The 144,179-nt window shown below is 39.1% G+C and overlaps 1 protein-coding gene across 3 annotated transcripts; it reads right to left on the bottom strand.

Annotated features, from left to right (window-relative positions):
• Nucleotides 1–45,273: 45,273 nt before the first annotated feature.
• Nucleotides 45,274–141,214, bottom strand: LOC149235563 (uncharacterized). Of its 3 annotated transcripts, none has more exons than XM_089372145.1 (7): nt 140,960–141,214; nt 134,142–134,391; nt 133,534–133,968; nt 132,394–132,489; nt 127,930–128,037; nt 127,543–127,797; nt 45,274–45,884 (listed from the first exon to the last, which is right to left on the bottom strand). In XM_089372145.1, exons 1-7 carry the CDS (start codon nt 141,142–141,144, stop codon nt 45,804–45,806), a joined length of 1,410 nt encoding a protein of 469 aa, XP_089228271.1. In that variant the 5' UTR covers nt 141,145–141,214; the 3' UTR covers nt 45,274–45,803. The 3 variants fall into 3 exon arrangements, with proteins under 3 accessions (XP_089228271.1, XP_089228273.1, XP_089228272.1); XM_089372146.1 differs by lacking the exon at nt 45,274–45,884 and adding an exon at nt 95,546–95,698; XM_089372147.1 differs by lacking the exon at nt 132,394–132,489.
• Nucleotides 141,215–144,179: the final 2,965 nt, after the last annotated feature.

The following is a 144,179-nucleotide window of genomic DNA, read 5'->3' as shown; positions in this document are numbered from 1 at the left end:
CAAGAAGAAATACTGGAGGAAATTTTCTATGACCCTCAGGCGGAGGAAAAGGTTGTTCATTTTTGTGATTCCTTGCAGCAGCTTACATCAAAGAATGATCACAATAGTGAGGAAAATTACATTGTTTGTGGGCATCATTTAGAAAGGCAGTTGGATAGCATATCAAAGAAATTTTGTGTGGCTAAGGATCAGTTGTCTAAAGATATAGAAAGTTTTGAGAATCATCAAACTAACCATGTGTTTTTTGACCCTATAGCTGAATACATGGAAAAGATTTACTGTTCAGGCTTCCAGTTATATTTTCATCTTGAAGAACAGTTACACCTCATGCTTCCTTGGTTATTTCAGTATCTGGTTTATTTTTGTTTCAAGCACAGTCAAAGGATCCAAGTTTCAGATCAGATTGATGATTGGCTTCATTGGAAGTTTCATGTTCCTTGAGCTACAATTGGAGAATGCAGCTGATAGGGTAGGTAGGAATGTGCAAATAAGCTCAGGGTAGGTTGATTGAGCATCTGTTTCAGTAGGTGCAGTTTGAATTCTTCATTCAGAAATCATTAAAGGCTTGGGGAGAAAATTGGGCAGAGGTTCAGAGTTTTATTCTAGAGGATGGATAGTGGCACTGGAGCTACAAGTTCTTAGTATACCACAAGGGCACACTATCCCTAGTGGAGCCACTGTTATCACCCTAAATCTTTGTCTCTAAGCTTTGGAAAGTTGCCTTGTTTCTAGTCATAGTCTTATAATTTTTGAGTCATCTCATCACAATTAGTGTCATTCTCATTTACAAACCCTTCTTCTAGTCATGGTGTTAAAGGGTCTCTAGGTCATTTCATGCTTTAAGGGTTAGGTCATAAGGTTAGAAGTCTTTTAAGATCATATCTCTTTTCCAAATAATGTTTGACAGCCTCATTCCATGTTTTAGAAGTCTTACCAGGTGTTTATAAGTCATATCTCACATCATTTTGGAGAAATTTTGAAAGTAGCTACGAAATCACTGAACTAGGAGTTTTCGTAGCGCGCTACGAAACCCCTGTAGCAGCCTGTTTTAGCAGAAAAACTGTTTTTACTAGTTAACTTCCAAAAGATTTCCTGAGCAGCCGAGAACTTAATTTTGAAAAATGAAAGAGGCTTTTCTTCCTAACATGCTGCACTACATAAACCTCTTTCAGTTTCTTCAATTCCATTCTGAGGTGGGAGAAATTTATGGTTAAACTTGCGCTACGAAACTGCTGAAAGTGAAGCTTTGTCTTCTGGTTTTAGCAGTCATTTTCAAGATCCGTTTCTGGTTACAAGAAGATGTATTTTGGAATTATGAGGGAGGTTTCTCTTCATAAAATCTCCAGATACAATAACCTATCTCACTTTATTCATAAGTGTTTTCAGTTGGGAGATACTAAGCTTTCATTGAGACCCTACTTTCAGAAAACGGATTTTTCCTGTTTGCCACGTGTTTTTCAAGGACAGTTTCTAGACAGCTGGAGAAATGTTTTAAAAAACCAGGAGATGTTTTTGTTCTGGACAACATGGGCTACAAAAACCTCCTTCAGTTTCGTAAAATGTGTCATGGATGAAGAGATAAAGGCTCTATCCCACGTGCCATTTTCAGGGATCCTAAACCTAAAAACAAGGAAACATGTTCCCTAATTTCTAGGGTTTGTCTTCAGCAGTCAGATGACCACGTGGGAGGCTTCATCAAATTCGACTTCTTGAGGTTGCAAGTTGTCAAATAATGCTTTAAATGCTTAGATAAGGTTGATGAATCATGATAAGGAGTTACACTCCTAGTTGCATTAGGTCTCTAGGACTGCTAGTTAGGTGTCATTTGCATTTAATAATTAGTTTTATGTATCAATAGGTGTCATAGTAGGATGAATTCGAATTCCCCTCATGCTGGAGGAGGAATCTCAGTTATGTAAAGAGCTCTATATATAGAAGAAGATATGATGTACAAAGGGTTGGAAATTTTATGAAAAGCTTGTATTTGGCTTATGTAAAGACTCATTTTCAGTAATACATGCTTGATTTTACTTCTCAGGATTCATGAAGGATTTGTTATGTTCAGAATATGTGATGTTGTCCTTTTCTTAATTCTTACAGTGGTATGGATGTATAATCACTCAGAATTCACTGAATGTGCTCTGACTTCCTGTATACATTTATAAACTGTGTGGTTCCATATGAGTTTATGTTCTGAATGTTTAAATGCTGAATGCCCTGACTTCCATGCAAGGTTGAGTTCATTGTTATACTGAGGTGTTGTTGACTCCATAAGCACAATGGATAGTTTTGTTTAATGTGTTTCCACCATTCATATTGTTCACAGTTGTTCTATAAGAGTTAGCCATCTTATCTTTAATCAAAATCATTAACCCATCAAGAGAGAGCCCTCTCAGGTTGAGGAGGCTAAGCCTCAGCCTAAAGTCGGTTTGAAATAGTTACTTGAAGTCTTCCTGGTTTGCAGCCTTCCAGGGCCTGATTTTGAGATAACAATAACCACTGTGCATCCTAGACTAGAGGTAGACCATGCTCCAAAATTGAATAATAAAGCACGTCAAGGTGCAATGGGAGCACTTTGGAGCTGATGAAACACCCTGGAAGATGGCATAAAAAATAAGGGTATTATACCCATTTTTACTTAATGATTAAATGGATGAAAGAGTTACGATTATAAAGCTCAATTTTTTTCTTTTGTTTTCTAGTTATAGAAACATCAAGGATGGTGTTCCTTTAGGGGGGTTAGGTTCGTAATAATCCTGTATTTCTACCTTCTGTTTTTATATATGTAGTCATAATTGTAAAAGGCAGTGGCAGCCACAACAACCTGAGACAAATCGTGTAAAAAATTCAAATATTAAATTGTTTTCTTAAAATAATGAAAATATGAAATGCTAGCTTGTAGAGAGGAACACATAGATCGAAGTTTGAGGGAAAGCGGAGAAGTTGGAGAGTGGTATCTAGTGGCATAACAAATCAAACCACCACCTAACAAAACATAAATGATGTGATTGGATAGGGGAAAAATATACATGTTTCTTGAATTCACAATGTGAGGGAAGGAGAGGTTCTATATTCTTTCATTATACAAAAGGACAGAAGGAAAAACAAGATACAAGAAGGAAAAATATAGAGTGGAAGAAGCGGTGATGGAATAAAAATAATGGCGGATGTGGGACATGGAGTTGAGGATCTATGTTGGAGTTTCAATTGAGTTATGTGCTTTGAAATTCAACTATTTTCCCCTTGTATTGAAGTGTGTAGGCTGCTATATTGTGTTTGCACGAGCCTGAATGGCTAATGGGAGGCTTGGAGGAGGACTGAACCACGAGTGTTTGCAGAGTATGTTGATAAACCACTAAGTTCTTGTTGAGTAAGTTGATAAATCACTTAGTGATTGTTGAACGAGATAATAAACCACTCGGGTGCCTATTGTAAGGCTGATAAACCACTTGGAAAGGTGATTTGAGCCACTAGGGTGCTTTCCGTGAGGGTGATAAACCACCTAGATAATGGACTATAGACATGTACAATGCTTGCATTCAAAATACAACTGATAAACCACCAAGATAGTGGATTCAGATTCCTGGAACTAAGAAATACCTGAGTTGAGCCTTGGGTGAATTCCCTAAGCAAGCATCCCCTTAGATTTGGATTCGGCTTGGAGGTGGAGAGCTAGAAGGGAGATTGCAGTGTAGCTGGCCTATAATTGGGTGGAGAGTTGAAGTCCCTCCTTCAATTTCCATTTATTTCAAGATATTCAAATAAGTATAAAGACTTATGCATAAATGAACTATGGATGATGAAAATTGTCTAATGTGTTATTAGCAAATTTATCGTTCATCACTATTCATAGAAGGTTGCTGAATTCATTACATTTTCATGGTGAATAATTTTCCATATATGTCTCTATGGTTATGTGAACTTGGCATTATGTGCTGGTTGTTATCTTCATGAATTGTAAGGTTACTTATATGATTATGTTTAGTTGTAAGAGGTCTTTTTGCTAACTATTGTTTCAAATGTTTTCAATTATCTAACATGTTTATTAATTTGATTGCCATTGTCATACTTAAAATTGTAGACTATCTCACATGTTAATAAGGTAACTTATGTGTTGTGTGTTAAATGAGGATTCAACTAGTGTTGATGGTAATTTAAGTTTAAGGGTGATGTAATGATTCTATGGTTCATGCACACTTGTATATTGTTGTGATGTCCAGAGGATTTTATGATCAATGTTTGGTTTGTAGTTTTCTTGTGTAATCTGGCCTTTGAAGGCAGGTCTCTCTATTGCTTAGGATTTGATGTAAGTTAGGCCTTGTTGGTACTGTTTGAACTCTTTTGGACATGGTATAACACTTTGAAGGTATGTTCTCAGAATTTGTTCCTTGCCTTTGAAATTTGGTGTACTGAGCAAATTCCATGCCTTGAGGAATTTTGATAAATTACCTTGAATTTCCCTTCTCTACAAGCCCTAGCAGTAATCCTGAATTTATTTGGGATTGAATGACCCTTGTAATGAACTCGTATCCAGGCCGGATATAAGTTCATCTCTCAAGGGTAGTTGTATTTAGATATTCGAGGGGACAAATTCTCAATTTCATTTTGTAGGTTTTAACCCCATACATAAATTACCTGCATACAAATTTTAAAACACAGAAAATAAACAATGCTAGAGCATAACACATAAAACACATATACACAAATATTTTCCCCTGGATCCCAAAACCGGGACTACCAGCTTGACTTTTCATTATGTTCCTTTTAATGCTACAATACATATTTATACATGTCGAAGCATCCAATACCATGTACCGAAAACCATCGCGTCCAAAACCATGTGCAAAAAACATGCACAAAACCATAGTTAGGTCTGCCCAACCTAATATAGGGTCCAAAACCAAAATTTTCCAGCGCACTGCCCCAGACCCCATAGAGTGGGGTTACTTGCACCCCTCAAACCCCCTATGACTCCCCCCGCTACACAATCGGCACAAGGAAGGGGGGGCTCCGCCCCCCTTGTAACCCCCTGGTTAACTACGTGGGCTAGTCATGGAAAGAATATAACACAACCCAAAATTCTCCCACTTGTTGTTTTCTTTCCACAGGGGGCCACAAGAGAGCTTAGTCATTTATCCAGCCCTACAATGCCCATTGTTTCTCTACACCAAGAGAACTTCTCAGAGCTCATAGATTTTGTCAATGTATCTGCAATATTCTTCAAAGTGTCCACCTTTACCAGCAACACCTTTTTGTCTTCTATCATATCCATCACAAAGTGATATTGAACATCAATGTGCTTTGTCTTTGAATGATATACAGGGTTCTTTGCCAAGAAAATTGCACTTTGGCTGTCACAGTGTATCCTTATAGCTCACTGTACTAACCCCATACTTGAACACAACCTCTGCAACCAACCTGCTTCCTTGCTTGCATGAGTGGCTGCCATGTATTTTTCCTCTGTAGTTGATAGTGCCACTACAAATTGTTTCTTACTCATCCAACTGACTGCACCTCCAAATAGTTTAAACACATACCCACTTGTAGATCTTCTCTGATCCAGATCTCCAGCCCAATCTGCATCAACAAAGCCACGAATATCCAACACTCTGTCCAATCCTGGTCTTCCTTGGTAGCACAAACCATAATCACCAGTGCCACGCAAATACCTGAAAACCTGCTTCACTGTTGTCCATTGCTCCTTCCCTGGTTTTGACATAAACCTGCTCAATACTCCCATTGCATGTATAATGTCTAGTCTAGTACAGACCATCGCATACATCAGGCTACCGAATGCACTTGCATATGGAACACGGGACATGTCCTCTTCCTCTTCTTGTGTCTTGGGACACTGTTCAGCAGATAACTTTACACCTACAGGAATAGGAACCTTCACTGGTTTACTATCCTGCATATTAAATCTCTACAATATTGTCTCAACATACTTCCTCTGGTTTAACTAGAGCTTCCTCTTTGTCCGATCTCTTTTAATTTCCAAGCCCAAAATATAGTTTACAACACCAAGATATTTCATGTCGAATTTGGAGGACAAATGGGTCTTCAAAACTTGGATATTTTCTTTGTCATTTCCAACCAACAACATATCATCCACATACAAGACCAGATAAATAACACAGTCACCAATTAATTTGAAATACACACAGTGATCTACTTTGCTTCTGGTGAAGCCAAATCCCCGTATAAATGTATCAAATTTCTGATACCACGTCCTTGGTGACTGTTTTAACCCATACAGAGACTTCTTTAACTTGCATACCAGTTCTTTCTTACCCTTCACCACAAAGCCTTCAAGTTGCTTCATGTAGATCTCCTCTTCTAGATCCCCGCGAAGAAATGTTGTCTTCACATCCATTTGTTCTACCTCAAAATCAAAAGCAGCAACAACAGATAAAAGTAATCTAATAGAAGTTACCTTGGCAATAGGAAAAAAATATCACCAAAATCAATTCCTGACACCTGGCAATAACCTTTTGCTACCAACCGAGCTTTGTATTTCTCCACCTTTCCTTCTGCATTTGTCTTCTTCTTGAACACTGTTTTTTACACCTGCATCATCCAGCTTTTTTACAGAAATCAGATTTCTGGCTAATGCAGGAATATGCAGAACACCAAGAAGTGTTCTAACCTTTCCACCTTGCAACTTCAACTTTACTTTCCCGCGACCAACAATTCTAGCCTTCCTTTCATCCCCCAAGAAGATATCACCACCATCATAATTCTCATACTCGCAGAACCACTCTCTATGGGGAGTGAAGTGAAAGGATGCACCTGAGTCAATCAACCATGCCTCGTGATCTACATGTGTACTTGGAGAAGCCAAGTACACATCCCCACCTTCATCTGAGGTGGTTTTTGTCTCTACAGAAGGAGCACCATTAGATCCCTTACCTTTATTAGGAGCTTTAGATTTACAGTCCCTTTTGTAGTGTCCTTCCTTTCCGCATTTCCAGCACACCACCTTTACACATTTTCCTGGAGATTTAGATCTCCCTCTAGATTTAGATCTCCCACTCGATGACTTATTTTTGTTTCTGTTCTGGGACCGTCCTCGTACAGACAAGGCATCACCATTCTGGCTCTCCATATTTTTCCGTCTCATCTCCTCCGTCAGCAAGGATGAGACTATTTCATCAAATTGCAAGGAAGTTGCATTGATACCTATTGCAATAACCAGACTATCTCATGAATCTGGTAGAGAACACAACAAATTAATGCACTTATCTTCATCTGAAATTTTGATATCAACAGACGATAACTGACTTACCATAATATTAAACGCATTTAGATGCTCTGTCACCGAGTCTCCATCTTTCATCCTCAGGTTATACAAATTTTTCCGTAGGAACAGTTTATTCACCATAGACTTATATTGGTACAAAGTCCCTAACTTGTCCCACAAAGCCTTCACCGTAGCTTCCCCTGATACATTCAGCAATACTGAATCTAAGACACACAATTGTATTATGCTCTTTGCCTTCCGATCCAACTTCTTCCATTCTTCATCAGACACTCCCATTGGTTTAGTACCCGGATCTACCGTGATCCACTGATCTTTATCCACCAACAGATCCTCCATATTGAGTTTCCAAAACTCAAAACTCTGACCATTAAATTTCTCGATCTCTATCTTTCCCCTACTCGCCATCTTCTTTCACCACCAAAATCGATCCCACAGATCTCCCATTGAACAGGGTCTACCACAGGCCCGAGCGAAACCCCTCAGTAACAAAGGCATCCCCTTGAAGCCAAAACAACTCTGATACCAAATGTAGGTTTCAACCCCGTACAGAAATTACCTACATACAAATTCTAAAACACAAAAAATAAAAAATGCGAGAGGATAACATAAAACACTTATACACAGAGATTTTCCCTTGGATCCCAAAACTAGGACTACAAACTTGATTTTTCATTATGTTCCTTTCAATGTTACAATACATATTTATACATGCCGAAGCATCCAATACCATGGACTGAAAACCATCGCGTCCAAAACCATGTGCAAAGAACATGCACAAAACCATAGGTAGATCTACCCAACCTAATATAGGGTCCAAAACCAAAATTTTCCAGGGCGTTGCCCTGGACCCTATAGAGTGGGGTTACCTGCACCACTCAAACCCCCTATGACTCCCCCCACTACGCAATTGGCGGAACGAAGGGGGGGCTCGCCCCCCTTCTAACACCCCCGTTAACTACGTGGGCTAGTCGTGGAAAGAATATAACACAACCCAACACATTTGGGGATGCATATGGTAATATGGGCATCCAGATGCATAACACATGTGCTCATCGAAAATGGCCTAGATTCAATTACGACTGAATTTGTTGTTAAGTGCAATTTATAATTGAAGATTTGGGGTGGCACCCAACATTGGTGGTTCATATGCGCAAGGCCATATTTACTCATGAAATTGAAGGTGTATTTGGATTTGTGGTTGGCACATAGTGTACACCCTTGTGGATCCCCATATGTATGCTAACACATATCTCTCTCGACATAACCAAGTAATGTAGAGGTCTGGGGGTTTATGATGTGTTAAAAATGGACAAATGTGTGATGTCTCAGATTGTTTTGGAATTAGATTTAACATGAAATTATCACACAATGCCAAAGGGGAGGACCTAGTGGGCCCCACGTTGATTCCATGTGGTAGTGATCACATGGATCCCTAACACTTCCCACCACTCATCACATATTTTCATTTGTTCAACCTATAAGTCATGGTAGTGATAAGCTTGAGCGACATGACTTGGATGTGGAGATGTGCCCATTTTTTATGAATTGGTGTGGTGACGCGAAGGTCACATGGGTGCCACGTGACCTTACCACTGCCTACAACCCGCCATTGGGAAGTTTGGGTATGTAGTATGAAGGCATCACTGAAGAAAAGGTCGACTTGATTGTGGTTCTATTGTATAACCTTTCCATTGTCCACTGCTCGCCACCGTAACTAATGCACAATGTAACAAGGAATGGGTTGTGGTGATGGAGTGGTTACGACAATTGTTGTGAAACTCTCTCATCTATCGAGGTTATAAACTGACGAGAACACCCACCACTCATTGATTCCCTCTCTAGGCCCTCTATAATGAGAGACCTCCTTCTCATGATGTGATAGAAACTGGCCAAATCAATGACCCTCATTCACTCTAGGCCCACTTAGTATGCTGGGAGTCAATTGGGGGGGGGTGGTGGTATGATGTGGGGATTCTTGATAAGGGTCCCATGTTAAAAAGGACACCACCTCGTGGTGACACAATCATAGTAAAGGCTGAATCAATGACCTACATTCACCTGGGACCCCCTTAGTTTGTCGTGAGTTAATGAGCAGGGGGTTCGAAATGGAAAACCACTTGTGTTAAACCCACCCTGGTTTTTGGGAACCTAGAACCAGATATAATGGGAGAGCATCACAAAACATGATAAGTAAGGGTTAGGTGGGGCCTGGACTTGGACTGACGTCGTAGTGCAACGTGGATGCCACATGATAGCTCAATGCTGACATGGACTAATATGATTGGCTAAATTTTCAAATGGGCATAAATTTCAATCCTAGAGTTAGATTGAGATAGAATTTATATCACTAGAAATCTCTTGCAAGCAATGGTGGCACTTGTTTTGAGTTTCAACAATGTTGGAAAAATAGGATTTTTATAACCTCCTCTTCATATCAAACCTTGGGATCAGGTCAAATCAATAGGTAACACCTCTCACAGTTTGAGTTAGTTCAAGGGGGTGGGAGGGAGTGTCACAATACTAAATAACTTTAGGGAGGAACATCCTTTTGATATGACAGTACCGAAATGTTCTTTTTTATTTTATTTTTATGATGGTACTGGAGTATATCTTTTGAAAGGCTACTCAATGGAAATCTCATTTTTTTATAGTCTCTATGGAATGTAATCTTCTATATATATAATTTACAAGGTGAGTGATTGTCGTCCACACCATTCCTTCTGGAACTTGTATAAGGGACCAATGTTGGTATATTTTCTTACTATTTGATTTCTTTCTATTTGATAGTTTTGTTACTTTCTATGTGATAATTTCTATGTTTAAGGTTCACCTAATGAAAAACACGCTAAAATAAATAATTACAAAATTAAATCAATCAATACATATATGTTGGAGCTTTCCAGTCCTCTGTTCCATGCAATGAATGCCAAAACTTTAATTCGAACCCTGACAAGATCACAAAGTTAAAAATGAATTCCACAATGAAATTTGCAATACTGATAGGAGGGTAGTGATCCCATGCCCAACAATTGATTCAAAAAGCTTCATTGGTCAACATAAATCAATTTCCCTTAATTGGAAAGTTGATCAATTCCCATACCATAACAAAATTAAGGAGGAGGATATCACCTTGTCTAACTGGGATTGAATCCTTGCAATTAGAAATTGATTCAAAAATATATGTAATGTCTACCCTCCACCTCTCAGTACCACACCAGACAAAAAACATACATAGGCAAGCCATACCAGAACAAAGTACTCATATAGACCACCGATAAGACAAAATTCTTACAAACTCATACAACGCGGGCATCCCTGAGAGGAGGAGGAGGGTACTCATATAGACCACCGATAAGAAAAAATTCTTACAAACTCATACAACGCAGGCATCCTTGAGAGGAGGAGGAGGATGGCTTAGGCCAGGAAGGGAATGAGAAAGGTGGCAATTCTAGCAAAGAATGGAGTAAAAATGATCTATTGGTTCAATGGTCATACTTTTCTAGATTGTTGGTTGATGTAACAAAAAGTATCAATGAGGGACTACATAATTTTAAAATATTCTCATTCATGATGGGAGCGAGAAGAGCATCGTGGATAGAGTGTTTAAACCCCAATTCATCATCCAAACGTGCAAAGCAAAAATGAAATCCATTTTATCATCTTGTTCATCTTGGTTCATTTAATAGCTAATTGAGGCACTACACAATTTGAAAAGATTTCCATCCACGATGCATCCAACCATGGAAAGAAAAAATGCATATGGGTTCATTCCCTACTGTTGAATCTGATAAAAAGGAGCAATGCCTCATTTACATCCTAAGAATGCTTCTCAGGATGCAGCTCCAATTTGTAGGCTTCAATAGGTGCAACGGTTCAACAAGTTCAAGGTAAAAAATAAGAAGTCATGTTGGTTATGTCTCAATAATGCTCCTTTGCCACTGGTGGGTTGGTTCTTCAACAAATGCTTCTACTAAATCTATTTCATTTACCCTTGATAATAGATGCACTCGATTAGATTGTAGAAAAATTGTACCTGTAGATCCCTCCCTTGTTTCAAGTTTGATTTACACATCAAGTTTAATGCTCTTCTCATCACAATTTGATGCTGATTTGAACTTGAATTTAAAATCTCAAAATGAAACACATTATATATATATTCTACTTCCACATTTGTTGAGAAATCAAACATGCATGCATAAAAATTAGACACAATATTTTTAGGTCAAACTAACCTAGAAAAACCCTGAAGGAAAACCAGTAAGGAAGAGATAATTTAATTTCTTGTCAGAGAATTTCATAACAATAATTAACAACAATTAAATTCACTTATCTCCCTTGAATTTGTACATGAGTGTTCCTTGAAATACATGTTGTCAATCACTCAAATTTCTGCCTAGATAGTCTTAAAATTCATATTAAATAAGCCTTAAAGTCCACACAGATAGTCCCTTGAAAAATCGGCTTAGACTACCTTGAAGAACATGCTCAACAACCACAAATTTCAGCCTAACCAGTCTTGAAAATCGCATTGGAACTTAGTCAGTATATCAAGAAGATGCCTTGATATGCATGCCTCCTCTCATCCTTAAGATCTATGCTGATTTCCTTGTTTTTGTACACTTCTTTCTCTATTGGGATTTGACTTCTCAACCTCCTTTTCTCCTTTCGTCTCATTCTCCTTCACTTCTCCAATATCACACATGAAGAATGAGTAATGAATTACATGCAAAGTGATTTTTCCCCATTTTTATTCTCTTAATAAATATAAATATCTATCCATAAGATCAAGGGTTGAGATTAGATCTTAGTCCCCCTTAAGGCACCCTTTTCATTAATTAACATTCCTAGTCACTTTAAAAACTTAGAAAGTGTACCATGTACTTTATAACACATAAAGTGACTTATTTATTTATTTATAAATTCACGTTAATAATAAAAAATACAATGCACTTTTATAATCTCATAAAGCAACTAATAAATCACATGACTTTAATAAACTCATAAAGTCACTTTTTCACAAGGGGTTCACTTTACCACTTCTCTTAGGCTAGGGACAAAGTACTAGGAAACACTTTCTTGGTATAATTTTTCAACACTTTCTCTCACCCAGGAAGGTGTTTCTCACCACTCTCATCTTGTCCCTAAAGTAGACATGTTTTCCCCTTGGCAAGGACTTCGTGAGAATTTTTGCAACTTGCTCATCAATGGTTATGTACTTTAGCTTCACCATTCCTCTCTGAACATAATCCTAAATGAAGTGGTATTTGAAGTCAATATGCTTTGACCTTTAATTAGATAATCTATTCTTTATGAGTTTGACACAACTTTGATTATCACAATAGATCTTGGTTGGTCTCAGATACTAACCAAATAAACCATACAACATTTTTTGAAGCCAAATGGCTTTACAACTGGCTTGACTAGCTGCCATATACTTCGCCTCTACAGAACTTAGTGCCATTGATCTATGTTTCATGTTGAACCATGACACTACCACCGAACCCAACATGAAACAACATCCTGATGTACTCTTCTTATCACTAGCGCTGCTTGCCCAATCCAAGTATGTGTCGCAAGTCAACCTGACTCCATCCCCATGGATATAGTCCAATCCCTGATCCATTGTGCACTATAGGTACCGCAACACATGTTTCACAAACACCTAATGCACCCTCCTGGGCTCCACCATGAATTGACTCAATGCATTGACTATGAAACAAATATGTGTTCTGGTATTAACTAAACACATCAATGAACTAATCAAATTATGATATAAAGTGGGATCTACCAACTCAGAATATGAAGCATGAAACTTCTTCCAATTGGTAATCATAGGCACAACCATGACCTACAATCCTCCACAGGAAATCTCCTCAGTATGTCCATTGCATACTTGCCTTGTCCTGGGAAGATATTCGCATCCTCCTGCCAAACATCCAATCCCAAAAAAAGTGCATCATTCCTATATTGGTCATCTCAAACTCTGATGTAAGGTCTCTCTTGTAGTGCTCAACGAGTTTCTCCTCTCCTATAATAAACATATTTTATACATACAATACAAGAATGAGTAGACCTTTTCCAACCACAGGGTAATATAGGTTCGGATCTACATCACTCTTCTCGAAACCCATCTGCTACAAGTAGGAATAATTCTGCAAATACACGCTCCTAGTGCCTACTTTAGCCCATACAAGGCCTTCTTCAACCCTCAGACATGAGAATATTTCCCATTCACCTCAAATACTTGTGGGATCGATATCTAAGTCCCCCTATATGATCCCAATGAGAAAAGCGATCTTCACATCCATCTAATGGATCTTCCAATCCATCTCTATTGTAATGGAGATCACTACTCTAATCGAAGTGTTTCGTGCCACTGGTTCAAAGGTCTCATCATAGTCAACTCCCTTTACCTGTGAGAATCCCCATGCCACAAAATGAGCTTTGTACTTCTCGATTCTTCCATTTATAGCATATTTGATCTTGTAGAGCCATCTTGAAGTTGCCACCATTTTTTACTCAGGTTTAGGCACAATCTCCTATACATTATTCTTCATGATGGGAGCATACTCTTCCAACATGGCATCCCTCCGTACCTATTGGCCTAAAACCATCTCATAACTCGAAGGCTCAGACTCCACAATGCTACTCACCATAGCCAAATAGCCACCAAACCTCTCTGGTAGTTTTCTCTCCCTAACCAACCACTTGGGCTTTCCCACTCTCTCTTGGACTTTCTGCAAGGTATCACAAAGCCATTTAGGATTCCTATTCCTTGAAGCAACCTCCTAAATTGGGGTGGGTACATCCTCCTCTACAATCAGTACCGATAATGATTATGCCCTAGCGGTTTGCACTAAATCTATACTCTAGGAACCCATGCCTAGTGTACATGTAACCTGCAGATCTGCCACCCCTGGAGCTTGTGAATCACTAGGTCCCTATGATCCTCGACACTGTGGTGAACCTATCCACTGCGCACTACTTTGTTTTTTACCCTGCTACTCTACATGACCCAAATCTCTTGACCTCCTCAAGGCTCGCTCCTCCTTGAACCTCACATCCTGCCTTACCACCATATTCCTTAAGGCTAGAATATAAATCCAATAAGCCTTTGAGGTCTCGTTATACCCAAAGAACATTCCCTTATCCGTTGTGGGATCTAAGTTTGTCCTCTTCTCTAAAGGGAGATGTGAATATGTAAGGCACCCAAAAATCCTAAAGTACCCCACCTATGGCTTCCTCCCATTGAAAGCCTCATCAGGAGTCTTACTCCCCAAAACACTATGTGGACTCTTGTTATGTAGATATACTGCAATGTTGCATGCCTCTACCCATAAGAAGGATGTTAACCCCTGATCATGTAGCATGGTTCTTGTAGCCCCAACTATGACCTGTTCTTCCTCTCAACAATCACATTCTACTGCGAGGTGTAAGGAATCATCCACTCTCTCTTGATGCCCACACTAGCACAAAAATATATGATCCCGTGGGAGGTGTACTCGCTGCCATTATTATATCTCAAGAGATTAAACTTCCTCCCTATCTAGTTCTCCACGAGAGATTTTAACTCTCAGAACCTCTTGAAGACCTCAGCCTTGGTCTTCAAGAAAAATATCCAAGTCGTCCTAGAGTAGTCATCAATGAAAGTGACATAATATAAATATCTTCTCAAAGGAGTTGAAGACATAAGACTACATATATCTGAATGAATCAAGTCTAGAATAACTCTCACCTTATTGTCACTACTCGGAAAGTTTGTCTTGGTGTACTATCCCAAATCACAGGCGCTACACACACCATGATGATGCTATGTGCCAAATACTGGTACACTTCTAACTATCTCCCTTAGAATTCACAAAGCGCCATGATGCAAGTGTGCCATCCTCCTATGCCATAGCTCACATAAATCACTACTGCTGGTAGTGAGTACCAATGCCCCCATCAATTGAGACATAAGTCTATACAACTTCCCATAACGGACTCGAATCTCTTTCGTTGAAGTGATGCTGGATCCCTTGGGATACATGAGGATCTGTTCATCATGGAACACCACTACATATCCCCTGTCCTCGATAAAAAATATAGAAATGAGGTTCTTCTTCAACCCCAAAACATACAAGACCTTCATCACTTTCAAGGGAGGATGTGACTCCTTTTGGAAGGATACGCCTCCCATACCAACTGTTTTGACATTAGAGTCATCGCCCAACACTACCTCCTGATCTATGTCTCTCACAACCAAATCTATGAAGTGGTCTATAACACCTGTCATGTGGCATGAAGCTCCACTAAATAAGTACCACACACTGGATGATAAATCTATGACAAGGCTTACCACCATACAAAACTCTCTATCAAATTGTGTGGCGAAGTCATCTATCTCCACAAAATCTACAATTTTCTTCTTTTTTCCCTTCTTATTGGGACATTGAAAGGCATAATGCACCATTTTCTGGCAAAAAAAGCATCTCACTTTGCTCATGTCTTTCTCTTGTGTATTATGTTTCCCTTTATATCTTGGTCCAACTCATGGACCTATTCTTGAACTTCTTTTTTCCCTTAGCCGGAAGGGAAACATTCTCCTCCTCATCCTCCCCACCATGCTGACTACCACTCTTTCATTCCTCCCGATCTCCTCCTTAATAAAATCATCAAACATCCCCAATTTGGAAGATGCTTCCTGGACAAAATTCCATCCACAAATCCATCCAACTTCTTTGGGAAGCCACTCAATGCCATCCCAACCAACTAGTCATCAATAATAATCTCTCCCACTACATCCAACTCATCTCTCACCAATGTGATATTGTTAAGGTATGAGGTCACTATGTCATCTTCAGTCATCTTGGTGTTTCTTAGTTTCTCATGTAACACCATCTTCCTATTTTCATTAGTGCTTTGCTAAAGTTTTATCAAGGAATCCCACATATTGTAAGCAAATTTATTCCCCGACATATGAGGTACAAGGTGGTATTTAATCAGATCAAGAAGGATTATCTTAGCCTTCACATTGTGCTTGTTGAAGTCTTACAATTGAATAAGATCAATAGGTAGTTGTACTGCCTTCTCGACATTATCCCACAACTCAAACTCCTAAAGAAGTAAAACTATCCTCTCCTTCCATGGGCCAAAATTTTCTGCCCCACTCAAACTATCCACCACCCTCGAACTAGTAGCCATTTGACCTTCTCAACCAATACAACTCTCCAACACTGAAAATGGGTAAAAAATATCCCTCTCAACCACCAAATCTATAGGTATATATACTGGTTATGTTTGTTGTTCAACACTTCTTAGCTAATAAGCTCACTGTGGCCCTGATACCATGTAGAAAAATTACACTTGTAGATCCCTCCCCAGTTTCAAGTTTGGTCTTCACATCAATTTTAATGCCCTTCCCATCACAATTTTTTTTTGTAACCCAGGGGAAGCTAATAGCCCACCTGACCCATAACTGCAATTAAATCTTTGGGGGTCTATGACCTATCCTTCTCTTTATAAATTGGATCACAAACAAGGGGATTTGAACCTTGGATCTCTCAGTTTACATAGATTTCACATTACTTCGTCCACCAATTGAGGTGACCCCTCGGGACCCTTCCCATCACAATTTGTTGTTGATTTAAAATTGAATTTAAAATCTCAAAATGAAACACAACGAATCTAATATACTTTCACATTTGCTGAGAAATCAAGCATGTATGCATAAAATTTAGACATAATATTTTTGGTCAGATTGACTTTGGAAAAACCTTGAAGGGAAAACTAGTGAGGAAGAGATAATTTAGTTTCTTGTCAGAGAATTTTACAACATTAATTGACAACAAACAAAAATCACTTATCTCCCTTGAAATTTGTGCTTGATTTTGCCTTGAAATTCACGTTGATAGTCACTTGAGTTTCTACCTAACCGGTCTTAAAATTATTACTAAATCAACCTCAAAGTCCACATAGACAATTTCCTGAAAAATCTTCTCAGATTTCCTTGAAAAACACACTCACGAAACCATGAATTTTAGCCTATCCAATTTTGAAAATTGCATTGGAGGCTAGTCAACATATTAATATGCCTCGATATGCATGCCTCCTCCCATCCTTGATATCTGTGTTGATTTCCTTGTTGCTCTGTTGCTATACGCTTCGTTCTCTGTTGAGATTTTCTTTCTCATAATTTTTTTCTCCTTTCCTTTCCTTCTCCTTCACTTCTCCAATCTCACACATGAAGAATGAGTAATGAAGTGGCATGCAAAGTGTTTTTCCCTCCTTTTTATTCTGTTAATGAATAGAAAGATTTATCCATAAGATCAAGGAATAATATTAGATCTTAGCCTCTATTAATCATGGTGGAGATTTAATTTCACATTGACCCCCTCAAGCCCCCCTTTTCATTAATTAACACTCCTAGTCACTTTGTACTATGTACTTTATAACACATAAAGCGATAATTTTATTTATTTAAATTTATTTATAAAGTCACTTTAATAATAAAAAATATAATGCACTTTTATTATCTCATAAAGTAACTAATAAATCACTTGACTTTAATAAACTCATAAAGTCACTTTTTCACAAGGGGTTCACTTTACCACTTTTCCTAGGCTAAGAACATAGCTCTGGGAAACACTTCCTTGGTACCATTTTTCAACATATTAGTGTGAAACTAAAGCAAGGTGTAGAATATTACTTACTAATTCCCACCCTTTTGATTTATTCAAAATAGGGGGCTTCACTTTACTATTGCTAGCGTTGATTCAACAACAACTATTAAAGCTAATGATATTTACTCTACCTCACTTCGGGGAACTATTAGAGATATAGGAACATCAAGCAATATCGAAACATAGGGAAAGGTATAGATTTTCAGGTAAGGATATAGGCAAGGGAAGGATATGACTTGGGATTGGAAGGATCCTGTTTTAACTAAATTAGGTGATACAATAGAAAATGGATAGGCAGGGGTTAACTATTTTTGGTAAGCCAAGACGCCCAGTTTCCTAGTTTGAACAAAACCCTTAATGGTACCACCAAAATATTTGGATTGGACTAGGGACCTTCATATTCATTTAAAATAGAACATGTTTTTCTTTATTTGCTCATATACTGAGTTGTCAACCATCAAGCAGTCTCATGTAGCAATCATTGGGCCAACTCATGTTATTTAAGCCATGAAAATTTGATTGTTCACTTCAATTTAATGACATAATCAAGTGGTGTGCCTAGGTTCAGTGTGTGAACCAAGATCTGATACCAAGTGTAAGAACCCTCCAAGAAATTATACATATCCATAGATGCAATTGAAATTATAAGGTATAAACACTAAGTAGTAACATCTACCATATAAGCAATACATAAATAAAAAGTGATAAATGCATCAAATATTGCACGTCATTAGTTACACAAATAATGAGAAGATACAATCATCAGTTGTCAATTCAATCAAACACAATTTCCATTCACCAAGAAATTTATATCTTGAACTCCGAATTATAGTTTTCCCTGCACTCTCTAGACGTAGCCCTCATGAAATAGTTGAATTCTTGTAGCCCAACCAAACTTCTATGATTCATCGATTGATGTCCCAACCTTTTCTTGGGTACTCTTCTTCCCCACAGACCCCCGAGTTGGGATGGGGTTGTATGGAAGACAAATGCATTAGCAAGTGGAGGAGATTCATCAATCTCAAGAGGTTCCCACTCACAGGACCTCCACCTTCACCAAACTCACCATAGATCTCAATAGTCACTCAAAATGAAAATTTACATTAGGATATTCATCCCACAATAGGGTTCTAAAAAATGGTCCCTTTCTCTGAAGTGGTTCCATATTTTATGGAAAGTTTCAATAGTGACACTTGGAACTTCATGCAAAATAATTATTTTCCTTTTTCCAATATTTTGATTATTCATTTATCCATGTGTCAGCCCCTCACCAAAGATCTCATGAAATTATTTTCTTAATTTCTTATTAAAATACTATTTTCCCTCACCCACACATGTTTCCCTATTTCTTTTCTTAATTGTCCCTTGATCTCAATTTAGGTTTCCCATTTTGTGTTCATTAACTTAAGTCAACAGGTAGGTTTCAAATTTTTGTCCCCTAATTACCTCCTAATTTTTCTCAAGTTAAAATCTTAGTTGGAGATTTTTGTGTTATGTTCTTGCCACATGGAGGTTCTCTTGTGAAATTCATTTTCTCAAAACTTTAAATTATTATTCTCTAATTTCATGATAACTCCCCTTTTTTTAATGAGAATAAATTGTCATTGGACTAATCCATTTTGACTTTATGTCCCCTTCTCCCTTTTCTATTAGGAAAATTTAGATACTTGGGAGTTATATATATATATTTCTAGGTGTGAGGATGGTAGGATTACTTATTCAATTCAACTTTTACACCTATACCTATTCTCCCTTTCCCAGATATTTTTAATTTTTAATTTAGTTTTCAACAATACCCTCTTAATTAAATTGTGTGTTTTAGTGCTTATAATTGCATGAACATGAACCATCATTTACCTTCCAATTTTTTCCTAATGCCAAGTGTGCTAAGTCATTTATTATTTTCAAGAAATTCCTCTCGAAGTTCCAAGGGCACCATGTTGCTTACCCTTCAAGAATCCATGATTAAGAGGGGAACCTGGGCATGACAATAGAGACCACTGTCATCTCCTATGCCACCCTTTGTTGTAAGACTAATGGTGTTGAGGATCAATGAATTCACCTTGATGCATGCTCCCTGGTAATCCTCATGAGCACCCAATCTAGGGTTCACCCTCATGACATCATGAGCTTCAAGGCAAAGGAAACCAAAGGCATTCCATCCCAAGTCACGACGGGAGTGCTAGCAAGTGGAATTAGGGATGTTGTCCCACCCCTCCCATGAGAGTCAATCTGTTTTGTACAATACCATTGCCCATGTGTGAGTCGTTTGACCAAGCAACTGACATGTGCTTATAGCCACTATCATGTCATTAGTAACCATGGTAGAATATTAGTTAAAAAATATTTGAATTCTAGGATCAATAGTATGCAATCGAAGAAACAAGATGTCATTACCTCGTCACATGCATGTGCATCTCAGTGGCCCCTTGCCACACCCAATTAGCCATTAGTAACATTTGCTCATAAGGTTAGTCATTGATGTATTTACATGTACTAGAATTTCAATATCGAAATCATCATGAATATGCATAACATAATCTTCAACATAATGCTAATTGAAATCAAGTAAATAGTCATCGACATATACTAAAATTATCATCACAATTACACATAATCATCAAATAGGTACATCACAATCATGCCCACAACCAATACTAACATCAATATGGTATATCACAATCATCATCACATCCACTAATAATAATAGTATAAATAAGAAAATCCTTGACCTGAGGTCCTTAAAAAATAATGTATGGGACATAAGGCTATATCAAGGTTAACATAATGTAAAAGCTAGTCGACTAGAGCGAGGCACTCTAAGGGGAAAGACAACAAGGCTTAATAGGCTAGAGAAGGGACCTTATTAAGGGAGCTAACCCAACGCCTTATAAAAGTCATATAAAACTTAATTTTGTCCTTGATTATCAATTAATAATGTTTTAATTAAACCTTGTGGGGAAGTAGTGCATAAAGGGATAACATGACCCCTTCATTCCATGCAATTAAAGTTACCTCTACATGCAAACAAATAATTATTATTGTGCAGTTCAAATTTTGAAGGAATAGAGGGATAAAGTTTGGGGAGAGACTATCATTTAATATTGGAGAGCCTAACCTACTAGAAATTGGGAATCCACCCCGTTAATTCTACTAGCCTTGGAAATTTGAGAAATTATCTAGAGTGAACCACTGTGTGTGGATTGATTTCAAATTGTGAAAGCTTCAACCACAAATTTATTGAGAATTGTGGCTATACAAAATTATATTAATTGTAATTAAGGAAAAAATGCTACAACTAATAATTCCCTAGAAGCCTAGTAGTGAGATTTCTTGCCTAGCTTATGATGGAACTTAAGGACAGAAGTGGGATGACATAAGGGAATGTTGAGAAAAAAAAGGGGATATCATTCCTTGGGTTGTGTAGACTGATAGGGACAAGGGTAGTGGACTAGGAGTATTTGTAAGTAATTATGATCCTAGGATTTGAGATATGGGAAGGGAAATTAGAGCCATTCATAGGAAGAGTGAGGCCCTTGTGGACTCATAGCCCCAACTTGGGCATGGCCTCTTTTTCAAATAGAATTGGTTTAGCATGGATTCTATGGTTTGATGGAACATCCTTCTTTTGTAACTAGTTGCTATGGTTGATGATACTCATGAGTATTGTGATTTGTTGTGGTAATTTTGCATTCCGTAGTTGACCTTTATTTAACTATCAATTCCATGTAAAAACATTGATGTCAATGTAATTATATAGATAGGTACAATATGTTTTATTTTTGTTAAAATTTTAAACATTCAAAATGATAGTCACATAGTCAAGCATCAACTCATTGTAGTCATTTTAAGACAAGATTTATTTCGTTAAACTAACCTTTGCATTATCCAACACATTTTACAGATCATATTACTTTAGAGCAAGTTTATTTGGGAATTTTGGGGTTTTCGCATAATATATGCTTACTTGACTTAAAAAATCTCAGTCCATGTGAGAATTGTACACTGTCAATCACAACATCAACACAAGAAAGGTTAAGAAGCCACTCTAATTCTTGGAAATGGAAGAAGAGCACTGGGAAAGACTCGTGGATGAAGATGAAATAATCTTTATGATTTTGGGTACTTAATAAGCCAAGATTTCGAGGAGCATGGTTGTCCTCATGGTCATGCTTGAGGGAAAAACCAACTCCATTTTGGAGAAATGTGAATCTCACGAGAAACCAAAATATCATGAGCTGAGGAAAGAGAAGAAAGAAAAAATTCTTTATAAAGGGGAATTTTGTGACAAATCTTCTTAGCACCCATTTAAAATGGAAATGAAGATCAAAATCAAGCCCTACCAAGATGAGATAGACATACTTAAATTGAATCATTTATTGCAACAATTAGAAGTATATTTCATTGTGCATAATGTGCAAGAGGAGTAGAAAATAATTTTGTTATACAAACGTTGGAAGGCCATGCACAAAATTGGTGGAATAGCTACACTAAAATATTTGTGTTGGGGGGATACCCACTAGCAACTAAGTGGGATGTATACAAAGTCATCCACAAGTCCCAACTTTACTCTATCAATTTTGAAGAGGACCAGAACATTTAGTGGCGCTCTTACTAGCAAAAGGAAAGGAAAAGGTTTATGAGAACACTACAAGGTTGCAAAAGCATGCTATCTAGATAGGAAAACAATCCTAGAACAAAAATGTGGTCATTAAGTACATGATTGCTTGTCACAATCACACAACAAGGCAAGTTATGCTATTCCAAACCAAGACCATATATGAGGCATGTGTATAGGCACAATACATTGAATTTGACAAGCAAAAGGGGTAGCCAAATGGTTTGAAGTAGTTAAACTAGCTTGAACGGGAGGGACAGATAGAAAAATAAGAATACCACCTCCATGTTTTGTGTGCAAGGACCCTAATAACCATTGTTTCCATTACACATCAATGGTCACATGAAAGAAAAATGTTGGAAATTGCTTCTAGAGTTAAATCCTTGGAGCCACACATACAATAATTCTAAGAAAAATAATATTCTAATGAAGCATGAATGGATATAGAAAGAAATTAATTTTTGGATGAAGAAATTATTTGCACAACAATGCAGATGGAGGTGAACCTAAGTACCGTTCATCACAAAGAGAAGGGGATGGAAAAGTCATCGATTTCGAAAGTCAAATTAAGAAGAACAAAGTAAATGCATTTTTCAATTTTACTTCATAGGAAAAACCTCATCGTAGAGGAGCTAGTAAGTTTTGTTTGAGAATGCATGATCACCCCCATCCATACCCTTGGGTTGTTGAGAAATCTAGGGCATGAAGGTTACGTGGTTTATCTTCTACTAGTAATTGCCTGTGAATGATTTTTACTTCTTTGATTAGGATCTTCTTTTATTTATGTTGGTATAGTATTATTCTTCATCAAACAAACCAATGCATGAACCATAAAGAGACAAGAGACATAATATAGGTTATAAGCCAGGGCTAAAACCTCTCCCACTTGAGAGGAAAACCCGAACATATTTTTATTCTTATAGAGATTCCAATGGACGAAAACCAAGACCATGACAATTGACCTATTTGCCACTTCAATACCAAGACACAAGTTCCCTTTCATTACTTCTCTTTCATGCCCAAGTCAACTGCTTGTCTTCTTTATACTTCGGCTATACTTCAGATTTTTGGTCCTTGGTTCAACATTGCACTCCTTGTCTCTATTTCAGAAACCCTAGCACATGTGTTTGACCAACTTTGACCCTTTATCTTCCTCACTCTAGAAGGAGACTTTCTTCCTTCAACTCGGCTAACCTTTGGTTTGACTTCCTCCTGAATTTGGTTTTCTTAGAGATTTGCAATAACTTCGACCTTTTCTGCACTAGAAACAATCCCTTTACTTCGTACGTGTGGAGGTTATTTGACCCAAAAATAGTCCCAAAACAAAGCTAAAAAACTTCACTACTCCTTCCTTCCTTCTCATTGGTTATAAGACTCCTTGATGATGACCTTCGTACTTCTTATTAGCTTCAAAACTTGAACGAAATCCATGCTCTGAAATGAGGCTGAGCTGCCCTATTTATAGTTGTTTCCCATGCATATAAGCCGACATGACTTGGAGACAAGGTCGACATGCCTTTTGGAGATCATCTTATTTTCATCTTTGTGATGACTTGGAGGAGAGGTGTTGTGCTTGTCTTGGAGGGATATCATACTTATTTAATGACTCATAAAAAATGTAACATGCCCAATAAGGGTCCTTCATACATGACATTGACTCCATTTGACTTTTATAACTAGATGAGAAATCCTAAAGGCTCACAATGGGAGCCATTACTAAAAATAAAATTCCTTGCTCAAGAAACCCATGAGACAAGCATTACAATAATAATTTTTAGTTTCTTCTTTTCATCAATTACATAAAATAACAATTACACAGGTCATTATGAAGACCGAACCTAGTTACACTTTTCAACACTCCCTCTTAACTAGGGAGGTATTCATAATGGTACTTGGTCATTCTCAATTTGAAGAATTTCTCATAAGAAGAGTCAGATTGGTAACCCATCTGTATAACATCATATCAACCAGCATTTTCACATAGCAAGGCCTTGACTAAAAACTCTATCTCTCCATGAGATCTGAGCACAATGTTGGTGAGACCAATTATGTATTATAGACACCCACATCATTGTCTCTCTCGAAACATACCCCACCCGGGTTCTCAGGGTGTGTTCCACCAAGACTATCCTTATCTTGGATTCCAAGTCCTCAAAGAATATCTGTCCTCTACAACTACTGTCTTCTTGGATGCCCTAACACATCCTCAAAGAGCATCAGATTCCAGATGTTTACCCAATCCTCCATTATGTCTTCCCAAGTGAAGACAAGAATGATGTGTCTATCTCTTCCTCTTAATTAGGGAGGACATATCTATTCCAATAAAGGAATGTACTCATTCCTATGGAAGGAGTGTACCGAAGCTCCCTCTTGGCTTAGGAATTTTGCTTCCAAGTTTCGACCAAGTAAGAAACTTATTTCCAAGCTCCCTCTTAATTAGGGACCTACAACAACTCCTCAGGTGGAGATGATGGGAAACCCAGCTGCTTGAAGAACTCCTCCTCATGATGTCATGAACTTATTTTCATTATCTAGGAGTCTTCATGTTTGAGACTTCTTTGTAGGGCACAAACTATCCATCACTTTCATCTATGAGTCAGTCATGTCATCATCAAAAAGTGTTCCATATGTTCATATCTAGCCTTTCTTCATTCCATGCTGCCTTATTCATGCCATGTATCCATAAGGATTTTTCATCCTACTACATGGGCATCAGTGGTGGAATATATCCGTAGATCTTTCCTCGACATCCCTACATAAGCCCATCCAAATATTTGTTCAAAAGATAAAGGAATGAACATTAAAAATCAAAATTACCTTTGTTATGATCTTTCATCATGACATCTTCTAGTTTGCATTAGCATCCTGCATACATATCGACACATCTCCCAAAGATATACATATTGTTAAGGGTCACTTTATTTTTCTAGATTCCATTAGAATCTTCATATCTTTCATGGAGATATACTAGTCAAACATTGTTGGCCTATGGATGTTGATTTCCTTTTTCCATGGTTGCATATCCCATGATCTCTTCCTTCCTTTATTCACACATTTCATTCACTGGAACTTCCAATCAAAATATCTCCAGTTAATGTCAACCACCTCATGTTACATATGGGGACATATTATTTTGATTTCATCTAGTGAATGTGTGACCCATGCATTTGTGCATCCCTTCGAAGGAGGAGATTCTTTCTTTTGATTATGCTCTCAATATAGAGCATTAATCCATGTTACCTGCAACCATATGACATGACTATTCAATATTGAATATAAGCATACATACCTCATCTTCCTATGGGTCATCCATTCTTGCAACAACTTCCTTGATTGAAAGAGCTTTAATCCCTTGATTTGCTTTAGCTTTTATGTCATCATACCATCATCCCATGAATTTCACAAGTTTGAAATTATCGATGAAACACTTGCTTCCTCTCTTGCTTAGTGAACTTTTCAATGAAGATTCCATCAGAGAATCTTGAGGATCTAGAGTATCCCTATCCATCAGATGCTTCCTTTTGACATATGTATGATGAGCCTTGTACTATATGACCTTTTTTCCTTCTCTTCCATAAGTTCCACCTATGTTACAAATGAGGTTTCCAAGAGATATATCCTTCCATAGTTGATTTCCATGCTTTGACCATCTTTCATGCTTTTATGATGCCTTGATACATCCCATCATATTTCTGAGTGAATTGTGATAGCTATATCTTACAACATAAGACTTAGGAACTTGAAAATAACTTATGTGAGGAAGACTATCTCAATCATAATAGAGATCTCTTACCTCCTCATTCTTGGACTTCTTCTTTTCAGCTTCCTCCACTTCTTTGCTGATATGGGCTTCTTCTCTTCTTCTTTTGTTATTGTCCTTCTTGATCTCCGGACAATCTCTTTTGTATTTCTTGATCTTCGGACAGTCATGTCCCTTTTATTTTCCCAAGAACTAGAATTCCCAAATTTTTCCTTTCTTCTTGTCATGGTAGCATAATCTTGATTTTGCTCACTTTCTCCTACATCAAATTTTGCCTTTAGCCTGGATTCTTCAATATTGCACGACGACCATAGATCCCAGAATGGAGTAGCTTCTTTCTTCCCATAAATACTTGAAGTAAAGTTACCCCACTCCTCTGGTAGTGCATTTAGTACAACTGTATTCATTTCTCTACCATACATGACTTCTCCCAAATCTTGTAGTTGATCCTGGATTTAAAATATCCTCATAAAGTATGAGGCTATTCCATCTTCAACTTGTAGATTTCTTGCATTAATGAGATGACTTCTCCAGTAGTTCTTACAGAATACAACTCTACCAATTTGTCATAGCTTTATTTTGAAATTTTGAGTTTGGATACATATGGGATGAGGGGATCCTTGATAGATTCTATGAGAATTCTTTGAGCCCTAACTTCCCATTTCATATACTTTTCAAGAGCTTGAGAATATTCCTTTCTTGGTTTAGTGATAAATCCTTTGACATGTTCCATAACTTCTTTTTCAATGAGATTCAGATCTGTCCTTTTCTTCCTTGCAAGATAGTTTGAAGCCCCAACTAATTTGTTGCTTTCCTTGCAAAAAGAAATTTTGACAGATTCAAATATGGACATAAATATACTTACTTGATAGGATGCTCCTTCTCCTTGTTTCTTCCTTGATGTTGTTGATGATATAGAGAATATTAAACTTCTCCTTGACGAAGATAATTTTCTTCAATAATGATCCTTGATCCCACAAAGAGGGAGATCCCTTTGGATCCTTTGATGGTGGAGTCTTTGTTGATGAAGATCAATGATGACTTCTTCAATGATAAGGACCTTGATTTGTAGATCTCTTCAACTTGGCTTATTTTCTTGATGATGATCCCAAGGCTTTTTTGTAGAATCCTTCTTTGATCTAGGGCTATAATGCTTCCTTTGTAGATCATGACTTTTAAGATGATCTTTGCTTTGTTGTGTTTCGCGAGATTTGATCCTTCTATGTCTCTTGATAAGATTCCCTTCCTTGAATTTGTCACCTTAGCTATGATACCATGTTGATAAATATAGGGCATCAAGGTTAAGTTATTTATCTTCTATTAGTAACTACTTGTGAATGCTTTTTCCTTCTTAGATTAGGATCTTCTTTTACTTATGTTAGTATAGTATTATTCTTCATCAAACAACTACCAATCGATGAACCATAAAGATACAAGAGACACAGAATATAGGCTATAAGCCAAGGCCAAAACCTCTCCCACTTGAAAGGAAAACCCGAACAAATTTTTCTTCTTATAGATATTCCAATTGACGAATACCAAGACCAAGACCCTTAACCTATTTTCCACTCCAAGACCAAGACACAAGTTCCCTTTCATTGCTTCTCTTTCGTGCCCAAGTCAACACTTGATCCAACTACTTGTCTTCTTTGTATTTCAGATATACTTCAGATTTTTGGTCCTTGGTTCATCATTGCACTCGTCTCTATTTCAGAAACCCTAACACACGTGCTTAACTAAATTTGACCCTTTATCTTCCTCGCTCTAGAAGGAGACTTTCTTCCTTCAACTTGGCTACCCTTTGGCTTGAATTCTTCTTGAATTCAATTGTCTTAGAGGTCTGCAATAACTTCAGCCCTTTTTGCACTAGAAGCAATCCCTTTACTTTGCACGTGTGGGGGTTATTTGACCCAAAAACAGTCCCAAAATAAAGCTAAAAGACTTTGTTGCTCCTTCCTTCCTTCTCGTTGGTTATAGGACTCCTTGATGATGACCTTTGCATTTCTTATTAGCTTCAGACGTTGACCGAAATCCATGCTCTAAAATGAGTCCGAGCTGCCCTATTGATAGTTTTTTCCTATGCATATAAGCCGACGTGACCTGGAGACAAGGGCGACATGCCTTTTGGAGATCATTTTATTTTCATCTTTGAACCGACTTGAAGGAGAGGTGTTGTGCTTGTCTTGGAGGGATTTCATACTTATTTAATGACTCATACAAAATGTAACATGCCCAAGAAGGGTCCTTCATACATGACATTGACTCAATTTGAATTTTATGACTAGATGACAAATCCTAAAGACTCACAATGGGAGCTATTACTAAAAATAAAATTCCTTGCTCATGAAACCCATGAGACAAGCATTACAATAATAATTTTATTTTTCTTCTTTTCATCAATTACATAAAATCACAATTACACATGTCATTATGAAGACCAAACCTAGTTACATTTTTCAACATGGGTTGGGATGATGTGGATTTAAAATTTACTAAGCAATGTTAGCTTAGATTCATTATCATTGCAATTTTTTTATGAAATAGAAATTATTGTAATGAATCTCGATGTTTATGGTGCAGTGGTTGGTAACCCCTACATGTATGTAAGGGATGATATCTACGTGATTAGGGAAAAATAATACTACCTAATCAAGAATTGTAAATCATTTATCATTAATGCACACAAGGAGAAGTCTAAGATCTTCCTAGCGAGTGCACATAAAGTTAAGTAATTAATCAACTCAAGTGAAATGTGTGTACTCTTATTTTTGAGACAGAGCCATAAAGACATTAATTCAATAAGCATGAAGGAATCCTTTTAAGGATGTGTTAAATAACATAAGCGTTAATTGGAAAAAAAATACAAGTGTATCAAGAAGTGTTCCAAGTTCCAAAAGGAATACCACCCAAGAGGGAAGTGCAACATGAGATACAATTATTGTAAAACTCTACAATACCAAATACAGGATTGTACAAATAATCCATAATAGATTTAGATGAAGTGAAGAAATAATGGCAAGGATTGTTGAATAAAGAACTCATAAATCCAAGTAACTCCACATTCAGTGCCCTAGTGTTATTGGTGCCAAACAAGCACGGGACTTGGAGAGTGTGCATTGAATATAGAGATCTAAACAAGGTCACTCTCAAGAATCAATATCCTTTTCCTTTGATTGATGACCTGCTACATTAACTGCAACAATACTTCACCACTAGATATCATCAAGTTTGGATCAAGAAATAAGACACCGCAAGATGAAGCAAGCTCCTTATGAGTGGTTAATAAAACCTTTTTGTTTAATTAATGCACCAACTATTTTTATGCATTTAATGAATGTTGTTTGCATGTATTCCTAATTTCATTTATCATAATGTGTTTGGACAACATTTTAATTTTTAATTCTACTTTGGAGGAGAATGTTGACCATATGAAATAGGTGTTGGAAACATTAAGGAAACATCACCTTCTAGAAAACATAGAAAAGTATAGGTTTGCTAAGCAATCATTGGTGTACATAGTGCATGTGATTGGTGGGAGTTGAAGATAGATCCTACAAAGATAGAGTCCATCATTAAATGTTCCACTCTTACTAATTTCATAGAAGTTAGAAGTTTTGTGGGAGCTACCCAATATGTAGGAAAGTTTCTTGCATCGTTTTCAACTATGGAAGTAGCAATTCCTTCTATTATAGCTATTGATAAGAGTTTCTAATAGGGTAAGAACTAGTAAGCATCCTTTGAAGAAGTGAAACATAAGATTAGTTGAGCCCCAATCTTAACGCTACCTAACTTGTAGAAATATTTCCGAATCTAAATTGATGCCAATGGGTATGTTGTGGGAGCAATACTAATGCAAGGGGAAGGGGGACCAAGTCTGCTATGATTCAATGATATTCAATGCAACAATAACGAAATATCCGACATTTGAGAATGAGCTCTATGTCTTGGTTTAAGTAATGAATAAGTTCAAGCACTATATGTTGGGTAAGGAAACCAATGTCCATATGGATCACTAGCTTCTACAATACTTACAAGCTCAAAATAAGCTCCAACATGTAAGACACTATAAATGGATGGGATTTCTACAATAATTTGATTTAGTAAATAAATATAAGAAGGGAACACCCAACAAGTAGACTAATTTTCTATCTAGAATATGAACACCAAAAATTACAACCATGGGAGCACCATTATGCACATGGAGCCATTCCCCCATGAAGAAGAAAAAAAGGGAAACACATGAGCACTTCAAGGGGGTGTATCAATGGTTGCAAACAAAAAAAGGGGAAGCAAATATTGTTTTCCATCTTCAAAATGGATAACTCTACAACATGGAGAATCTTTGTGTACCAAAGGAAGAAAGAGTATCACCAACAAGGGAGGTTCATGCCTCCAAGATTGTTGGTTATTTTGGTGACAAGAAAGCTATGGCTAACTTGTCGAGTTATGTTTATCAATGCAAGATGCAAAAATAAGTAGCTAGATTTATTAGAGGTTGTATTTTATATTTGTACCAATAAACCTCAACAATAATAAGCAAGGATTATAAGGTCCACTTCCAGTGCCTACAAGGCCATGGGAAAGCATATCCATGGAAATTATTGGGAATGATTCAAGGACTATAAGAGGGTATGACTACTTGTACATGATACTAGATAGGTTAAAAAACATGTGTGTTGGGATGGTTTGCAAGTTGACCATCAAAGCAAAAGATACCACAATCTTATTTTTTTTAAAGGTCAAGGTGCACTTTGGGATTCCAAGGATCACCATTTATGACAAAGATACTAGATTCTCTTGTGTATTTTTTACTTCATTGTTGGAAAATTTCAACACTAAAATGAAGAGATCCATTGCCTCTCACCATCATATTGATGGGCACGAAGAGGTAGTGAATATGCCTCTGGTTCAACATTGAGAGGTTACACTTAAAAGCATCTAAGGATTTATGATGAAAATTTGGTTTACATATAACATTCTTATAATAGAGGTGCCCACATGTTTATTAGTAAGTCCCATTTTGAAATTTGTTTTTGACATTTTCCACTATCACCATTGGATAATTTTTATGAGCATCCTAAAATAGAGGCAACAACCTCAAATGATGTGCTGAAAGAAGCAAATTTCATAGACAACATAGAGAAAAAATACTCACAAGTTCAAGAAATTTGAATAAGTCTTAGGAGAAATATAAGGCCATACATGATAAACACAAGATTGAGAAGACCTTCCAAATAATAGACAAAGTGTGATTGTACCTTAATAAGGAAAGGTGACAAGGACTAGGGAAGAAAATTAAAGTATTGATATGGGCCCTTTGAAATATTAAAAAAGGTAGTAAAAATTCTTACATGCTCAATCTTCCACCTTAAATGCACATTTACTCATTAGTAAATGTAGAAACCTTGAAACTTTATGAGCCATCCATTCTCGATAAAAATGAAAGGGACAAGTCTTACCTCCCATTTAAGATTTGGCACTAAATGCACATGCATAATCACTAGAGGACACAAGTCTGTAGAGAAATATCAAAATGACCTGAAGGGATCAACCAAAAATTTGACAAGTAGGTTTGAAGAGTCAGCTACCGGCGAACGCCAAGTGGTGTTCCAAAGAGAAATTTGAACAATTGTTTCCTCACTTCCTTTAATACTAAAGCTTTTAAAGACAAAAAACTTTCAAAGATGTAGTGAGATGCTCCAAAATGGATTAACACATGTACCATATGAATTTATTGATGCTCTGCACAAGAGATAAGAATTTAAGACATCTCAAAGATAGTATTTATTTTTTCACGTTTGGGTCATCAACTTTTGGCCCATTTTTGGGGTGTGATATCAGATAAGTGTTGTCATAGGTTGTTTGTTTGTTTTGTTTTGTTTTTTTTTTTCAAGGTGAAAATTGTTATTCTCATTGACATATTCCCAATGAGCTACAATGAACCTAAAATAGAGTATGTATGTAAACATTTGGCCCCAACAAGATAACAATCCAAATATTCCCAACATGTCCAAGTGGCAACCGTGTCAATTCACTATAATTTGAATATGGAGAGTTAGTAACATATAGAAATCCACTAAATAGAGTCTAGAAGCATCATTGAGGTTCCAATAGTTCCTTGGAAACCCTAAATAACCTAGCTAAATGGGGGAAAAGAATTCACCTTTTCACTGGTCGTCAACTACTCCATAGTATGGACTTGAGGGTGGAGGAGATAATAGTTGAGCAAAAAGATAGAAGTGTATATTGTAGAGGATTGTAGAAAACCATATTGTTTGATAGCTTCACAATAAGCATAGAGATCTTTGTAATTTGTATTGTGATCTCCATAAGATAAGACAATGGAAGGAATAATCCTTCATTAAATGTTGTTTTTCTCATATGGGTATGTTGGGTAAATATCTATGTCCCATTGTGTGCCTTCGGTATTGTAGTCTATTTCATATGTTCGAATTGTTAAAAAATCTGACTGGTGTGATTTTAATTATGCTAAATGTTTAAAATACAAAAATATAGTTACATAATCAAGCATAAGCCCATTTTAGTTGTTTTAAGTTAAAATACATTTTGGTAAGTTGACATTGGAATATCCATGGTGGTTTACAGGTCAAAATCCATTGGAAAATGTACATAATCCTAGGTGGTTAAATACACTTTACTATCAATTTCTTGTAAGCAAAGAGTTGCATTATATTGTTTAGGTTAAAACAAAATAAGAGAATATTTGAGACTATGAATGCTTATGGCCGAAAAAGCATGTTCTACTTATTGAATTGAAGATTAAAAAGAAAGATACAATAAACCTAGGTTCATTACATCTTTGCATGCATCCAACTATTATTTTCCTTGATTTGAATCTTGTGGCTCAAACAAAATGTTGCCATAGTTGTAAAAGTCAGAAGGAGGTCTTAAATAACAATGAAGTTTGTGTTTCATCTCCGTGGACCCATGAAGATTAAACCTATGTGCAATAGGTTGTCGAGGATACTAGTTCAATGCACAAGCTCTATACGAATATTGGGAAAAAAATGCTTATGTTATTTCTATTTGATATAATTACCATGTTGGCTTTGAGGTTACTCCAAAAGTATCTACACCAAGTTTAGGGGTGCTTCATGCGATGGGGATGCATGGTGTATTGATTACCTTGGTTGTATTGTGATGGACATACTCATTGGAGTTAACTTGCTCATTTATTGCTAGACCTTGTCTTTATGCTTATGTGGCTCACTTCCTTGGAGTGTTGGATATTGAAATAACATGTTGAAATTCTTCATGATGATGTCCACATAGAGAATATTTTTTATTGCTTCGAAAGGCAACTCATCTTGGAGTAAGCCGTTGAGTCCTAAATTGCATGTGAACAATTGGTTGTTTTCATGGAGGTTTGTACTTGACTCGAAGATGCTTAGATTGAGAAGTGATCATGTGGATGTGGTGAACCTATAACTACTATAGACATGGTGGATCTATAACTACACATCATTTAAGAGGGAGCATTGGAGCATGAAGGCCTTTGGAGGAGTGTTGGACACTTCTTGTGGAGTATGAAATGAACAATCTTCATTTACTATATAAACATCCATCATTCAAATCCATAAGAGTTGTACGTATGCATTATCTAGGGATTGTGTATTCTCTATAAATCTCGAACCGTAGGCATCATAAATGATCTAAATTTTTCAAATTTGTTGAGCTCTAAAGTATCGATGGAAAGTATAGAGAGACAATTTCATACTGCCTCGGTCTATCCAAGGTCTTCACTGACTTGGTGCAGCCAAGTTGCCTGACACCTAAGGTTGTGTGGCATTGTGACAATGTTAGTGGCCTGACCAAATTGATACATAATTCGTCTAGACTACTTCTCACTCAAGGCAATCCTATACTTTTCCCCGAGTTGAATCATGCCAAATTTTCATTATATAAATAAATAGACACACGCTTAGTCATTCCCTACTCATGAATCACACATACACACATTTTATACTTAATCACTTCCATACTTAAATATTGTTTAACTATTCACAAATTAACTCTTAAGCGTTCATACAAAACATCACATGGAATGAACACATATAAGCTTTGATGGCACAAACTATGCCTAACACTTAATCATTTATAATATATTACATATGTTATAATGGTTACCAAAGTGAGCCAGACGTACAAAATTCTGTTCGATGGAGTCATCTCATCGAATCATGCAAATACCTCTATTTGCCTCTCTAGCTTCCACACAAATTGACTTCTCTGTTTTGTTCCAATTGTCGTGCAATGCTCAAACTTTAGAAACCCACAAACTATGCACATACTTGCTCACTTTATTTTTCGACTCTATCCACTGAGTTTAACCAACCAAATTCCAAGTCGCTTGCCTTCTTGTGTTGTCTCTTCCTTGCGCAAATTCTTAATCATATGAGTTTTATCCTATCGCTTGTCTCTCTTACACGCACGATTGCTCGTCTCTCAAACCATCATGTCCCTTGGGCTCAATCTGTGAGCATGCCCATCCTCTTGTCCTAACCCTTTTACGACGACAAATCCAATGTTATGTCCAACATCTTCGCTAAGGCAAAGTCTTACTCCTCCACATGTGGCATTCCATTTTCTCACCGACATAACGTGCCAACTTCAACTGCTGTCGTCATACCAAGTGAAGTCCACCTCACCAAGTCACACCTGTGCAAAAATCATTGAGGCACCCCTGCCAAGGTGCTTTATTTGGCTGCCATGGCAGTGAGTCAATAGTGTCGTTTCTCAGTGTGAAGATGAGGGCGCATGGCTACTTGAGCCATCACTGACACCTTCATTTCGTTCCACTAAAAGGTGTGGGGAGTCACCATACCTCTGTCGTAAGTACATAAGCAAGGGTATGTTTGAACAGATCTTATTGTCGCCCCCACTCTATGAGTCGTTCGAGTTTAGAATCCACTGTCCATTTGTCTTACTCAGATGTGCCCGAGACTTGGTAGAGTTCTTCCTTCCTTCGAATGCACATGGGCTGTTGTAGTCCCGCCTCATCCACTTGTCTTATGGATGAATCCAACCTCCATTCCTCAAACGACTCGGGATCTTCTTAGTCACATCCACCACCATACTTTTCCCTTGAACCCTTTGTCTGTCCAAATGAGCATCAACAATCATGTCCATTGCCAACACCATGGTTTCTTAAATGCTTTCGAACCGCGTGAAATAATATTCAATGGCTACCAACACTTCCTTGTCCAACGAACTGAGTTCTCTTAGGTCTTCCATCTATCCACCAATTCGTTTAGTCCAGCTTTGTTGGCGTAGTATGCTTTGTTGCTGATCTATAAACTATTCACTGGAATAGCTCATCATTATAGATCTTACAATATTCTGAAATATGAAAGTTTTTTCATTAAATCCTAGATTATTTATTTACTAGATATTTTCACATGTATGAAATAAAAATCAAAGGTCGCACAGTTAAACACATAAAACACCGAACTTGCTTTATTTGATTGTCAATAAGGGTTTTTATACACAGCAAGGAAGCTTCTGGAGTTCAGTGGGGTGGTGGATCTAGCAGCTGCATTAATGGCAGGGGGTTGGAATTAATATCTTCCAACACTCCCCCTTAATTCTAACCATATAACAAATATACAAGACACTGTAAACATACTCTTAATTGACATGCCTACTGGTCTAAGTCTAAGCTAGGCTTACAATATAATCTTGATTTTCTACAACACATAACTTACTTCTACAAAACTCAAATTTTGCCTTCCCAAGAGGCTTAGTGAATATGTCAGCAACATTCTCATTTGTATTACAGTACATTAGAGAAATTTTTTTGATTGGACCTTTTCTCTTACAAAATGATATTGTGTGTCTATATGTTTTGACCTTGCATGACATATAGCATTGTTCCCCAGTTTGATGGTGCTTTGATTGTCACATCTGATCACTGTAGGTTCTTGTTGACTTTCACCAACATCTTCAAGTATTCTTCTGAGCCATATAGCCTCACAAGTGCCACTACATAATGCTTTATATTCTGCTTCAGTTGATGACAAGGAAACTATTGACTGTTTCTTACTGCTCCATGATATAGCTCCCGATCCTATGTTGAAGACGTATCCAGTAGTGGATTTCCAGCCCAGTTAGAATCGGAATGACCTATCAATTCAACATTACAAGCATTAGTATATTCAATACCAAAATTGATAGTTCCCTTTAAGTATCGAAAGACCCTTTTTGCAGCTATCCAATGGCTTTCATGAGGCTTAGCCATGAATTGACTAAGTATGCTTACTGCATAAGCAATGTTTGAGCTAGTGGTAGTGAGATATTCAGACTTCCCACTAATTGTCGATACAATGTTCCATTCACATCTTTTGTTCCATCATCACTTTTTAATTTGATATTTTTTCCAATGGAGTACTCACTGCTTTACATCCATTCATATGAAATCTCTTTAGTACTTCATTTGTATATTTGCTTTGTGCGATTAAGGTTCTTCCATCATTTTTCCATACTTCAAGACCTAGACAATAATGCATCTCACCAAGATCTTTCATCTCAAATTCCTGTGATAACTTTATTTTTATATTTGTAATCAATTTATCAGCTCTCCCTATTATTATTAGATCATCAACATATATAGAAAGTAATGCTATATCCCCATTTCTGTCTGTCTTGACATACAAATTAGGATCATTTTTACTCCTTTTAAATCCTTGCTGAAGGAAGAATTTGTCGATTTTTTCATACCAATATCCGGGGGCCTGTTTTAGTCCATATAAAGCCTTTTTTAACTTGCATACAAGATGTTTTTGACCATTATTTACAAATCCCTCTGGTTGAACAAGATAAATTTATTCTTTTAAGTCACCATTTAGAAAAGCTGACTTTACATCTAATTGATGTAGCTTCCAATCATATTTAGTTGCCAATGCTATCATTATTCTGATTGTATTCATTTTTGCAACTGGAGCAAAGGTATCTTCATAATCTATTCCTTCTTTTTGTGAATAACCTTTTGCAACCAATCTTGCCTTATACTTGTCTATGCTACCATCTGCATTAAATTTTGTCTTGTACAACCATTTTGATCCTATAGGGACTTTATTTTCAGGTAATTCTGTTAATTCCCAAGTTTCATTTTTCATTATAGAATCATATTCTTCTTTCATAGCTTCCATCCATTCTTTATGATTTTTGGCTTGTTCATAATTTAAGGGCTAAAAAACAGTCATTACTTGAGACATTAAAGCATAATATTTATACCTGATGGGGGCTTGAATATGTCGTGTTGACCTTCTTAGAGGTTCATTACTTTATGGAGTACCTTCTCCTTTTCTTCTCTATGGAGTGCCTTTATTTCTTTGTAGACTTTGATTCCTTGATGTGTCTTTTGGGATGTCCATGTGGTCTTGTTCTTGAGTTGATGCCACAACTTCCTCTTCTTCCTTAAAGTTTTCATAAGAACAGTGCCATGTATTATGTTCATGTTCTTTTATTTGTTTATCTATATGCTCATGAAATATAACATCTCTACTTGCAAAGACCTTGTGAGTACTTGGATCATACATTTTATATGCTTTTTTATCAGTGCAATATCCAATAAAAATACATTTGATGGCTTTGGCATCTAACTTTCTCCTATCCTCTTTAGGAATATGAGCAAAGGCCTTACATCCAAATATCCTTAAATGACTAACTTTAGGTTTAAAACCATAAAATGCTTCAAATGGTGTTTTGTGCTCAAGATACTTAGTAGGGCTTCTATTTTTAAGATATACAACTATATTAATGGCTTCAGCCCAAAAACTATTAGAAAGTCCTTTAATTTTTAACATACTTCGAGCACATTCAACTAATGTTCTATTCTTTCTTTCAGCTACTTCATTTTGTTGAGGTGTATGTGGTACTGTAAATTGTTGCATAATTCCATTTTGTTTGCAATATTTGATAAAAGCTCCTGAAGTATACTCACCACCTTTATCAGATCGAAGAATTTTAATGCTCTTTTTTGTTTGCTTTTCAACCATACTCTTGAATTCCTTAAAGTATTCAAACACGTCACTTTTGTTTCTTATAAAGTATACCCAGGTGTATCTAGTGATATCATCAATAAATATAAGAAAGTAATATGCTCCACCAAGTGACTTAGTTTGCATTGGACCACATACATCAGTATGCACTAGTTCAAGTATTTTACGTTTTCTTCTATTTTCATGCACAGGAAATTCTTCCCTATGTTGTTTTCCTAGTGCACATCCTTCACATTCAAAGTGTTCTCCCTTAATAATTGGAAGTCCTTCTACCATCAATTTCTTTTGTAGTAACATTAGGTCATTATGATTTAAGTGTCCATACCTTTGATGCCAAAGTTCTATAGTTGACATGCCTGTTGATGCCAAAGCTTGATGCCCATTCTTCATTACATCCAACTTGTATAAGCCTCCAACTCTCATTCCTTTTGCAACAACTTTGTAGTTGTCCTGCACATCCTTTACCAAACAATGTGATTTCACAAATTCAACTTTTAAATGTTGATCTGTGATGGTAGAGACTGAAATTAAGTTCTTCTTTAATCTAGGAACATACACCACATTTTGAATTTGTTTTTCTTGTCCATTAGGCATCATAACACTTATATTACCATATCCTTTAATTTCATGTGATCTATTATCTCCTAAATAGATGTGTCCACCCTTATTAATCTCATGATAAGTATCCAACCAATATCTTTTGCATGACATATGGATTGATGCACCAGAATCTATAAACCAAGCATTATCATCATCAGCTTCTGCGGATAAAGCAGCATTGGACACAAACAATTTAAGATTGCTAACATCTTGACTAATTGCTTCATCTCTATCAACATAATTTCCTGAATGCCTTCTTTGTTTAAATTGATCAGACCTCCTTTTCATGCAATTTTTAGCAAAATGACCAGGTTTTCCACAGTAATAACACACATCATCTCTACTTGATTTGGCATTTGTCCTTGGTAAAGGGGTACCTTGAAATGATTTTACTTGTGGTTTTTTGCCTTTATTTTTCTCCCACTGTTTGCCTTTGAAGGACTGCTTCCCTTTGGCCATCAATGCCAAATCTGAATTGGGAGATTTCTGTTTAAGGCTTCTTCTCCGCTCTTCTTCCTGCATAAGTATACCTGCCAACTCATCAAAAGTAGGAGCCTTCTCTCTAGCTGAAAGACCAATTATAAACATTTGATATTCATCAAGCATTCCACTTAATGTCACAGTAACCAAGTCTATACTAGATATTGATTCACCAATGTCACCTAGTTTATCCTTTAGATCTTTAATTCTGGAAATAAAATCACTAACACTTTCATTTTCTTCCATTTTAATTGAAAGAAACTGACTCTTTAAATACAATATTTGATTTGTAGTATTCGTCTTATACAAATTTTTGAGAGTGTCCCATGTCTCCTTGGATGTTTTGCACTCTCTAATGTGTGGAATAATGTTGTCCTTAACCGTCATCCGTAAAAACACCTTTGCTTTGTTTTCTCGTCGCTCCCAATCTTGAATTGCAGCATCTGTGGCTTGAGGGGACACTGGCTTAACTTCAGCTCCAGACACAATCGCCCATGCATTGTTGCCTTCCATCAAAGTCTGCAACTTAAACTTCCAATTTGCATAATTTTCACCATCTAACTTGTTAGATTCAGATAAATAAGATTCTGCCAATATATTAGTCATTGTCAATAAGCTTCTAAATCCTTAAGTAAAAAAAAAATTATCCAATATTATTGGATAATATGGCTGCCTTGATTTCCAAAATTGTTATTATATATCTTCTCAACTGAAGGGAAGTAATCTAGAACAAAACAATACCTCGGATACAACTCTGAATTCAAATCACTTTTACAATAAAGCCTTCCAACATTCAAGTTAAATCTTTGAACATAGCTTTCATTACAATAGAACAAGAGGACTCCACTTTTCAAGTTGCCCAAAAGATTTAACTATCATCTAATCTTTAAGATTTGTAATGGCATGAATCACCTATTACAATCTCTCTAACATGCGTATCAAATATCTGAACTGTAGTTGGATTTCAGGTGTTTCACACAGTCCAGCTATTTCAAGTCCCACAATGTCTCAAACCTTCAATATTGTATGCTCTTTGCATCTATTATAGAATGATTCATACTCGATTCATGCACTTGCAGTGTGAGCCTTGAAAAATCATCGCATCTTCAAAAAATTCACTTGCCTATGCCCCTGCAGGCCTTGCTTTCCACATCCAAAACAGACACAACTTTACGACAACAAAAACTTACACATGATCTGTAGGAAGGAAATATCATATGCATCAAACCTTCAATACTGTATGCTCTTTGCATCCATTATAGAATGATGCATACTCGATTCATGCACTTGTAGTGTGAGGCTTGAAAAATCATAGCATCTTCAAAAAATTCACTTGCCTATGCCCCTGCAGGCCTTGCTTTCCACATCCAAAACAGAGAATACACAAAACATACACAACTTTACGACAATAAAAACTTACACACGATCTGCAGGAAGGAAATAGCATATGCATCAATACTTCAACAAGAGGTATGTGTTACCTCCAAACAGTGGACACACAGCAACTGCAACAGGTTGCAAACAAAAATACCCAGCACTACGCTCCGCAGCAGTTTTTACACCACACAACTCTCCAAGACCACACTCTCCACCACAGCGACTGCTGTAACGATCCTCCAACTCAGACTCAGCTTCGGTCTCACACGTCTCCTTACGCAGCTCACCTGAGCTCGTTCTTCTCACATCTCACACCTACTCTGATACCAAATCAGAGATCACATAGTTAAACACATAAAACACCGAACTTGCTTCATTTGATTGCCAAGAAGGGTTTTTATACACAACAAGGAAGCTTCTAGAGTTTGGTGGGGAGGTGGCTTCTCCAAGAAGCTATCCATTTGTCAATGCATCCACCGAATCCTCCAGATCAGTCTAGAGGCTACATTAATGGCGGGTGGTTGGAATTAATATCTTCCAACAATAAAAAATTAAAAGAATAAGTGCACATAAAAACACCATACACACAAATGAACACAAAATTTATTCTTAATATGAGAGAACATAGCTAGAAGGTGAAGTTCTTTCTTTGTTTTAGTTATAAAAATGCATATAAAAAGGAATCAACACTCCTATGGAGTTACATTTGACACTGTGGCCTAAATGGCTATTACGAAATTCTACTCCTTTCTTATGCCTTGAGAATACCACAGCTAGATGTTTTCTTCAGTTATGGGACAAGTATAATGCAAAAGCAACCTAATATTTAACATAACACGATAGCAATCTAGGGTTTGGTTTTGATTTCCTCAACCCTCAATCTAATAAGGTTTTGATCTTTCTAGAATCTTTTTGAAAGTCCTCATGTGGCTATCTCCATGCGTGTGAGTAATGGGGCTAATGTGGCATCTACTCATACCATGGTGGTCAACTAGATAGGTCAACTTGCAGGAGGTATAACTTTTGTGTAGTAGCTCTTATTGATGTGATCTTTGGCATTGGAAAGGTCTCAAAGTGTACAATAGTGTCATGGGGGTGGAGCTAAGCCCTGAGTAATGGGGCTAATGTGGCATCTACTCATACCATGGTGGTCAACTAGGCAGGTCAACTTGGAGGAGGTATAACTTTTGTGTAGTAGCTCTGATTGATGTGATCTTTGGACCATTGGAAAGGTCTCAAAGTGTACAATAGTGTTGTGGGGGTGGAGCTAAGCCCAAGAGTTCCATTGATGCCTCAAAATGACTTCGAAAGGTTCTAGACCCCAATTTTTCAAACTGGGTCTTGCCATTAAAATGGGCCCTACAAGGATATTCCTCCAATCTTTCCACCCAAAAAGTACCAAGATAGATGACAAATTATATGATGATCCAACCCATATCATAATTGTTGCAACCATTGATTCAACTTTATTGCATTGATCTCACCTTGGTATGGCTTGATATCCACTTTCGCTTTCATTTTGAATAAGAACTATGAAAGGGTATTGGTACTAGAACCAAGATACTCTTTCTTGGGCTCTTTCCTCAACTCCTTTTTTGGGTCTTCATGTTCTCCTAATTTCCCATCTGATCTGATCTTTGAGTTAGAGCCTCCAACATCCTCAAATAGTTTGATCCTTATTGCTAGAGCCACCATGTGGGGGGCCATATTGTGATAGATAACAACGACTTGCTCTTCCAGCTTCATGATTCTCTCTTTTGCTATATCTTGAGGGTTGTTGTGAATATATTCATCTGCCATGGTTAGTTTGTGACTCTTTTTCTTAAGCCAATTCCTGAATTCTGTAATATATTCCACAAATGCTCCAAAGAAAAATTGTTTTGATACTGATATGATCTGTGAACTATTGTGGATATTCCATTGGAACAATGCATCACAACATATCTTATAATATTCCGCAATCTTATATTTTATGCAAGTTATTTCCTTAGATCCTGGATTATTTATTTACTAGCCTTGCTCAAATGTAAAAAGTCACAGAAATAAAAAAATGGAAAGAATAGACACACAAAAACACCATCCACACAAATAAACACAAGATTTATCCTTGGAAATCCAATACGTAAGAAAACCCAACTAGAAGGTGAGGCCTAGCCTCATTTCTCTTTGCTTCAATTATGAAAATGCACATACAAAGGAATGGACAGTCCTATGGAGTTAACTTTGACATTGTGGCTTGAATAACTGCTACAAAATCCCCTCCTTTACTATGATCTTAAAATACCACTCCTACAAGTTTTGCTTAGTGATGGAACAATTACAGTGCAAAATAATGGAACTTGTTTTCCTCTTAGCAACACAATATTTAACATAGCCTGATATCTATCTAAAGTTAGGGGTTTGACTTTTTCAACCCTCAGTGTGATAAGGTTTTGCTCTTTCTAGAATTTTCTTGAAAAACCTCACGTGTGAGTAACAAGGGTCGATGTGGCATCCACTTGTACCTTGGTGGTCACCTAGGTAGGTCAACTTTCGGGAGACATAACTTCCGCATATGTGCTTCGATTGGGGTGAACTTTGGACAATTTGAAATATATCTATGTAGAACAAGCCAATTTTGCAATCTTTCCACCTAATGGGTTGTGCAAGCCAATTTTTCCAATCTTTCCACCCAAAAAGTACTGATATGGATGACAAATTATATGATGATCCTATCTAGATTAATTGCCCTCAACAATCAATCTCAAGGATGACATCCGACTGCCTGTTTCCTTGTTCCTCCTTATAACAGGAATTAAACTTGGACTCTTGCCCGTAAAGATGACCAAACTAACAAAGTGAAATATGGGTGATGCCTTCATCTGCCTCATGAGCTCTTCGTCCAAACCAACTTCGAGGTCATCCATTGGAACAATGGTGAAACTCACTCTTCCACTCTAATCCCCAAGCTTCAAAAGGATCTCATTGGATTGTGACAGTGACCATCTTTATGCTTGATGTGGAGAAGATAAAGGGAAACTATCTTGTAGATTTGTGTCATGCATATGTAGGTGCCAAGGAGGACTTGCCAGTGTGTTGTACTTGCTTGTTTGTGGATCCTTGGAGATGAAACTAGCATTAGTTGAGGGAGATTTCTTGTGAGGGGATGATGGCTAGGGTTTGCTATTTTGGTGGATACCCTAGCAAGGGTTTGTAGTTCTTGAATTGTATCAAGTTCTTCAAATTTTGTGTACTTGCATATTTGAATTTCAACTTATGTTATCTTTATGATTTCACAGATTTTAGTGTTGATTATTCATATTGATTTGATATCACATAGAGCAAAGTTTGTTAAGTGATTTCACAAAGATATAGAAGCTAAAATGTCAAATTTATTGCTATAATTATTTTTTATAATAAATTCATAAAACTTTGCAATGTACATTATACAACGAGTTTAATGTAAAGTTAAAATGAATCTCACAAGATCTCAAAGGCAGGTAGAAGTAATGAAATTTCATTTGCATTGAATTATTACCTTGAAAGTCCGGATGTATATTACAAATTTTTTACGGAGTGTGAAAACTGAACCGTCATTCAATTTCATCTGGAGAGGCGGCAGGTTTGTCAAATTCCAAGCCTGCTCTTAGTGTTTCAAAGAGATGAATATGATACAGATTAACAAATTGGGAGCTATTAAAGAGGGAGAGCCAATGGTTCTAAACAATGGTTAGAGTAGTGAGAGAACTTTATATCTAAATTATTGTAAGGTCAAAGGATCAGAGAGATTATATCATGAACCATATATTCAAAGTACCATCTTGCTGTCTTACTTTTAGAATGTGATACTAGAACTGGAAGATCAAGTGAAGAAATAAGAAAAAACTGAACAACCTAATTTTTTTTTCCCGCATGACACCTCAACAGACGATTATAGATACTAGAACAAGAATTTGAACCAGGGCAACAAAGCAAATGCTCATATTCACAAATAAGCAACAACTGAACAAACCAATTTTTTTCCACGGGACAACTGAACAAATCAGACACTAAAGCAAGAATTTGAACCAGCCCCGACAGAGAAAACAAGGAAGAGCGAGCATTTGTACCTGTATTCCCACACACCGAAAAAGTAACTATGATTGACAAATAAATTATGTACAAAAATGCAAGGAAGTTCCAAAATGACTCTGTAGGAACAGATAAAATAATAAAGTACAATGGCCGAGGAAAAGCAGCGTAGTGATATAAATTTGTTATAGAGAAGGATTTTGTCTTATCAATAATTATAAAATCCCAAAAACCTGTCTGAGAGGTCAGACACTACAGAAGTATACTGGAGCCTCCAACCATTTTAAGAATAAAGGAGCAGTGATCATAACCTGCTATCATGAAGCATTGTGTTTATACAGTAATCACCTGCAGATAATTATTCTGAGCACAATATGAAGTCTCATTTTTTGGAAAGAAAACAAGCATCAGATAAGTATGCCTTTCAAACATGGATAACAAGCTCAGATTGTAAGTATTCACACATGACCATTCTCCAACTATGCAACCAATCGAGAGAAAGCATGCCTCCCGAGCAAGTGATTTTATATCGCATTAGTTACATGTCACTTTGAAGAGAGCCATTGCATACCAGCATAAAAGCAGAAAACCATAAAATGAAATGACATGGTGTTCACATCATTGTTCCAGATATCAAGCTGTAGCTTGAATTATAAACCAGTAAAAATAAAACTTCTTTGGTTATGTGTATGTTAGAAAAATGTTGTGCATTGCCAGGTCCAAAGTGAAAAGGGCTGGAAAAGAAAACGAACGGTGTGACATTATTTTCCATGGGGTCTGTCAAAGATGCTATCCGAGTTAGCTGCCCTTTGTCTTGAACTTGATTAGCATTGTTTTATGTAAAAGGCCTGTTCTTCTTGAGAGCTGATCAGAACATAAAGAAAATTTCCACCAGAAAGAACCGGTAAGTTATTGGCAAACGTCCCTGCATTCTACTGGGTCAAATGGCTTTGGTAGACAGTCAGAGATGTCACTATCAGTTGGCAGAACCTTCAGCTTTTGCTAATCTGTTTGTCAGCGCCACAAATGATAACCAAGTCTTATGCATCTGAACTATCTGTTGACAGACACACAATTCTAATCATTACAAGAATCGCAAGAATGGATCTTCAACAGTTAAGCCTTTTATAACTTTTCCTTTTTCAATAAAGATAAATATAATTATAAAGAAAAAGTTGCATCCGTGTGAATGGACTTTTAACTTCTAGACTTGATCTCAGTAGATTCCAATCTCAAACTCCTCTGTCTACATGTACAAGTGATTGTCAAAAAAGTCTACCAACCTGAATAGTATGAATTATCTGATTTAAAGGAAAGTATTCCAAATCTAGGGAAACACATAAAGTATCCAAATAACAATATAAGAAGTTCAAACCATGGTCTGTTCTACTAGAGTGTAAGGAACTAAAAAGAATTCAATTTAGCTGTCCATTTTATATAATAAATTCTGAAACTTATTCCTGTACAACAACTAATAGTAACAATGAAGGAATGCCTACAGCTGAAAACAAAAAATGAACAAAGATCAAAATGCAAAACTAATATGGGATGAACCCAAATAGGTGAAGTTTAAACCACAGACCTTGTACTAGAGACAAACTCTATAGGGAGAAACATCCATGTAACAAAAAAAGTTAACTTGTGAGCAGAAAGGCTATGGCCAGCATCCAAATTAGAGGAGCTGCCAAAATCTTTGTCAACCACTGTGAAAGTGCCAATGCTAAACCTAATAATGTCCTCCAAAGAATGATTGGGGCTAAGAAGGCTGACTATGCTATCCCAGGGGAACATCAGGAACTCTTTGTATGAGTTGTGTGGGAGCGCGCCTCTCCCCCCACCCACCGCACTTCACTTCAAAAGTGTACTTCAAGAGGAAGCACTCTTGAACACCTACTTCTGGGTCACTTCGTCCCAAGAGCTATTTTTGGGAGCGTGCTCTACAGGGTTTTGAGCTGCTCCCTACCCCGGTGGGAAGCTGTCCAACATTGTTGCTCTCAGGACATTGTTGGGGCCATTAAAAGTACTCCCCAAATACTCCCTACATTCTCCCATAGACTTGAATGGATTTCTTTTTGTTTTATTAGTTGTGAGCACTGTTACCCATAAAAATGGGTAACCCCATAGGAGAAAACTTTTCTCCTACTTTTGATAGCCAGCCGATCAGCCTTTGCCAACCAACGTTAGCTGATGATATGCCAATGCCTTCGCCACTTGCATCAGCCATGTGCTTCTCATCCATTCAACATTAACACTTGGGCGAAGGTGGGATGCCATTCAAAAGGAACTTTGATCATTGCGCAATAGAGTGCTTATACGTGTTTGTTTTTGGGCATTTAGTATGGATTATGGGGTGATTTGGAAGATTGACAAATCTTGAATGTGATCCTGTTCTCTCATCTTACATGGGGGATTTTGATACTAGTCCAGTGGGACCTCCATTAAGGCCCTTTGGGTATAGGAGGGGCACTACTTGGGAAGCCCTGATTGAGATAGCATAGTTCCATCTTCCCATATGTCATAATTAACACCTTCCATCTTACATTACAAGCCCATATCTCACCTCCACTCTTCAGGTTCAACTTGCCATTGGTTTTTGGGGATTTGGCACTCATATGTTCACATACCTTGAGTAGGGCCCCAAACTTGGCCTTGGGAGGTTGATGCAGCTAAAAGAAACAAAAAGAGCATATCATGGCCAAAACAAAACAAAGAAAGAAAAGTTAAAATGCAAAAGATGGCCAAGGACATGAAGATTAGCATGTGGGGAAAAACCTAGCATGAGCTCTACCTCACTCATATGGTTGTCACCCTGTTACTGAGCACATGTTGCTCCATTACATCAAAAGAAAGAACCCTTGCATGTCCAACCCCGATGAGCAATGAGCTTACTCATCTTAAGGGGGCAATAAAACTGCTACATCATACAAAGTAAGCTCTAACCCTTGAGCTATAACTAGTAATACAAGGAAAAATCAAGAAGAAATAAAAGGAGCATAAGACGGATGGAAAAACAAAGGCCTAGATAGTAACTCATGCATCCACGAATGCTCCCTCCTCACATCTATACACTAAGGACGTGGACACCCCCATCAGTTGGTCCCTTTGACCATGTTACTTGGCCATGAAGTCTTCTCCCCTCCATTACCATCATTATTATTTACTAGCACCTATCAATTGAAGGGTGGACCAAGGAGTTGTTTCTTTCCCTTAGGTCGTGGAAGCACCTAATAGGATTGACCTTTAGCCAATCCTATCTGGGGAGAAAACATCTTTGCGAGATCAGGGTCCTGATTTTGGAAAGGAATCCTTGTTTGAAGTATTAAATTTCCCTTAACACTCAAGTTTGGTTCACTTAGATGCATTATTGATCTTGGTCCCTAAAGGCTTATTGATTTCACTAGAATCCATGTTGTTCTTGTTAGGTGGTTCAGTAGCCCCGGCCTTTGGCATCTACTCCATAAGTACCCAAGCTCTTCAAGGGAGTACAATGGCACAAACAAGTGAAGTGTTCAGAGTTAGGAGCCTACTAGTAGCATCATTGGATGACACATGTCCTGGAGCACCTCCAACACCCAAGACCTTGGTTGAATTTGACACAATTTTGAGGATTCTTCAGGATGATCAGCTAGACCCACCGTGCCTCCAAGTTGGCCTTGACACAACTCGATGGGCAACAGTTGATTCAGAGCCCAAATGAGGATGTTCTCACACTGAGAGACTAGGGAGGGATTGTTGCACCAGAGGAGCCCCTAACGTTGGAGCAAAGGAAGCCTAATTTAGCAGTTGGTGATCCAGATTTATGAAGGAACGAAATGAAATACGTATTTGAAATAGAAACACAAAGATATAGTGCAATTAAACGTCAATTAATAAATAACAAATGATTAAAATTGTTTACATGCAGAATGAAAGCAAACTAGCTCGGGCAATGGTAGCTTATCTCTGAGAAGAGATGTGACGGCTACATGCCTTCTGAATTGTGTTACAATAAGGCTCGAAGGCCTTTTTATCATGAAGAAACAATGAGAAACCCTAAACATCTAGAAATCTAACCCTAGGAGGTGAAGCGCCAAAAGGTATGGGCCCCGATGGAGTTAGTTGGAACGTCAACTTCCCGGGGTTGTAACTTTGGCATATGATCTCCACTTGGTGCACATGATAGCCCGTTAGAAAGGATTATTTGAGGACAACAACTTTCGACTGTAAACATGGTTTTTTTTCCCAAAAAACATCGCTTAGGGCCTCAAAACGGCTCCAGAAGTTTAGGACTCGAAAATTGCCAAAAATAGAAAACTGCTGAAATAGGAAACTATGTTGAAAAGTAGGAAACTGATAGAAAATAGTGTTGGAGGTCCAAGTGGAATAGGCAAGTGGCCACCAATATCCACTTGGACCAATCCTCCCCCCTTAGGAAGCAATGGTTTCGATTGTGTTGAGTGCCTCCATGAGGTGAGGAAACTTCCGTTGAACTTGGTCCTTGATGAGCCACTTGCCTTGGTGTAGGAGCTAGTAGGCTTTGGCAACCTGATACAATTGGATCCTCTATTAGTGAGTGTTCTTAATTTGTGTGTCCATGATCTGATCAGTTGTGGTATGTTCAATGCAATCTGGGTTGAGCTCTGTTGGTGTCAGCTGCTCAACAATATTTGATGTGTCTAACAATAGTGAAAAGTATGGCCGAAGGTGGTCCACAATGAATATTGGGTGTATGCCTGTTGTAGATCTAACCCAAGAATATTATGATAATAGAAATAAATCCAATAATAACAATATCAAAATAGATGGAAATGCTTCTTTATTATCAAACCCTTAAGGTAGGGCAACACCATACATTCACTCCTTAAGGAAGGAGAACACTCCACAAGCCATATGCCTGTTCATACAATAATACTTCACTTCATATCTCTCCATGTGGAGTCTCTAGCCTCTATATAGGCCTCATACATACAATACCATGGGTCATTACCATGGTTCCCTCATACCATCAACTAATACCATGGGCCCATTACATTATTATTAACTACTTGTGGTCCCTTACATGACATGGGTTAACCACCTTATTTATTACTATGGCCCATCCCATTATTACATTATTACCTTGGGTACCACCCTTGGTACCCCATATTATCCCCCCTAGGTATATAACAATGCCAAGGAATGGGGGGATATTTAGCTCGAAAGCATTGTCACCCATAGCCTTGGTGATGGTGTAAGGCCTATCTTGGAGTGGTCGAACTTCTGATAAGCTCCGACAAGGCATTCCTTCTACAAATGCAACTAAACCTTGTTGCCCACTTGAAATTTATGTGGCACTCGATGTTGATCATGACATTGTTTGTACTTAGTATTGGCTTTATCCAGGATATCATGAACCTACTGGCAGATGTGCAGTATGCATTCAATAAACTTGATGACCTTATCAACTTCGGATTGAACATGTGCAAATTCTATCTGTGTAGTTGCAAGAGGCATTGCAACATCAATGGGACACAATGGTTGAAATCTCAAGCCCACTTGAAAAGGTTTGTGGCCAGTTGAGTTATGGAGAGCTCTATTGTAGATGTGTTGCACATAGAGGAGTCTCTCATCCCATGTTTGTGGATGCTTATAGTTGTACATGCATAGTATGTGCACTATCATCCTATTGACGACCTTTGTTTGGCCATCAGTTTGGGGGTGGAATGCAGTCGACTTGGTGAGCTTGGTGTCCAACAATGACTAGAGGCTCGACCAAAATGCGCTTAGGAACCTGCTATCTCGATTTGATATAATGGTCTGTGAGATCCCAAAATGTATCCATACTCATTCGAAGAAGATCTTGGCAGTGGCTTCTGCTGTGATACTCTTCTTGTAGGCAACCAATATGGCCATCTTAGAAAATCTATCAATGACCACAAACACACAGTCATTACCATGCTTGGTAGAAGGAAGGCCAAACATATAGTCCATGGAGATGGATTCCCATGGCCAACTAGGAGTAGGAAGAGGAGTGTACAGGCCTTGCTTCTTAATGGTTGGCTTGGAAATGGCACAAACAGTGTAGGATCTAATATATTTTCCAACATCTTGTCGTAGTTTTGGCCAATAAAAATACTTTTGCAGTACTGCCACTGTCTTCTCCACACCAAAGTGTCATGCAATCTGATTGTAATGCGTTTCCCAAATCAACTTGGCACGCTCGCTTGAAGGAACACAAAGATGTCCTATATAACACAATAGTCCATTCTGAAGGTGGAAGTCTAAAACCGGATCTCCATCCATCAACTTCTTATAGGTGGTAGCGAATTTTGATTCATTTTCAGATAGTTGCAACCATCCATAGGTCTTGTGCCCACAAGAGTTGAGAACTATGCTCAGTGCCACAATCGGGAGCCAACTGAGGTAGTTTGTGACATGACTGGTGCTACCCTTTTTGTATTTAATGTTCAAATGGAACTGTTGTAGGTATGTGGACCATTTCTGATGGCGGTCATTCTACAACTTCCCTTGTGTTTGCATAAAATGAAGAGGGCGGTGATCCGTGTGGACAATTGTCTCCTTCCCCAAAATATAACGTTTCCATTGCCAACATGATAGAATACATTTCCTTATCATAGGTGGAGCACCTTCGAACAATATCAAAGAGCGTCTCATTGTGTTAGGCCACTGGGTGCACTTGCTGAGTAAGGACTGCACCAATAGAATAATCAAAGGCATCTGTCTCAATCTCAAATGGCTATTGCGGGTCTGGCATGGTGAGGACTGGTGCAGAGCAAAGGTGGCATTTTTGTTCAATTAATGCCTTTTGTTGTGACTCGGACCAAAAAAACTTTGCTTTTACTCTGCCCTTGGTAACTTGACTCAAGGGTCAAGTGTTGCTGCAAGGTTTGAAGAACTTGCCGAATATGTTGCAATTGCTCTGCCTAACTCTTGCTGAAGATGAGGATACCATCTAGATATATAACCATGAACGAGTTGGTGAAAGGCTGCAAGATGTCGTCCAACAACCTCATAAAAGTTGCGGGGACATTTGTCAACCATAAGGGCATGACCAACCACTCAAAGATACCCTCCTTGGACTTGAAGGCAGTCTTCCATACATCTGTGGTTCTATTAGAACTTGGTGATAGCCAAACTTCAAATCAATCTTGTTGAAGTACTTAGCCCCTTTGAGTTGGTCAAGAAGGTCATCAATCCATGGGATTGGGTATCTGTTCCTGACTGTGATTTTGTTCAGTGCCCAATAATCAATGCAGAGTCTCCATGTCCCATCTTTTTCTGCATGAGGACAATTGGGCTCCTATGTGATGAAGAACTTTGTCGGATGTGCCCTTTTTGTAGCAACACTTGGATCTATCGCTTGATTTCTTTGTCTTCCAAAGAAGAGCGATGATAGATTGGCCCATTAGGTAGAGGTGCACTGATGGTTAGATCGATTTAATTCTTGACTTGACAGTGCAAAGGTACCCTCATGGGAGAGGAGAAGATGTACTGTACTCCTCCATGACCTTATCCACTTACTTCTGCTACGTGGAGGAGCACTTCTTGGAGGCCATGGATGTGGCCATGATCTTCCCCTACTTTGAGAGCGAATCGGGAAGAAAACAAATTTCCCAGTTTGGGAGATGATCTTACTTCATTGCTTAGCAGAGATCAAAGAAATGGTGGTAGTAGGAGCTACCTCCGATATCATATATAGTTTTCTTCCTAAACTAATAATAACAATATGAGGTCAGGACTCATACACAACATGGTGCTTCCACAAGTATGGTTGGCCTAATAAAACATCACAAACTTCAAGGGGAGCAACATCACATAATACCTCATCTGTGAAAGGCTTGATGCTGTAGGGAAGGCAATACTGTTGGTTGACACGGAGATCTCACTCTTGGTTGAGCCACCTGATGGTGTATGGCGTGGGTGTGGTGTTATCGGCAAGCCCAACTACTTAACGACCTCTACTAAGATCAAGTTCTTTTGGTTCCCACTATGAAAAATGAACTCCAATAGAGCACCCTTCACCCACATCTATGAGTGGAAGAGACACTCACCCTCCTCTAGATCTTCGGGCTCACTTTTCTTGACCTTGGTGGTGGAAACAGTGGCATTGCGGTTTGCATCAATGATTTGTTTCCCCTTGTCGGGTTTTAGCTGAGAGTTGGAACATGCATCTGACTCTAAAGCTTCTAGCTCGACCACCAGTGATTGCTTTGCGCGACATTTACTTGTGTTGTGAGTGGGGTACTTGTGGAACTCACACCACTTTCCCGTGTCTTTGATCATCTTCTCATTTCTATTCTTTACTTACGGCTTCGACGGGTTGTCCTAGGTCGTTCCACCTTGGCTCTATCCTTTGTTCTATGATTTGGGGGTGCCTTTGCCCTGCTTCGGATTTGCAGATCCAAAGTCTCTCTTCTTTTGTTTAAATTTTTGCTTGATCTTCACAACAAATTGGTATGTTGCACCAAGTGAAATGTCCAAGAACTCCATTTCTGCGTGGATGTATTTGTGCAGACAACCACGATACTTGAGCACTAGATGTCACTTAGAATCCTTGATACCCAACTTTGTGCATAGGGTATGAAAGATATTCGTGAACTGATCCAGGTGGATATTGGTGGCCACTCGCCTATTCCACCTAGACCCCCTAGTCAGTTTCATCTATTTCCTTGTTCATTTCAGCATTTACTATTTTTAGCAGTTTTTTGGGTCCTGAACTTTCGGAGCAGTTTTGACCCCCTAAACGACGTTTTTTGGGGGCCCGCGACAGGCCCATAGCCATAAGCAAGGGCCTACGGCAAAACTTGTAGTAATCGGCGAGACCTTTCCAACAAGGTATCGTACGCGCCAAATAGAGATAATATGACCAAGTTACGACCCCGGGAAGTTGGCTGCCCAACTAACCCCAACGGGGCCCACAAACTCTTGGTGTTACATCTCTTGGGGTTAGGGTTTTGGTTGTTTAGGGTTTTCTCATGTTTTCCAATAATAAATAGGCCCTTGAGCCTCATTTTAACACAATTCAGAGGCATGTAGTGCCACATCTCTTCTTAGAGATAAGCTACCATTGCTCGAGCTATCTTATTTCCATTTTGTTTGTAAGCATAGTTTAGTATTTTTTCATTAATGAAATGAAGTGTTTTCTTGCTGCATCTCTGTTTTTATGATTATATCTGTAAGTTGTTGTGTTCCTGATTAAGTTCGGATCAGTGGAATCAGAGCAGTTTGCTCTTTCTCTATTTTTCTTTGCATGTCCCCAATGAGGTCAGGGTATAAGGAGTTAGGTCTTGATCTAGTTGAACCATTGCAAGATCAGCCTTGCAAAACCCAACGACCTCCCATGGCGGAAGAAAATAAAGACGAGGGGGCAGGAGATCCTTTCAAAATGTTGCTTGAGAAAGCCCTCGAGCGACAGAGGGACAAGATGATGGATAACTTTGCCCATATCTTTTGACGGCTACCCACATGCGATGCATCTTCATCTAGCAGCCACTCTGGAGGCACCACTCCTTTTAAGGTACAAGTTAACTTCAATATTCCCATATTCGAAGGCTCAATAGATGCAGATGCCGTAGATAAATGGTTAAATCTGTTGGAAGGATATTTTTCAGTTCATGACTTTTCCAATAAGGAAAATATTACTTTTGCACTTCTCAAAGCCACCCCACACATCAAGGACTAGTGGGAAACCTACTGTAAACAAAAGGACGAGAGTGAACCCTCGCTGTTTTCAGCTGCATCCACTTGGAATTCTTTCCGGAACACCATCAAGGAACAATATTACCTTGTCGGGAGCTATGAAGAAAAATACATAAAGTGGACTACACTACGGTAGGGAAGGGACCAAGATGTGCCATAGTTCACAAATATTTTCCATACCCTTCGCACGAAGCTGGGTATCAAGGATACTGAGCGACATTGGTGCTCAAGTATGACTGTGTATACAAGTACATCCAAGACGAGATGGAGTTTTTGGACATTTCCTCGCTTGACATGGCGTAGCGGTACGCTGTCAAGATTGAGCAAAAGTTTAAATAGAAGAAGCGGGACTTTGGATCTGCAAATCCAAAGCAAGGAAAAGGCGCCCCCAAACCACAAAACAAAGGACCAAGCCAAGGCAGGGCTACCCAGGACAGCCCGCTAAAGCCGCAAGCAAAGAACAACACCACGAAGACGAAGAAGGACACAGGAAAATGGTGTGAGTTCCATAGGAGCTCCACTCACAATAAAAGTGAGTGTCAGGCTAAGCAGTGACTGGTGGCCAAGCTGAAGGCTTCCGAATCAGATGCAGGTTTTGACTCTGAATCATAACCCGATAAGGGAACTGACAAAGGGAAGCAGATCATTAATGCGGAGCCCAGTGCCACCATGGCCACCACCAAGATCCAAAAGATTGAGCCTGAAGATCCAGAGGGAGGGGAATGCCTCTTCCACTCACAGATGTGGGTGAAGGGTTCTCCGCTACAGTTCATTGTTGACAGCAGGAGCCAAAAGAACCTCATTTCAGCAGAGTTCGTGAAGCGGCTAGGCCTAAAGACTACAGCACATCCACAGTCGTACACCATTAGGTGGCTTCACCAAGGACGATATCTTCATGTCAGCCAGCAATGTTGCCTTCCCTATAGCATCAAGCCCTTCACGGATGAGGTACTGTGTGACGTTGCTCCTATTGAAGTTTGTGATGTATTGTTGGGACCAGTGTTTTTAAAACCGTTTTTAAAAACCGGTTACCGGTCAAACCGGCCGGTTAGCAAGGCTGCCGGTCCGAACCGGCCAAAAAACCCGGTTTGATAGGGCATTTCGCCATTTTTTAGCCCTAACCGGTGAAAACTGGCCGGTTTAAGGCACGCCCACTGAAACATGCAAAACAAGGGATTTTGACTGTGGTTTAAGGGTTTTGGGGGGGAAGTAAAGGTGGGATATATTGTTATTAAAGATCCTATAAATGGAATTCAAAGTGATTTGCTACGTATGGAAGGGGCAGAGGTCATTGGAGTCTACCATGGTCTTGTAAATGAAAAGCTTGTTAATTTGGCACACAGGTATCTGAAAGTCCATCCAAAGTGTTCTTGAATGAAGCAGTAGTATTTTTTTTATGTGTAGTTTAGTTTGATAAAGATCCTTAATATTTGTTCTTGCATAACCATTTTACTTTTTTGTATTCGAATGCCTGTATTGGTATTAAGTTATTAACTACTGCACATCTGAGATTTTCTGTCAAAAGTACAACAATTTTCATGCCCCTTTAAATGAATTCTTTCACAGAAGTTGCAAAAAAAAATTCTTCAAAGGGATAGTTGCCAAAGTTATTGAGAGCCTAGCCTTCCTATAACCTGCATGGAACCCGTTTGGTAAGTGCCTCACATATGTTGGCTGCTTCAGAATATCTTGGAAAGCCTGCTTCTGCCACATCTCTCTGATTATCTCCCAGTGTCAAGGAAGCTAATTGTGCCCCCATTGCACTAAGAAGCTCAAATTTAACCTTGACCTAGGCCATAAATAGCAAGAAAGGATTATGAAATGTGCTCAGGTAGCAGATGACATCGTATGTCTGGTCTGTTGGGCTGTGGTCAATGGTTAAAATGGGGTGTTAACACAAATGATCCCGGTTCATACCTTGATGGGCATAGAGCCATAGAACAGAGCATGCTTTGGCTGAATTTGACAGCTCCCCACATTGAACTCGGACTGAGATAATGTGGACATGGGGTTCATAACTCTCCACCGATAATTTTTTCTTTCTTTATCCTTACCAGAAAAATGACAATTTTTTGTTGTTGTTTACATCCAATTTATCACCCCACCCTCCAGCCCATAAGCGAGAGGTATTCCTCATAGCTTATGAAGAGCCTCAATGTCGATTGCCTCACAAATAGTGAACATGTCATCTGCAGGATTTGAACTCTGGTGGGGAAGATAACAGTTTCTTCTCTCAACCACCTGAGTTAGACCTATTTGACAAAAACATGATGTTCTATCTCTGTTGTTTATCCATTTAGACACATTTCCAAAGCTTCAAGTTTCAACAGCTTAGACTTTATAGGCCATTTAGGGCCTCATTTCTTATGTATTTTGCTATTTTGTCAATGATATGTATTGTACTCGGTGCCATTTTGATATAATCACCTTTACATGGTATATAAATGAGCAAACTTTGCATATTTTGTCTCTATGGCTTGGAATCATGGTTTTACATCTTAAAAATAGTTTTGTTTCATTAAAAATTAATTATTTAATGTATTTTTTTAAAACCGGTTCGTTTAGACCAAACCAGTCCCGGTTAGACCGGTTCCGGTTGGTAAACCGGTTCATTAGGTGGACCGGTCCGGTCACCAGTTCTGGTTTTAAAAACATTGGTTGGGACAACCATACTTGTGGAAGCAACATGTTGTATATGAGTCTAGACCTCTCTCTGTGATTATTACTTTGGCTAATAAGTTGTATAGGATACTGGAGGTAGCCCCGCCTACCGCCATCTCTTTGATCACTGCAAAGCAATGCAGTAAGATCATTTCCCAGACCAGGAAATTTGTTTTCCTTATGATTCGCCCCTAGGGCAAGAAGAAGGTTATGGCCATGACTTCCAAGCAGGGCTCCTCTGCATAGCAACAACAGATGGACAAGGTCATGGAGGAGTACAGGGATATTTTCGCCTCACCCACAGGGGTACCTCTACACTATCAGGTCAAGCACTCCATCGATCTGACCCCAGGCGCGCCACTGCCCAATGGACCGATCTATCGATGCTCTGTTCTGGAGAACGATGAGATCAAGAGGCAGATTCAGGAACTATTGCAGAAAGGGCACATCAGGCCAAGCTCATCACCTTGTGGGAGCCCGATTGTATTGGTACAGAAGAAGGATGGGACCTGGAGGCTTTGTATTGACTATCGGGCACTAAACAAGATCACTATCCGGAATAGGTACCCAATCTCGCGGATTGATGACCTTCTGGACCAACTCAAAGGGGCCAAATATTTCAGCAAGATTGACTTGAAGTCAGGTTATCACTAGGTGCCTATCGAACCCTCCGATGTGTGGAAGACTGCCTTCAAATCCAAGGAGGGCCTTTTTGAATGGTTGGTCATGCCGTTCGGATTAACAAACGCCCCTACAACCTTCATGAGACTGATGGACGACATCTTGCGACCCTTCACTAATGCATTCGTGGTGGTTTATTTAGATGACATCTTGATCTTTAGCCAGAGTTGGGAAGAACACCTCCACCATATTCGACAGGTTCTTCAAACCCTGTGACAACACAAGCTGTGTGCTAACTTGGAGAAATGCACCTTTGGCCTGACCCAGGTTCAATATCTGGGATACATCATTGATGAGAAAGGTGTACATGTGGACCCATCCAAGATACAAGTCATTCAGGATTGGCCAGCCTCAACCACTCTAACAGAGCTCTGCAGCATTGTGGGTCTTGCCAATTTCTACTGTAGGTTCATGTTGGGGTTCTTTCATATCACTTGGCCTTTAATTCAAGTCACCAAGGGTGGAGCGAAAGCAAAGTTTTTTTGGTCAGAAACCCAACAAAGAGCGTTCTTCGAGTTGAAGAATCACCTCTGTTCTGCACCAATGCTCACATTACCAGACCTGCAACAACCATTTGAGATTGAGACAAATGCCTCCGACTATGCTATTGGTGCAGTTCTTACTCAGCATGGGCATCCAGTGGCTTACCACAGTGAGACACTTTCAGACACAGTCCGAAAGTACCCCACTTACGACAAAGAAATGTATTCCATTGTGCAGGCATGTCGTCAATGGAAGCATTACATTCTGGGGAAGGAAATGGTCATCCACACAGACCATCGACCTCTACAGTTCATACAGACACAAGGGAAGTTGCAGAATGATCGCCATTAGAAATGGTCCACCTATCTGCAACAATTCCATTTGAACATTAAGTATAAGAAGGGCAGCACCAATAACATTGTTGATTGACTCAGCGAACCATTGGTCATGGCACTGATCACTGTGCTCAACTCCTGTGGGCATGAGACATCGGGGTGGCCACATCTTTACAAGAGTGATCCAGAATTCAGCAACATATACCAAACACTCCTAGAAGGGAAGCAAGTTCCAAATTTTCACCTTCAAGATGCACTATTATGCCACCTAGGACACATCTGTGTTCCTTCAAGTGAGCGTGCCAAGATGATTTGGGAGGCGCACTACAGTCGGGTCATTGGACATTTCAGAGTAGAGAAAACAATGGCGGTATTGCAGAAGTATTTTTATTGGCCGAAACTTTGTCAGGATGTTGGGAAGTACATTAGATCCTGCACCGCCTGCGCCATTGCCAAACCAACCATCAAGAAGCAAGGCCTGTATACTCCTCTACCTACTCCTAGTCGGCCTTGGGAATCTATCTCCATGGATTACATGTCGGGCCTTCCTTCTACTAAGCACGACAACGATTGCATTTTCGTGGTCGTCGACAGATTCTCTAAGATGGCCATCATGGCGGCCTGCAAGAAGAGTATCATAGCAGAGGCCACTGTTAAGCTCTTCTTTGAGCGAGTGTGGGTACACTTTGGGATCCCACAGTCCATTGTCTCAGATCATGACAACAGATTCTTAAGTGCATTTTGGTCAATTCTCTGGTCGATGCTAGATACAAAACTTACTAGGTCCACAACTTTCCATCCCGAAACTAATGGCCAAACAGAGGTTGTCAACAGGATGATCGTACACATTCCACGCATGTACAACTCGAAGCATCCATGCATGTGGGATTAAAGTCTCCCCTATGTCCAACACAACTACAACAAAGCTCTCCATAGCTCAATAGGCCACAGCCCCTTTCAGGTAGGGTTGGGATTTCAGCCATTATGCCCCATTAATGTGGCCATACCATGTGCAGCCACTCTGGTAGATTCGGCTCACATTCAATCTGAAGTTGAAAGGGCTAACAACTTCATTGAACACATTCAACACATCTGCCAATGCTAAGTACAAGCAGCACCATGATCAACATCAAGTGCTACACAAGTTCCAGGTGGGCGACAAAGTTTGGCTACATTTGCAGAAGGAGCGCCTTTTTGGAACCCCACCGCAAACTTCGCCCGCTCCGATATGGGCCATACACCATCACCAAGGTCGTCGATGACAATGCCTTTGAGCTCAGCATCCCACTGTTCCTTGGTTTGCACCCAGCGTTCAATGTAGATCGCCTTAGGCCATGCTTTCCACCATTGTTGGACAACGCCATGATATATTGGATAGAGCCAATGATAAATACAAGCAGCGCCATGATCAACATCGAGTGCCGCACAAGTTCCAGGTGGGCGACAAAGTTTGGCTACATTTGCAGAAGGAGCGCCTTGCTGGACCCCACCGCAAACTTCGCCCGCTCCGATATGGGCCATACACCATCACCAAGGTCGTCAGTGACAATGCCTTCGAGCTTAGCATCCCATCGTTCCTTGGTCTACACCCACTGTTCAATGTAGATCGCCTTCGACCATACTTTCCACCATTATTGGACACATCTGACATTGCAGAACATCTCACACAAACAGAGCTCAACCCGGACTGCATGGAATAGGCCACAACTGATCAAACCATAGATACACAGATCAAGAACACTCGCCAACAAAGGATATAGTGATATCGAGTTGTCAAAGCAAGCCAACTCCGTCGCCAGGGAAAGTGGGTCACCAGGGCAAGTGGTTCACCAGGGACTAGGTTCAACAAAAATTTCCTCACCTCATGGAGGCTCTACACGCAATGGGGACCATTGCTTCCTAAGGGGGGAGGAATGATCCAGGTGGATATTGGTGGCCACCCGCCTATTCCACCTAGACGCCCCAATCAGTTTCATCTGTTTCCTTGTTCATTTCAGCGTTTACTATTTTTAGCAGTTCTTCGGGTCCTAAACTTTTGGAGCATTTTTACCCCCTAAACGACGTTTTTTGGGGGTCTGCGGCAGGCCCTTGCTTGTAGGCAAGGTTCTGTGGCAAAACCTGTAGTACTCGGCAAGACCTTTTTAACAAGGTATCATGCATGCCATATGGAAATAATATGACCAATTTATGACCCTGGGAAGTTGGCTGTCCAACTAACCTCAACAGGGCCCACAAACTCTTGGTGTTACATCTCTTGGGGTTAGGGTTTTGGTTGTTTGGGGTTTTCTCATGTTTTCCAATAATAAATAGGCCCTTGAGCCTCATTGTAACACAGTTCAAAGGAATGTAGCCACCACATCTCTTCTTAGAGATAAGCTACCATCGCCCGAACTATCTTATTTCCATTTTGTTTGTAAGCATATTTCAGTGTTTTTCTATTAATGAAATAAAGTGTTTTTATGCTGTATCTCTGTGTACATGATTATATATGTAAGTTGTTGCATTCCTATTTAAGTTTGGATCATGAACTCTGGCACTTCTTGCTCCCTTTCCTGCCGTAGTGTGGTCCATTTTATGTACTTGTCTTCATACCTCTCAATAGGGTAATATTGTTCCTTAATAGCATCTCGGAAAGAGTCCTAAGAGGGTGTGGCTGAAAATAGTGAGGATTCCTCCTCGACTCTTTGATCACAGTAATTTTCCCACCAGTCCTTGACATGGGGGGCAGCCTTAAGGAGTGAAAAAGTAATCTTTTCTCTATTGGAAAAATTATGGACCGAAAAATATCCTTCCAGTAGATTTAACCATTTATCTAGAGCATTTGCGTCTATTTTGCCTTCAAATATGGGAATGTCAAAATTAACTTGTATCTTAAAGGGGGTGACACCTCCGAAGTGGCTGCTAGATGAAGATGTGTCACCCATTGGTATCCGCCGAAGGGTCTAGGAAAAATTATCCATCATCTCATTCCTCTGTTGATGGAGGGCTTCTTCGAGCAACAATTTGATAGGATCTCCTACTCCCTCGTCTTTCTTTTCTTCCACCATGGGAGGCCATCGAGGTTGGCAAGGACGGTCTTGCAAGGATTCAACCAGTTCGAGTCCCAAATCCTTATACCTCGACCTTGTTGTGGACATGCACAGAAAAACAGAGAAAGCGCAGATCGCTCTGATACCATTGATCCAAATTTATGAAGGAACAAAATGAAATACAAATTTAAACTAAGAACACAAAGATACAGTGAAACTAAACTTCCATTAATAAATAGCAAATGCTAAAAACTGTTTACATGCAGAATGAAAGCAAACTAGCTCGGGCGATGATTGTTTATCTCTGAGAAGAGATGTGCGGCTACATGCCTTTTGAACTATGTTACAATGAGGCTCAAAGGCCTTTTTATCATGAAGAAACAATGAGAAATCCTAATATCCAAAAACCTAACCCTAGGAAATGAAGCGCCAAAAGGTATGGGCTCTGATGGGGTTAGTTGGAATGGCAACTTCCTGGGGTCGTAACTTTGGCATACGATCTTCGTTTGGTGTGCACAATAGCCCGTTAGAAAGGTCTATTCAATGACAACAACTTTTGATTGCCCCATCTTTCGACTGAAAGATCCATGTTTACCCATTTTCCTAAAAAATTCCATTTAGGACCTCAAAATGGCCCCAAAAGTTTAGGACCCGAAAATTGCCAAAAATAGAAAACTGCTGAAAAAAGAAACTGCGCTGAAAAATAGGAAACTATTAGAAAACAACACTGGGGGTCCAAGTGGAATAGGCGGGTGGCCACCAATATCCACATGGATCAGTTGGAGACCCATGGAGACCACTTTGTGGCACCCCAGCTGGATCTTGGGACCCCACTAGAGGTAATGAGGTGAATTTGATGGCCAACCCTCAAATCATGGATTTCACACACATCTACACTTTCTTGGACACCTCATCACCCTTGGACATGGTAGTTGGAGCATTTATTAGTGATGATGATGTCATCATTAGAGAGCTTACAACTCACACATGTGGGCTAATTAGGACATATTTTGATAAATCTAATGGGTTGGCTTGTAACCCAAGTACATTTTAGCATCAAACTTGTTTAATGGGATTTTGTAGCCTAATAATTAGTCCTAATCCTCATATATATAGAGGATAGGCTCCTTGTGTTGGATCATCATCACTTGTGACTTATTTCGACCTTCTTGGAGATTTTTGGCCTTTTTTCTATGAAGATGTGACTCTATGGCGTATTTTTCTATTTGGAGCTATTTCTTTGGTCTTGGAGATGTTACTTTGGAGCAGTAAAGGCTTTTGCATGCATTCTATCTTGTAAGTGTACCTTGGATTTGATCATTTTTTATTATTGTGTCTAATGTATGGAATGGTTAATTATCTAGGGTTCTATTGTGCTAGTTATCATTGAAATTCAATGTATGGAATCTCGATGATAGCATTGTATGCATTACTCAATAGTAGAATGTGAATGAAAACCCCATTGGTAAATATTTAAACTAGCTCTCCCAATTGATTTTTCTCCCTCACAAAAGTAATAGTTAGGGTTTTGAGACCTAGGGTTTCATCATTCCCTTACTCCTTGCCAAGATTTAACATATTTTACAATCCCATAGACTCCATCATCCCAAGGACTAGGCACTGGCCTTGTCACTTTGTTGATCACCTTCAAAATTTACCTTAAATTTGGTTTTCTCTCTTGAAATGAATTTTGGCCCCTTAAGGATAATCTGCTAGCTAGGGCTAAGGCACGAATTGGACTAGGTGTGAAGTCATTGGCTTGTGGAAGGATTCAACATTGGAAGGAGTATTTGTTGCCTCAAATCAACTTCTTTTAGTGGTTAATCCATCCATTCCAAAGTTGAACTCTTTTGCCCTAGGTAGATCTTACTGTAAAAAAAGCCCTAGTTTGCCCTAGGCTTCAACTTGGAGGTTGTTGAAGGCTTCTTGTTCCATTGGTTGCTAGTATTCATTGCTTAGAAGCCTTTTCTTGGCCTTGTGATTCTAGGTTGATCCATTAGGCTTGCTATTCATCAAGCCCTAGATCATTTGTTCCCTAATAGGATACATTGGTGGATGTGAATTGCTTTATCTTGCTTGTTGAACCTTGTCCTTAGGAAGAGATGTCCTCTATAAGCCTATCTTGTCACCTTACTCCTTGGACTTAACATATCTCTCATAGGTGACCTACTAAAGGGAAGCCTCCCTAGTGGTAAAAGTCCATAAAAGAGTAGGATGTAGTGGTTGCAGTGATAGTGGGCCACACCTCATTGTTGTCCCTTGTTCTAATTTTTTTCCTTGTGAGCTTTGCTCACAACACAACACCTGCTAGATTTTGAGGCAACATCTTTGGCACTATTTCTGGGGAGGAATTGAGTCAGCCTCATCGTAATTTGAAGATTTAGCTTCACCCCTTTTGAAGAGAATATCTCAAACAACAAGAGAGATCCTCTTCTAGTGACTCCTGAATCCAATCCTATCAAGCCCTCTCGTAGTTCTTTTGAGTATACCATAGCTCCAAGAAAGAGGAAGACTACCAAGAAGACCATTGAAGCTTCTATATCTCCAATTAACCCTATTAGTCCAGTGGTTAGGAAAATATTTGTTGATAAAACCACCCCTTTCACCATGGATAGGACATGGCTTATAACTCCATTCGTGCCCTTTGATTTGAGCAAACTCCCTAATGCTCCACATCCATTCCCTGAGAAGTATTGCAAGTAGCTCCCAAAATTCAATGGTACTGATGGCACCACCACAAAGAAACATATTCACCAGTTCTACTAGGCAATGAGTGCAAAGCTAATAATGTAAGATGAAGTCATGATGCATTTTGGCCTAACCTTTGATGGGAATTCTATGGACTTGTATCTTCCCTACCCCAAGGTAGTATTTATGATTAGGATACCTTTCATGAAACATTCAAGAAAATATGGGCTTCAACATTAGTTGGAGGCGTCCTCCTTGAGAAATACCATGTGATGTGGTTAGGAGGAATCTCTAGAGCTTGTGTCAACCTGGTCACAGGAGTGGGGTTACTCCATTGGTGGGTCCGGAGGGTTTTAGAAGGGTTTTATGGGTCCGACTAGGATCATTTACTATATTTCATCATCATGATAAATTCTGCACGGTTTGTTCTTGGTTCCGTTGCATTCCCACGATTTTTGTAAAACGACATTATTAACAAGCATATTTTAATTAATTATGCTTAAGGTGTTGTTTTGGGATGATTACTTGGAGAAACACCTTAGTGTAATAGCTTGTTGGAATTGGGATTAAAATATCTATGGGTAGGATGATAAAAAGGGGCTTTGGATGGCCAGTGTGACCACATAGGTGAATTAAGCGTTTTCTGACATTAAAACAGACTTTAATTAGTTTATAAAAGTCACTTTATTAAATAAAGAAAGGAAAAATGTTTTTAATATTTAATTGGAGGGAAAAGGTAAATAACTTATTAAAATGGAAATAAGGGGGCCACTCCTCATACTTTCACTTGCATTTTGAGAAAAAGAGCTCTTGGAGAGTTTTGGAGAAAAAACTTAGGGCTTGAGAAACCCTAGCCGCCATAGTTGGTTTCGGTGTTGAAACTATACACCCTAACAAGTTCAAGGAGTGGAATCACTCTGATTTCACCATTGGGATTCAAAAGAGAAGATGATTTGCAGGAGATATTGAGGTAGAGAGGTCTTATCAGTTAATTTTATCTTTTGATAATGTGTTTTCTATATATTATCTCTCACAGGTGATAACCATAACCAGATATGGAGATTTACCTTATTGGAAGAGTTCCCATAAAGAAGAATGAGTTTCCTAGTCTTTTTGCTAGTGGGTTCGAGTAGCCGTTGAATCTAATTCTTTTTCCTTGAAGATGATTGAGTTACATAGAAGAGAACAGAACCCAAGTCACTAGCTTCTTGTGGCATGATTTTCCCAACTTAAGGAGAACAAATCACTTGGTATTTTTGTTGGTTGAAGTTTATATTCCATGGGTCGAGTTTCCTTGTTTTGGAAGAAGACTGGAGTTACTGCTGGTTATTATCAGTCACAAACAGCAGGCCGAGTTACCTTTTATTGTGGGCTGAGTATACTACAATTGCCACACTGTATTTGGGCTTGTAAGGTCGAGTTCAATATGCTGGAAGAGACTGAAATTGTATGCTGGTAAAGGCAGCGTACTTCCATATCTTGTTTGCTGGTTACACACAGAAAATGAGGTCGAATGTCCTCTTGTAGTTGGTACGAACCTCTGGAACACCTATTGCTGAAGAAAACCGTTAGTTGGAACTTCTTGGACAACGTATATACCAGGTTAGCTTGCTGGAGTAATTATCAGGTCCCAATATGAGTTCTGTCTTGTAGCATTTATTTTCATGACTGTGTGTCAATAAAATCACTGCTGTTATAATTTATGGGTTGTTCTCATTAATGAAAGGTGTTCACTCTCTTGTTATATGGTGCATATCAGTGGTGTAATCCTTTGTTGGGTGTTTTAATAACAATATATTGCTATCTGAAATCATTTATCAAGTTTTGTGTTAAACTACTTGGGTTATTTTGAAGAAAAGTGCACCTACAGCCAATAGTAAACAAACTGTTTGAAGAAATGCCTCACTGAAAACTCAAACAAAACCTAGCAATTACAGTGATAACTTGGGGTCATTTTTAAGAGGGGATTTTACATCCTTCAAGTTGCTAAAACTGAGAAAGAATTTGTGAAGGAATATACTCAGAGATTTGAAAACTTCATTAGAGAGATCCCTGAAAAATTCAAGCTCACTGATGATGCTATCTTGGTTAGATACATAAGATCTCTTCATGGACATTGTTACCCACATTTTGTGGGTGATATCCCTAGGAGAAATTTTTTCTCCAAGATGGTCCTCAGCCAGCAGCCAACAACCCCTTGCAGCCACCAACTAGCTCGTTGTGCCATTCTCCGCCACCTGAGCCAGCCATGTGGTCCCTCACCCATCTGTTATGATCGTATGTTTGAAGGTGGGCCTCCTGAACCTAAAGGTATGCCTTGTCATTTGGTAATTGAGTATTGTAGTTTACTTATCATGGACACTTCTGGGCATGGATTAATGGGGGGATTCGGCGGAAAGAGTGGGCTAGGTCTGTGCTCTTGTCCCCTAGACCTCTTTTGGATGTTAACCTTGGACCCTAGTCCCATGGGATCTCTTTTACTGACCTTTGGGCTTTAGGGATGGTACTACATGGGAAACCCTGATTTTCTTTGTGTGGTCCCACTCCCTTATCCACATATATTACTCCCCTTCCACTCATTATAACCCCATTCATCATTTCTTCCACCTGGGTCCACATAGGGTTAGCCTTCCCTTTACCCTTGCCCACACCCTAGGTCGGGCCTGGAATGATGCCCCGGAGGTTGATGCAGTTGAAAAGAAAAGTAAAGCATAATTGGTCACATTCAATAGGATAATGTACCACAAAATGCAAAAGATGGCCAGGACAAACACATTTAGCACGTGGGCAAAATCCAATACATGAGCTCTACCCCATCATCATGGCCATCAACCTAGTTCCTACAAGCCCTAGATGAGCCTCCTTTATCATTTAGGAACCCATGATTGTCCCAACCCCTGGTGGGTAATGAACCACCCTACCTTAAAGGGGGTATCCACTACTATATCTCACACATCATGCTCTTATCCCTTGAGCCCCAAGCAGTTAATTAAAGAAAAATCATAAAAGGAAAAAGGCATATAAAGAAGGGTGGAAAAATCAAGGCCGGGGCACCTCATGTACCACGATTTCTCCCTCCTATACGTTATATACCCAAGTGTGGGCTTCCCTTTTATTGGCTACACTTATACCCCAGCATGTGGCCCAGGGATGCCCCTTTAATTCCCTACTCCATTCTTCTCTTTATCACATGCCACCACTCTTTAAAGGATGTACCTTGGACATACTATCCCCTTTAGAAGTAGAAAACACCTAATAGGATACTTGATTAACCCCATTTGGAGCTTGGAGACATTAGCACGTGCCAAAGCCCACTATGGAAGAGCATGCCATTATGAAGTCCCCACCTATTGTTCATGGTTTGTAAGCTCTTTTACTCGATGTCCTTGATGACTTGTTGTACTGGAAGGCTAGGGGACGCATTGGATCTTGTGCAAGATTGCAGGTGGTCTCCATTTTGGGTTTGGTCTCCCTATACGGGGTCCTAACCCTCTAGAGGGCTACATTGGCACATGTAGGGTGTGTGTTGAGAGCCATGGGCCCACAGCAATAGACAACACTCCATGGATCCCCAAAGATGTTTAGAGATTGCTCGAGATTCTCCTATTGGACGAGGAAGATGCACCTAGTTCACCTTTGCCTAGCCAACCCCATAGTTGTACCATACACTTGAAAAATGACCTAGGACTCATATGCTGATGTGGCATCATTTACACCATCATCTGAGTCCTTACAAATCATCTATAGACATCTTCGATTTACTTGGAGACCCATGAGGTCACTTGTGTGCCCTCACACCCATTAGGAGACCCATGATGTCACTTGTGTGCCCTCACACACATTGGCAGCACCACAGGTTTATTATGTGGAGAACAAGGGGCCTGTTGAAGAATCTAGGGCAAATGAAATTAATGAGATTCTTCTAGACATGATAACTATTTGTGAGGTGTTTTTAATTTTTCTTATTAACACAATCTTTGCTTGTTAATGTTAGAGTGTACCTTCTTAGTTCATTAAATAGTTACCAAAACAAAGAGACAAGAACACAAGATGTTGGCTTTCTGCTAGGGCCAAAACCTCTCACTCTTTGAGAGGAAAACCCGCACAAAATTCTTCTTATAGAGATTCCAATTGACGAATACCAAGACCATGACCCTTGACCTATGATGCCACTTCCAGACCAAGACATAATCATCCTTCTTCCTTGATTCTTTGATTTCTTCATACTGTCACTGGATCCGAGATGCATCATGTAGCTCCCAGTTGTATCATATAGCACCTCCCATCACTGATCATTATAGCACTACTAACCACAACACCTTGAAATCATTGAGATCCTACAACATTGAGACCTTATTCAAACTGTCTCTTCAACTAGCACAACACCTTCATATTATTGAGACCTTTATTCAAACTATACTACAATGATATGTTCATCCATATTATAGTGAGTATGTGCCAAGACTATGAGGAAGACATCACTGCAATGTCACTAGTCTACATTGTGATCACTGTGGTAACCGAGATCCTTACTATCTCAACCATCCGAAAGCTTTAGAGAGATCCGAATCCTAATCTCTATCACCCATCCGAAATCTCAGACTTTCTCTGTTGTACCCATCCGAAAGTAGTAGAGACTGTACCCATCCGAAATTGCAGAGACTGTACCCATCCGAAATTGCAGAGACTGTATGCAAAGATCTCACTATGTAAATGCGAAGGTATAGGCTCCTTTTTATAGTTGTTGGGTCATACATTTAAGCTGACTTGTCTTTATGAACCGACGTGTCTTTTATGCTGAGAGGACATATCATTTACACACACACACACACACACATATATATGACATTCTCCAAAGGTTGTGTCTCCATTTATTGAAGTCGACATGAAGTTTGAGCATATATATATTCATGTCGTTAGGATGACTGTGCTTGTCTATTCTGGAGGACTCTTACAAGTGTAACAACACTTCATAGACTCTAAATTATATATTTATGACAAGATGACAAATCCCTAAAGACATCAAGAAGAAGTCTTTGACCTATGAAAAACACTTCTTGCTCATGAAATCCATGATGCAAGGAATACAATAAATACATTTGTTTCTTCTTTACATAAAATCATAATTACAAGTTGTTATGAAGACCGAACCTAGTTACACTTTCTTCAATAGGGCCAACTCCTTGTCCATTACTTTTGGAAGTCCTATTCATCATTATGGCACTTATGGACTTCATTAGGCCTCTTAGAGAGCCCAATGACATGTACCATTGATCATTCGACCTCTTGAGAGGCTTGTTATTTTGTTTATGAGCTAGTTTGGTGGGCTTGTCACCAAAAGTTAGTTATTTGCACATTATTTTTATTTTAAGGGCTAATGTAGGCTCAAGTAGCTAAATCGAAATCATTAGGAGTGCATAAATACAAATTATGAGAGTTCATTTCTCATCTTCACTTGGTTTGGACTTGTATCTCTCTTGATATTTTCGCTATTCCTTTTGGGTGGACGAAATTTTGGAGCATGGATGAATTTTGATGTATGGATTATCTTTTTTTATCTTGGAGCTTCTTAATTGGAAATTTTATTGATGGTTGGATATATTCTCTTACATGTAAGTACAAATTTAATGCTATTTATTCTTTTACTTTGTCACATGCATTGATGATGAGATTTTCGCTATACTAGGGCTAATTGTTGCATGCATTTACTGCAAAATTATGGGATTATGTTTCTATATAGCATCTCTTTATGTATGGGTCATGTATGTTGAACGAATTCTCCTAGGGATAATTCTATGATTGAATTTATCTTGACAAGCCATCTTACCTTGCAAAACGAAGTGTAAAAGCTTTTAAGGTCACTCTCCTTTGCCCTAATGACAAGCGAAGTTGTCCTTGAAGCCTCCTTGACCTAGAAACGAAGTCCATTCTCATATTCTTCTTGACTCCAATCTCCCCAAAGGATTAGGCACTGGTCTACCATAAGGTGATCACTTGAAGAATCATTTTTCTTCACTTCTTCTCCTTTATTCTAGGTCTAGCCGCATTAGGGCTCATAGGGAATCGTTTTCTCGACAAACCACCCATAGAAAAATTTCGATCTCTTGGCCTCTACTGCGCTGGTGTGTCTCTTAGGCCTCCTCCAAATTTGACGAAATTCTAACGATGGGCTTGTGAGATATCCCAAGCCTTGGCCTTGAGATTGGTTTTTTCCCTAAGTTTCCCTAGGCTAGTTCCTCATAGGGATCATTTTGCACCTTTAAGTGAAAATCACTTCTTTGATCTACTTCTCCTCCTTGTTTAGGTCAAGTTTATCATTGGTTGCTAAACTCCCTCCTCTTGACCTAACCTGGTCCACTTGGCCCCGTGTGGTCCCATACCTTAAAAAAGTTAATTCTTCAATAACCATTTGGGGAACCAAGTTCCATAAGGATTTTAGGGATTGGGAAGCTCCTTTAGAATTCACACTCCTTAAACCTAGCCCTTAAATCCCCATCCCCTTTTCCTAGAAGACTTTGTACCTTGCTTAAAAGGCAAGCAAGTCCCACTCTTGAGTCTCTCCTAGGAAAGGGTCCCTGAGATCACTTCACATCCATCTTAGTTGATATATCCTCCATAAGTGATTCTCTATATATATCGGGTCTCCTCCCATCGGTGAAAGTCCTTAAAGAGTAGGAAGCTTTAGCTGTGGTGATAGTTGTCTTTAGCTTCATTGTTGCTCTTGACCTAAAAAGTGCCCCTCTAGGACCCCCTGCTAGTTTGAGCGGTAACAGGCTTTAAAGACCTAGCAAAGGCTAAGATTATGGATGTTTAAGTAGAGAAAAAGATAAATATTGTTAGAATTGACTTGTTCAATTATCCTAGAGCTAGAATTGAGCCTAATATCAAACCTAGTTCCCAAGTGGATCCTACTTTCCAGGATTTTGCCTAAAAGTTTGACAAACTTATGAATGAATTAATGCAGGGTCAAAAGATATTGATGAACAAGTTGTCCACAATAGAGAGAGGGGGGATCTCGATCAAACTTCCCTCCTAAATCACAATTCAGATAGGACAAGTCCTTCAATGAAAAGACCCCTGAGGAAGACGATGCTAACCAACAAAGTATTCCAAACACACTTGCCTCAACCAACCTGGTAGAGCAAGAAGAGCCCCCTTGGTGTCAACCTTGTGAGGAGTATCACTCTAATGAAGAATGTCCTTGCAATCAAGTAGAGGAGGAGGAATATCCTGAGCACTTGAACATAGCAAATGACAATGCTCCCTTAACATCTTGCTTGGTTATACCTACTTCCACCTAGAGCCTGATCAAGTCCATAGTGTAGATGGTAATGATCAAGTTGAGCCGATCATGGTTGTTGAGAATAGTGGAAGGTTTAACGGTCTGCAATATTCTATGAGAAATACTAACCAAGCCCAAGCAAGTTCTGGCTCTAGTAATGCATCCCAAAAGGACAATTCTCAAGCACAAACTCAAAATAAACCTAAGTCAAAACTGGGAATCAATGATATTGCATTGGATGTGGATATGACAATTTTTTGGCTAAGGTTAATGTGCAGGTCCCTCATGTGGAGATGGCAAAGTTTCCTGTCAAAAGGAGGCAAATTAGGAAGGCGTTTGACTTTGAGGATGAGCTTGAGGATCCTTTCGTTATTCTAGAAAACATGTTCTTTGATAAGAAAAATGGAGGTCATGAGCCATTCTTGTTATCTCTAGTGATCAATAATCTTATATTGCATTATTGTATGCTTGATTTAGGTGCTTGAAAAAATGTCATGCCACTGAAGGTAATGCATCAGTTAGAAATGGACATCACTAGACCTTACAAGAATGTATGTTTTTTTTATTCCAAGTCTATCCCTCTCTATGGTCTAATTAAATATGTGAAGGTATCTTTGTTAGCTAACAAGGATAAATCTATTTTGATGGATATTGTTGTCATTCATGTCCCTGATGCCAGGGGTATGCTGTTATTAAGAAAATGGTGTGCTTTGATAGATGGCCAATTACAAATGGATTTATCATATGCCATTATTCCCAATTCTGATTGGATACATTTTGTGTTATATAGGGAACCTCAAATTCTTGATCATATTGAAGACATTGAGCCTTTCCCTACCACTAATCATAGTAAGGCCATAGTTACCAAAAAACAAAGGTTGTGAGTCAAAATCCTTATAATAGGCCCCAGAAGTCAATTAAGCCTCCTAGTTCACAAGAGGTCTGCCATATTAAGACGTCTAACTCAAGGCCAACCATTACCAAAAAGCAATTGGTTCAAAAACCAAAAAGGGAATACCAAATATGTGACCTCGTCTTGGTTGATAAAGACCTTAATCCTGTTAGGATATGTTATCCACAATTTTGTCAACAGTCCGAGAAAGCAAAGCAATGCACAAAGAAGTGGAGAAAACTTTTCAGAGATCAAAGTCATTTTCCAGCATGAAGTTATCATTGTAAACCTAATTTCTGCAAGGTTTATTGTAAATGATGCTAGTATGACCATTTAATTATGTAACAACACCTAGGTAAGCCTCTGATTTTGGCAAAGGATTTCATCCTAGGAAGTTTTTTAACCGCCCTGAATTATGTGTTTGTAAACACGCATAATCGACAGAGTTTTTCTTCCAGCTTAAACCCAAAATCTAGGGTGGAATTCGTTGTGATCAGCCCTGGTATTGCACCAAGGATGTTGCAAGTCCCAAGGGCTTCTCAACTTAAATTATCAACCGGGGTTCATAAAAACATAGAGGTGACAGTGTTATATGCAATGCACAATAGGTTAGGTTCCACTCATGTCACCCTCAGTCATGAGATCAAATCAAGGTGTTCAGAGACCACTCCTTTAGCTAACTACAAAGAGAAAAGCATGTCATAATTGTAAGGAGATGAACATGATTCTAACTACAAAAGTGAAAATGCCATTCATTCAATGTAAATGCTGAATTGAAATTGCATGAAAGGAAAAAACTAGTCTAGTTGCAGAAGTAAACCATGCTATTCTATTTGCATACTTAATCAAATTAACAACCTACTTGCATGAATCATCTATCTATTTGCAACTTGCTTGAAAATGAGAAATTCAACCTTCAACACAATTATGAAAAAAAATGCTAATTCTAATTCTATTTGTTGTCTTATGTTTGTAGTGAGGAGAGGATGGGGTTGGAGTGGTCTTAGAATCTTCCCTGGTCATGAAATCAAGGCTTGTGGGCCATTATTCAACTTCAATACCCAAGGGTTGAAATATGGAGCAAATCTAGTTGAAGAAAACAATGCTACAGGTCTACTACAGAGGCCTTGTTTTGCTATAGGAGGGGGTTTGAGAGATTTTTGAGGATAGGAATGGTGTCTTGAAGGTAGAAGAAGGTGGATGAAGGTAGAAGAAGGTGAATGAAGGGTGTGGGAGCCCCTTAGCCAAGCCTAGTACCCCTCAGAGGTCTATCTTGCACCAAAGTTTGTGCCCATGGTGTCCTCCATTTACCCTAGCAGAGTGATCTCGGTGGCAGAGTTTGGAGGCAATGTGAGGTGTCTAGGAGGGAGATGGAGTGGCCTAGGTGGATGTAGAAATGTGTGCCCACCCCTACAGGTCAACATAATCCCTACAAACTAGTCAAACACATGCATCAAATAATCACTATTACAGCAAAGTAAATTAACATGGAAAGGATGAGTTGAATTTTATTAAAATCTACTCTACCCTACAACACAACTCAAATTGCCAAACCAATGCTGCTAACTTCTAAGTTGCAGAAACTAAACATGCAGAAGGATTGTAGTCCAATACTTAACAATTTCCAAGAAATCATAAACACATATTTTTGGGTTGTTATTGTAGATCTTCCAATCACTCTTCCCACAAGAGAGGTGATAGGAAAACCTGCAACTACAATTTTTTATGATATAATACCTACTGAAACAAAAAGGAATTGCAATGACTTGAACAAGAACAAGGAAGAAATACAAGAGAGGGACTAAAGCCTCTGGGTTGGGCCCAAACCCAAGGGTTTCAGCCCTCCAAAACTAACTCAGATGCAGACCAATAGTGAACTTCTCATTAACAGAAAATAAGAGTCACATACATCATATGAAGGATGAGAATAACAATGTCAAGCACTAGGCTCTCAGTAGCTACTCCTAGCTGCAACAAAAATTCGAATCCTAATGAGCCTTTTGGCTGGTTTATTTATACAAAAAGTAGTTGAGGGGAAGTTCCCTTGAAAAGAGGAGTGATTCCCTCCAAAATCTCGAGATTGTTGGATCTGGTTCCCTTGGATCTTCACATGCACGTGAATTCCTCAGTTGCTAGTGAATTCGAGTTGTTGGTGAAGAATCTTTGATCTAAATCCAAGTTGGGGAGTTAATGCAGTGGACAAGCCCCCCTATATTCTCTCTAGATGTCTTCAATCAGTGCCTACATATTAAATATCTCCAAAAATACTCCTTTTCCTGCATATTAATCACATTAGGCCATGAAATACGACAATCACCCTTTACTCTTCCTACTAGGCATATTATGGTTAAAAATTCAAATTAATGTGAGAAAAGGAGAGTTTTTAGGGCTGGAGGATAGCACAATGGGCCTCAAAATATACTTATTGATGGGACCCATCATCACCCCCTATTAAAGGTGTTCCTCACCCTCTAAGCAACTCAGTCACTGATATGAAGCTCATTCATGGCCTTGGTGATCCAAGTGGATATTTGTGGCCACCCGCCAATTCCACTTGGACCCCCACCATTGTTTCTTTTAGTTTTTCAGTTTCCTTATTTGTAGCACAATTCACTATTTTTGGCAGTTTTGTGGGTCCTGAACTTCCGGAGCCGTTTTGAGGCCCTAAACGACGTTTTTTGGGAAAACTTAGAGCAACATCAGTCCTCGGATAGATCTTTCTAACGAGGTATTGTGCACGTCAAACAGTGATCGTATGCCAAAGTTACGACCTCAGGAAGTTGATGTACCAATTTACCTAAAATGGGGCCCATAGTTTGGCGCTTCATCTCTTAGGGTTAGGGTTTTGGATGTTTAGGGTTTTCCATTGTTTCTCAACAATAAATAGGCCTTCGAGCCTCATTGTAAGACAGTTCAGAGGCATGTAGCCGCCACATCTCTCCTTAGAGATAAGCTACCATCGCCCGAGCTAGTTTATTTCCATTTCTGTTTGTAAGCATATTTCAGTATTTTACATTAATGAAATGAAGTATTATTTCTGCTGTATCTCTGTATTTATGGTTATCTCTGTAATTTGTTGTGTTCCTGTTTAAATTCAGATCACTTGGTGGCCTCTCTGACATCCCAAGGCATCTCAGATGGTGTGCCTTCCTAGGGATAGAAACCTCCATTTTCTTCTATGTCTGTCCATTCCTTTTATTCTTCTGCCTAGTTTCTTCTCTCCTGTAGGCCCAACAGTAAGGGAGGACTGAGTTTGAGTCTTATCCATTGGATCTTCAACCTTTGCATGATTCTCTTGTATAGTGAGGTTCTTTCCAAGGCATTCCTTAGTCTTTTAGGAGAGTGATACTCTTTGATTTGCAAATTGTGAGGCAGGGCATGTCATCTTCTTTGGCAAGCCTGCAAACTTTTTGTCCCCAACATCCTAAAGGTGTCCTCAAAATGGAGGATAGTTTGTTATTGGTATGCCATATACCGTGGTGCAAATTCAGGATCAGTGGAGATGAGGTTGTGGTTACTAATGACAACCTTGGGGCTCACTAATTCTTCTTTGATGTATAAGGGCTCCCTCTCTTCTTTGGCCATCACCCTCTTTACTTCCTCAGCTCTTGTCTCCTCATGAGTCAACCAAGAGGATAATGCCATTAGTTGCATGTCCCCCAATCTTGAGTTGGGGTCCCAAAAGTTCATGTCTGTGAGGATCATATTGTGCATGTAGAACTCAACCAGTTTGGCTCTATCCTCAATACTTTCTTTTTTTGCAAAAGTCAATGAACTTCCTGTAGTCTTGAAAAGGTAGAGAGCCATACCGTGCTCAGGTCTTTATCTGAAATTGTAGCCACTGCTCCTTGAGGAAGATGGCATAGGATTTGGATGGCTCCCTGCATTGTATGGCTTCCATGGATAGTATTTAATTAATGGAAAAACCTGTGAGCAATTTTGAAACCAACGTTTCGGACTAGCTAGGTGAGTCCATCATCAGGGTAATGAGATCTGCATTTTGAGAAAGAGAGAGTCAAGAAAATGAGAACCTATTAATAGAAGGATGGATAGATAACCTAGGTTTGGAGAGGTCGGCTAGATTTCAACACTTTATTAATAAATGGATAAATAAATTTTTAATTTTGATTTTTAAGTTTTAATTTAATTAATAATTTTAACCTATATTAAAAGTAATTTTTTAATAGTAGATTGATTTGATCTAATATTAAAAATAAGATTAATATAAACTGAATAAAATCAATTTAATAAATTAATTTAATTAATTAATTAAATAAATTGGTTTTACATTTAAAAGTATATTAATTAATTAATTAATTTTTAAATTTAGTTTAATTAATAAATTTAATTTTTTTAATAAAATAAATTCACTTAAATTAATTTGGCCTAATTTAAAAATAAAATTAATATAAACTCAATGGATTAAATAAATTTTAATTTTGTTATAAATTTTAATCTAATTAATAAATTTAAAAGTAATTTTTGACCTAAATAAAAATAAATTAATATAAACTAAATTTAACGAAAGATTAATTTAATTAATTAATTAATTAATTAATTAAATTAATTTTAAATTTGGTTTAATTAATCAATTTAAAACTATGTTGATTAATTCATTAATTAATTAATTTTAAATTTTAAATTAATTAATAATGATTTTTTTTTTTTTTTTTTTTTGAATAAAATTAATTCACTTAAATTAATTTGGCCTAAATTAAAATAAACTTAGATTGAACTAAATTTAAAATAAAATCAATTTAAATTAATTAATTAATTAATTAAATTAATTTTAAATTTAGTTAATTTTTTTTTAATTAATTAATTAATAGAATTTGGTTATTAATTTATGCAATTATAATTAAAATTATATATATATATATGTTAGTTGTAATTTATTTATTTATTTGAGTTGTAAATGCTGTATTAAGGGAGAATTTGTATAACTTAAAGTTACTTTATTTTGTTTAACAAGGGTTTCCATGTATTACTTAGTTTAAGACCATCATCCCTATTCATATTATTAGAGGATTTTTCAATTTCTATTGTCTCTTTAATTCTTCTTTTTAAATAGTGGTCTTCCTTGTGGATTAATTTAGCTTGTTCCATGCATATATAGTGTGAGGAGGAACAAGCATGCTCTGCAAGACCTGATTTATCAGACCTATTTCTAGTAATATCACTAATGTGCTCTTTTAATCTTACTCCAAAGGATCTTCCTGTTTCCCCTATGTAAACTTTACCACAAGAACAGGGAATCGAATAAACGCCTTTGTGACATTTTGGGTCAATTGCATCTTTTGCAGATTCAAGCATGTTTTTTATGGTGTTAGGGGGGGTGAAAGCCACCATAATGTTATGCTTAGCGAGAACTTTGGCAATTTTATCAGTGATTCCTTTGATATATGGAAGGGATATTCTAGGGTTATCAAATGATTTCTTTTTGTTTTGTTTATTGGTTAAGGAATTTTTAATAATTTTGCTGATGGTGTGATGTTGATAGCCATTGTTTACAAAAACTTCGTGGAGATGGATAAGTTCTTCCTCTAGATGTTCTGGGTCGGAGATTCTGGAGGCTCTCGTGGTTAGGGTTTTGATGACACCCATTTTTTGCTTAGGATGGTGGTGGGAGTTTGCATGAAGATACTTGTCAGTGTGTGTTTTCTTCCTGAAGACCTGGTGGCTTAACTTGCCTTCTTTCTTGGTGAGGAGGACATCTAAGAAGGGGAGCTGGTTGTCTTGCTCAATTTCAATGGTGAATTTTATGTGTTGGGAGAGGCTATTTATATGGGATAAGAATTCCTTGAGCCTATCTAAGCCATGGCTCCATTTAGCAAAGATATCATCTACAAACCGTTTCCACTCTTCAGGTGTGAAGGGGAAAGACCTAAGAGCCATTTTCTCAAAGTGTTCCATGTAAAGATTGGCAATCAATGGGGATAATGGGGAACCCATTGCAACACCATGGGTTTGCTCATAAATTTTACCTTTAAAACTGAAGTATGAGGATTTAAGGCAAATTCTTATAAGTTCCACAGTTTCTAAGTCAGTAATATTTTTTAGCACTTCTAAGGCTTCATCTACAGGAATCATGGTGTATAGAGATACTACGTCAAAGCTAACCATTAGGTCATTGTCATTAAATTCTAGGTTTTTGATCCATTCTATGAAGGAAGAGGAATCTTTGATATATGAGGGAGTGTTCCCAGCTAAAGGTCTGAGTTTGCTTGCTAGATATTTAGCTAGCCAATAAGTGGGGGATCCTATAGTGTTCACTATAGGTCTTAATGGAACACCAGATTTATGGATTTTTGGCACACCATAAATTCTAGGGATGATGGCACTATTAGGGATTAATTTTTTCTTAATGGAGGTATCAAGGGAGGAGTTTTTAATTTTATCACTAACTTGGCGAAGAATTTTGCTGGTAGGGTCTTTGTTTAGAACTTTATAACAGCCACTGTTTATTAAGTGTTCTTCCATTTTGAGCTCATAGTCAGTCCTATTCATGATTACAGTGGCATTACCCTTGTCCGCTTTTAAGATTATAATGTTTTTGTTATTTTTGATGTTTTTTAGGGCTTTGGCTTCTTCTTTGGATATATTGCTGGGGGGAGGTCTAGCATTTCTAAGAATTCTGGACACATCTTGCCTTATTTCTTCTGCTTTGTTTTGGTCAGTGTTTTTTATACTGACTTCAATGTTACTTATGATGTCATATATAGGAATTTTGGCTGGGGATATTGCAAAGTTTAGGCCTTTTTCAAGAAGAAGTTTTAGATTGTCATCTAACACTAGGTGAGAGAGGTTTACTACAGTAGAGTTATCGCTGAGGAGGTGAGGAGAATTTGAGGAGTTATTACTTTGGTTACAGTCCACTGCTTGAAAGGCTTTCTTATTTAGCTGAGAAGAGTTAATAGAAGGTGCGCTGGAATTATAGTGGTCTGCTACATCTTTTACTGTTTCAACAGATTCTAAAGATTCTTTGTTACGCAGATGTTCATTATTGTGCTGCGAGGAGGCCAACTGTGTTTTGTTCGGTATATGTTCAATATTGCGCTGCGTGGAGGTCAGATCCTTCTGCTTGGAGACTTGTTCATCAATCAACTGCGTGGGAACAGCAACACAGTTAATTTGCGCTAGTTCTTCAGACTTTTTAAACTGTGAAGAAGGTTGACCAGCGTAATATTCCTTAGGGTACGTATCATTCATCTGCGAGGGTGTATTAGGAAGTTTCTGCGTATTATTTATGCTGGGACTCACTTCATTGCTAGATGCGTTAAAATACTCCGGGTTGCTGGATGTGCTTATCTCCTGGTTTGATTTTAGGTGCAGCACTTTATTTCCTTCATGGGTGCGAGAACTGGCAAGGGCGCTAGGTATTTGGTGATATGCGGAATGAACTGAATTGTGAATGGGGTTTAAGTTTTTCAGCGAATTTAGTTTTCTGGTTTTATTGGCTAGAGTAAAATTGAGAAATTTCTCAGCTTTGCCATGAGTGAGGGCGTCTAATTTTTGCCAAAGATCAGAGCTAAGAGATGAAGACAGTAAGAGGTGTAAACCCAGAAGATTTTTAGAGATATTAATTAACTGAAATCTAACAAATTTAATTTCATGCTTTATGAGGCTTTTGCTCAGATTATTAAACAGAGAAATGTTATGACCACGATTAAGAGGATGGCTGCATTTAGCGAACTTCGGAGTGAGGTTTTCATCTCTGCATTGCTTTAGAAATATGAGATTGGATAGGATTCTGGCTCTTGACATTCTCATTTTCTCAAAATTAAGAGCATTGTTCTGCATGTCCCTTCCATGGTGGGACTTAATGGTGTTGAAGAGAGATTCCATACAGGCTGGAAGAGTATTTAATTAATGGAAAAACCTGTGAGCAATTTTGAAACCAATGTTTCGGACTAGCTAGGTGAGTCCATCATCAGGGTAATGAGATCTGCATTTTGAGAAAGAGAGAGTCAAGAAAATGAGAACCTATTAATAGAAGGATGGATAGATAACCTAGGTTTGGAGAGGTCGGCTAGATTTCAACACTTTATTAATAAATGGATAAATAAATTTTTAATTTTGATTTTTAAGTTTTAATTTAATTAATAATTTTAACCTATATTAAAAGTAATTTTTTAATAGTAGATTGATTTGATCTAATATTAAAAATAAGATTAATATAAACTGAATAAAATCAATTTAATAAATTAATTTAATTAATTAATTAAATAAATTGGTTTTACATTTAAAAGTATATTAATTAATTAATTAATTTTTAAATTTAGTTTAATTAATAAATTTAATTTTTTTAATAAAATAAATTCACTTAAATTAATTTGGCCTAATTTAAAAATAAAATTAATATAAACTCAATGGATTAAATAAATTTTAATTTTGTTATAAATTTTAATCTAATTAATAAATTTAAAAGTAATTTTTGACCTAAATAAAAATAAATTAATATAAACTAAATTTAACGAAAGATTAATTTAATTAATTAATTAATTAATTAATTAAATTAATTTTAAATTTGGTTTAATTAATCAATTTAAAACTATGTTGATTAATTCATTAATTAATTAATTTTAAATTTTAAATTAATTAATAATGATTTTTTTTTTTTTTTTTTTTTGAATAAAATTAATTCACTTAAATTAATTTGGCCTAAATTAAAATAAACTTAGATTGAACTAAATTTAAAATAAAATCAATTTAAATTAATTAATTAATTAATTAAATTAATTTTAAATTTAGTTAATTTTTTTTTAATTAATTAATTAATAGAATTTGGTTATTAATTTATGCAATTATAATTAAAATTATATATATATATATGTTAGTTGTAATTTATTTATTTATTTGAGTTGTAAATGCTGTATTAAGGGAGAATTTGTATAACTTAAAGTTACTTTATTTTGTTTAACAAGGGTTTCCATGTATTACTTAGTTTAAGACCATCATCCCTATTCATATTATTAGAGGATTTTTCAATTTCTATTGTCTCTTTAATTCTTCTTTTTAAATAGTGGTCTTCCTTGTGGATTAATTTAGCTTGTTCCATGCATATATAGTGTGAGGAGGAACAAGCATGCTCTGCAAGACCTGATTTATCAGACCTATTTCTAGTAATATCACTAATGTGCTCTTTTAATCTTACTCCAAAGGATCTTCCTGTTTCCCCTATGTAAACTTTACCACAAGAACAGGGAATCGAATAAACGCCTTTGTGACATTTTGGGTCAATTGCATCTTTTGCAGATTCAAGCATGTTTTTTATGGTGTTAGGGGGGGTGAAAGCCACCATAATGTTATGCTTAGCGAGAACTTTGGCAATTTTATCAGTGATTCCTTTGATATATGGAAGGGATATTCTAGGGTTATCAAATGATTTCTTTTTGTTTTGTTTATTGGTTAAGGAATTTTTAATAATTTTGCTGATGGTGTGATGTTGATAGCCATTGTTTACAAAAACTTCGTGGAGATGGATAAGTTCTTCCTCTAGATGTTCTGGGTCGGAGATTCTGGAGGCTCTCGTGGTTAGGGTTTTGATAGACTTGCCATAGTGGTAAGTTGTACCTCTTTTTCTTGCAGCTACTCCTTTAGCCTTATGTTTTTTGTTTGTAGCTGCTCCCTCATGATTGACTCTCTTAACCTTAAGTTGTTTAATTCCTTTCTCATTTCATTTACTTTTTCCTCCATGAGGCATGTTGTCGCACAGAATGTCTAGGCACCGCGACAACGACTCAGATCGAGGGATGTCACACTGATCCCCAATCTCTCCGTTTGAGTTGTCTCCCCATAACAGACTAAAGGGGGTATACCCTATGGAAATGGTATGAGGAAAGATTAGTTGGGAACCAACCAATCTGGGAGACACACAGCAACCAATACTTGTTTGGATTGTGCAAGATTTTGAAGGATTCAATTTGATTTGAGGAAAATGGTACCAGTGCCTTGTGGAGTCAACTATATTGCGAAGGAAATGAAGACCAAGTAATGGATGGGAAACTACTACTAAATGATTCGACTATCTTAAATGCAAACGCAAAACTTAAAACTATGTGAAATGCAAGGACTTGGTTAATTTTAGTTAAATGTCTATTCTAAGTTTTATCCCTCAATGCTTCTATTGACCAAGCTTATGCTTGGAAGTAGAATTTTAATGTGCAAGTACTAGCTTAGTATGCAAATGCACAGTGAAATGATGCGATAGCGAAAGGAGGGCCTAAAATATGAGTTATTTCTTAACTATGTCGTGAGTGTTTTTTAACTTGAGGCTCAGAAAAATGATCTTAATGTGAAAACAAATACTTATACCAACAATGTAAAATATGAAGTCTGCACAAATAATCACTAAAAACACAATAGGAAACCAATGTAAAATGTTGGAAATAAAACACTTTATATTCAAAAATCCATTTGCATGAGGTACTCAATTAGAGATAATTAGATTTATAAGTAAAACTAAATCAATCATTCCTGAATGAGCATGTAAAAACAAATGTACTTCAGAAATTAAATTAAGTGTTTAAACTCAGATCGAAGTCTGAAATATTAGTTCTAGTAATCTGCTCTTAACAAATGATAATGCCAGCAATTTATTTTAAACCACTGGTCCTATTACCATGCAAGATTCATATTTTTTCTATGTGTAACAGCAGAAACTTCAAATGACAAACTGATAACTAATAATTCAGAAAATTTCTGAGTTTAACTATTTCCAATCTAGTGATGCATTTGATCTTAAAACTCAGAAATAAATTACTGAAAAAACAGTGAAATAATATTAAGAAATTTGTCAATTAGCATGCAAAAGTTTTTGGAAATAATTCTATTTCTGAAATGTACTATAGTTCAGGATGCAAACCAAATTTTCTGCTAAACTTTAGTTATATGAAACTCTATGCCATTATTAGTCTTGCTTTCAATCAGATAAATGAAATGGGGTAAGGGTTTAGACGATGTGCACCAGTCAACCCTTAGGGGCTTGAAGATACTTGGAGATAAGCTGCCCAAGTTACTGAGAATCTTCAAATTCAAATGCCAACTCAGAAAAAAAAAAAATTGAGAATTTTTTGTTAAAATATTTAGGGAAATTTTTAGAAAAAAATTAGTGAAAAAATTATGATGGAGTGTGAAGGAGAAGAGGCTTGAGGGTGGAGATGAGGCAATGAAAGGAAGAGAGAGAGGTAGGCTGAGAGGAGGATGGGAGGCCGCGAAGAAGGAGGGGAGGACGAGAAGGGGAGATGGCCAAGAAGGAGAGGAGGCCGTAAGGCTAGAGGTGAGGACCGAGGGTGAGTGAGGAGGGCCGAGAGTGAAGGCCGAGGGTGATGGAGATAGGGAGGCCCAGAAGGGAGGAAGGGAAGGCCGAAAAATAGAGGAGAGGAAGCAGAGGAGAAGGAGGTCGAGAGTTGGAGGGAGAAGGGATGTCAAGAAAGAGAAGAAGGGAGGTGAGGGAGGCCAAGACAGAGAAGAAGGGAGGCCGAGAGGAAGGAGAGGGAGCAGGGGGCTGGAGATGGCCAATGTAGGGCCTTAAGGCCCTAAAAAAATTTGCCCACAATCTTTCTAAAATTTCTCTTCAACCTGCAAATAAAATGGAGATCAGATCTTGCCCTCCAGGGCCTAGATCTGTCTCCAAAATCCACAAAAATTGCCTGCAATCTTCAGATCTGTTCCTGCACAAACAAAAGATAGAAAACCCCAAAACATGTATATACAAAAATATGAAATACCCCAAACCCCAATGAATTAAAAAAATTGAAATTTACAAATCTACAATGATATTCTATAGATCTAGAAAATCTGCAAATCAAAGCTTTCTGTTAGCTAGATCAAAACAATTTTGCACAAATTTATAAAGAAACTAGAAATTTTAAAGAGGCACAAGCCCAAGAACAACCCTGCAAATAAAATATTTTGTAAGATGACTTCAAAAATTAAAAATAGTATGCTCTTTAGATTCTGTAATCTGAGAGTTAGTTAGTCCACTGAGGACTCCCCTAAACGCCCAAATCCTGAATTGTAACTTCTGCAAACTTAGATGTGATCGTTAGATTAATAGAGATTCAAAATAATCATAAAATCATCAAGAAATAAAGATACCTGCTACTTCTATCAAATCAAAATGATATTGTAAAAACCCAGAAATTTGTGTAAGATACTTGTGCACAGATCAATCCTCAAAGGCTATTATCCAGCAAATACAAATAAAAGCAACAAAGTATTAAGAGCAATATTACCACATAAATATGAAAGAGGAACACCGTGGTTTGAAACCCCAAAGTCTTTGCATTTTATTAACTAGAAAAATAGTTACAAGAGCTTTCTCCGAGCAAGTACACGATTCAGAGATTGGATCCAAATAATGGAGAGAGACCTATAATTTATAGATAAATTATCCAACATCTAGATGGATTGATCCTTGTCAAAGAAATCTCAACTGTTGATGAAGATCAAATGATCTTTCAATCGTCACCGTTGAAATTAAGTTACTTTTTGAGGAAATTTGAATTTCACCTTTAATTTCTTTTTACTTAACTCAAAAATGATTATTTTGAGTTAATTGCCTCAAAAAATTGACTTTGACTTAACTACTAAGGCCCAAAGGTCTGAAATATCTTGAAAATTTCAATATTCCCTTAGTCGGGACCTCCAAATTAAAAACTTTAAAACCCACGAATTTTAAATGTTGGAGAATTTAATTTTTCCTAGGACATAAATTAATTAAATTTTTGGCTTAGCATTTTTTATTTATTTTAGCCAGAAAAATTAATTAATTGACTCATGAGGGGATTAATAATTTTTCCAACCCTCTAATATTTAGCCATGGTGTCTAATTATGAAGGACCATGCACTAAATATTTTTTACATCAAGATTTTACAATTTAATACAAGGGGGAACACCCATTCGTTATAAACCCTCAACATTTATCTATTTTTGTGACACAAAATATGATCTAGTAGACTAAGTGTCTTGTAATAAAATAATCTAACCAAATAGCTAGGATTATTCTCAAATCACTTTTACATAGATTCGATAAATAACACTAGGACTCATCTAAGATCTTGATAACAAAATCCACCCTAGCTTTGGGGTGATGTTGGAGGGAAAAACTCTGTTGATCATCCGTGTTTAGAAACACACATGTATCGATGAAACGAAAAACCTCGTAGGATAATCATCAGAAAAATAAATTTATCTAGGTTGTTACATACATTTGTCTTACTAGGATTATTTACATTACAAAATGCAGAATGGGTTTACAAAACTCTAGTTTACATATAGCTGATAATGATGAATCTGTGGATCATTTGAGTGCTCGGACATGATGGAAATCCTTGTGCCAAAAAATGCACAGCTATGGGGTAGTTGACATGGAGTGGTCAACATCTGGCTCTACATGGGGACATGTTTCTTCATCGAAGGAATGTGAGAATACATAATCTGCACCCAAAGAACACAGAGAATGACATAAGTAGCGTCCATCCAAATATAATCCAAAAATCATCATATAACATTATATTTATGAAATCGAAGCTCTGTAACAATTATACAAACATGAAATGTAAACTTAATCTAAGAACATAAATAAAATGCTAAAACGACAAGGTGTAGGGTTAGAAATATGATACAAAGGATGCCCCATGGCATCAGATGATTTCTTTGAAGAACAACTTGAGAATTTGGCTATTTGCATGTAAGTCAAGTCGATCACCTTCCAATGTGCTCAAATGGAATGAATTTTGACCAGCAATGCCTCTGTTATGTAAGGTCCCAGCCACAAATTGTCAAATTTCTTATGCTTTCCTGGTTTTTCATTTTTGCAATCCCATAGTAGAACCATATCTCCAACTTGCAAAGATCTAGACCGAGAAGATTTGTCAAAGCTTTTCTTAATGTTAGACTGATTTTTGCATATACTATCAAAAGCTTTCCTGCACGTTTCATCCAACTCCACGATTCGATCAATCCTGTTTTGGAAAACATCTTTATCACTAGAAAAATGTTGAAGGAGTTGATAAGTTGGTAATTTAAGGTGGACAGGTAACATTACATCCATGCCATAGACAAGTTCAAAGGGACTTTTATCAGTAGCTTTCTTTTTAGTTATCCTATCTGCCCATAAAGCGTACTTGATTTTGTTGTACCAAGATTGCGTGTTATCTCCTACTATCTTCTTCATAATGGTTATAAGATTTTTGTTACTTGATTTAGCTAGGCCATTACCCTAAGGATAGTAGTTAGATGAATGAGATAACAAAATGCCATACTTAAAACAAAAAAATGAGAACTCCATAGAACTAAAAGCCTTGGCATTATCGGTGGTGATTTTAGCTGGGACACCAAATCTAGTAATAATATGATTTTCAATAAAATCCATTATGACCTTTTCAGTGGCATTCTTAGCAGGAATGGCTTCAACCCATTTAGTGAAATAATCGGTAACCGTCAAGATCCATGAGTAGCCATTGCTAGAATTTTCATGGAATTTCCCAAAGAAATCCAGACCCCAATGCTGAAAATATGCCTCAACAACAACAGTTTGTAGGGGCAGGCCAGCTAGCTTCTGCTTCCCACTCAACAGTTGGAAAGCTTGGCAACTTCTAACAAATTTATGAACATCAGAAAAAATTGAAGGCCAATAGTAACTAGCTCTAAGGTTTTGTGGGCAGTAGTTCTAGCAACGTAGCGACCGCCACAAAATCTTGAATGAAACTTGGAAATCAACCTTTTAGACTCTATCTCATCAACACATCTAAGTACAATGCCCTCAGGATTTCTCCATCCACGGCCATCCTTCATAAGGAAATACTTAGTGGCTTTTAATCTAAGATCGCTTCTCCTATGAACAACTAAATGGTTATGACATTTAAGATTTAATAAAGTAATAAATAATATCCTTGTACCATTCATGCTCTCCTAATCTTTGCAGCTCAGGCGAAGATGAATCGTTAAGACAAATCAAACCAAGAGTTGTTTCATTTCCCTCTGTCATCATTTTAGTCAAACCTTGACCTTTGACTAACTTGGTGGGTCTAATCTCTAAATCATATTCTCAAATCTCAGTAATCCACCTAGCACGAGTCCCTAAGCAATCAGTTTGAGTTAATATATCTTTAACAAAAGAGTGTGGGACAAAAGCAATGAACTTGAAATAACCCACATAAGTCCTGAAATGCTTAAGAGATTTAACTAAGGCATAAGCTTGCTTTTCCATGGTAGTATAATTTAATTCAAAATTCTGAAGCGCTCTACTCATGAAAGCTATAGGTTGTTCGTGACTGTCTTTATTATTTTGTAATAGCACACCAATGATGGTATCTTCAGAAGCAAAAGAGAAAATCATTAAGTCATTTGAATAATCGGGACTAACTAAGACAGGAGATTTAGCAATAGCACATGTGATCTCTTGAAAAGCCTTTTTGCCATCGTCTTTCCATAAAAATTTAACATCCTTTTTTAGAAGACTTTGAATAGGCCTAGCTATTTCAGCGTAGTTTGGAATAAATCTTCTGAGGAAATTAGTTTTCCCTAGAAAACACTGAAGGGATTTGAGATTATGAGGGAGAGGAATCTTTTGGATTGCCTCAACCCCCTCAAGGTCAATCTCAATCCCATCCTTGGAAATGAAGTGACCAAGCAACTTCCCTTCTGTTACTCCAAAAACAAACTTAGCAGGATTCAAAGAGATTCCAAATTCTCTGCATCTATTAAAAACTTGCGTAAGATGACCTATATGGCTGATACAATTCTTAGAAAAAACCGTAAGATCATCCTGATAAATTTCAATAATTTTACCGATTAAACCCTTGAAGGCATAGTCCATAGCCCTTTGAAAGGTAGCTCTAGCATTAGTTAATCCAAAAGGCATTCGAATGTATTTGAATGTACCGCATGGTGTGGTGAAAGTAGTTTTTTGTCGATCCTCTTTCTTAACCCAAACTTGATTGTACCCAGAGAAACCATCTAGTAGGGACATCATTCCAAAACCCATTATCCTTTGCAACATAGTCTCCATGTTTGGAAAAGGGTAATTATCCTTCTTACATGCTAGATTAAGGTTTCTGAAATCGACACAAAGTCTGATTGTTCCATTCTTCTTTCTAACAATCACCAGATTGGAACACCATGATGAATGCCTAGTCTGAGCAATGATTCCAGCTGCGAGCATTTTTGCAAGCTCTTTTTGGACTAAGGAGGCCAACCTAGGGTTTATCTACCTAAGCTTCTCACAAAAGGGCTTAGCATTTTCATCCTTTAAAGGGATAGTGTGCTCCATTACATCTTCCCTATAACCTTTTAGCTCATCATAAGAAAATGCTAAGACATCCCAATATTCATGAAGTAAATCAATTATCCTTTTCCTTTCTTCCTTACTAGTACCCTTACCAATTTTAATAATTTCATGGTCACTAGGGGTACCTACACTTACTTCAATAAATTCGCCAAAATCCATCTTATTTTCTTCTCCTTTCCTTGTGGCATCATGCCAATCAAAGTGTTGCTCTAAGGCAACAACATTCCTAGGAGTAGGATTTATAATATCTTCATAGTCATCAAATCCATCGTCACTACGACCTACCAGAAAATTCTCAAACTCATCCAAGTTATTCAAAAAGCTAATAACTTGCTTTTCATCGTCAAAAACTTGCCAATGCTCTAAGTTATATGGAACCGAAGGTCTGAACATAATTTCCATTTTAATCTTATCCTTCACTAATTCATCAGACAACTGTAAGGTAGATGCGGCTACAGCAAGCTCATCGACCAAACTATTTTTCTCTCTTGGGATAGCTTCGAGGTCAACAATGTCAAAATATTCCAAAATATCCCACACTGCATTCCGATAGTTTCTCAATCTCTGATTCTTACAAGTATATTTATCTTTAACTTGCATGATAACCAAATCAGAGTCTCCCTTGATATGAAGAAATTTAACGCTTAAGGCCTTTGCCAACTCAAGGCCCAACAACAAATCTTCTTACTCCGGCCTGTTATTGGTTGCTCCAAATTCTAATCTATATGCAAATTTGAAAATATGCCCTAGGGGAGACTTCAACACAATCCCAACACCTTTACCATGCCTAGATGATGCATCATTGAAATGAATATACCATACTTGACTCTTCAGATCACTTATCTTTTCATCAACCTTAACTTCTAAGGGGATTATGGAATTCGAAGAAAAAAAGCGTAATTCCGCAAGTCAGGTTTATCAATGATTACCTTATTATGGGGTCTCTTAGGATCTTCCACATGGAATCTCCTTTCTAGCTCCCTATTTATTCTAATGAACCTGGAACCTTTAGGAGAAGGAATCATAGCATATGACCAATTCATTTGGATACTTCCTCCTAGATCAGAGGCCGGTTTCCTAGACAATAGCATACCCCAAGCATCAGGAACATTAACTACAACTATGTCCATCACGATCATTATGTCAGGGTAGACAGACAAATGGATTTGTAAATCCTTTTTTAACCCATGAACCTCGATTTTCTTAGAATCCATGGCACATATGTTGTAGTAAGGCCTAGAAATCCTTAAATTTAGTTGTTCCATGACCCTCTTGGTCATAACACAAGCCGAAGCGCCCAAATCTAACATGCAATTGTACAACCTATAACCATTAACCATCAAGGTAATGAAAAAATGTTGATGCTCATTGTTGTCAGAACCCATACTTTGCAAAAACACAAGAGCATCCTGGTAGACAGTCTCAGGATCCTTTTCTTGAGCAACATTAATACAAGTATTCTCAATGGCCTAAGTCACCTGACACGGGGATTCGGGACACGTAGGATTCGAGATTCGTGGTGTCGGATTCGGACATGCTGACCCCCTGGAACAGGACACGTTATATATTATTTTATTAAATATATATATATATATATATATATATATATATATATATTTAAAAAATATACATATATATTAAAAATTAGATATTATCATATTTCTTACACAAATTTTAACTAATGATACAAATTTATTGATTTCAAGCATAGATCTTCATCTATAGCTATTAGCATGCATAGTACATGCAAAATTCAAATAAATGTCAGTGGTACTGGTCACATAAATGATAAATCTATTAAAAATTTAAATCATGATTCATAATTCATAATTGAAAGACAACTTACAACTACAAGATAGTAAGATAAACACACTGACAACTGTAGTTTTCTCATTAAGTCATCAAATCAAAATGTGTTACATAGGTAGTGTTGGTGCAATGCCAATGGCAAATAGAAATAGAAAATATAAAACAACTATAGGTATAAAAGCCTCAAGGCATCAATCAGCATCAGAATCAGCATCACTGTCCCCATCATCATGGTCCCCACTGCTCTCCTCTACATCCTCCTACTCCGTTGTATCCATAGTCGCCTCTGCATCTGCTGGTATGGAGGTTGACCCCTCTAAGTCATCAAATCTAACAGGCTCTAGCACTGGCTCATTAAGATCCATGTTGGCCAATGCCAACTCAACAGTGGTGTCCAGACCCATATCATCAGGAACAGTGTTACTTGGGAGCGGGAGCGAAAGCGGGGAGCGGGAGCGAAAACGGGAGCGGGAGCGACATATTCAGAAGCTCTTGGTTTGGTGCTCTTGATTAAATACGAGTTCCATACCCTAATACATGACAAAATTCAATGGAAACCTTGCAATCCCCCAATCCTAAAATCCTGAAAAACTAATAAGTCTGCTGGATTTTGAATGAAATCTAAAATTCTACTTTCTCCATATGAAATCCAATGAGGTCGGAACCACTCTCAAACATCCTGAGTCATTTCATGGTAATGTTAAAAATTTAAGTAAAAGGATGAAAATGAAGATCAAGGAGAATGTCACTTTTACTTTAAGAATTTAACATTACCATGAATAGCATATCAATACTAGGGCCTAGACTTGATCATGAAGCTGCCAAAATGCTTTACTCCTTGCTCCAACAGCACAAATCACTTGCCAAATGACAATTTTAATGAGCAAACACGCCCTTTTCATTCCCGCGCTGAGCTTAGCGAGTCCTGGAAACCGGACACGTGTCCTAAAATCGCGACACGCTTTTGAAAATCGCGGCACGCCCTCGAACACGACGTGTCCTGTGATTTGGACACGAATCCAGACCGAATCGTGTCGGATTCGCCGGATTCGGGATTCGCAGGGGGTTTAGGACGAATCCGGTGACTTAGTCAATGGCATTTAACAACTTAGCCTTTTGGGAAGGGATTTTCAAAACCTCAGTGACAGGAACCCAGATTTTGGAATTGTTCAACCATCCACCCAAGTCAATATTCATCCCAGAGGAGGGGCTAAAATTTCAAGGGGGAGCATGATTATCACTTTGACCTATATCCCTTCTTTGATAAATTAACCCCTTATCTTTCGCAATTTCTAAAATTTGATCTAGAGAAGGCCTTTCACCAAATAATTTAACCAACATATCATTGTCATGGTCAAAATTATTGATACTATAGGAAGATGCGAAAGGCTTGACATCATGACTATGCTTGTTGGGATAGAGCCCCCTAGGGCCAATTTTGGGGCTAAAAGCCCAAGTTTTGGGGCAGAAAGTCCATGTTTTTGTATGTAAAGTGTAAAGCCTTAGCAATTTGTGGTCGCAGAGCGCGTAGATGTAAAGAGTCTTAAAGGGTTTTACCGTTCCGTTTTATGTAAGTTGTGTCGGCTTTAGAAGATCTACCCATGGTCCGCGGACCATGGGATTGTATAAAAAGGAGAGTCTTAGAAGAGTCTAAGGCAGTAGTATTGATGATGATGAATGTAATGGGTCATTAGCAAAAAGAGTGAAAGGTCTTAGAGTAGAAGAGAGGCTTTGCAACTGTGTGCGCAGAGGCCTAGGGTAGAAGTCCGCAGCTGAGTGCGCAAACCCCTGCAGTTGAGTGCGCAGGGTAGTTTGAGTCTATAAGATCTGAAGCATTAATAAAGAAGATTACTCTAGAAATACCTGTGTTTGATCTATTTACTTCTGTTATGAATGAATGCGATTATGATATGATGAATATTGGGTTTATGATTTAATGTTGTATTGATGTGCGAATCTATATGTTTTACATTGTTGTATGAACACAAGTAATAATATATGTTTATGCGAAGAATATCTTAATGCATGCTAAAGATATTAGATACTTAAGCCGATCTGGATAATAACAGACTTAGGAATAATTACAAAGGCGTGTAAATGGTTGATTCGCCTTTTTAATGTCCGCGAAAGACAGTCATAGACCTTCGCGGAGGTTTAGAGGCTGGTAGGAGGAACTTATATCGATAAGCCTCGAGGGCTTAAGAATCTGCCTGAAGGCAGAAAAAGGGTACAAAAAAACATCATAACCATCTCTAGGTGCGGAAACTTGATTCCAGCATCCCCCATACTGCTTCGGGTGAGACTTCAGTCTACACTTCGCGGATTGATGCCGAAAGGGCCAGTAATGTAGGGATTTGCTTAGCTAACTTAACGCTAAACCTGGGTCACGACCCCCTAAGCCAACAAATGGTTTTGTTGCCAGGACAGGGATCTGCATAAAGAGATGTGTGATGTCGCATCACTGGAATCCAACTAAGAAGGAAATTGAAGATTGGTTGGATAGGAAGATCCATGAATTCGCGGTGCAAGAAAACAGGAACCCGCGATTGATGAAAGAACAGTGGTTGGACAGGTATTTGTACATAGAGATACACGAAATTTTCTTCTGTTCCTTCCCGGTCGAATTATACGAGTGGATCGCTAAATTGGCAGACGGCCAAGGAAGGTGGAGGCTTGACGGTCCGATAGCGTGGACCTGGGAGTTAGTGCAGAGATTGGAAGCCTCTGAAGATAAGATCGCACGCGCTGTCGATCACTGGCTTGATCGTATCATAAGAGGATTTGTGACATAGTTCACGGTCGATATTTCGGTTAGCCACAGCGAAGCAGAGTGATACTTCTTCAAAGGGCCGCGAGGTAAGTACTTAAGGTCTTTGAATACTTGGATTAAAATGCTCTTGTGTGAAAAGTGGGTTATGCAATTACCTTGATGTTTGGAGCTACACGAAGTCGAAAGTTATTCAAGGATAGAAAAGAAATAGAGCCTGAATATAGCCCCCTGATTGTGCCTCCTCTGAGTGACGACGAAGAAGTAGCACAGGCTTCTCCGCAGAGCGTTGTCCAGTTAATAAGGCAAGGGTTCTCGCGAATACCACATCCACCCACACCACCTCCATCTTCACCTCCACTGCATACACCTTTGTGCACACCTCCACCACCTCCACCATCGTTCAATATGGCGAATTAAGTAAAATTGCTTGTTTTCAAGCGCTTGGGGAATGAGGACCCGGACCAGTTTTGGTTCGTCGCGAAGACTATGTGGGAAGCCAAGGGCATTACATATGATAAAATGAAGAAAGCTACATTGGTCACTGCTTTACAAGAATGCATGCTAACATGGTACATTAAATACTACACTGATAACCCGATGGCTACGTTGGTGGACATTCAAACTATGTTGAATAAGGAATTCAGCAGGCCCAAGTCTGAAGTGCAATCGATCGTTGGATTCAAGGAGATCATGATGAAGCCTAGCGAGACACCCTGGGAGCTGGATCAGAGATTGAAGTGCAAGATCCGTGAAGCTAACATGAATCTTACGGATGGGCAGCACCGCGAATGGTTTGTGGCTTCACTCTTGCCGCATCTAAGGGTTGCTTTATCACGGAAAAAGATTGGGACCCAGGCGAAGGCCCTAGAGATGGCGATGAGATTGCACGAGACACCAATTCAAGATGTTGCTTTAGGAGTTCAGTAGATTCACGCGAAGTTGCAGAACCTTTGCCGAAAAATTTGTGTAAGATACTTGTGCACAGATCAATCCTCAAAGGCTGTTATCCAACAAATACAAATAAAAGCAACAGAGTATTAAGAGCAATATTACCACATAAATCTGAAGGAGGAACGTCACACGGTCTGAAACCCCAAAGTCTTTGCGTTTTATTAACCAGGAAAAAAGTTACAAGAGCTTTCTCAGAGCAAGTACACGATTCAAAAATTGGATCCAAATAATGGAGAGATACCTCTAATTTATAGATAAATTATCCAACATCTAGATGGATTGGTCCCCGTCAAAGAAATCTCAACCGTTGATGAAGATCAAATGATCTTTTAATCATCACCATTAAAATTAAGTTACTTTTTGAGGAAATTTGAATGTCACTTTTAATTTCTTTTAATTAACTCAAAAATGATTATTTTGAGTTAATTGCCTCAAAAAATTGACTTTGACTTAACCACTAAGGCCCAAAGGTCCAAAATATCTTGAAAATTTCAATATTCCCTTAGTCGGAACCTCCAAATTAAAAACTTTAAAACCCACGAATTTTAAATGTTGGAGAATTTAATTTTTCCTAGGACCTAAATTAATTAAATTTTTGGCTTCACATTTTTAATTTATTTTAGCCAGAAAATTTAATTAATTGACTCATGAGGGGATTAATAATTTTTCAAACCCTCTAATATTTAGCCATGGTGTCTAATTATGAAGGACCATGCACTAAATATTTTTTACATCAAGATTTTACAATTTAATACATGAAGGGGGAACATCCGTTCGTTATAGACCCTCAACATTTATCCATTTCTGTGACACAAAATATGATCTAGTAGACCAAGAGTCTTGTAATAAAATAATCTAACCAAATAGTTAGGATTATTGCCAAATCATTTTTATAGAGACTCGATAAATAAAACTAGGACTCATCCAAGATCTTGATGACAAAATCCACCCTAGCTTTGGGGTGAGGCTGGAGGGAAAAACTCTGCCAATCATCCGTGTTTAGAAACACACATGAATCGGTGAGACGAAAAACCTCCTAGGATAGAAATCATCATCAGAAAAATAAATTTACCTAGGTTGTTACATACATTTGTCTTACTAGGATAATTTACATTACAAAATGCAGAATGGGTTTACAAAACTCCAGTTTACATATAGCTGATAATGATGAATCTGTGGATCATCTGAGTGCTCGGACATGATGGAAATCCTTGCACCAAAAAATGCACAGCTATGGGGTAGTTGACATGGAGTGGTCAACATCTGGCTCTACTTGGGGACATGTTTCTTCATCGAAGGAATGTGAGAATCCATAATCTGCACCCAAAGAACACATAGAATGACATAAGTAGAGTCCATCCAAATATAATACAAAAATCATCAATAACATTATATTTATGAAATCGAAGCTCTGTAACAATTATACAAACATGAAATGTAAACTTAATCTAAGAACATAAATAAAATGCTAAAATGACAAGGTGTAGGGTTAGAAATATGATACAAAGGATGCCCCATGGCATCAGATGATTTCTTTGAAGAACAACTTGAGAATTTGGCCATTTGCAGGTAAGTCAAGTCAATCACCTTCCAATGTGCTCAAATGGAATGAATTTTGACTAGCAATGCCTCTGATGATGTAAGGTCCCAGCCACAAACTATCAAATTTCTTATGCTTTCCTAGTTTTTCATTTTTGCGATCCCATAGTAGAACCATATCTCCAACTTGCAAATATCTAGACCGAGAAGATTTGTCAAAGCCTTTCTTAATGTTATACTGATTCTTGCATATACTATCAAAATCTTTCCTGCGCGTTTCATCCAACTCCACGATTTGATCAATCCTATTTTGGACAACATCTCTATCTCTAGAAAAATGTTGAAGGAGTTGATAAGCTGGTAATTTAAGGTGGACAGGTAACATTACATCTATGCCATAGACAAGTTCAAATGGACTTTTAACAGTAGCTTTCTTTTTAGTTATCCTATCTGCCCATAAAGCGTACTTGATTTTGTTGTACCAGGATTGCTTGTTATCTCCTACCATCTTCTTCATAATGGTTATAAGATTTTTGTTACTTGATTCAGCCAGGCCATTACCCTAAGGATAGTAGTTAGACGGATGAGATAACACAATGCCATACTTAAAACAAAAAGATGAGAACTCCATGGAACTAAAAGCCTTGGCATTATCAATGGTGATTTTAGCTAGGACACCAAATTTAGTAATAATATGATTTTCAATAAAATCCAATATGACCTTTTCAGTGGCATTCTTAGCAGGAATGGATTCAACCCATTTAGTGAAATAATCGGTAGCCGTCAAGGTCCATGAGTAGCCATTGCTAGAATTTTCATGGAATTTTCCAAAGAAATCCATACCCCAATGCTGAAAATGTGCCTCAACAACAACAGTTTGTAGGGGCAAAGCAGCTAGCTTCTGCTTCCTAGCGAATCGTTGGCAAGCTTGGCAACTTCTAACAAATTTATGAACATCAGATAAAATCAAATGCCAATATTAACTAGGTCTAAGTATTTTGTGGGCGGTAGTTCTAGCAGCGTAATGACCACCAAAAAATCTTGAATGAAACTTGGAAATCAACTTTTTAGACTCTATCTCATCAACACATCTAAGTACAATGCCCTCAGGATTTCTCCATCCAAGGCCATCCTTCATAAGGCAATACTTAGTGGCTTTTAATCTAAGAACCCTTCTCCTATGAACAACTAAATGGTTAGGACATGTAAGATTTAATAAAGTAATAAATAATATCCTTGTACCATTCATGCTCTCCTAATCTTTGCAGCTTAGACGAAGATGATTCATTAAGACAAATCAAACCAAGAGTTGTTTCATTTCCCTTTGTCATCATTTCATCCAAACCTTGACCTTTGACTAAATTGGTGGGTCTAATCTCTAAATCATATTCTCAAATCTTAGTAACCCTCCTAGCATGAGTCCCTAAGTAATCAATTTGAGTTAAGATATCTTTAATAGAAGAATGTAGGACAAAAGCAATGAACTTGGAATAACCCACATAAGTCCTGAAATGCTTAAGAGATTTAACTAAGGCATAGGCTTGCGTTTCCATGGTAGTATAATTTAATTCAGAATTTTGAAGCACTCTACTCATGAAAGCTATAGGCTGTTCGTGGCCATCTTTATTCTTTTGTAATAGGACACCAGCGATGGTATCTTCAGAAGCAAAAGAGAAAATCATGAAGTCCTTTGAATAATCGGGACTAACAAAGAGAGGAGATTTAGCAATAGCACCTTTGATCTCCTGAAAAGCCATTTTGCCATCGTCTTTCCATAAGAATTTAACATCCCTTTTCAGAAGACTTTGAATAGGATTAGCTATTTCAGCGTAGTTTGGAATAAATCTTCTAAGGAAATTAGTTTTCCCAAGAAAAGACTGAAGGGATTTGAGATTATGAGGGAGAGGAATCTTTTGGATTGCCTCAACCCTCTCAGGGTCAATCATGATCCCATCCTTGGAAATGAAGTGATCATTGTCGATCATTGGCTTGATCGTATCATAGGAGGATTTGTGACAGAGTTTGCGGTTGATACTTTGGTTAGTTACAGCGAAGCAGAGCGACGCTTCTTCAAAGGACCGCGAGGTAAGTACTTAAGGTCTTTGAATACTTGGATTAAAATGCTCTTGTGTGAAAAGTGGGTTATGCAATTACCTTGATGTTTGGAGCTACGCGAAGTGGAAAGTTATTCAGGGATAGAAAAGGAACAGGGCCTGAATATAGCCCGCTGATTGAGCCTCCTCTGAGTGACGACGAAGAAGCAGCATAGGCTTCTCCGCAGAGCGTTGTCCAGTTAATAAGGTGAGGGTTCCCGCGAATACCACATCCACCCACACCACCTCCATCTTCACCTCCACTGCATACACCTTCGCCCACACCACCTCCATCTTCACTTCCACCGCATACACCTTCGCCCACACCACCACCACCTCCACCATCATTCAATATGGCGAATTCAGTAAAATTGCCCGTTTTCAAGGGCTTGGGGAATGAGGACTCGAACTAGTTTTGGTTCGTCGCAAAGGCTGTGTGGGAAGCCCAAGGCATGACAAATGATCAGATAAAGAAAGCTACATTGGTCACTGCTTTACAGGAACGCATGCTAACATGGTACATTAAACACTGCACTGATAACCGATGGCTGCGTTGGCGGACATTCAGACTGTGCTGAATAAGGAATTCAGCAAACCCAAGTCTGAAGTGCAATCGATCGTTGGATTCAAGGAGATTATGATGAAGCCTGGCAAGACACCCTGGGAGCTGGATTAGAGACTGAAGTGCAAGATCCGCGAAGCTAACATGAATCTTACGGATGGGCAGCACTGCGAATGGTTTGTGGCTTCGCTCTTGCCGCATCTAAGGGTTGATTTATCACAACAAAATATTGGGACCCAGAGGCCTTGGAGATTGCGGTGAGATCGCACAAGACACCAATTCAAGATGTTGCTTTAGGAGTTCAGTAGATTCACGCGGAGTTGCATAACCTTTGCCCAGAATTTCAAAGTCTGAAGAAGGATAGAGTGGCTCGGCCAGAGATGCGCGAAGAGGTTTGGTGCTTGAAATGTAAGAGTCAAGGGCATGATAAAGATCATTGCCTTGTCTTCGCGAATTATGTTGCAAGAGGAGGGCCGATGCCTCTGAGGCCGAAAGCTCAAGTAGGGCCAAGTGCAGGACCCGCGCTGTGGTGTGCTATCTGTCAGGTAGCTGGAAAACATGCAACAAATAATTGCTACTTGTTGCGGAAATTTGTATAGACACCCAACAACTCTTCTGCAACTTCCTCCAATCAGTGGGCCACAATGAACGCAATTGTTGTAGTTATGAGTTAATGATGGAGAGAATGCCCGCGTATCAAGTGCAGACAGAAGCTCGGCCTCCGGATCAAGGTATTGGGGGGCCGTGAGGAGAATATCAGGGGCACGGACGAGGCCAAGGTGGAGGAGGACCTGCGAGGGGTCGGAGGAAAGTTATTTGCTACAATTGTGGAGGTCCATGACACTACGCGCGAGAATGCACGAACCCGACACATCTATCATGCAGATACTGCACTCAGTTTGACCACGCAATAGAACACTGTCCTGTACTAATAGTTAAGATGCACGAAAAGGGGACACAGCCTACACAGAACTTACAATGATGAAGGTTGAACCTCGAGAAGAGGACCCCAATGTGAATATTGTGTTGCGAAGTGGAATGACAACTGGGGAAGATAAGGGAAAGCAGCCTGAAGAAGGTGAATGGGTCCGCAAAGCTCCAGAGAAGGAGGTTTCCTTTGATTTGGAGCGCGCGAAGGAAACTTTCATGGAAGCAAAGAAAAGCTTCGCTGAGGCCTCTACCTCAAGAAGTGAGGATAAGCAGTCTCAAGAAATAGACCCATCCATGCTTACTACATTTTTAAAGACATGTATGAAGCTGCTACACAATAACAAGGCCGTAAAGGGATTACGGGAGTTGATCAATAAATGTGCTGGTAATACTCCTGAGGGACCGCACGTGGTCAGGAAATTGGTAAACATAAGGCAAGAACAGGGCGTGAGATGAGGCTCACTGCGCAAATATGGGAATATGAAATGGACCAAGTTATTTTGGATCTAGGATCCGACGCAAACTTTTTGCCTAAATAGACATGGGAGAGAATGGGGAAACCTGTGCTGCAGTGGTCTCCTATTCAATTGAGGATGATGAATCAGCAAAAGATTATCCCCATGGGAAGATTACAGGGAGTGACAGTCGATATTGAAGGCGCGAGCGCGTTGGCCAATTTTGAAGTGATAGAGATTATGGATGACAACAATCCCTACCCTGCGCTCCTTGGGATCGACTGGGCTATCGACATGAACGGGGTGATCAATTTGAAGAAGCGGACGATGTCATTTGAAAGAAAATCGCTCCACGTAGTAGTACTGTTGGACCCTACAGAAGGATCGTGCTACACTAAACCAGTCCGCGATTACGAAAGTGACGATGATTTGGACCAGATTTATAAGATAACAGCGCGAGATCAAGATTGGGTGAATCTGACAGCAGATGGACGTATTGCATGGGACCACGAAAGCTCCTGCACATCAAATTCAGACGAGGAATTGGAACACTGGCAAAATAGATTGCACGAAGTGTCTACGCTACGATGTAACATGATGACCAAATCGTTGCGCTGTGTATCGTTGGAGGTAAGAAGTCTGCCTTATTATGATGGTTTAACTGACGTTGATAAATTTCTGGATGCATTTGAAAGGGAAGTGTTGGAGAAGCATTGCTTCCAAGCCTTGGACTTGGCGCTACGCTTGTAAGATGTCGGGGTACGCATAAAGACAACTTCGATGGATGGCGCAAATATAGAAAAATGATGAGGGTGTGGTTTGGTCACCCAAAGGTACGATTGACAAAGAAATACAATGGAAGGAGTGATCCGCGCGATCACTTAGCCAAATGGACCGATGCTTATGGAGCAAAACCGCAACCAGAGTGGGTGCATCTGTTCTGTCACACCTTGGATGTAATACCTATGAATTGGTACTTGGAGACAGAGCTCTGCCATGGCATGGACGAATGGGATATTTTGAGACAAGGATTCTTGATGACATTCAGCTTTGAAGATGGATTTGAGTGCATTGATGAAGCGCTGCAGGAGGTCAAAGCAGCGATCTTCAGAATACCGCAGGATCCCTTGGATTTAATTCAACCAAATTGGACCACCTAGCTGCGCCACGCGCTAGAGTGCTACAATGTGACCGCTGAAGAGGAAGACGAGGATCCGAGGAACATTAATATCCCAAAAACAGAAGGTCACCGCGAAGTGGGGGGACCACAAATAGAGAATCTTGATATCACCGTGTCGCTGAAAACGAGACAAGTGAACATTGGGACAGAGGCGGAGCCGAAGTTTGCGAAGATAAGGGACTACTGGGATGATGCTACGGTAGATAAGGTTGCTGAGTTACTCCGTGGATATCAGGATTTGTTCCCTACAAAATTTTCAGACTTGAAAGGGATTATAGGCGATTTAAAGGTGATGAGAATAAGTCCTATGGTAGTTCAGGAAAAGAAGCAGAAGGATGAAATAAGGATATGCGTAGATCTCAGGAAGATGAATGACGCTTGCGTGCATGATCCTTTTCCGACTTCGTTCACCGATGAAGTGTTGGATAATGTAGGAGGACAGGAAGCATATTCATTCATTGATGGGTTCTCGGGGTACCATCAGATTAAGATTGCGCTGAAAGATAGGAGTAAGACTACCTTCGCGACTGAATGGGGATGCTTCCAGTATACTCTGATGCCTTTTGGACAAAAGAACGTGTTGGCGATCTTTCCATGCGTAGTCATCACAACATTCAAGGACTTCATCCACAAGTTCTTGGAGGTATACTTTGATGATTGGATGGTGTTTGGGCTAGTAAAGCGCCATGTAGCTAGTCTACGCTTGATGCTGGATACATGCCAGAGGTATCAGATCGCACTAAATTTGAAGAAATGTTTGTTTTGTGTTCCTTTCAAAATCTTGTTGGGTCATGTAGCATGCAGACAAGGATTAATGGTGGACCCTACTAAGATCGCGGTCATAATCAATTTGGAGGTGTCAAGAAGTGTCAAACAGCTGCGCACAACGCTGGGGCATACAGGTTATTACCGCAAGTTCATCAAGAGTTATGCCCAAATTACCGCGTCGATGGAAAAACTATTGAAGAAGGATGCTACATTCTATTGGAATGAAGAATGTCAGTGAAGCTTGGATGTGTTAAAAGAAAAGATGGTCACCACGCCGATCCTAGTCTTCCCGGATTGGAAGAATGAATTTCATGTGCATGTGGATGCGTCATGTATTCCACTAGGAGCAGTACTGACACAGGCCGATGAAGGAGAATTAGATCACCCTATAGCGTTTGCAAGTAGGAAGTTGTCTAAGGCTGAGAAGAATTATTCGACGACAGAGCACGAAGGTTTGGCTATGGTGTACGTGCTCCAGAAGTTCAGACACTACTTGCTAGGTGGACACTTTAAGATGTATACAAACCATTCTGCATTAAAGTACCTAGTCAACAAGCCTGTGTTGGGGGGGGAATATGCAAATGGCTACTGTTGTTTCAGGAATATGATTTCGAAGTCATTGTGAAGCCAGGGAAATTGAATGCAGGACCAGATCATCTGTCACACATTGAAACAGGTGAGGAGCCCACTAATTTGGAGGAAGGACTGCCTGACACGCAGCTCTTTGCAGTGTGTGTAGCAGATAATCATTTTGCAGACATCATACACTTTCTGACTACCGGAATGGCTCTAGAAGGGTACACCAGCCAACAAAAGAAGGAATTGGTGGTGCACGCGGCAGATTTTTCTCTTATTACAGGCCACTTGTATAAGATGGGCATGGATGAGATATTGCAACGTTATGTGCTTGAGTTCGAACGAAGCAGCATGCTAGCCGAAGCCCATGGTGGGGCTGCAAGAGGCCATCATGCAAGCAAAGCAACAACGCAAAAGATTTTATGCGTTGGGTTGTGGTGGCTAACACTGCATAAGGATTCCAAAGCTTATTGTAGGGCATGCGATGCATGTCAGAGGACGGGCAGGCCATCGCGGAGGGATGAGCTACCTCTGAATCTGCAAGTGTCGTTGCAGCCATTTGAAAAATGGGCAATTGATTTTGTAGGACCGATTCAACCTCCAGGAAAGAAGACGGGTGCGCAGTATATCATCACAGCAACTAAGTATTTGATCAGACGAGCAGAGGCGCAGCCTGTAAAGGATTGTACAGGGGCAACAACAGCAAAGTTCCTATTTGAATATGTGCTGACTAGGTTTGGTTGCCCGAAGATTTTGATGAACGATCGTGGTACACATTTCCTTAATGAAACGATCAGCATGCTAACGGAGGAATTCAAAGTTTATCATCAAAAGAGCACACCATATCACCCGCAGTCTAATGAGACGGTTGAAGCATTTAATAAGATATTGTAGAACGCGCTGACAAAAGTTTGCAATGCGCAGAGGAATGATTGGGACATGTGAGTACCCGCGGTGCTATAACATTTCAGGCTGGTCTATGGCATAGAAGTTGTGATGCCGATGGTGTACATTGTGCCTAGTCTACGCATAGCGGCGTTCATAGGAATGGCAGATCGCGGAGCCTTGGAAGAGAGACTTGCGCAGCTGACAAAGCTTGAAGAAGACAGATTTTTGGCTGGATTCCATCAGTAAGTTCAGAAGGAGCGCGAAAAGGCATGGCACAATCGGCACATCAAACTGCGCACCTTCAAGGTAAACGATTTGGTTTAATTATATGACAGCAAGTTTGATAAATTTCCAGGAAAATTTCAGATGCATTGGCTGGGGCCATATGTCATCAAAGAGATTACCGATGGTGGAGCAGTTCGGCTTGTGAAATTGACTGGAGATCCACTTCTCGGAAAGGTAAATGGCAGCCGATTGAGCCATACACCGGGATCCGGCCAAATGATTATATGACGGTAGCACAATCTTAGCGCTCTAGGCAGCTGAAAGGAGGTGCGAGACTATAAACTACACTGTCTGGGTTGTAGAGCTGCGCAACTAGGGGACTGTGCGAGATGGAAGAATGTCACAGCATCAGCAAAAGCGCAAAGGGAGTTGCGGTATAAAAGGAGAGACCGCGCAAGGAAACCAGAAAATGATCGTTACTGTCACTATTCATGATTTGATAGTGAGAAAACGGCTAAGAGGAGCGGGGAGCAGCATTTAAGGCTGAATTTAAGAGTGAGATCTTTGAAAATCTGCTGCCAATCTAGCATTTATGAGCAAAGTTTGGGGGGGAAGTCGGATTTGAATTTGAATTTGCCTATAAATTACAGATGGTTGCCCAACGAAAAACACTTTGCATTTTGAGAGTTTATGTGTCATGCTATCAGTTGCACATGAACCCTGCATTTTTTGAGGATTTGGTGGCCAGTTTAGTGTTTGACAAGTTACCTAAGGAAACCCAGGAGCTCCTTAATAGCCTCATGTCTGCACCCATAGAAACCACAAGCACGGAAGGCGTTATGGCCTCTGAGGGAGCTGCCCCTAAGGTCGTAAGTATGGAGGTGCCCGCAGCAGTGCCAAAATCACCGAGGTCACCTAGGCCGAAGCCTACGCCGACAGGAGAGGCTTCCAAGACGAAGAAGGATAAACAAAAGGCAACACAGTTGGTGCATGAGTCGCCAAGAAAGCATTAGAGAAAAGAGAAGCCCATCGCGTAAGAGAAAGGCAAGGTGGTAGACCTAGAGGCCGACGAGGGCGCAGAGGAAACTGATATGGGCGCAGAGGACATTGATATTGAGGGAGTAGACCCTATCTCAAAGATGCCAGAATACATCCCTCCATGCCAAGGCAAGGTAAAGGTCCCGAAGGACCCTGATGAGGGAAAGTTTCTCCTTAACACACCCTTGCTGCTAGAAAACATAACATTTGAAGGTCTGTGCTTGGCGCGCATCCCACATCTGAAATTAGAGGATTGGGACTTGGGGGACATTGAGCGGTTCCCCCACCTGGCTACTGATAATTTCATGCAGAGAGTATTCTACAAGGACTCGGGTGTCACCGCGTTGGAGCCGGTGAAGTGGATTCGTGGGGTGGAAAAGGCAGGATTGTTGAATCTGCTATGGGTGCCGCATTACCACCGCGCTCCCATAAATTTGATAGTTATCAAACAGTTGTTGTGCCTGGTGCATGACGGGTGCCTGTGGTTGGGAGAGTTGATCCCTATAACTGATATGTTGATCCATAGGATCACCCTACTACCCCATTCAGGGTTGAATCCGGCCAAGGCATTTGGTAGAAAGATGGGCGAGCGCGACCTCGCCGAAAGGATGAAGGACAAGTTTAAACTTGTCAAGAAGTCGCGTGGATATTCAATTTCGAGTATTACGGACCCTGCGGTGAAGGTGGCCACCCAGATCTTGGTTGGCAAGGTGATGAGGAAGTGTCGCGCAAACAAGGTACCGACACTAGTGGTTTCATTAGTGGCCCAATGCGCAGAGGGAGTACAATTCAACTGAGCATGCTACCTGTGCAGCGAGTTCCTCGCGAACTGCAGGGAGGCACAAGACCACAGCAAAATGTTCCACTACTCATGGTTGTTACTGTCAATTGTGTTGATCGCGTGGGAACTACCAGAGGATAGCCAATTTCCTCCGATTGTGAAAGAACTGTCAGAAGCAGCAAATTTTGCTTGGCTATGGGCCCTAAAGGACGCTAGTCGGGTCCGGGAGAGTAAAATATTTTGGGTGCTAATGGAGTCAAGTGCCTGCATAGCCATCAACCGCAAGCCACGGTTGTCACCAATTGTCTTTGAGCAGCTGTCAGGATACGCGGAGTTCAAAGCGGACTTCCACTATATCTCCATCCGAGCATGAAAGGACCCAGATCAAAAGTGGTATGATTTACCATACCTAGCGACAGATGATGCCATCGCAACGATCCTCGATTGTTGGCCACAGATTGGCGCACCGCGTCCGACTTGTCCGTCGGGTCTAGTAAGTCTGCAGGAAAGCAAAAGAAGGAAGACGGTCGAAGATTCAGCAGTTGGTTGAAAACAGAAAGAAGGAGACTAAGGAGAAGGCACGTGCAAAAGCGGAGCGCACTGCCAAGGAACAAGCAAAGCAGGAAGAGCACGGCTCTGACAGGAGCCAGAAATCCCCTTCTCCATAGACAGAAGAAGAAGAGCAATCAAAATAGGGCAGTGAAGACCTGGAAAGCACTCCCTTCCGGGTGAAGTGGAACAGGGGACAGGAAAAAAAGGGACCGCAGAAAAAGACCAAGGCCACTAAGTTGTCCATCGACCCGATCACCTTGACAAAAGGCGACTTAGATAACATTGGGGATAAGGTCATGGATACGACAGCGAAACTGCTGCAGCGGTTTGAGTAGCAGCAGAAGCAAGCTTTGGTCGCCATACAAATGGGTCTGCGCGAGCTGCAGATCCAAACTACTCGACTACATGCCAATGTAGGACAGAGCAGCGCGGCGTCGACCAGCTTAGCACTAGGAACAACTGAAGCAACGGAGTTGGTTCGATCTTTGGATCCCCGGGCCATCGTGTTGCCAGATGGAGCTCTAGCGCAAAGGCAGAAGTTGACAAGGCTACAGTTAGCGCTCTAAAGAATATTGGTTTGAACTTGGCCGCTCTCCCAAGTGAAGTCTTTCACATGCTGCAAGCAAGTGTGATCACAGAACTTAGGGCCCGAGAGCAGCGCGCGCTGAGCGAGCAGAAGGTTAACAACGAACAAATGTTCGTTGAGAAAACGACAGCGATAGACACCTGGAAGAAGGTTCAGGAGAAGAATGAGCGAACCACAACAGTAGTAGCAGAAGCCTGCAGAACCATTCTGGAACTGCACATCCCGGAAGAGGCGTCGTTGGAGGCCAAGATTCGGAAGTTGGCTGCAAGTGTGCGCGATGCTAGGATCGAGATGGCCAAGGTTCAGTTTGAGTTGAACCTAAAGATTACAGAGCTCGAGTTGAGGGCACAACCTTCAACTCCGCCACAGGTCAGATAACAGCGCGAGGCAGCTATCAAGGATGGAGTCGCTACAGTAGATGCCGCGGTGGCCAAATGCAATGCGCTCTTCAAGCAATCGATGGAGGTCCTTACGAGTCTGCAAGAAGATCCCAACCTGCAGAGGTTAAATATCGAGGCAAGGGAATTGCAGCAGCAGTACGACTAAGTCAAAGCGATAACGCCAACTATAACTATCACGCAGAGATTGGCAAAGTTGCAGGAGGCAAAGCTACTGAAAGAGCATGTGGAAGTAGCGCAGCGAAAAGAGGTTGTCCTCAAGGCCAGATTAGAGCCTTGGCTGGATGAGGCCTATGTGTTCTCTGCCACCATTGGGGAGAAGTTGTAATATTCCTAATTAGCCCCAACTAATTGGAATATTCGATTTTCCCAAATTTTGCCTTCTATAGTTATTTTGTAAATAAAAAAGTGAGAAAGGGGGACATAACTCACTTTTAGAATAAAAGTCACTTCATAGTAGCACAACGTTGTGACTTAAAGGGAGAGCCAAGGGGGCCAAAAGGGGGACGCAGAAATGGAGCCCAAGCAGACACATGGGGGGACTGTGCAAGAGGGAAGGAACACATGGCAAAAGGGCAATCACGCAAGAGAAGGTGAGCATTGGGATTGAGAGAGGCAGAAGCTATAAAAGAGAGAGGAGCCCCCTCATTTTGATCATTCGGTTATGTGCATTTGTGATAGTCGTTTTGGCTTTAGAGCACGCTAGCAGTTTAGCTAGTCTGCAACACTGTTTAGTGCATTGAGTGTCTCCGTTCGGAGATCTCACCCTTAGCCCCGGGGGACTTCGAGTGCCTACTCGAGCAAGGTATTTTCATTGGCATTTCAGCAATAGTATCTTCAACATTTCAGCAGTGATTTTATCAGTGTTCTAGAGGACTGCGCAGCACTGGGAGAGGGATGCAGTTCTTTTTGGGAGCAGTTTGGATTGAGGGTTTGTGGAGGATTTGAGCCGAGGGATTGAGCAAGAGATCAGCTCTTGCATATTGGAGGAGTTTGGCAGAGTTTTGGGCTAAGTTTCAGAGGGTTCTATTCAGTGGCAGCGCAGAGCAGTGAGGAACTACGCAGAACCCCAAGGGGGTGATTTTCGGGGTTTGGCCATTCCAGGAAAGCTTTCTGGGTTCTTCTGGGTTTCTTGAGTAGAGTCCGATTCCAGAGTTTCAGCTTTTTCTGAGGAGGGGGGCAACCCCAAATCCTCGTTTGATTTCTAGCAGCAACAGTAGCGCAGCAGTTTTCCCAACAGCTTGGACGCAGATCAGAGAGGAGCCATTCCTTTGTTATTCTGAGTGTATTTCTTCACTTGCCTTGTGCAAGTAGAGGTGCCATCTTCCTGATCACCTCCTGTAGTCATTTTATTACTCAGTATAATAAAATGGCTTAGCATTCTCTCTGCATTTCTTGTGTATCTATTTATGGTTTATTTGATATATATAGTATCATTGTTACTTGTATCTCCGTGAGCATTCTCGGCTATTATACCACTTGTTTTTTTCTATTATACTCTTAGACAGAGTCTGGAAAGGGCCAAGTAACCTCCGGACCTTGTCCTCTTTTTAGAGGCGACATATCTGGTAAATGCCCTCCCAGTCCATCTCTGGTTGGAGTTTGCTTGTGTTTGGGGTATATTCCTGATATGGGATATTACAGTGGTATCAGAGCATAGATCTGGCTCAGCCTGTGGAGCTAGCAATCTATGACACCGGGGGAGAAACCCTATATCTGTTATAGAGGTCGGAGATACAGAGACGCTGGGCGTAGGTTGGAGAATACCTACGGAGAGGGAGACTGTGTTCTGGTGGTGGACGCAGAACAGGAGGAGCCTGTGGTGGACGCAGAACAGAGGGAGCCAGTGGTGGACGCAGAGCAGGAGGCTCCAATGGCAGATGATGACGGGAAGAGATTTGTGGATATGCTCCTCAAATCAGTGCAGGATCTGTCGAGGCAGATTGAGGTGATGGGGCAGAGATTCACAGCAGTAGAGGCCAGACAGCATGAGAGCCCACGGGTTTTCCAGGTTGGTGAGGGATCAGGTGCATCCCACCATTTGCCAGAGCAGCGTGATACTGCGCAGCAGGTGGCCTCACATGCCCCTACACGCTCTACCATGCCCACTTTCTTAGGAGCAGACACGGGGGTCGTAGCCCAGCAGGAGGCAGAGCCTGGACACATGGGTGATTATTTTGCAGAGTACCAGGCCTATGGGTAGGAGTTCAGGGAAGCCCTCTCATTCTGTGATTTTGTTCAGCTCTAGCGGGATAGTAGACCCCGCGACCATCACCGAGGGTACCGACATTATCATGATGGTGACACCCACCATGCAGCAAGTAGATTCCACTTGCCTACGTTTGATGGCTCATCAAACTATTCGACAAGGTCTTGGGTGGAGAAGCTGGACATTTATTTCCAGCTTAACTAGATGTCGGAGACAGAGGCCATCAAGGTGGCGACATTGCATTTGGGTGGTGAGGCCCAGGATTGGTGGTTTCATGGGATGGTTACACTAGGACACTCCATGGTGACGATGTACGCTGAGTTCACCAGGAGATTGATGGAGTGATTTGATCGAAAGGATCCAGAGCAGCATTTTGTTGAGCTAACGAGGCTCAAACAGACAGGGAGCCCAGAGACCTACATTGCAGATTTCTTGAGGGTCTCAGTGATAGTGCCAGATCTATCCATGGCACGGAGGATCTATATGTATGTTGATGGGTTAGCAAAGCCACTTCGGGTTCTAGTCAGATCCGCTAGACCGACCACCCTTCAGGATGCTATTAGCAAGACCTGGTACCTACATGATGTCTCACCCAGGACCCGGACACGTTACCCCCAGAGACAGACTTTCCAGTATAAGGGGAAGGATGTGAGGATTCCACCTCCAAAGGGGAATCGAGGACGAGTGCAGATTGACGATGATGTCAAGAGGGAGCTAAAGAAGAAGCGGTTGTGCTTCACATGTCAGGAGCCATGGGCACCAGGACATAGATGTGCTGTTGGCAAGGCACATTTCATTGAGGTTTTCTTCGAGAGCAGTGGAGAAGAGGATGACGTGGATGGTGTGGAGGCAGGAGATAGCCATGATGGACAGGTTGCATATGAGTTGGAGCTGCCCCAAGGCAGCAAGATTCATAACATTTTTCATGTATCATGCACGAAAAAGGCATTAGGGCAGCAGGTAACAGTGACAGATGAGCTACCACCTATGGATGATGAGGGGCATTTGGTATTGCAACCGGAGGCTATCATTGATACTAGGGAGAGGCAACTGCGGAGCAAGACGGTCCGAGAATTCTTGGTGAGGTGGAAGAATTTGCCGGATGAGGATGCCACTTGGGAGAATGAGAAGATATTACTGCATCCATCACTTCAGTTGCTTGAGGACAAGCAACATTTTGCCGGGGGAGACTGTGATATTCCTAATTAGCCCCAGCTAATTGGAATATTCGATTTTGCCAAATTTTGCCTTCTATAGTTATTTTGTAAATAAAAAAGTGAGAAAGGGGGACATAACTCACTTTTAGAATAAAAGTCACTTCCTAGTAGCACAACGTTGTGAATTAAAGGGAGAGCCAAGGGGGCCAAAAGGGGGACGCAGAAATGGAGCCCATGCAGACACATGGAGGGACTGCGTAGGAGGGAAGGAACACGTGGCAAAAGGGGAATCACGTAGGAGAAGGTGAGCATTGGGATTGAGAGAAAAGAGAGAGGAGTCCCCTCATTTTGATCATTCGGTTATGTGCATTTGTGATAGTCATTTTGGCTTAGAGCACGCTGGCTATTTAGCTAATTTGCAACACTGTTTAGTGCATTGAGTGTCTCCGTTCGGAGATCTCACCCCTAGCCCCGGGGGACTTCGAGTGCCTGCTCGGGCAAGGTATTTTCATTGGCATTTCAGCAGTAGTATCTTCAACATTTCAGCAGTGGTTTTATCAGTGTTCTGGAGGACTGCGCAGCATTGGGAGAGGGATGCAGTTCTTTTTGGGAGCAGTCTGGATTGAGGGATTGTGGAGGCTTTGAGCCGAGGGATTGAGCAAGAGATCAGCTCTTGCATATTGGAGGAGTTTGGCAGAGTTCTGGGCTAAGTTTCAGAGGGTTCTATTCAGTGGCGGTGCAGAGCAGTGAGGAACTGCACAGAACCCCAAGGGGGTGATTTTCGGGGTTTGGCCATTCCATGAAAGCTTTCTGGGTTTCTCTGGGTTTCTTGAGTAGAGTCCGATTCCAGAGTTTCATCTTTTTTTGAGGAGGGGAGTAGTCCCAAATCCTCGTTTGATTTCTAGCAGCAACAGCAGCGCAACAGTTTTCCCAGCAGCTTGGACGCAGATCAAAGAGGAGCCATTCCTTTGCTATTCTAAGTGTATTTCTTCACTTGCCTTGTGCAAGTAGAGGTGCCATCTTCCTGATCACCTCCTGTACTCATTTTATTACTCAGTATAATAAATTGGCTTAGCATTCTCTCTGCATTTCTTGTGTTTCTATTTATGGTTTATTTGATATATATAGTATCATTGTTACTTGTATCTACGTGAGCATTCTTGGCTATTATACCACTTGTTTGTTTCTATTATACTCTTAGACAGAGTCTGGAAAGGGCCGGGTAGCCTCCGGATCTCGTCCTCTTTTTAGAGGCGACATATCTAGTAAATGCCCTCCCAGTGCATCTCTGGTTGGAGTTTTCTTGTGTTTGGGGTATATTACTGATATGGGATATTACAGAAGTTGGCCAGCCTGCAAAATACACAGCAGAAGATCCAGGCAGATAGCGCAGGACCAACAACAAAGCAGCTAGTGGAGCAGGTCAAGCAGGCAGCTACGCAGTGTACAGCTGAAGTTGCAGTGGTGCAAGTGGAGTTGGGAGGTCTTCGCACTAAGATCTTCGCACCAACAGAGTGACTCGGGGTGAGTCACCATATTTGTGTTGGGGGCCTGTCTGGACAGAGTCCCCTAGGGTCAATTTTTGGGCAGAAAGCCTAAGTTTTTGTATGTAAAGTGTAAAGTCTCCGCAATTTGTGGTCGCAAAGCGTGTAGATGTAAAGAGTCATAAAGGGTTTTACCCTTTTGTTTTATGTAAGTTGTGTTGGCTTTAGAAGATCTACCCATGGTCCGCGGACCATGGGATTGTATAAAAATGAGAGTCTTAGAAGAGTCTAAGGCAGTAGTATTGATGATGATGAATGTAATGGGTCATTAGCAAAAAGAGCGAAAGGTCTTAGAGTAGAAGAGAGGCTCTGCAGCTGTGTACACAGAGGCCTAGGGTAGAGGTCTGTAGCTGAGTGCGCGGACCCCTGCAGTTGAGTGCACAGGGTAGTTTGAGTCTGTAAGAAGATCTGAAGCATTAATAAAGAGATTACTTTGGGAATACCTGTGTTTGATCTATTTACTTTTGTTATGAATGAATGCAATTATGATATGATGAATATTGGGTTTATGATTTAATGATGTATTGATGCGCGAATCTATATGTTTTACATTGTTGTATGAACGCAAGTAATATCTGTTTATGTGAAGAATATCTTAATGCATGCTAAAGATATCAAACACTTAAGTTGATCTAGATAATAACAGACTTAGGAACAATTACAGAGGCGCGTAAATGGTTGATTCGCTTGTTTAAGGTCCACGAAAGACAGTCGTAGACCTTTGCGAAGGTCTAGAGGCTGGTAGGAGGAACTTATATCAATAAGCCTCGAGGGCTTATCGATCTGCGCGAAGGCGGAAAAAGGGGTACAAAAAGATATCATAACCATCTTTGGGTGCGGAAACTTGGTTCCAGCATCCCCCCATACTGCTTCGGGTGAGACTTCAGTCTGCGCTCCATGGATTGATGCCGAAAGGGCCAGTAGTGTAGGGATTTGCTTGGCTAACTTAGCACTGAAACTGGGTCAGGATCCCCTAAGCCAACAATGCTCCTTAACCCTTTCCCAATTTTCATTTGATAGGTGATATTCCCTACCAACGACATTAATCTGGTTACTTTCCCCAAAGATCCTACTTTCCACCTCTCTTAATAGTGGGGCAAGTAGCTTCTTCATGCAAGGCATCACAAGCCCTACAATATGGAGGAGCATCCTCAACAAGGTTGGTAGATTCAAGGGGAATTGGCAGTCAATGTAAACTAGATTGCCCATTCTTCTGCCAAGCACTATTATTTCTATTGTTATTCTTTCTAGGCTGGGAACTTTGAGCTTGTGACCTTTCCATTTGGACCAACATAGATTGCAGACTACTTATCTCTTTTGCATGGTTAGAGATTAATTTTGCTTGGTTAATCTCCATGCTTTCAAGCTTTTGAAGTAACTTTTGCATAGGATCATCCTCAGATTCCTTAACTTCTTTACCCTTAGGCTCTTTTAGCTTTGTGGAAGCTCTATCAAAACCTGGAATCTTAGAGTTTCCAGATGTCTTCTTATCCTTCTCAAGCTCTTCGACTAAAGTTTAACACTCCTTATAATCAGGAAGTTTAACACGTCTTAATTCATAAGAGGTATCAACGTTAAAAGCATCAATGTAGAAGTCCCAAAGAGATTTATAGGAGGTTTATAATCTTGAGGTAATCCCTTAACAATACCATTAAACCTTCTATTAAATTCCTCAACAGTTTCATTTTTTTTCTTTATGATACGTAGGGCTTTAACCAGATGCCTTTCTTCCCTCTTATCTCCAAACTTATCCTTAAAGGCATTAGTAAGAGCTTGTAATGAATTGAAGGAATGATCTGGCCTTTCGGTGAACCAATCTAAAGCATCCTCTTCCAAAGAGAGCACAAAGAGCTTCATCTTCACATCCTCATGAGCAGCATTAGCACCACCCCATTTGTTAATGAAATGCCTAAAGCGATTAAGATGATCTTTAGCGGTTACCACATTATTGCCTTGGAAAGAAGGCAATTTATCCATACCTGCATTACGAAGGTCATGCGGGTAACCCTGAATGTTAGCGAAATTGCAAGGAAGATACAAGTCATCCATGATGTCTTGCTGAATGGGATCTGAAAAAAGCGAATGGATGTCAAAGAGAGCTTTCTGTCCAAGATTATCAAGGTGTGCACGAGAAGAGAGCCTATTTAATCGAACTCTAAAACCATTTTTAGGATCCGGAGTGGGATTAATCAGGGTACTTGAATTCCTTCTAATGCAAACCCTTGAAGGAAGTGAATAAAGTGGAGTCACCACTTGGAAAAAAATCTAACTCAAACACTTGAGATGAAAGATGAAGGATAGAAGATGAAAGATGAGAATTGTCGTAAAGCCAAGGTCCAATAAATTGGTCCCCGACAACGGCGCCAAAAAATGTTGGCATTGTCGGAAAAAATGATAAAGATGATATGAGGAGAATGAAGATAAAATGTCGTTGAAGTGTCGAGAATAAAATATTCCCGGCAACAGCACCAAAAAATATTGTTGCACAGAATGTCTAGGCACTGCGACAACGACTCAGATCAGGAGTTGTCACACTGATCGCAATCTCTCCGTTTGAGTTGTCTCCCAATAGCAAACTAAGGGGGGTATACCCTATGGAAATGGAATGAGGGAAGATTAGTTGGGAGCCAACCAATATGGGAGACACAACTAAGAAACCAATACTTGTTTAGATTGCACAAGATTTTGAAGGATTCAATTTGATTTGAGGAAAATGATACCAGTGCCTTGTGGAGTCAACTATCTTGTGAAGGAAATGAAGACCAAGTAACGGATGGGAAACTGCTGCTAAATGATTCAACTATCTTATATGCAAATACAAAACTTAAAACTATGTGAAATGCAGGGACTTGGTTAATTTTAGTTAAATGTCTGTTCTAAGTTTTATCCCTCAATGCTTCTATCGACCAAGCTTATGTTTGGAAGTAAAGTTATAATGTGCAAGTACTAGCTTAGTATGCAAATGCAAAGTGAAATGATGTGATGGCAAAAGGAGGCCCTAAAATATGAGTTATTTCTTAAATATGTTGTGAGTGCTTTTTAACTTGAGGCTCAGAAAAATGATCTTAATGTGAAAAAAAATACTTATACCAGCAATGTCAAATATGAAGTCTGCACAAATAATTACTAAAAACCCAATAGGAAACCAATGTAAAATGTTGGAAATAAAACACTTTATATTCAGTAATCCATTTGCATGAGGTACTCAATCAGAGATCATTAGATGCATAAGTAAAACTAAATTAATCCTTCCTGAATGAGCATGTAAAAACAAATGTACTTCAGAAATTAAATTAAGCGTTTAAACTTAGATCAAAGTCTAAAATATCAGTTCTAGTAATCTGCTCTTAAAACAAATGATAATGCCAACAATTTATTTTAAACCAATGGTGCAAGAGTCAGATTTTTTCTATGTGTAACAGCAGAAACTTCAAATGACAAACTGATAACTAATAATTCAGAAAAAATTATGAGTTTAACTATTTCCAATCTAGTGATGCATTTGATCTTAAATCTCAGAAATAAATCACTGAAAAAGTAATGCAATAATATTCAGAAATTTGTCAATTATCATGCAAAAGTTTCTGGAAATAGTTTTATTTCTTAAATGTACTGCAGTAAAAGATGCAAAGCAAATTTGCTGCTAAACTTTAGTTAATTGAAACTCTATGCCAGTATTAGTCTTGCTTTCAATCAAATAAATGAAATGGAGTAAGGGTTTAGAGGATGTGCACCAGTCAGCCCTTAGGGGCTTGAAGTTACTAAGAGATAAGTTGGCCAAGTTACTAAGAATCTTCAAATTCAAATGTCAACCCAGAATTTTTTAGAGAAATTTTTGTTAAAATTTTTAGGGAAAGTTTTAGAAAAAAATTAGCGAAAAAGTTATGCTAAAGGAGGGTGGAGATGAGGCAGAGAACGGAAGAGAGAGAGGTAGGCTGAGAGGAAGGACGAAAGGCCGAGAAGAAGGGGAGATGGCTAAGAAGGAGGGGAGGCCGTAAGGCTGGAGGTGAGGGCCGAGGGTGAGGGAGATAGGGAGGCTGTAAGGCTGGAGGTGAGGGCCGAGGGTGAGGGAGATAGGGAGGCCGTAAGGCTAGAGGTGAGGGCCGAGGGTGAGGGAGATAGGGAGGTCGAGAAGGGAGGAAGGGAAGGCCGAAAATAGAGGAGAGGAAGAGGAGGAGAAGGAGGTCGAGAGTTGGAGGGATAAGGGATGCCAAGAAAGAGAAGAAGGGAGGCCGAGAGGAAGGAGAGGGAGTAGGGGGCTGGAGATGGCCAGTGTAGGGCCTCAAGGCCCTAAAAAAATTTCCCACAATCTTTCTGAAATTTCTCTTCAACCGGCAAATAAAATGGAGATCAGATCTTGCCCTCGAGGGCTTAGATCTGTCTCCAAAATCCACAAAAATTGCGTGTAATCTTCAAATATGTTCCTGCACAAACAAAAGATAGAAAACCCCAAAACATGTATATACAAAAATATGAAATACCCAAAACCCCAATGAATTAAAAAATTTGAAATTTACAAATCTACAATGATATTCTACATATCTAGCAGATCTGCAGATCAGAGCTCTCTGTTAGCCAGATCTAAACAATTTTGCACAAATTTATAAAGAAACTAGAAATTTTAAAGAGGCACAAGCCCAAGAACAACCCTGCAAATAAAATATTTTGTAAGATGACTTCACAAATTAAAAAAAGTGGGCTCTTTAGATTCTGTAATCTGAGAGTCAGTTAGTCGAGCTGAGGACTTCCCAAACGCCCAAATCCTGAATAGTAACTTTTGCAAACTTAGTTCTGATCGTTGGATTAATAGAGATTCAAAATAATCATAAAACCATCAAGAAATAGAGATATCTACTAGTTCTATCAAATCAAAATGATATTTTAAAAACCTAGAAATTTGTGCAAGACACTTGTGCATAGATCAATCCTCAAAAGCTATTATCTAGCAAATACAAATAAAAGCAGCGGAGTATTAAGCGCAATATTACCACATAAATCTGAAAGAGGAACACCATGGTCTGAAACCCCAAAGTTTTTGTGTTTTATTAACCAAAAAAGAAGTTACAAGAGCTTTCTCAGAGCAAGTACAGGATTCAAAGATCGGATCCAAATAATGGAGAGAGACCTCTAATTTATAGATAAATTCTTCAACAGTTAGATGACTTGATCCCCATCAAAGCAATCTCAATCGTTGATGAAGATCAAATGGTCTTTAAATTATCACCATTGAAATTAAGTTAATTTTTGAGGAAATTCGAATTTCGCTTTTAATTTCTTTTTAATTAACTCAAACATAATTATTTTGAGTTAATTGTCTCAAAAATTTGACTTTGACATAACTACTAAGGCCCAAAGGTCCAAAATATCTTGAAATTTTCAATATTCCCTTGGCCATGGACCTCCAAAAATTAAAAACTTTAAAACCCACGAATTTCAAATGTTGGAGAATTTAATGTTTCCTCAGACCTAAATTAATTAAATTTCTAGCTTATCATTTTTAATTTATTTTATCCAGAAAATTTAATTAATTGACTCATGAGGGGATTAATAATTTTTCCAACCCTCTAATATTTAGCCATAGTGTCCAATTATGAGGAACCATGCACTAAATATTTTTTACATCAAGATTTTACAATTTAATACATGAAAGGGGAACACCGTTCGTTATAGACCCTCAACATTTACCCATTTATGTGACACAAAATATGATATGGTAGACTAAGTGACTTGTAATAAAATAATCTAACCAAATAGCTAGGATTATTCCCAAATCACTTTTACAGAGACTCGATAAATAGCACTAGGACTCATCTAAAATCCTGATGACAAAATCCACCCTAGCTTTAGGGTGAGGCTGGAGGGAAAAACTCTGTCGATCATCCGTGTTTAGAAAAACACATGAATCGGTGAAACGAAAAGCCTCCTAGGATGGAAATCATCATCAGAAAAAATAAATTTACCTAGGTTGTTACATACATTTGTCTTACTAGGATCACTTACATTACAAAATGCAGAATGGGTTTACAAAACTCCAGTGTACATATAGCTGATAATGATGAATTTGTGGATCATTTGAGTGCTCGGACATGATGGAAATACTTGCGCCAAAAAATGCACAGCTATTACCTTTCTGGATTTTGCAATTTGCATCCATCTATGTGTTCTGCCTCTTTCCTTCTCCAACTCGAAGAAGAGTGGTATCGCTAATTTCCCAAGTCTAATCCTACCTCCCTCAACAAATTTGTAGTAGGATTCTAGATTGGGTTGTGGATTAGGCTCCTGGAGTTCTTGGAGACCTTTTTCCTCTTCTTTTGGTGTGGTTGCCTCTTCCTTTAGCATCTCCTGTTGCTCCTGTAGCAACCCCTGTTTCTCCTGTAGCATCCCCTATTTCTCCTGTAGCTCTTTTGTTTCCTCTTGTAATAGGGCAGTTTGTGTCTTGAGCCTCTTAAATGTGACTGCTCTAGTGGTGGGCCTCCCTATGGGTTGCACAGGTTGCTTAGTCTTGGCCTTAGGAGAGGTAACTTCTTCAATCTTTCCCTCACTAGGTCCCACTTCTTCCCTTTTGCTTGTTGATTCATCAATGGTGATAGGGATTTTTGAAGGAGGCTGAGGTTTCCCTTGCCTTATCCTAGTGCTCTTCCTTGTTTTAAAGTACAAGGGGCCTTGTCTTGGCTTCCTCCTTTTGGGCTTGACTGGTGTGCCCAATGTGGCAGCCACCTCTTGCTCTGTGTTTCCTGGTGAGAGGCTCATTTGTTCCCCTTGTCTCTTTGTCCCTTGAGGTTTGGAGGGCTCCTCAAGGTCCTCTTCCTCTACTTTTTGTTCCTCTTCCTCTTTTTCCTTTGTTTCTGCTTCCTCCTTCTCTTCTTCCTTTTCTTATTCCTTCTCTTCCCTACCCCCAGTACTAGAGGCTAGTGTTTCTTCTTGTTGTGTGGAGGTGAGGGCTTGTGTTTCAATGAAAATCTCCTTGTCCATGTCTATGAAGTCAGTCCACAACACAGGGTTCCTTAGGTGGCTCAAGGCATCCATGACAATTAGCTTGATGAGGCCATGATGGGCAATGTGTTGGTGCTTCCCTTCCCTCACTTTTTGGCTCATTTCAATGATGGACTATAAGAGGAAATGTGGGATACTGAGTTTGTTTGGAATGGGTAACTCTATTTGGAACCTTAGCTCATAGAGAAGCCTAAATTGATAGGCATACACAATGCTCAACCTCCCCTCACAGAATATGTATTTGAGGATGTGATAGGCCACTTCATCCCAAGGGTAAGGGAGGTTCTCTCTTCTTACTCCATTTTTGTCTTCCATAGGCTTCTCTCTACAGAGGAAGAAGTTTTTCCTAGCTGTAACACTTACTGCCTTATATTCCTTGCTCCATCAAACTCTTAAGGGTATGGTCGTCACTCTACCTATAAATTTCGTGCTCAAATGGATTGAAAGTCCTCTAACAACAGTAGTGGCACTATTTTCTCCATGAGAGTTGAGGGCCATGGCAAATTCTTGAGTTATATCATCATCATATTCCTTTAATTGCTCAAAGAATCCCATCCACTAATGTCTCAGGAAAATGTCCAGGATTCTTATTCATCATTATGGCACTTATGGACTTCATCCGGCTTCTTAGAGGGTCCAATGGCATGTATTATTGATTATTCGACCTCTTTAGAGGCTTGTTATTTTGTTTATGAGCTAGTTTGGTGGGTTTGTCACTGAAAGTTAGTTATTTGCACATTATTTTTATTTTAGGGGCTAATGTAGGCCCAAGTAGCTAAATTGAACTCATTATGAGTGTATAAATACAAATTATGAGAGTTCATTTCTCATCATCATTTGTTTTGGACTTGTATCTCTCTAGAGATTTTCTATATTCTGTCTTGGTGGAGGAAATTTTGGAGCATGGATGAATTTTGATGTGTGGATTATCTTTTCTTATCTTGGAGCTTCTTGATTGGAAAGTTTATTCATGGTTAGATATATTGTCTTACATGTAAGTACAAATTTAATTTTATTCCTTCTTTTACTTTGTCACATGCATTGATGATGAGATTTCCGCTATACTAGGGCTAATTGTTGCATGCATTTACTGCGAAATTGTGGAATTTTGTTTCTATAGAGCATCTCTCTGCATATGGGCCATGTATGTTGAACGGACTCTCCTAGGGATAATTCTATGGTTGAATTTATCTTGACGAGCCATCTTATCTTGCAAAACAAAGTGTAAAAGCTTTTAAGGTCACTCTCCTTTGCCCTATTGACAAGTGAAGTTGTCCTTGAAGCCTCTTTAACTTAGAAATGAAATCCATTCTCATATTCTTCTTGATTCCAATCTCCCCAAAGGATTAAGCACTAGTCTACCATAAGGTGATCACTTAAAGAATCATTTTTCTTCACCTCTCCTTCTTTATTCTAGGTCTAGCCACATTAGGGCTCCTAGGGCATCATTTTCCTAACAAACCACCCATAGAAAAACTTTGATCCCTTGGCCTCTACTGCACAGGTGTGTCTCCTAGGCCTCCAAATTTGAGGGAATTCTGACGGTGGAGTTGTGAGATATCCTAAGCCCTAGCCTCGAGATTGGTTTTTGCCCGAAGTTTCCCTAGGCTAGTTCCTCATAGGGATCATTTTTCACCTTTAAGTGAAAAGCATTTCTTCAGACCCCTTCTCCTTGTTTAGGTCAATTTCATCATTGATTGCTAAAATCCCTCCTCTTGACCTGGCCTGGGTCCACTTGGTCCCATGTGGTCCCATACCTTATCAAAGTTTGGGAAACCAAGTTCCATAAAGATTTCAGGGATTGGGAAGCTCCTTTACAATTCACATTCCTTAAACCTACCCCTTAAATCCTCATCCCCTTTCTTAGAAAACTTTGTACCTTGCTTAAGAAGCAAGTCCCATTCTTGAGTCTGCCTTAGGAAAGGGTCCTCGAGATCACTTCACATCCATCTTAGTTGATCTATCCTTCATAAGTGATTCTCTCTATATTGGGACTCCTCCCATTGATGAAAGTCCGTAAAGAGTAGGAAACTTTAGCTATGGTACCAGTGAGCTTTAGCTTCATTACTGCTCTTGACCTAGCAAGTGCCCCTCTAGGACCCCCTGTTAGTTTGAGCGGTAACAAGCTTAAGTTGGCCACAATTTTTCTTTTTAGATGGATTGGTTGTGAATCACATTCACATTTAAATTGACTATATACTTTGGACAATGAGGTGTGCTTGGACTCGAAGAGAGTGTAACACCCCCACCTATGTCTAAGACTCTTCACAACATTCTAGATCCAAATAGGAGTGGCCTCTAGCAAGACAACTCTAATCTTTAGGTCAATTGTGTAGCAAGATAGATCTTTACCCGGTTGATGCTATCCCCTATAAGGATTGGTCCAACTTCCAGTTCCAATCCACTCCAACATACAATAAGAGGAATAAAAAAGACTGGCACCTTGTTTACCCTCTCCAAGTGACTATGTAACCCCTTAATGTATTGTCCCTCCAAAACTTGTGTAATCCTTACTAATTATGAATTATCTTATTAACCCCTTTACAACATGTACCAACAAAACGTGAAATAAAAAAATCCAACCGACACAATAGAGGCAAAGTGTTTGCAAAATAAAAGTTCTAAATTATGGCATGTATTGATCCCACAATTCAACAACAACTTCAACTAGAGGGGGGACTAGCCTTTTATAATTGTTCTTTAAATTGATAGTTAATGGCTAATTCAACCTCTCTCTAGGAAAATAACATTATTTGTAATCCACATGTGGAAAACTAAGTAAAATATAATAAAAATATTTCATTACATTTCTTTTTCCAACTTAGGGAGTTTGATTCGTTTCACTTAGAATTCCAATGCTCTACTTGCATTGACACTATAAGATGAAGAAGAAGAAAGATGGTCCTTAGATGCTCAACATTCCACTCTAGATGCTCCAACCGCTAACTTGGGTAGTTTGACTTGCTTGCTTGAGGCTCAACTTGGTCCATAGTAGGTTTGATTTGCTTGCTTGGATGATTCTTTGGCTTTGCAATGGCTACTTTTGTATCCACAAGGTACCAACGGTCCTTTTGACCCCCAACATTCAACTTTTGACCTCCAACATTCCTCCAACAATTACCTCTTTGACTATAATGGTTATTTTGAAGGTCGACTTAGCCATCTTTGAGAGGTATTCAATGCCCTTGAGTACTTTGCCTTGAATTTTTCTTAATTTGCTGATTTCTTGCCTTTATTTCCTATGCCAATAGCCCCATTGGCTAGAGAAATCCCTAAGCTACCACATCATTACCTACACGTGCCACAATGATGCCATCACCATGCCAAAATTAAGGATCTCTAATGCCCTAGAGAATCTGGGAACTCTGCCACTTGGGGTTTGTTTTGCTAATTTTGTAGACTATTTTTGATGTATTGCATGCATTATATCAAGTGCTTGCCTATTTTGCCACCTGGAATCCTCACATACCACTAGACCAACTTTGACTTCCTATTTTTGATCAATTCCTTCACATTTTGCAAAAAATTCAATGTTGTGTGTCATCTTCATTTTATTCTGAGCATTTTGAGACCAAGTTGACTCTTTGACTTTTGAGACCATATGCACCAAGAAACATGAGCTTCCTCGGGAAATGTGAACTACTGCGATTGTGAAACTACCATGTTGAGAACTATTCTAGTAATGTTGCAACAAGGCCAAGGACATATACAGACTCAATGACACACATAATCATGCAGTAAGACATAGGTGCACCCTAATGCAAGTTGGACTGACCCATACACTAGTGATCACCCCTACATAGCCAAGAATTTCATAAACCGTGAGTCCCAATGAGATCCATCCAAAGTCCTCCAATCCTATCCAAGATGAAAGGAACTAGGAACGTCACCCAAAGGGACTGGACATGGGCAACCATCACAAGGCCTAGGACACCTAAATGCTGTTGAAGTTTCTAAGTCTACTTAGTTAGAAACCCTCCATGCACTTTATTTGATTTATTCCTACCTACTTGTTATGTTACTTAACAAGTTATTTACAATGTAAATACTGAAAATAAACACTAGTGCATGCTCAACATACTACAGATCAACAACTGAAGATAACAGAAACAATCACACCATGTGACACCATTATTTTTGGACCAATGTCCCTAGAAAAACCCAATGTGGGAAAACCGGTTCAGCTATCTGAGGGTTTTCTTATTAAGCAATATCAGAGTACAATTTGGGTGTCGAAACTGACCTACCGAACAGAGAATTTCCTTGGCAGTAATACCTCTCAATTTGAGACAAATCTCCTGGCTGAAACCCCGGATAATCTTTTCGGTAGCTCCTCAGCACCAATCTGCCCCAGAAACTCCAGCGTCGGCCTTTTTTGGATTGTGTAAGCCCCTCTCTGCCCAACGTTGGCCCTGCGTCACCCCGGATGGGTCTGTGTCAGCCTTCTGGCCCTTTGCATCAGCAACGCTGGCCTCTCTGAGGCTCTGTGTGGCCCTGCGTGAGCCCTGGCTGGCTCTGTGTCACTCTCCTCGGCTACTGCGTTGCTCTCCTGGCACTATCTCTGTGTCTCTGTCTCTTTGTACTCAATACCCCTGAGCTGCAACTCCGATCACTAATTCTATCTCTCTTAGCAAACCCAGCTCTAGAGAATAGAATGACTGGTCACTTTGGTGTTCTCTCCAAGTGACCCTCAAGCCTCCTCTTATACTTTTCTTGTTGACATATCGACGACCGAGATTAAGTCCCTAACCAATGACTAATATTAGATCTGGCTTGATCCATGTCTTTTTGGACCATTCTAACACAATTTCATATTAATACACATTAATATTTTATTTTGCCTAAGTTTAGACTTAGGGACTCCATTAAAAATATTAATTATTTTAATATCTCCTGAACTGTTTGGAATCTGCCCAAACCCTTTCTGGGTATTGGAGATCTCATGTGCCCCAACCTCTCCACCAAATTTCGTGGCTAGAGCACATCCGATGCTACCCCAAATCAACACTCCCTCTTAGCGAGGACTGTGCTCTAGCAATACTCCTCACTGAGTATTACTCTAATCATCCGGCATCGGTCCCTATGCTGATGCTAAGCCTGCTGCCCACCATCCTCTGCACTGCTGTATCCTATACTTCTACCCATGGTTATGCCACTTCCACTGCTGCATCTGTATGACAGCTCCCTCTGCATTTGTGCTCCTGTTGGTCCTTTCTCCCAACACTGCATCCGCACTGCACGTCCTCCCATCATGTTGCATCGTGCTGCCCATTGCTGCACTACAACTCAGTTACTGAGAAGTAAGTAACTGATCTCCCAACCTAACCTCCCTGTTGGGCTAGAGACACCCACTGATGCTGAAGCCCCCTCTGTCGCTGACAAGTGCTCCCTTTATGACCTCTGCGATGCTGCAACAACTCCCTGCATCTCGCACCGTTGCACACCTCTCCGTGCCATCCTGCACTAGTGCAACACTCCTGTGCCTCTCGCACTGCTGCAGCCTGCTAGCCTCACGCTGTCTCGGGACTCCTGCACTGTAGCTCTCTCTACCGCTCCATCTGCATCCGTCTCTACCTAACTTAGCCAGTCCTGCTACTCCTCTTCGGGGTTCCCGTAGCAAGGTCTAATCCAAGAGGTAGGGTACCTCAAGGATCCTGCCCCTCATCGCCTGTAGTCCAGCTGACTATAGCTCGATGTCTCCCCACTTCTGCTCAAGTAGTGCATGTGCACTCATGGCACAGTCATTGTTTGTCAAAACTTCCTTCTCTGCCCTTGCTAGTGCTGCCTTAGTCTCGGAAGACTCTCCCTTACTCTTTTTCCTTGGACACTGGGTCACATAATGACCCAGCTCCCCACAGTGGAAGCACTTGATCTTGGAGAGATCCTTCTTCTTCCTCTTTTCCTGCTTTCCCTCAGATGCTAGGGCAACATCTTCCTCCTCCTGCTTGACTTTGATCCCCTTGCTGCTGCTACCTGTCTTCGACTGCCGTCTAATCTCTTCTTGGCGAAGAGTAGCCCACATCTCATCCCAAGGTGGAAGTGTCCCTCTGCCTAGTATACTCTGGACAAATACTTCCCAGTCTTCTGAGACTGTATTCAGGGCTGTCCTCACCATCAATTCTTGATCCGGCATGGCTTCTATAGCAGTCAACTGATCTCGGATCTCATTCAGTCCTTCGAGGAAGGTGTCAATCGGTTCTCCCTTCTTCATCTGATACGACCTCAACTAATTTTCAAGTAACATTCTTCTCTACACAGAAGTATGTTGGTACAATTTCTTGAGGGCCTCCCACATCTCATATGTTGTTTCCTTCTCGGCAATGTGTGGTACTACATGGTCCTTAACCCCGTCAAGAATGATGCTCTCGGCCCTCGCCATTGCCTCCTCGTACTTATCATTATCATTGGGGTTGACTGGGATAGCTATAACATTCAAGGCGAAGTTCTTGACACGATTTCTATCAAGTACGAATAAGATTCTGGCCTTCCAGACTGCGAAGTTCGACACTCCATCCAGTCTATCCTGGTCTCTTACTCCATGTAGTGCCATGATGCTCTTCTACTTCCCTCCTGGAAGTTCTCTGTTCAACTCCTCCGAGTCTCTACTTCTCGTCTGGAAGTTCTCTTCTGGACTCCCTCTGAGTCCCGATTTCCCTCCTGGAAATCCTTCTGCCACTGTCGAGATGCCCCCTACTCTGATCGTCTTGTGCAACCGCACCACTGATCTGGGTTCCTCAGCTAGAAACCCTCAGTAGCAACTCCCTCCTCTTGGCCTTGCTCTGTCAGGTATTGTTTTGACTACAGTACCTCACCAGCTCCACTCTGCAATATTCCCACAGCCTTCTAAACCCCAGCAACCTGAAGGTGAGAGCTCCTAGGCTCTGCGCAATCCCAGCACCAGCAACCCAGCCTCCTCAGCCAACTGCGTCAGCCCTCCCAGCTTCTGCGTGGCTCTGCGTGAGGCTCCCTTTTCCTTCCTTAGCCTCTGCGCTGCCTCTTCCCAACTCACCCTTGATGATGCAGGCACTGCATCACCCTTCCCTTGTTGCTGCTCTGCTAGAAACAACTTCTGTCACCTCGATACAGCTGTTTTCGGCTGCTATTGCTTCGCTCGGCTAATGTCCTTAGTCCTCCTGTGGTTTGCAATCACGCTCGGATACCATGTTGAAGTTTCTAAGTCTACTTAGTTAGAAACCCTCCATGCACTTTATCTGATTTATTCCTACCTACTTGTTATGTTACTTAACAAGTTATTTACAATGTAAATGCTAAAAATAAACACTAGTGCATGCTCAACATATTACAAATCAACAACTGAAGATAACAGAAACAATCACACCATGTGACACCATTATTTTTGGACCAATGTCCCCGGAAAAACCCAATGTGGGAAAACTGGTGCAGCTATCTAAGGGTTTTCTTATTAAGCAATATCATAGTACAATCTGGGTGCCGAAACTGGCCTACCCAACAGAGAATTTCCTTGGCAGTAATACCTCTCAGTTTGAGACAAATCTCCTGGCTGAAACCCCGGATAATCCTTTCGGCAGCTCCTGAGCACCAATTTTCCCCAAAAACCCCAACGTCAGCCTTTTCTGGACTGCGTCAGCCCCTCTCTGCCCAGCGCTAGCCTTGCGTCACCCCAGATGGGTCTGCGTCAACCTTAGGAGGCCCTGCGTTAGCCTTCTGGCCCTCTGCGTCAGCAACGCTGGCCTCTCTGAGGCTCTGCGCAGCTCCCAGCTACCTCTACGTGGCCCTACATGAGCCCTGGATAGCTTTGCGTCACTCTCCTTGGCTACTGCACTGCGCTCCTGACACTATCTCTACCTCTCTGTCTCTCTGTACTCAATGCCCCTCAGCTGCAACTCTGATCACTGATTCTACCTCTCTTAGCAAACCCCGCTCTAGATAATAGAATGACTGATCACTCTGGTGTTCTCTCCAAGTGATCCTCAAGCCCCCTCTTATGCTTTTCTTGTTGACATATCAATGACTGAGATTAAGTCCCTAATCAACGGCTAAGATTAGATCTGGCTTGATGCATGTCTTTTGGACCATTCTAACACCATTTCATATTAAGACACATTAATATTAGAATCTGCCCAAACCCTTTCTGGGTATTGGAGATCTCATGTGCCCCAACCTCTCCACCAAATTTCGGGGCTAGAGCACATCCGATGCTACCCCAAATCAACAAATACAAAGAATCACATGGTTTTCTACAAGGCTTTGACTTGTATCCTTGGACTTACAATGGCGATAATGAAAAATGAAAAAATGTATGTACCCCTGCTGAATGAGGGGTAACAGGGTCATAGACCAACAAATGGAAACTCTAGATCCCATCGAATTCACACATTTCATTAGTTATTTCTATTTTCCTTGTTGAAATGGTTCTTCTTTGTATTATTTAGTTGTCAGTTTGCAACATGGTATTTCACAGTGACACCAAATAAATAGATAAGCATCTGTAATTGTGTTAGGGCTAGTACATCTTAATAGAACAAAGCTGACAGAATTCATGTGGGAAAAAGGAGCATATTCAACAACTTCCAAATTCCAGATGGAATTAGCTTATAAAATACATTGAAATGAAAGGGTATGCATTGCAAAATAAAATAAACAGACATGCACATAACCTGCCTGCTTATATCATAAGTACATGTGCTGGGAAAATAAAAGCATACCTCAGAATATGGAATTAGTGTTTCAGAACACAGACTTTGAATGGAAGGCTTGATAATTGAAGGAAGTGCCTTGCTTAAAATAGAAGATGATATATTTCCCAACAGGAAAAATGGTAAAAGCCACTGTGCTTGTGGAAATGCATGCTCTGATAAGTATGCAGCTGCATGGTCTTCCTTAACCTGCTTTTGAGAATATTTCTCTATGGCATCTGCAATCTCTCTCTCCTGTAGCATTTTACCAAGAACCAAAACATCCTGTATGGTGAATAATAAACTGTTAAAATGTCACTGATGAATATGTAAAACTGGAAATCCTTCTTTGAAAGGGTAATTTTTTTTATCTAATAATATGTTAATTTGATGTAATATAGAAACCAACTAAATAACCTGCAAAGACGAATTACAGCCTTGGCCAAGGGCATTTGACATAGCATGTGCAGCATCACCTACTAGGACAGCTTTACCATTAGCATCATGAAATCTGCTACACTTCACCTGAAAAACAAAAGCTCTCAAATAAACATTAAGGACACATCCATGAGCCCACTCTTTTATATCTTCTTCACACCACCTTACCCAACCAAAAGGGACAAAACATTTCAAATGATCTACAAATATGTTCCCTTCTAAATTGATTTGCATTCCCTTCGCATGTTCCATCCCCTTTTTATGGTCCTTGTTGGCCCCTAATTTCCAAGTTACTCTTATGATTTCAAGTATGCTGTATTACAGTCATGGTTGGAGTTTGATCTTCATGATCAGTGCTGGTTTTCTCTTTTTTGTTTTTAGAAACAGATTCGTAAACAATTCCCAACAATTGGAACTAGGGAAAATCCTTATGTTCCAAAGGCAATGCATATGAATTTGAATATGAGGTAGGCTTCATTTGGAAGTGCTTACATAGTAACTTATTTTAACTCATTTAGAAACAAAATGTGTTTTTGAAAAGGATGTGAATTGACAAGAGATTATGCATGATACAAACTGCAAATAATTTAAACTGCAGAATCAGACATGTTGATTTTTGGTAGCATCGGATGTGCTCTAGCTTTGAAATTTGGAGGAGAGGCTAAGGCACATGAGATCTCCAAGACCCAGAAATCGTTTTGAGAAATTCCACATGGATGAGGAGTTATTAAAATAATTAATATTTTTAATGGGTTCCTAAGTCTAAACTTAGAAAAATAAAAATATTAATGGATATTAATAAAGATAAGGGTGAGAAGCTTCTAAGAGACGAGGATCAAGTTTGTTTTAATATTAGCCTTTGATTAGAGACTTAATCTCGGCCATTGATTCATCAACAGGAAAAGTATAAGAGAAGACTTGAGAATCATTTGGAGACACACCGGCAGATACTCAGTATCTCAAGGAAAATCGATTCTTAAGAGAGGAGATCGATTTCAGAGGGAGATTTGCAAGGTGGAGGAAGAGGAGGGCATCAGTAGCAGACAATCACTGAGGAGGAGGTGACGTAGGGACAGTGGGAGACAGCACAGAGAGAGACGCAGTCCAGAGGAGAGACGCAACCCTCACGCAGAGTGATGCAGAGCCACTCAGAGCCACGCTAAGCCACGCAGAGTGACACAGAGCCACTCAAAGCCACGCTGAGCCACGCAGAGTGATGCAGAGGTGATGCTGGAGTGGGAGCAGGGTCTCCAAAGTGTCAGAAAGTCTCAAAGGGAAAGTCTCAGGTGTTTTCTTTCAATTTCTCTGTAAAATCATTCCTTGTAAAAGCAATTTCTGCTAAAGATTAATAAAGCCCTCATCTGCTGCACCGGTTTTCCCACATTGGGTTTTTCCGGGGACAATTGTCCAAAAACAACTATGTTGATGTGATTGGTTTTTGTGCATGTATTTTTCTCTAGGTAATTGTGTGATAACTGCAGTAGAATTTATTTTAATATTTGTTGAAGGGATTTTGTAAATAACTTATTGTGAATAATAAGTAGGTGAAATAAATCAGTTGTTGCAATAGAATTTCAGTTTAGAAATTTTCACATGGTATCAGAGCTAGGTTTGTGGCTAAGGGGTATGCTCAGAAGGAAGGGATAGACTACGAAGAAACCTTCGCCCCAGTAGCCAGGTATACTTCTATTAGAACCGTGATATCTCTTGCAACACAGATGGGGTGGGAGATTCATCAGATGGATGTCAAGACGACATTCTTGAATGGGGTAATAGAATAGGAAGTATACATTGAACAGCCAGAAGGTTTTGAGACACATGAAAAGAAATCTCATGCATGCAGATTAAATAAAGTCGTGTATGGGCTTAAACAGGCACCTAGAGCATGGTACGGTCGAATTGATGGCTACTTGCAGAAGATGGGGTTCATCAAGAGTGACGCAGACCCTAATCTCTACTATCTTGTCGTAGAGAATGAGCCTCTAATCCTAGTGTTATATGTGGATGATCTCTTCCTGACAAGATCATCCAGGCTCATCAAAGACTGCAAGAAGAACCTAGCCACAAAATTCGACATGAAGGATTTGGGACAGATGCATTATTTCCTGGGGTTGGAAGTTTGGCAGCAGAAGGGTGAGATCTTCCTTGGACAAGGGAGATATGCTACAAAAATCTTGAAGAGATTCAGGATGCAGGACTGTAGACCTATGGCTACTCCAATGATCACCAACTGGAAGAAGATTGATGCATCAGAAGATAAAGATGTTGATCCCACCTTGTACAGGCAGCTTATAGGGTCCCTGATGTATCTGGTCAATACCAAATCAAACATTTGTTATGCTGTCAACACCCTCAGTCAGTTCATGGTGGAACCTAAGAGGGTGCGTTGGGCAACAACCAAACATGTTCTCAGGTATATACAAGGAACAGTCGAGCATGGACTATTGTACACTAGAGGCAATGACATCAGGCTTAGTGCATTCACTGATGTAGATTGGGTTGGAAGTTTAGTAGATCAGAAAAGTACAATTGGGTATTGTTTCAACATTGGATCAGGAATGACCTCCTGGTGTAGTAGGAAACAGAAATTTGTGGCTCTGAGCTCAACTGAAGCATAATATATGGAAGCTAGCACAGCTTCGTGCAAAGCCATATGGCTTAGGAAACTACTTGTGAATTTATTTAGGAGAAGGATGGAAGCAACCAGGATCATGTGTGATAATCAGAGTTGCAACAACTCTCTGAGAATCCAGTATTTCATGATCGGTCGAAGCAAATTGATATTTGGTGTCACTTTGTCAGAGACTGTGTCCAACGAGGAGCAGTACAGTTGAGGTACACTCCTACAGGAGAACAGGTGGTAGACATCCTCGCCAAGGCTCTAGGAAGAACAAAGTTTGTTTATTTTAGAGAGAAGATGGGCATGGTAAAGAATCCATTTCAGTAGTAGAAATGGATAAGTGTTTGAAGTTGCAGTGCAACAGTTAGCAATGGTACTGCTATGGGCAGCATGATGCAGCATGTTGAGAGGGAGTTGCAGTACAGATGTAGCAGTGGCAGTGGCAATGTCATGGGCAGCATTACAGGAAGCAACAGTGCAGGGAATGTGAGGCACCAGGCCAAGCATCAGCACAGGTACCAATGCGGAAGATAAGTGTGATGTTTCTATAGTGAAGCATTGTCAGAGCACATTCCTCGCAAAAAGGGAGTGTTGATTTTTGGTAGCATCGAATGTGCTCTAGCCTTGAAATTTGGAGGAGGGGCTAAGGCACATGAGATCTCCAAGACCCAGAAACCGTTTTGAGAAATTCCACCTGGATGAGGAGTTATTAAAATAATTAATATTTTTAATGGGTTCCTAAGTCTAAACTTAGGAAAATAAAAATATTAATGGGTATTAATAAATATAAGGGTGAGAAGCTTCTAAGAGACGAGGATCAAGTTTGTTTTAATCTTAGCCATTGATTAGAGACTTAATCTCGGTCGTTGATTCATCAACAGGAAAAGTATAAGAGAAGACTTGAGGATTATTTGGAGACACACTGGTGGATACTCAGTATCTCAAGGAAAAACGATTCTCAAGGGAGGAGATCAATTTCAGAGGTGACGCTAGAGTGAGAGCAGGGTTTCCAAAATGTCAGAGAGTATCAAAGGGAAAGTCTCAGGTGTTTTCTTTTAGTTTCTCCGTAAAATCATTCCTTGTAAAAGCAATTGCTGCTAAAGATTAATAAAGCCCTCATCTATTGCACCAGTTTTCCCACATTGGGTTTTTCCAGGGACAATTGTCCAAAAACAACTGTGTTGATGTGATTGGTTCTTGTGCATGTATTTTTCTCTGGGTAATTGTGTGATAACTGCAGTGGAATTTATTTTAATATTTGCTGAAGGGATTTCATAAATAACTTATTGTGAATAATAAGTAGGTGAAATAAATCAGTTGCTGCAGTAGAATTTCAGTTTAGAAATTTTCACAAGACACTACTCCACCAAATGAACACTGAAAAAGTATTTGAAGAAATTAAAGTTAGAAAATAAAAGAATTTCTAAACTTGAGACCCAAGATGTGGACCCTCACAACTGCAAATGTTTGTTTCATCTTTCATAATGGTATAAAAACAAGCTCCATGGACTTAGCATTTAAGCTAACTATAAAATTGTGCATTAAAAAGGTTGATATGTCAAGAAAGTGTTATCATGATATACCAAGAAAACTTATTTCAGATGTTATATTTTGCATAGAGAATACTTTAAAGACTAATTAAATAATAATGAACTCAAAACTCTGCAAAACCCAAAACAAATAGAACAAAAAAGGAATAAACTACAAGATAGGACAGCAGCAGAGCATTCTTTGAGAAATGAGTTCCACATTTAAGTCCAACAGAGAGAACATAACAATTGGAAATGCATCCAAAATCTGGAAGATAGAGATGAACATAATACCTTCATGGAAGTTGTTGGTCGCTTCTTAATGAAAGCTTCTGCTGCCTCCAAAGAAACTTTCAAGGGTGGCATGTACTTCTCAATGAATTCTTTAAGCTGGATCCAAAAAAAGTAATTTTACAGAAAAGGAATAACGTTAAGTGCCCATTGTTACTGAAGAGCATGAAAAGTGTGTTTTTGTATGACTAAAAATGCACATAAAATCCACCCAAACAAGAGAGTTAAAGAAACCAAGTTCTTTTACAATTAGACAAAAATGTACGAATCACGACAGCCTTGTATAAAATGAAAAGGGGTATAAGATAGGTATAAAAAAATGCAAACTTAATACCAGATCCTACTTGATTATTAAGGATAACATATGATGAACAGAGCATGTCATATGTATCGGTGGTATGGATAATCTGACTAGTCTCTCAATGTTGCTATTATTATAGAAAAACAGTGTAAGGTTGATGGGATAGATTTCAATTATGTGGAATCAATCTCCAGAGTAATTTTAAACATGCCTTTGAATGTAATACCTTACAATCTTTAAGACCACTGGATTCCAGGTGATATGTGATTTCCTTAAGTAAATTGCAACATTAATAAGTGACATAAAAATAGGGAAAATCAGAGTCTATACTATCTTGTGCAATGTCATAACCAGTTAAAATCCTAGATTATTTGGTTAATCAGTTGATATCCATCTGAAGTTTCAATACTTCCCTTAGAAGTATTTAACAAAGGATAAAAAGGACAAGTGAATATTTTGATTTACATGCAGATCAAGAATCTAAGAACGAGAAAGTTTGGAAACAATCTAAGGAATTTTCAAAAATACCATATGTTCTAGGTATCCAGTTTGTGTGTTTCAATCTTGAACAAGCTTGATTACTACCTGAGTCTTCATGTTAAAGACACTAGAAATTAATTGATTTCTGGGTTGCATAGCCCTTTATATGCTGCAATACTAAATATAGAAATAAACAGCAACATGAAAGGACTCTAAATAACTACAAATGGAAACTTATAGGTTGTGAACTATATAGAAAGCATTGAGGTAGTTCTCTTCCATTTTTATATATGTTAAAACTATAGATGTAAATCTACTATACTGAACAAAGGTTAATCTTCGAGTGAGTGCAATGAAAGAACCTCTGTTGGAGAAGTTATTTTTAACAAATCATCAGGAGTTGAAGATGGTGTCCACTCGATCAGCACAGACATCTCATCACCTGGTGCAGGAAAACAACCATATCTAATAGATGAACCCTTAGCACGACCCAATAAATTAAGAAAATTGAACCAGCTCTGTTGTCCCTCCACTTCATTTTTTGACCGTCTGAAGGTGTGTACTGCATTTGGAGTCAAAACTGGAGGCTTTGACACATGAAGAACTTTGAATGTGTAAGGCATGTTGATTTGTTGATAGTTGAAACCCTGCTGCTTGATGAATTCCTGTCGAACAGTAGATCTGACTCCATCAGCTCCAACAAGCAGATTGTATTGGACAGGCTCTTCATTTCTTCTGCCAAATGTCACAGTATGGGCATCGAAATCTGCCCAAACACAATGCTTCTCAAAGTGAATCTGTCAAAGATATAGAAGCTTTTGTCACCTGGGTAGGCCTCTAAAAGCTGCAAAGAGGAACCATACTGAACTGTAGTTACTTTGTTATGGCACAAGTTACAGTTGAATCAGAGAGCATATAATCTAGTGAAATTGTAAGTTAATAAATGATCTGAATAAAGATATTTGATTACCTCTAACTGATCCTTTGGATAGCGGTTCCTCAATTCAGAGATAAGAGTACTGGCAAGTGCTCTCTGGCTTATCAGGAGAGATGGTTTATCAGGATTGCGCTTCACGGCAATGTTTTGAGAACCAGTATGCACAACAAATTGAGATGTAAGAATCCCTTTTTCCTTCACAGCCTCCCATAGACCATCTACATGACTGATAGCATGGCCTCCCCTTGCACTTAAACCCACAGAATACTGCCTTGTCTTATACCTGCATTATATGCCATGGGGACCCACTTCTATAGTTTATCATAATTGCAAGTGCTACAGCCCAAATCATAAAAATTAAGCTATTATACAACTGTTTCATTTTTTGTTACAAAGATTGCGAGGATTCTACAAACACAAGCAAGCCTCACATACAGAAGGAACATTTTGTCTCTTGCTAAGTCATGTGATGGCCAAGCAAGCTTTAAATGGTGCTACTGTGTGTATGCAGTCAGATGGCTACTATTCGTATGACACCATATTTAATGTTGACTTACGTATATCTAAATTTGGGTTTTAAGTGTGCTGAACTCCACATTCTTTAAGTGCGCGTTTTAAGTTTCTTTCATGCACATGCGTTTTAAGTTTTAAATTTGGGTTGTCGAAGCAAGTCAGAAAAACACAATAGAAAACATATTGCTGATTTTTACATGTCTTATCTTGAACGGATTACATAGAAGTTTCCAAACTTCACTTTGTCACACTCTGCAGTTGATTTTGTTTACGTTATAAAGCAGGATTTCACACAGCTTCCACTAAATTTTGGATGTATTGAAGCACCCTATGGAGACAAACCAAAAGCAGAACTAGACAAAGATGATTTGAGTTTTGAATTCACTCCGAGAGGCATCTGCAACCAGCATTTTGTATGTGCGAAGATTTTACTTTCAGCCTGAGCACATATTTTGTATTGATTGCAATTTTCTCTATATGCAAATATAATATGGTACACGTAGCTGAAGCCTGAAACCACTCATCAATTAGAAATATAAAAGAAAACGTATGAATATCAAATACAGTTTGTAAGTTCTTCTATTTCCTTTGCAAGGGGCTGCTAGACAACAGTATTCCTAACTCAACTACATCACCAGAAACCCCATTGTCATGATAGTTATGAACTCACATCAGTAATCTTACTCGTAAGCTAGTGTAATTCAAATAGTAAATTGCTTACAAAAGCTTATAAACTAATGACTTCGAATCAAAATTTCAAGAATCAATATTCATTTCTTTTCCTAGGCACTAACCTCCTTTTTCCTTTCCTTCGTTGGTGGAAACTAAGCACAAGATTAACCAAGATCGCTGTATCTATTGGCTTATGAATCATGACATTCTTCTAGACAGCAGCTTCGTTAGTAAGAAGAAATGTAAGATAATATTAAATAGGCATTGCCCACAGGCTTTTGCCAAGATTCGTGGATGCACCAGAAGCAAGCTATCATGAGGTATTCTAGCAGATTGAATCTTGAAGGTACATCATACACTGAAAATCCATAGAGTTATCGCTGATATTTTCAGTACGTGGGCCTAAATATTAGATGAAAGGAGGACTACTGTCGGAGACAATGATGAGCACTTGACACAAATACTCTTCTGGATCTGATAGTTATGGTATATAAATTGAAGGACAAAATTTACTAGGTCTTAGGTGAATGTGTAATTATGAATGATACATGGAATGCCATTGCTAGCCTTAATGTACTATTTACTGTTTTTCTTAAAGTAACAGTTATATTGTATTAAGAAAGAGGGAGGCTGCGGCCAAACCTGGACAGTCGAGTGATACAACATATCGGGCAGGGGGAGGACATGATGTCCTCAAGGCTTTCTCATATCCAAGCATAACACAAAAGGGATTTTCTATTCCCCAATTTCCTACTGTAACTTACACATCCATTGGGATAAGGGAATTTCGAGGTTTAAAATGACCTTCGTAAAGAAAATAATAAAATGATAGTTAAAATAATAAAATAAAAGTTACTAATTTTTAAATAAAAAGAAAGGAAACTATTTTTTTAATTGTATTTTTGGCTTATCTCCTTATAGCTTTATTCAAATATCAAACATAGACACCTATTGGATGCGAAATTAAATTCTACATCCAACGAATACCAACTTTGCATACTTTTGAGCAGACCCACATAAAATAAAAAATTGAAAATACATGAAAAAAATGTACCCACGTTTTTTCATGTATTTTCATTTTTTTAGATGTGGATCTACTCAAAAATATGCATAGCGGGTACTCATTGGATGTGGAATTTAATTCTGCATCCAACAGGTGTCTACACTTGAGATTTGTGTAAACCTATAAAGAGATAAGTAAAAAATACAATTAAAAAAAATAGTTTTATTCTTTTCCCTCCAAAATATTTATCCCTGGGGATGACATTATCACGCTGAATCATATTGGTTATTTTAAAGTTAATTTTGTTAGTACATTTTTTGTCTTGAGGCCCATTTTTTACCTCAAAATTCCCCTAATGTATGCTGCTGGTTTCTTCTTAGAAAAATATAGTGAAAGAACACTTGGCTTTGAGATGAACCTTTAAGCAAATAACCAAATTTGGACAATGAATAATGTGATCCCATCACTTTGTTGTGCTCATCTTCCCTTTTTCTCACTTTTTTCGCCATCTTCCTTCTTCAAGTTGCAAAAACGGTTTTGAGAGTCCACTTAAGGACCCCAACATACATGGGGGTTCAAGGGTCAATGTTTGGCTCCTCCTAAGTCTAGGGATTCTTCACGTCATCTTGATCTTTGTCTTCATTTCCTTTTGGCCTTGCCTTCTTGAGAGCATCCTCTTCCATACACCCTACCTTCTCTAGATCCTAAGCATCCTCATTTAACACCTCAAACAGATTAACCAAGGCTTAATAGAAGGGAAAGAGGTACAATTAGTCTTGGGTTGAGGAGGATATAGGTATTGCTATTTTCCCCTTGTAATGCCTAAGCGGCGTAGGGGTGTAGCTCTGGGGTGTAGCTCTGTCATTGCAGTCATTGATCAAGTGGCTAGACTCATGTTAGAAAATGTACTTCAAGGAAAGTTGCACATGATTCGACTCTTGGATGTAATACTATTCATCAACATTCAATTGGATTGCTTCCAAGGCCCCTTTGAGAGGTCCTCCTCCATACAAATTATCACACAAGAATATTGGCTTGCTTCTAGGACCACTCATCTAGAACTTCTCTATGTTGTTGTCAATGTATTGAAAATTCAGGTTGTCCCAGAAGGTTAACGAAACATGTGCCGAAACTAGAACTACCCTTGCAATGTCTTCTTGAAGATGATTAACAGGTATCATCTAATGAGACCATTGTGATAAGTCGAACGATGGATGTCCTGCACCGGGAGGTGTTTGGAAACTAATATAGGGGCCCTACCTAGGTTCAAAACTTAATTTACCTATCTAGCAAGGCTTGTGGGCAGTTGCGCTAAGCTCAGGTGTATAGTGGCAATCCAACTAACTCAATCCCAGGTCTCCTTGGTAACAGGCAACAAGTCTATCAATTCTCCTGATAAAAAGAAGAAGAAAAACATCTATCATCCAATGATTTAAATAAATCCCTTTGGACCCCAAAAAGTATGGGCCACTTCAAAATATTAAGTCATGGTATTTCTTGAGTTGGAAGAGGAAGATAATATAACATCATTCGTACAAGGAGAAGTTGAGGGATCCTTGGATTGATAGATGCCAATTTACTTCTAGCTAGACTCTATAACCCTTTGAAAGGCCTTGCATTTGGGTGATATGATTGAGTTTTTCAATATCAATATTTATGAATATTTTTTCACAAAAATTGAATTTGTAGAGTTCAGGAGAGGTCCATTCTTTGTCACCTCAACAATGAGTGATTGGAACTTTTCTATTTCACTTGCCAATATCATGTCCAAATTTGGGTGCTTCATAGGGAAGTCTTAGGAAAAATCCATTAATGCACTTCTTCATGCGTAGACCAAATCTCTCAACCCTAGACACAAGCAAATGAGCCAAGCTCCATCCTAGAGGTCTGATCTATGAACGAAGAAATCTCTACATATTCTTGTGGAGATGGCGCCATCCTTTGAACACATGTGAAGAATCCCTCCATAACCTCAACATTAAATCTAAAACCACAAAAGTAAAAGAATGCAAGATTGACATAGACCCGTACTACATGAATGGGGAAATAGAGTGTATTGTTCCACTATTCATCAATCAAGGAAAAGCAAGTAAAAGTATTTATTACCAAGGGTTGTAGGACGAATAAAACCTTGACAAGCCTAGACAACAAGGTTCCCATTATACAATCTAACTCTGCTAGATGGAATAGGTACAATCATGATCTAGCAAAGCAAACTCCACTATCACGGGTACTCTATGCTAGCTATCAACCTCCCTCTCTCAGGAAAGAATAAGCAATATCTCCAGAAAGAATAAGCAATAGAGAAAAGGGAAGAAAGGTCACAAGCTCTTGTGCTTAACAACCCCAAAGAATAACTATATATTCCTTCTCCATACTTTATTCAATATATCGAAGAATGAGAGAATACAAATCGGGAAGATAGTAAATAGAAGGGAAGTAAAAATAGTAGTCTGCAAAAATAGTGCTACTTTTTTTAATAATGAAAATAGCATGTGTGTGAAGAAACTACTCCTCCAAGAGATCACTCTCCTTCCATAGTAACCACCTACAAGAGAAGCTACACTTATATATGGCTAATTTCTTCTTTTAATGCACTTTTTTTAATCGACCTTACGAATTCCATATGAAGAAAATCCCCTAAAATCAAGCCTTAAATAATGGCATAAGTGAGAATCAATAGTAGTATAATGAGCTAGTCTAATTTTAAGAAGAAGAAACTTTAAAAATAGGAATGTAAGCTCCTCTAGGGAAAGCACCTCAGCCAAGGTCACACGTAAGGACCCTCTTGACTATGCCAAATGGCAACCAGTCCCTAAAACTTGAAAGTGTTTAAAATGGCCTGAAATCGAATACTAATGCCACTCACTATATTGGGTACTCAAAGGTCTAGCACCCTGCTAAAAAAAGACCACCTTGAAATCAGTTGAAACTTGAACAATAAGAAAATCTCCCAACCGAGTCCTCGAATATGTAATTTTTTTGTCAATTGGAACACTCTTAAAAGCTGCTAAAAATAACAGCCACTGAAAATAGAAATTACTAAACATAGCAAGTTGCCATATTTCCTGAAACTAAAACCTGATGTACATCTCCTCAAACGGTGTCCAAACCTATGATCAGATCCTGAAAAATATAAGTTTGCAAGAACCAACCTGACCATAACTTTTGGGGATGTTCAACCTTCCATACTTGCACTAAACCTGAAAGTATGGGACACATACTCTACTGAATCATCTGTCCTCCTGCATCTATGATATATCCTTTGATTGTATCTATATATGAATAACATGTCCAAGACCTGTCAAATGATCTATCCATGAGTAACAAAGACATGCAACCATGTGCCAAGTCTGGACTCTGAACAGTACTTCATGAACTGTCGATTGCATCAATGAACCAACTGACCAATCCATTCTGTAATATACTCACTAACCATCGATGTTGAACGGTGAGCTCTATAACAATGTAATATACTCACTAACCATTGATGTTGAATAGTGAACTCTATAACAATGAACTCAGCCGAAATGATGTCCATGAACATGTATTGAAGATTAACAGTCAGATTTCAAAGGGTAAATTTGGTGAGTCCTATTACAAGGATAAAGTGTCATATTAACGCTCATTTAGAGTAATTTGATCTATGAAACATTTGTAAAGCCTTTTGACGATGAAGGGAAACCAACTCTAGAAGAACAAACACCTTCCCTCACACAAGAAATCTACACCCACTGTTGTTTGAACCTGTGCTGCTGGCATGGCACCATCCTTTCTCAACCACTAAACCACAACCCAAGCACCTAGCACCTGTTAAAAAGTGATAAATCGAGACCAACACAATCCAGGAAGATGAAGAAAGAAAAAATTAGATGGATTTATCCCAGAAATGAAGCTCCGTACAATGTACAAGAGATTAGTCAAGCAAAATACGAACATAGAATACTAAAGAAAGGACTTGGCCTCTTTTGTAAGAATTGTCCCAATGAAAGCTATGGATGGAGGACCATATGCTGTAAGCTTTATTAAACCAAGGGAATCTCACTGAAAGCCCAAGAGATAGAGATCACAAGGTATAAATTGTGAGGTTTAGATGGGTTGCAGCCTATTGGGCCAGATGGATTTAACTACTCACAAATACCAAGAAGGTTTCAATACCAAAAAAACTCTGAGATTGATAGCTTTCCGAGCAGTGATTATTATTTTCAGAGTACATTATGTTTTCTCTGTTTCCCATCTCAGGCATCCATGATGATGAAGGTTTTTGGCCATGATGTAGGCGTGTAACGGTGTTTGCCTGTTTGGCAATTCTGGCAAGCAATAGGATCATTTCCCAAGAAGAACAAGGCAAAGATAACAAGCTATGGTTAGCAACCCATTGTATGATATTTATAACTCAAATCTGTGATGTATTTTTGTCAAAACCATCATCAGATGTGTACTTGAAAAAGTTGTTGACACTTTAAGACAGACTTTCCTCACAAATAAAAGTTCAGCCCAACTGTTAGAACTGTTGGTTTCTTTCAATGCCCGAATGCAATTACACGATGAGATATTGAATGGTGCCAGTTGGTTCTTTGTTTTCATTTCAACATTATCATGAATTAAAATTGGTATTTGTAGGAATTAAATGAAATGTGAATGGATGGATTGCTGAATTTACGTGGGTATTGGAATTGATGGATCGCCCCGCGATTCGAAAATGCGTACTGGCAGAAACTCAGGCCGAGGATTCGATAAAAGCAGGTGGGCGAGCAGCAGCCCTGAGGGACCTCCTCCCACTATCACAACACCTCCACCGCTCTCCATATTTGCATTCACAGCCACAAGCTTTGGATTACATATCATATGACATATAGTCTTTCATGATATAGTTTACTGTGCTTTTGAGATTACGTGACCGTGCATGTTCTTGGTTCATAATAGAAAATTTATTGGTTTATATTTTCAAAGATGAGTGTTTATATAAGTGGTTTAGAGGGTTTAATGAAAGATGAGTGTTTATCTAGTGTAATGTTGATTTTGTACTGTTTTATTGAAAGTTGTATATGTAATATTTATCTAGTATATATTTTTTTTTTCATTCTTTTTTCACTAATTCCGGCCTTTGGAGTTTTGGTGTTTGGAATTGATTTGCAATAGTCCCACTCATACTCGAATTTCAGGAGGTGTCACCCATACACCAGTGATGTAGGAGGATACAAGCAATATGAAAGCAAGTCCCATCACCCACTCTAACCTCTAGAGTTTTGGTGTTTGGAATTGATTTGCAATAATTTCACCCGTGTTTAAATCTCTTGAGGCGTCACCCATATGCCCGTAGTGTAGGAGGATACAAGCAATATGAAAGCAAGTCCCATCACCAACTCAGCCTCTGGAGTTTTGGTGTTTGGAATTGATTTGCAATAGTCCCACCGAGTTCAAATCTTTGGAGGCGTCACCCATACGCCCATAGTGTAGGAGGATACAAGTAATATGAAAGCAAGTCCCGTCACCAACTCCAGCCTCTGGAGTTTTGGTGTTTGGAATCAATTTGCAATAATCCCACCCATGTTCAAATTTCTGGAGGCATAACCCATACGCCTGTAGTGTAGAAGGATACAAACAATATGAAAACAAGTCTCATCACCAACTCCGGCCTCTAGAGTTAATGTACGAGGATACAAGCAATATGAAAGCAAGTCCCATCACCGACTCTAGCCTCTAAGTTTGGAATCGATTGCAATAATCCCAGAGTGTTGTGTTCTTCATTCTCTTATGAATAATATGAAGAAGAAAATCTTAAATCATATATATACACACGCCAAAAAGAAAAGTTGATTTTTAATTTCATGTTTAATAAAATTATTTATAATAATATTTTTTCCCATATAAATTTAAATTTAAAATTTTTTTTTGGGTAGTAAGATACAGACTTTTCTTCGACATATTCTTTCCCATATGAATATAAAAAAAAAATACCAAATCTAAAGATGGACATATATTATATATTTTAATTTTGTATATATAAATTATGTAAAATATTTTGAATTCACTTAGATAAATCAAATTAATCCGGATGGGGTGGATGGACATTCTCACGACGAGCATCATGAGATTACACATGTTCTATATGGAGGACAGCTTGATGTTTAGTAATCTGGGGAATTCAGTCGAGGTTATGTATTTGGAGGGGCATTTTGAAAGACAAGTGAACATCCCTCTGGCTTTAATGGTGGTTATGTTTTCAATTGCTATTTGGGTGTGCAGGTAGTATTTGAGCGCTACTATGTAGGAGCTAGTGGTAGTGTGGTGTGGCGTTAATTGTTGTCTTAGTTACTTGCTTCAGTGGTTGTTTATTTGGACTAATTTGAATCTTTGGTTTCCTTCATAGCAAAGTAAGGTCTGGATTATTGCGGTTGTCAAGACCGTATCTATATAATATGATTTTGAGAGACAATATAATTAACTTATAAAAGAAAAAGATAAATTAAAATAGGGGACAAATATAAATGTCATACATAATTTAAGTGAGTTGATTAAAATAATTATTTTTTTGGAAAATAAACTATATTAAAAATATGGAATTGGATAAATATTAAAGTAAGTTAAATTTTATCCCTTAAAACTAAATCAATATTAAAAAAAAATGATAAATCAAATTAAAATTTTAAAAGTGAATATTGGAAAAATATAGATGTCATTCAGAATTTAAGTAAGCTCACCACTTACTTGATTAAAAAAATAAGTGAAAAATAAATTATATTAAAAATATGAAATTTTATAAATATCAACCTAAGTTTTAAATTTTATTACTTAAAACTAAATCAATATTTACCTAAAATTTAAAATATTATATTTATTTATTTTACAAAGAAATTTATATTAATTAATTTTATATTTTGGATTAATTAATTTTAAAATTTATATATTAACTTAAGAATTTATACTTTTGAGTCAAATAATATGTCACAAAATTATGGTTAAAATTCCATTTATTATGAAAATTAAAGCTTAAATGTAATTATTCATAAATAAATAGTAAATATATATTAATTTTGTTTCAATATTTATAATTTTTAATTTTAGAATAAAGTATTATATTTTTTTATCCTGCATTGGGTGATATGAACATATCATAGTCATCCCATAACATCACTCACTATTTATAATAACCAACACTTGGGAGTGGATAATGACATGAGGACTCTATATGCAAATGAAGATTATCATACAACTTGTTTCCTACTTAATGCTTGCCTTTAGGAACTTGATGAGAGGTGGAGAGCAATGAATGACTACCTTGGCTCACCAATCACCAAAAATAAAGGGACAAGGACACAAGCATATGTGAGCATGCATCTTGTTGGTTATGAGTAGAAGGATATTCAACGAGGCACCTCTTCCAATAAATAGATTTTTTATGGTGTAGGTAGGACGACTTTTATGATGACCTCCTAGCTATGTAATAAACAAAGGGAAGGAGACATAGAGAAGGGCTCCAAATAGTCGAGAAAAATGGACCTAGGAGTGCCCATCCTAAAGTATGTTTCACCTCCAAACTCAATTGTAATGCTCCCTCCCACCCCCTTAGGGTACTTGTTGACGGTGCTAGACCTACCAACATTCAAGGGGTCTCCTTGATATGTGGTTCCAATTAGACCTCACACTATTTGGGATAGGAGCCCCATCCAGAATATGGCTTGGTTGTTGGTTTCTTAAAGATTTACCTTGGCTATAACTATTAGGGAGAGAGAGGAATTCAAATGTGCCTTCAAAAAGCGAGTGTGTCTGGTGAGCATTCGGTTGTAAGTGTTTCAAGGTTCTTCTAGTGTGGAGGGAGAAAAGAAAGTGAGCCTATAAGAGAGAGTTAATAGTACCACCCTAGTAGAGACACACGTAAC

This window comes from Pinus tabuliformis, chromosome 8, assembly GCF_031772625.1.
Source record: "Pinus tabuliformis cultivar Carrire ecotype Pingquan chromosome 8, CPIR1, whole genome shotgun sequence".
Taxonomy (NCBI): domain Eukaryota; kingdom Viridiplantae; phylum Streptophyta; class Pinopsida; order Pinales; family Pinaceae; genus Pinus; species Pinus tabuliformis.
The sequence above is the reverse complement of the archived record's forward strand: the minus strand, read 5'-3'. Positions and strand labels throughout refer to the sequence as shown.

Bases quoted from the DNA above. Each gene is read 5' to 3' on its own strand.
- LOC149235563 (XM_089372145.1), bottom strand. From the start codon at position 141,144: ATGATATGTAATCCAAAGCTTGTGGCTGTGAATGCAAATATGGAGAGC. The intron at 132,490-133,533 runs GTTCTTTCATTG...TTTTGGATCCAG, and splicing joins AAATAACTTCTCCAACAGAG to CTTAAAGAATTCATTGAGAA. The intron at 45,885-127,542 runs GTATGCTTTTAT...GTCTGTCAACAG, and splicing joins CACTAATTCCATATTCTGAG to ATAGTTCAGATGCATAAGAC.